The sequence below is a fragment of the Triturus cristatus genome, chromosome 3_2, assembly GCF_964204655.1.
Source record: "Triturus cristatus chromosome 3_2, aTriCri1.1, whole genome shotgun sequence".
In the NCBI taxonomy this organism is placed as follows: Eukaryota; Metazoa; Chordata; class Amphibia; order Caudata; family Salamandridae; genus Triturus; species Triturus cristatus.
Window position 1 is genome coordinate 1,188,894,120 of NC_140584.1, and position 144,179 is coordinate 1,189,038,298.

Below are 144,179 nucleotides of genomic sequence, written 5' to 3' on the forward strand. Positions count from 1 at the left end.
GGACTGCTGATGACGTCACATATTACATCACTCATGACATGGTCAGTGACATCACTCATGACATCACTGATGACATCTCAAATGACATCACTGATGACATCATCCAGTGAATGTGTGTTTTTCTGAAAATTACATATGTTTTATATATGTATATCTCAAGGTCGATGGAAGAATAAATGGGTATATAAGTGTCTAAATGGATGATTTGTTTTTGAAAAATTGATTGTATAACTAACTAATTAAGTGTATCTTAGTGAATAAATGGCTTAGTGAGTAATGTTTAAATATGTAAATATCTGTATCAGTCTCTCACTTTGTGTATAAGTGGCTGCATGGGTTGGTGAGTAGCTACATGAGTGTCTATATAGGTTATTAGTTGTTTTTTTTGAGTATCAGTATAAGTGTTTGATGTCTGTATGGTTCGGTGGGGGGTATTACGTAGTGCATAGGTGCATGAATGAGTGACTCACTGTTTGTATGTGTTGAAGACAGCATGTGTGCAGGACTGTATGGGTGGATGAGTGTGTGCATGGGTGTGTTAGTGAGTGAATGACTGTCTCAATAGTGTCTCTATGAGTAACTACATATGTTTTAAACTAGTATATGTGACTATTGGTGTATATAAGTGAGTATATGTGAGAGTGAGAGATTGAAAGAGTTCCTGTATGAATAAGTATGTGTTTCTATAAGTGATTGTTAAAAAGACTAAGTATGTGTAAGTTTCTGTAGAAGTAAGTGTGGTGGTGTGTGTATAACTGTATATGCAGGTAAACGGATGTTTGATTCTTTATTAGCATGAGTGACTATGTGTGTGAGTAACTTTATGGATGAGTGGCGTTGTGTAACAGGATGTATAGGTGTATGAGTACCTATGATGAGTGAGTACATGTATGAGTGACTGTATAGGACTGTTGGTGAATGAGTGGATGTGGATGTGGATCTTACAATTACTGAATAGGTTGTTGTAACTGGTATTGGTATGTCCATTGTTTTGAAAATTTTAATTTCTATTTTTGAATGTGTGTATCAAAGGTTATATTAGGGGGAGAGGAGGTCTGTCACTCTATCACAAGGATGATGTCATCAGTGATGTCATCAGTGATGTTATGAGTGATGTCACTGACCATGTCATGAGTGATGTAATATGTGACGTCATCAGCAGTGCCTTGCGGGTGCGCGAGTTATAGTTAGCTGAACTAACTATAACGGGAGAATTTCTATGGTTTTGTACGAGTGAAAAGTCCAGCTAACTATAACGCCCCTGAAACTTATGGTTTTTTCAGTGAATTTCTAAGGTTTTTTAAATGCTAATTCCTAGCTATAACGTGCCTGAAACCTATGTTTTTTTTAGCGAATTTCAAAGGTTTTTTGAATGCTAATTTCTAGCTATAGAGATAGGACATGTGAAGAAAGAAGGAAAAACGCGCAGAAAGAAAAAAAAGAAATGCAGAAAGAAGCAACAGAAGTCCTCAAAGACGAAGAAAAGTGCAGGAAGAAGTATAACGTGCAGAAAGAACAAACAGAAGAGCAGAAACAAGCCTTGTTGCAAAATCATCCTGTACCCTCAACTTTTTCAGACGGATACTGGTGGTAACTGAGTCTGACTAACCAGTCCTAGAGCCAGTGCTATGTTAAAAGACACTCAGAATACACTGAAAACACCTACATACACTAGGGCACACTATGTGTTGGGGTCCCCCTGTGATTAGCATGACCTCCTCTGTAAGCTCCTAGTATATAATAGGGCAGTGGATTAAAACTACCTCTTAAAACGCACCACAGGGCGTGTTTGAACACGTCACCTCATGCCCCGTCCCCTCCCTTCCCCACTGTGTAAACACGCCCTGTAGCCGTTTTAAGTTGGGAGATTAAGTCTCCTTGAATCCTGAGGGTCCCTAGGGTCCAACTAGACCACTAGGTACCTCCAGTAAGCGTTGCAGAGAGGTGTAAAAAGTGGCACGGCCTGCACCACCTCTCTGCAACGCAGAGCAGTGGTGCTTACTGGAAGCACCTGGTGGGCTACTTGGACGCCAGGGTTCCTCAGGATTGAAAGGGAATTATTTCCCCAACTTAAAAACGCGCCACAGGGCCTGTGGGCGTTCTGAGTTGAGAGATTAAGTCCCCTTGAATCCTAAGGGTCCCTAGGGACAAACTAGCCCACTAGGTACCTCCAGTAAGCGCCACAGAGCTGCGTTGCATAGAGGTGTAAAAAGGGACGTGGCCTCAGAACACCTGTCTGCAACGCAGCTCCCTGGCGCATACTGGAGATACCTGTTGGGTTAGTTGGCCCTCAGGGACCCTCAGTATTGAAGGGGAATTAATTCCTCAACTTACAACTGGCCAGGGGCGCGTTTGCAGAGTGCTGCAAGGAGGGGGCGTGGCCTCCGGCGCGATGCCGGTCTTTTATTTATTTATTTTTAAGAAGGAGGGCTGTGTGGCCCCCTTTCTTTTTCTAATTTATTAGCCCTGGGGACCCCATCCCCCAGGGCCTGCACCCTAATTTTTTTTGTTGAAAAAAATTAATTTGGGCCCAAGGCCTTAATCGGCCCCGGGGACCCCAACCCCCAGGTCATGGCCTTTTTTTAATTTTTTTATTCTTTAGGAGGGGGTCTGTGTTGCCCCCCTCCTCAGGCCACTTATGGCCCCGGGGACCCCATCCCCCAGGGCCGGCCTTTGGTTTTTATTTAAAAAAATATATATATATTTATAGAAACACCTAGGACATGCTGGACAAACCGTATGTACCTATCACCATGACGATTTGCGTGATATTCATTAAAAGGCGACTATGCATACAATGAATCCACGTAGAATGTATTCACACCGCTAGTGAAGCTCTGACATGTCTGACACCCTACCGTGCCTAATCCCGGCGCCCCCGCTGGTGGGTACTCTCCAAGTAGACACCCTTGTCGTTTATTTATACAAACATGGGTAGCTATTGACGGGCACATTTAATACACATGCACACCAAGCCATTCAAAGGGGATTCGACAAAAATTCGACCAAACTATGCAAGAAACCCCCTCACGGTTAATAAAACACACATCCACTGCCGGATGTGTAATACTTTTTATTTTACTCTCTGGAAAGGAGACAAACCTCACTTGAGAGTCACAGCGTGCTCCTGGCTGAGCCCAATGCTGTGTTACACCCACCAGTGCCTGCCGAGTGCCACACACCTCTGTGTTGTATTCCACCAGCTAGTGCGTATGCTATGACACTCTCTAGCCCATGTGCACTGTAACACCACCCCGTGAATATGTCATGCCACACTTGCCTTCGCACGGGTTATATTGCCCCATCTAACGTGCCTTCCTCGATGCCTATGTTATAAAGCACAGCGCTATGCCATACATATTACAATCTGGGATCCATATCTTTGTCACAGTGCATATGCAATGTTACACTACCCAGCACATATTTTATATTACAACTTTAGAGACTACTTAGGTTACACAACACTGCCCTGTGCATATTACACTCCAAGGCGCATATCACATAGCAAGCGCTAGTGCCTGTGCTATCTCGCGCTCTCCAATGAATCTGTCACTGCGCACAATGTATTGCATATTATATTTCACGCCCCGGTTCATCTTATATCACACTTTTTGGTGCATAGTTTATACCATATACTATATCTAGTTTTCATTTTCAGTCGTGCTCTCAGGACTATGTTCTATATAACACTGCGTCCACCTACCCTTTTCACGGGCATTACATTTTGCGATGGGGGGTGGAGGGTCAGGGGATGTTTCTGCCAAGTGAGCCCGGAGTCACAGTCCCAAACGTCCTCTTCTTCCTGAATAAAAAAGAGATTATGCTGCATACTTGTTCATATTTTAAGTAGTTCGCACAGACACACATTTTAAAAACAATAATACCCACCTTCTATGAACAGTTAGCTTGCTGCCCCATCCACCTCCTCCCTATCATCTGTTGTATGAATCCATGGACTAGTCTCCTCCCTCCTGCCATGCATGGTCTGATGTGCTGCCACTGCCCTGCATTTAGCATGATGTACCAGTCCACTCATCCTGCCCTCCATTGCCCAATTCTATGGCCCATCATTGACCTCCTGCTTAGCCTCTGTGCTTTGCTTGCTGCCCCTATTCTCCTTCCCCCTGCCCTCCGATGTCTTTGTGCATGCCCCTGCTCCATCCTTTTTGACCACCATGTTCCATGGACCTGCCACTCCTATCTACTCTGAGTGTTCTGTTGAGCTGCCACTCCCCTACCATCTGCCTAGCATTGTCAGATGACTTTAACCTGTCCCTGCCACCTCCACCCTGCCTGTCCACATGCCATGCCCCTATCCCCTTCCTCCTGTCCTCCATGGTCTATTTTACTGCCACACCCTTCTGCCCTCCCTGGTCTGCTGTGCTGCAACTGCTCCTCCTGCCTGCCCCGCGCGGTCTGTTGTGAGGCCCCTTCCCCTGAACTCTCTTGTCTGTGCCCAGGTCCTGACCCTCCCTTCTATCCTCCATGGTACTTTGTGCATGCCCCTGCACCCTCCTTCTTGCCCATCATAGCCATTGTGCTGCCACTAACCCTCCCGCTTGCCATGCATGGTCTTCTGTGCTGCCATGGCCCCTCCCACCTTCCCTGTGTGGTCAGCTAGCTGCTCCTGACCCCCTCCCACCTTCCCTCCATGGTCTGTGTGTATGCCATCATAGTCTCACTGTTGCTCTCCATGGTGTGTCTTTTTTCTAGTGCCCATCCTGCCTGACCTCCATAGTCATCTTGCTGCTCCTGCCCTGCCCCCACCCCTCTGTTTCCATGTGCAGACCCCTATTCCCTCCCTCCTGGCTTGTCGGTTCCATTGTAATGCACCTGATACGTCCCTCCTGCCCTTTATGGTCTGTTATGCTGCAGCTTTCTCTCCTGTCTGTCCATTATGGTCAGCTACCTACCATTGCCTCTTTCCCCTCTGTTGTCTGTTGTCCATGTGCATGGTCCTGTCCCCTCCCTATTGCTTTCTATGGATTGTTGTGCTGCACTCCCGTCCCGCATGCCCTGTGTGGTGTATTGTGCTGCTGCAAACCCTGATGCCTGCCCTGTAGGGTCACTTTGGTGCACCTCTCAATGTCCCTCCTGTCCTCTGTTATCCGAGTCCATGTCCCTACCCCATTTCCTCCTGCCTACCATGATCCAATGTACCATACTTGCGAACATTTTGAACTTGGTAAGAGGGAGATTTTGAAATAAAACTGGGGTATTGATTTTCCCCTTTGAGTTACATTGAAAAAGAGGAGATTGTAGACAGGAGACAAATCAAATAAAGCCCATTTGAGCTTAAAAACATTGGACGTTTCCTGGCTGAAACGGGTCTGTTGGCATGTATGGTTGTATGACCACTGCCTCTTCCTTCTGCCCACAATGGTCTATTATATTGCCACAGCCTCTCTTGCCAGTCCTGTATTGTTGGTTTGTTGCCCCTGCCCCCCTTTCCACTGCCCTCCATAGTCTGTTGTGCTGCCACTGCCCTTCCTGCCTGCCTAGTGTGGTCAAATTGTTGCCTCTGCACTCTCCTACCTGCCTTCAATTTTCAGAGTCCGTGCCCCTGGCCTCTGCCTCTCAACAGTATCCCAATGAACAACTAGATTGCTAACATTCTATATTTATTACAAAAGTGTGGAATGCCTGACGTCATCTTGATGTAATCAAAACTGTAATGCCTAGAGCATTTCCTTTAGAAATTACATATATGAGAGGGTCTTATTTGCATCAAAATTATGGTTAGTGCTCTAAAAAACTAAAATGAGGACATATTTTCTGAGTTTTCAAATAGCGACAAAGAACTTTTAAATTATTTGTAATCTTAGTTTTTTTATCCAGTTGACAACTTGATTAAATGTTGCATCCAAGGGGAGAGAGTGTGGTGTTACTTCGAGAGCTGCAGACTTTGCAACTGGGGAACCAGGTTGGAGATTCTGCTTCAGCTCAACATTCTGTGATTCTGGTCAAATCACTTAATCTCCCCATGTCTACAACCAAAATGAATTTGATCTTGTGTGATGTAACCAATGTTCATGTAAAGCACTCCAATACCTGACAAGTCTGCACTATATAAAACTGCAAATACACAAAAAATACGTGTTTTGCACACTTCTGTCATTGGGCTACATTTGGGCTACATCTGGGTGATATTTGGGCTACATTTGGGCTCTTTTGTCTCTGGTGGCCATTTTAGGAGATTTATTTGTTATAAAGTTTCCTAATTTCCTCATTTACTGCAGTCTCCTCGGTAGGAAATGCTTTCAGTTTTTTATTTTGATTCCATCAAGAAATTATTCAGATATGTCACACATTTGCCATATATTCTGAATGTTAGCACTCTAGTTGCTCATTAGATCACTGTAGTAAAGCTACTGCTCACCACGGAAGTCTGCTGCTAGTATTAGAAGTGCATGTTTCAGTCTGCATATCAGAATTTTTTAATGAAATAGAAGAGGATTTGAGAAGTCACTCAAAATGTGCCCTAATTTTTCTTTCTTCAGCACTAATCATAATTTCTATGGCAAAATGAACCCCCTCATTGTGTTCCTTTTTGAATTAAATGTTTTAAGTGTTACCAGTTTATTCGAATCAAGATGGCTTCAGGTGTGCCATACTTTTGTCATAAGTAAGACAGTAAGTGCTCTAGTTGTTCTTAAGAACACTCTGGGACATTCTGTCATTGGGCTATACTTGGGCTACATCTGGGTGATATTTGGGCTACATTTGGGCTCTTTTGTCTCTGGTGGCCATCTTGGGAGATTTATTTGTTATGAAGTTTCCTAATTTCCTCATTTACTGCAGTCTCCTCAGTAGGAAATACTTTCAGTTTTTTACTTTGATTCCATCAAGAAGGCATACATTCTGAATGTTAGCACTCTAGTTGCTCATTAGATCACTGTAAGCTACTGCTCACCAGGCAAGTCTGCTGCTGGTATTCAAAGTGCACGTTTCAGTCTGCATGTCAGAATGTTTTTATGAAATAAAAGAGGATTTCAGAAGTCAAAATGTGCCCTAGTTTTTCTTTCTGCAGCACTAATCATAATTTATATGGCAAAATGAACCCCCTCATTTTGTTCCTTTGTAAATTAAATGTTTTAAGTGTTACCACTTTATTCCAATCAAGATGGCTTCAGATGTGCCATACTTTTGTCATAAGTAAGACTGTTAGCGCTCTAGTTGTTCTTTAGAGCACTCTGGGAAGCTGCAGTAGAACACAAAGGAATCAACTGACAGTCTCTGCCCTTGTTGGATGTACATGTTTTACTGAGAATGTCAGACTTCAGTCTTACATGACTGAGAAAGATAATGTGAATTTACAGAAAATATGCTCTCAGTTTAGCTTATAGATCACCTTCCAAACCTCTGTGGGAAAAGTATGAGAAAATAGTTTTCTCTCAAACATGGTTCGTGATATCACAGCAGAAGGCTTTTTCACATGGTAAAATCACCTTAGAACACACCACAATTCCTAAAATGAGTATGGTACCATCAACAAATGATTTATAATGTAACTAAAGTCTTAAAACCTTCTATTAACTGCAATGCTTTTTTAATGAGGTGCTATCATGTATATTGGTCCCAAGATGGCTGCCAACACTTCTTGGATGAAGTACTGACAGCCAATCAGATCTCACGATGAGATGTGTGGTTGGTCTCCGCCCAGATATGTATGTGATTTTACTTTTGATTTTCTCAGGAACTACTGAACAGATTGACACCATATATGCAAAAGGCACATGCCTGACCTGAGGTCTACCTCTTTGCCAAATTTCAAGTGATTCTGTTCAGCCGTTCGGGCTGTACCTTGGACTAAAGGTCCCTATGGAAAATTGCATGGGGAAAACGCGTTTTGGGACCCCCCTTTTTTCTCAGCACCCGCTTGAAGAATCCCCCCGATACTTTCAGGGTAGGAGCGCAGCGGAGCGCCCCACCTATTTTGAAAATTTTGCGAGGATTCGTCAACCGGCGCCAAAGTTATTCCAAATAGAATGTTGCGGATTTCCTATGGAAACACGATCCTAACTATAACTATCTACTGGCGACCGCCAGTAGATAATATATATATATACAGACCACTGTCCCTGGGGGCAGCTCTCGACACGTTAGTTCACGTGACCCTTTATTATATATATATATAAAAAATGTTAAAGAGATGTTGTAGTTAGATGAAAATGTCAGCTAAAACATGCAGTTTTAAATGAATATAACCACTGAAATACACCAGTTACAGTTATTTCAAGTAATTGTAACTCAAGCCCTATAGTAGCTATAACTGGTGTCCCCACAATGCCCAATCCTGTCATCAATTATCTTATTTCAGATGTGGCAATGATTTTATCAATGATGTCACATGACATATCATGAGTGATGGAGGCGGCAAGTTTCAGCTACTTACGGGCACGAGTTATAGTTACCTTTAAACATTTTTTTTACCGAATTTCTACGTTTTTTTTCTTAAATACAAATTACGATATCATATTATTAGCATATATAACTAATAAATCATTTTAATCTTTGTTTTTTCAGTGAATTTCATAGCCCTCCATCCAACCCCACACTGACAGTTAACATATATATATTTTCTCCACTGCAAAAAACAACAGTTAAAGTGATCTTATAGTTTGAAATTTAATGATATCTTATTGAGATATTTAGAAAAAAAGACGTAGAAATTCACTGAAAAAAAGGTTTAAGGGACCTTACAGTTAGGTGAAAATGTGAGAAAAAGCATATTGTTTTAAACTAATACAACCACTGAAAGTCACCAGTTATACCTGTCTCAAGAAAGTATTACTCCTGCCATAAAGTAACTCTAACTCAGGATGTAATTTCAGATGTTGCAGTGATGGGATCAATGATGTCATAGAACATGTGATGAGTGATGTAATAGGGGTGGAAATTAGCATTGCAAGCGAGGGTGCAGATGGGGGTGCCAGTTATAGTTACTTTAGGGCATGACGTTAGGGCAAACCCCTGCTTTGCACAGCAGAGGGCTCGGCCCTGTGCCCAACCACCCATGGGCACCCCAAAGCCCCGTGGGTACCCTACTCCTTGCTGCATATCGCCTTTGGCCATGCACAGCATGGCGTTGGACACAGGGTCTGGGCTGCAGCCAGGCCCTGTACCCAACTCCTGTGGGCGCCCTATGACCAAATCACATAAACCACTCTTTCTGGACCAAGATCTTGCTTTCTGGCGAATGTGGTATAATTCTGTTCAGCCATTTTTTTAGTATTGCTGTTCAATTTGCTTATGGAAAATTGCAAGCGGAAACACCGTTTGAGACCCCTCTCCCTCTGTATTCTCTGGCCTGCTCGATGAGTCACCACAAATCTTCACTAGAGGGAGCTAAGGTGGATGAGATTTTTTTTGTTTTTTAAGTTTCATGAAGATTCATCAAATGGCACAAGAGTTACAAGCAAACCAAAAAATCGATTTCTTATAATTGTATTAATTTGTAGATTCATATAGCGTGACTTATTACCCATGAGGGTATCGAGGCGCTGTCCATGGGCACGGGGAGATTAAGGGATTTGCCCAGAAATCACAGCCCAGAAACTGGTTGCCGCCAGTACTGTGAAAACACGGAGTGACTTTAAAGCTGCCGCTCTGTTTTACTCATGAATGCGCTGCCCCTAGGGCAGCACGACTTTGCTGCTGCCCTGGAGCAGCTCATTCCATGTAATAGGGCGTGCTTTCCCTGTTTGCGCTTGGCGCACCTGTTTTCGGATGCACCGGGCGCAAACAGGGAAAGTGCGCTCTTTACATAGTAGGGTCCCAGGATAGGAAAAAGACCTGATTTTGTGGATTTTCACTAACTTACTGCTGGAGAACTACTCACAAAATCCTTCTTTTTTACCCACATCTGAAAATCTACAAATCTGAAATGTGAGAGGAGAAATCAGAATACGATAGTTTTGTGAATCGGGGTCAGAAACTTCCATTGCAGATTCAATTTTAGAAAGTAAGGTCCGCCGAGATGTCCAAAAACTGCTGCGTCGCTCAGCCCTCACATTTGAGTTTCAGAAAAACAAAGGTCCTGATTTAGATCTTGGCGGACGGGTTACTCAGTCACAACGGTAATGGAAATCCCATCCACCGAAATGGAAATCCCATGGGAGGTTACATTGAGCTCAAAGTTCAAGCACTGGAAGCAGGAAGGCATCCTTACAGCACGAACAAGGACGAGCCACGGAGAGACAACAAAGCAGTACGTCCCAAAACATCTCTTCCTTTGTTTCACACATGAACCCAATGCAGCGTGCTCCTGCCCTTTCAGTGGATTGGCCTCTGCTCCTGCCCTTTCAGTGGATTGGCCTCTGCTCCTGCCCATTCAGTGAATTGACCTCTGCTCCTGCCCAGTCATTAGACTTGCCTCTGCTCAGTCCCAGTGCTCTCCCATGAAACCTGCCACTGACATGAAAACAGCTGCTCTCAAGGCAATCAATCAATCAATCAGGGGTTTATAAAGGGTGCTACTCACCTGTGAGGGTCTCAAGGCGCTGGGGGGGGGGGGAGGAGCAGCTCCAGATCAGTCAAAGTGCCAGGTCTTGAGGTCCTTCCTGAGCGTGTGCAGGGTCGGGGAGCATCTGATGGTCACAGGGAGTTCGTTCCAGGTCTTGGCTGCGCTGTAGGCGAAGGCTCTCCCGTCTGCTCTGTTTCTGCGGATGCAGGGGACCTCTGCCAGGGCGAGGTCAGCGGAGCGGAGGTTCCTCTTGGGTACGTGGAAGGAGACTCTCTCGTTGAGGTATTTTGGTCCGATGTTGTTGAGGGATTTGTAGGTGTGGGTGTGGCGTTTGAAGGTGACCCTCTTCTAGACGGGGAGCCAGTGGAGGTCTCATAGGTGTTGGGTCATGTGTTAGTGACGCGGTGTCCCGAGGACGAATCTGGCTGCGGCGTTCTGGATGGTTTGAAGTTTGTGTTGAAGGGTTTTGTTGATTCCGGCGTAGAGGGCATTGCCGTAGTCCAGTCTGCTGGTTATGAGCGTGTGGGTGACGGTCCCTCTGCAATCGGGGGATCCATTTGAAGGTCTTGCGGAGGATGCGCAGGCAGTTGAAACTGGTGGAAGCGATGGCGTTGATCTGGCGGTTCATGGAGAGGGAGGAGTCGAGGATGATATCGAGGTTTTGTGCGTGGTCTGTAGGTGTGGGTGGGTTCCCGAGGGTGGAGGGCCACCAGGTGTTTTCCCAGGCGGAGGTGCAGGGTCCGCGGGTGGAGAAGCACTCTCCACAATGTCGAGATCACACAAAGAGTTAAAAATGCCTGCATGTTACAAGTGTGCACGAGGCTGTCACACATCTCAACATGAATGAATGACACTGTCACGTCAAGTTAAACGACTGACAATTTTCACATGCATTCTGCTTCTATAAGCGAAAGCAATGCGATTAGTACAATCCTCTCGCCACTGCAAGGTGTCAAAATGTCACTTTTAATTATATATCTAATGTGTTCATCAATTTATTGAATAAAAATTGATGGTTTGGAAGGTAGCATATCCGACCATGAGACTACTACAGGAACCATCAAATGTACTGATACAGACATTTATGTATGTACATAAATGATAATTATAGCATAAATCTGTGGATTAAGGACAATTAGAGTCTTTATTGTGTCATTAGTAAAGTGAGTTTCATTCCAATTTTCCCATCTGCTGCCTGTCACATGAGTCAGGATATACTCCACCTATTATTTGCCGCTCTACGGTAAACAAACGACAAGCATTGCATTAAATGAACAAGACACATGTATCCTCATTACCAGCTGACCATTTAACTACGAAGTTTGCGGTATCTGGTGTTGCCATAATATCACAGTTATGGGTTTTGTGATAAATATCGGCAGATCCAACCAGCCAATATTCATTGGGAAAAATGCACCATGTTTACAAGACCATGCAGATGTTGGTGTGGTAAGCAGCAGAATCCACGTCTTATTCCCCAAAAACTCAAAATTCAGTGATATTTATTGCACCCAATTAATTCCGACGCGGCGGAGTCGATTTTATCAGGTATGATGATTTTTACAAGAGTTACAGGGTCACTCAAGATGACAGCCTGAACCCACGGTCCAGTGGAGGATGGAGACACAGAACTCAAGGAGCTGGCCGCCCTGGGGGCAGCTCTCGAAACGTTAGGTCACGTGACCCTTTATTCAGCGAATCGTGTCGCTCCGGTGGTTCACGCCCACCTTTAGTATAGACGGACTGGCAATTAGCCCAGTGGTCGTCAACATTTGTAAGCTCAGCCTCCCATCTGAGTAAAGGAATTTGTGGGAGTCCTCCCCACATATTGTAAGTAATGTTGAATCAAAGTGTTCAAGACTGCCATAATAATAATAATAATAATACTGCGACTTGTAAAGCACACGGCTACTTCAAACAAAGTGTCCCAGCGCTGAAGTCCAACTCCCGAAGGTCCGAAGCGCTTACAATGTGTCGCAGACTCCACGGTGAGCCATCAGGCACTCATTCTATATGAGCTCGGAGCCTTACCTCCAGGAAATGTCAACAAACTGACATTGACTACAGCGTCTCACATGACATTAACTACAGCTTTTCCATTTCCCGCCATAAATATATACATTGTAAAATATTCGAGCTGGATATACATTTCAAGGAGGTCTGGGAGAGGTGGGCCTGGTGAAAGAGAGCCAACAGTGTTGTCTGTTCTTTATTTTCTAGATAATACATCCAGAATGTGAAAATAAAAAGATCCAGAGAAAGCAGGCAGAGTCATCTCAGGGGCTTTGATTGACGCGTGAAGAGGGCTTTCTGATAAACTCTCACAGTTCATGTTGACTTAATCTTTTACTACTTTTTATAACCTTCAACTTTTAAAACATTGTAACAATTGTCACTTTTCCATTTTACAAGCACATTTCATGAAAGTACATTAGAACAAGCATTGGCATAGCCAATAGGTCTCGCCTTTGGGACCTTATAAGTGTTTAGCCATGCAACAGTTGCATAACTAAACACTTATAAGGTCCCAAAAGCAAGACCTATTGGCTATGCCAATGCTTGTTTTAACTGCTGCAATCTATTGAAGCCTCACGGAGAACATCAAAGCAGCCGTGGGGCCGCGAAAGTGATCGCGATCAAACATCAAAGTGGCAGCGCGGCCGCGAAAGTGAAAGTAATTGCAGTAAAGCGCGACGTGGGCGCCCGCGCACATGCACTGTAGCTCTAGGCTGGCCTGGTAGCACTTTTTGGAGCCCTCACAAAATGTCTTGCCAGACCAGCGCATGCGCTGGGTCAGGCGAGACCTAAAAAGCACTGCTGAGTCATAAAGGGATGGTGTCTCAATCTTCCTTTTTACCAGGGCCTCCGCATGGGGGTGTCCAACACTCTGAAGACACCCGCACATCTGTCAAACGATGGAGGGTCTGCTGTTTCCAGATATCCAGGACTGAGTGACTCCGTTTAACCCCACTGGTGAAGTAACACCCTCAGAAGAGGCCGTCAAAAGAGAGCGCTGAGCCTGATGCACTTGTGCACTTCTGTCCTCCAGCGGGACCAGACGATGAAGTTAACTCTGACGGTAGGTCCTCCTCCAGATACATCACATGCTCCAGGGACCACCAGCTCCCACCCAGCATCTCCATGGTCTGCAGCATGGCTACCCGTGGCGTGATATCCACCCACCATACACATGGCTTTGTTCTTTTTATGGCCTCGATTGACAGCACAGCTGTCGCCAGTCAATTATGTGAGCATCACCCATAGAGGAGATTTGGTTTGGCCCACGTGTTGAGAGCTAGTAGTGCATTTTTCTGATGGGACAGAAGTTGTGTGTTTCCACAAAAAGAGTGCTTGCCCTCCACACAGGTGTGATCATGGTGTTTATTTATAAAGCTGCCTGCGCCAGCAGCAGTAGTGGTGCCTGAGCTAGAACGTTTAGGGGCACAGACATGATATTGTAATACTCTTAGTCTGTCTTAGATAATTTGATATTTTATGATGTTTATCTTTCTCTGGCAGCAGTACAGATGGGAAGAGGACAGTCATTAACCAACATAGATTAGGTCTGGCTTGGCAGTGCAACTGTCACCTGACCTTTTTAACCTAAATCAATATTATTCTATAGTGTTTTGCTTCCAATCAAATACAGATGCTATCTACTTTCCCATGCCATCTGCTTGTAATGCTTCACATTACCATACAATATTCCTTTAAAGCCAGACCCATTTACATTGCCAATGCTTGTTTCATTCAGTGTCTGTCCCCTTTGCCGCATTATACCCGACTTTCCTTCTCAGCCACATGGCGCCTCACCTCACTGATAGGCTGTTGGGTCCTCATCCTGGGGAAGTTAGAGGAGGATCCAAGGTGAGGCAACAAGGAAGAGATGATCAGGCCCATGAATTAAGAGAGACGGTAAGGAGATTGTATTACAGAGGAGGTCAGAGAACACTGGGCAGAAACAACAAGAGCAAAAGATAAGGTACAGAGACAGAGGTCAGGCTCTGCATTGTGACAGGAGCTCAGAGACAGCCCAGGAGATAAGACATGAGTGAACAATGGAGGCTCAGATAAAGACGTGTTAAAAATGAGGCTGCAGAGAAGGAATGTGATCATCAAGGGAGGCCAAGAAGAAATGCACAAGGGAACAATGGAGGTTCAGAAAAGAGCATGAGTCAAGAATAAAGGCTGTGTAGAAAGAGTGTGAGTGAAGCATGGAGGCTGTAAAGAAAGCATGGTTGAAGAATGGAGGCTATGGGGAATGGAGGCTGTGTAGAAAGAGTGTGAGTGAAGCATGGAGGCTGTAAAGAAAGCATGGTTGAAGAATGGAGGCTATGGAGAAAGAGCATGATGACCAATGGATGCTGAGGAGAAAGGACACGAATAAAGAATGGATGCTCAGGAGAAAAATGATGAGGATACAATGGAGGCTCAGGGGAAAGAGCTGGAGTGAACAATGGAGGCTCAGGAGAAACAGCATCAGTGACAAATGGAGACACAGGAGTAAGTGTTCAAGCAAACAATCAAGGCTCCAGAGAAAGGGTATACATGAGCAATGGAGGTACAGGAGAAAGCGCACAGGTGAAGAATGGAGACTCCAGAAGAAGAGTATGATGGACAGTTGAGGCCCGTTAGCAATAGCATAAGTAAAAATGGAGGCTCCAGAGAAAAGCATGAGTGAACAATGGATGCTCAGGATAAAAAGAATCCGTCAACAATGAAGGGTACGGGGAAACAGGACAAGTGAAGAATGGAGGCTCCAGAGAAAACACTAGTAAAGAGTAGAGGCTCAGGAGAAAGAGCACAAGTAAAAAAATGGAGGCTGTGGAGAAACAGCATTACAAATGGAGGCTCAAGAGAAGGAGCACAAGTGAGCACGGCGGACTAAGGAGAAAGTGCACAAGTGATATTTGGAGGTTCAGAAAAACAGCACAAATTAAGAATGAAGGCTCTGGATAAAGAGCACAAGTAAACATTGGAGACTGTGGAGAACAAGGACAAACAAACAACAAAGGCTTTGGAGAAAGAGCACAAGCAAACAACAGATGCTGAAGAGAAAGAGCACAAGCAAACAACGGAGACTGTGGGGGAAGAGCACAAATGAACAATGCAAGCTCAGGAGAAAGAGCACAAGCAAACATTGGAGGCTGTGGAGAACGAGCAGAAGCAAACAATGGAGGCTGTGGAGAACGAGCACAAATGAACAATGCAAGCTCAAAAGAAAGAGCACAAGCAAATATTGGAGGCTGTGGACAACAAGCACAAGCAAACAACTGAGGCTGTGGAGAAAGAGCACAAGCAAACAACTTAGGCTGTCAAGAAAGAGCACAAGCAAACAACGGAGGCTGTGGAGAAAGAGCACAAGCAAACAACAGAGGCTGTGAAGAAAGAGCACAAATGAACAATGCAAGCTCAGGAGAAAGAGCACAAGCAAACATTGGAGGCTGTGGAGAACAAGCACAAGCAAACAACGGAGGCTGTGGAGAATGAGCACAAATGAACAATGCAAGCTAAAGATATAGAGCACAAGCAAACATTGGAGGCTGTGGAGAATGAGCACAAGCAAACAACTAAGGCTGTGGAGAATGAGCACAAGCAAACAACTAAGGCTGTGGAGAAAGAGCACAAGCAAACAACTGAGGCTGTGGAGAAAGAGCACAAGCAAACAACTGAGGCTGTGGAGAAAGAGCACAAGCAAACAACGCAACCTGTGGAGAAAGAGAACAAATTAACAATGCAGGCTCAGGAGAAAGAGCACAAGCAAACATTGGAGGCTGTGGAGAATGAGCACAAGCAAACAACTGAGGCTGTGGAGAAAGAGCACAAGCAAACAACGGAGGCTGTGGAGAACGAGAACAAATGAACAATGCAAGCTCAGGAGAAAAGAGCACAAGCAAACATTGGAGGCTGTGGAGAACGAGCACAAGCAAACAACTGAGGCTGTCGAGAAAGAGCACAAGCAAACAACGAAGGTTGTGGAGAAAAACCACAAATGAACAATGCAAGCTCAGGAGAAAGAGCACAAGCAAACATTGGAGGCTGTGAAGAACGAGCACAAGCAAACAACTGAGGCTGTGGAGAACGAGCACAAATGAACAATGAAAGCTCAGGAGAAAGAGCAAGAGTCAACAATGGAGGCTCATGAGAAGCAACACGAGCGAACAATGGATGTGTAGGTGAAGGAACACAAGTGAACAATGAAGGCCTGGGTGAAAGAGAATGAGTGTGGAAAGACTGCTCAGGGGAAAGAGAATGAGTGAACAATGGAGGCTCAGAGGAAAGAGCGTGAATGAACAATGAAGGCTTTAGAGAACGGGCATCAGTGAACAATGAAGGCTAAAGAGAAAGAACATGAATAAACAATGGAGACTCAGAAGAAACAGCATAAGTGAACAATAAAGAGGAGAAGAGTGCTTGTTAGAAAGAGTATGAGTCAAGACTGGAGGCCTAGGAGAAAGAAAATCTGTGAATAATGGACGACAAATTAAGCATGACAAAGATAATGTCATAATATAGAAGAAGAACAATCCAAATAAGAGGAGTGAGGAGTTGGTTCAGGACAGTTATAGACAACAGGAACCACTAGGAGAAGCAAAGTGGAGCAAAGAGGAGAAAGACATGGAACAGAAATCAGAGATATTGAGAAGGAAAGCCAGAGAACAACATATAGGAAGGAATTAGGAACAAAATGATAAGGGGCTATGTTGGAAAGGTAGATGCATAAGTGGAATAGAAGAGAGAAAGGGGAAGTTTGGGATAAGAGCCAGAGGGAGGAAGATACAGATATGAGAGACAGGGTAAAGGAAGGAAGGAGAACAGTTATTTAAGGAATGAGAGTCACAAAAAAGAGAAGGTGAAATAAAAAGATGATATTACAGAGGGGAAATAAGGAAGAGAGGCAGATCAAGAAGGAAAGGCACGTGGTGGGAAGAAGGAGAGTCAGTTCAAGAGAGAGTGGAAGACAAAGATGAGTGACAGGGTGAGAAGAAAGAGAGCGAGAGGAAGTAAGGGGCAGAAAGAAAAAAATAGAAAGGAGAATGACTGAAGAAAGAGAGAGAGGAATGAGGTCTGAGGCACGGTAGGGTGGGACACAGAACACAAACATAAAGGGATGCAGTATTAGTGACAAGGGACAGAGTAAGTGATGCAGAGAAAAAGGAAGGAATTTTTTCTTTTTTTTAATATTAGTTCCTTATGAGCTGCAACTCACTGGAGGGCATCTTGGCTTTAGGGCAGCGGCAGACAGGAAAACGGAACTAGCATTTGCAATGCAATCGGTTTTGCCTTGGGGACCTTATATGTATTTAGCTATGCAGCACATTAGCCTGGGTGCTGAAATATCTACTGTTATTTAACATGGAGGGAAAGTAAGCACCAAACTGCGTGACGCGCCAGGTATGGGAACACAAGGAGAGAAATATTGCCTTTCAGCAGGAAATGGTATAGTCGAAAGCGCTGTTTTTAATTTAAAATCAGGGCCTTCGGTTTTCATATCACTGAAAATACAAGATTTGAAAAAAATACTATTGTCTACGGGTGCTCGTGGAAGACAATTTCTATGGACTGGAATCTAGAGAATGCTAAAGTGATTCTGGTATTTTATTGACCTCTGCTGGTCGTTTTCTGTCAAGACAGATAAATAGAGGCAGTCGCCAGGAAAATTCAAATAAAGAAAGTCTTTCAGCAGAAAGCAATTCTGGTATTTTACTGACCTCTGCTGGTCGTTTTCTATCAAGACACTTAAATAGAGGCAGTTGAACAGAAAAGAAAGTCCCCAAGCGGAAGAAGACAAGTCCTAGGTCTGATCTCCAAAGCCCACAAAGTACAAACACATATAAGTAGATCATAAGTCAGTCAGTAAGTCAAATAATCTTTAATTCAGTCATAGACCCTAAAAGATACATACTTACAGACAATATTATTATATATAATAAGTATATACTAAAGTATATACAAGAGGTCTTGAATGCTCGACCTAAAAAGCAAGACGAAAACAGCTTAACTGAAAAGGAGTTCTCAAAAGTTTAAATAGCTGTGAGTGCAGGGCAGTCTGGCGAATTTCAGGCAGTCAGCTGTTCCAGAGGATGGGGGCCTGGAAGCTGAGAGCGCCCCCCCCTGTACTAGCCAGAAAAAATGGGGGACGTGAAGAAGTAAGTGCCGCCGAACCAGGCCTCAGAGCACTGTCCGGGTGTAGAAAAGAACCAGACAGGACGTTATCTAGGGCCGAAGTTGTAGAAGGCTCGATGTGTCGTACACAGAGTTTTAATCTGAATCTTCTTCCGGGTGAGAAGCCAGTGTCAGCCTGCCCTGCCTCCCAGACATGTTTGGGTTTCCTGAGTCCGGTAGCCAGACGTAAATCCATGTCATGATTTGAAGTCTCAGAATAAATATAGTTAATTCCCTTAGTAAGTCCAAGAAAGAATGATGGTGCCAATTAGTCTGGCACTGCTCAGCTGCCTTCTGCTTGCTGATCTCTGCCCTGCTGAGGACAAGGACTCTTACTTAAACCCCAGAGGAACTCCAAGGGCTTGCTGGATTGCCTCCTGTTTTCTGAAGTTTCGGGGACACAAAAGACTTCTTGTAACTCTGCTGGTGCTGTCGGATTCTGCCATCTATGTGTTCATTGCCTAAGGTGCCCCCTTCAGTCCTGGGACCTTGGAAGTGGGTTTTCTGCACTACAGCCCCTTTAAATCAAGCTTTTGGGCTTTTCACAACCGAAAACAGGCATTTTTGTTCCAGAACCGAGTCGCTCGCTCAAAGTATCAGTGCAAGTGGTAGCAAGTTGGTCTCTTCACATAGCAGCATCACTGCTCGCATTCAAAAGGCTCCAGCCCATCTGTTGGCGATGCCTGGTGGCTCTTCACACTCCGTGAACCACTGCCAGCAACACTCACTGTGCTCCCAGTGAACTCCTTCCCCTCAAATGGGGTTCTTAGCTTAACTAGAAAGAATAAAACTTCAGGGGGACCTGTTTAGAACTGTATCCGACCGGCGCTCGATTGCCGATGGTGTGAATTTTCAGCTTTGGCCCGGTCAAGCATGACCTCACATAACCTTTTAGTGCTATTGACTTCTAAGCACTGTTTTTGGATTTCATCTTTAAAATGTCATATCTCCACCTTTACTGATTAGGTTTTTGTTGTTTTGGTGTTATTTTGTTCAGATAAATATTCTCTATTTTTCTGAACATGTGTGAAGATGTTTTGTGGTGTATTCATGATGTTACTCTGTGTGTGTGTGTTGCAATAATACTTTACAATGTTCCTGTTTAGATAAGCCTGACTGCTGGGTACCAAGCTACCAGAGGGTGAGCACAGGTTTTCTTTTAGTGTGTATCTAGCTTACTCTGACTAGAGTTGTGGTTCCTGCCTGGCCTGGGTGCATACCTCAGCCAACCAGGAATCCCATTTCTATAGTCACAAACTGCACTTTGTAGTATGTTTTTAGTACTACAGTAGTAGAATTAAACTATTCAGAAACAGCACTTTGTAGTAACTCACACTTTTTTAGCAAGTCTCTACCTCCATTATTTTGTGAGGGAGGGTGTTGCAGGACCAGTAATAGACCATTTGTAGTGCTGAACTTACTATAAAAGTGTAAGTTAAGCCTGTACTATCTTTTTATCTCTGTAGTTCTCTGTCCCGATTCTCCGCAGTCATAAAGTTACTAATAAATTGCAGTTTTATGAATACCAAAAAACAGTAAACTTACACACAAAGGTAAGTTTACCAATGTGAATCACACCCTAAGTTAATACAAATGTGCAGCTTGTGGATACTGAAAAGTAATAAACAGTCAAAGGTCTATGCTACCTTTGCGAATCAGGCCTAAGGTCCAGATTGTCTGAATCTGTGTATCGAACGAAAGGTCTGATCAATCCAGAAACCTTGACTTTTTACTTCCCTGACAGGAGAGGGCAAAGAGTCTAAGAATGGGGGCTAAACCCTGGCAGGTAAGGGCAGAGCGGCAGGAATGGGACCAAACCCTAGCCAGAGAGGGTAGAGCGCACAGGGATCTCGGCGAAACCCCTGGGTAGGATAGGGCACCCTGGAATTGGGCAAATCCTGGCAGGAGAGGGCAGGAAAGACAGGGATTGGAACCATATTATATCAGGAGATGGCAGAGTGCTTAAGGATGGGGGCAAACCCAAGCAAAACAGGATAGAGCACCTAGGGATGGGGAAAAATCCTGGGAAGAGAAGTCGGAGGGTAAACCTTAGTAGGAAACAACAGAATGCTCAGGAAAAAGGGCCTTAGCAGGAGAGAGTGGTGCAACCAGGGATATGCCAAACCCTTGCACCAGATGGCAGAGCACCCAGTGATGGTGGCAGAACCCTTGCAGGAGAGAGTGGCGCACCTAGGGATGGGGCTATACTCTAGAGTTGGCAGAGCACTCGGTGATGGTGGCAGGTCCCTGGCAGGATATGGTAAAGCACCTAGAAATGGATGAGCACCCGGTGATGGTGGCAGGACCCTGGCAGGATATGGTAAAGCACCCAGGGATGTAGGCCAACCCCTGGCAAGAGACAGCAGAGCACCCACTGATGGTTTCCGGATCCTTGCTGGAGAGAGTGGCACACCTAGGGATGGTGCCAAGCTCAAGCAGGATACAGCAGAGTACCCAGGGCTGGTGAACAAATCCTGGTAGGAGGGGGTAGAGCACCCAAGGATGGGAGCCAAACTGGGCAGGAGAGGGTAGAGCACACAAGAATGAGCTTCAGACCCTAGCAGGAGAGGGTAGAGGACCCACGGATTGAGGACAACCCATGCCAAGTAAGGGCATCATAGTACCCAGCTAGGACAGGGTGCCCAGGGTTTGGGGCAATATCCTGGCAGGAGAGGGTAGAGTGCACAAGGATGGGGGTGAGAACCCAGCAATAGAGGGTAGAGTGCCCACCGATTGGGTACAGAACCTAGCAAGTAAAGCATAGCACCCAGCAAAGGGGGACAAACCCTGGCAGCAGAAGATGGAGCACCCAAGGACAGGAGCCAAACCCTGGCAGAAGCGGCAGAACACCTAGGGATGGGGCAAAACACTAGCAAGAGAGGGTAGGGTGCCCGAGGATGGGGCGCCAAACCCTGGCACGAGGGAGTAGAGTGCTAATGGATTGGAGCCAGACCTTGGCAAGAGAGCAGGGCGCTCAAGCATAGGGTCCAAACTCTAGCAAGACAGGGTGGAGCACCCAGGGATGGGGCCAGACCCTGGCAGGTAAGGCAGAGCACCTAGAGATAGAGGTGCACCCTGCAAGGAAATAGCAGGACACCCGGGAATGAAGGCTAAACCCTGGTGATAGAGGGCAGAGCGCCCAGGGATCTCGGGCACACCCTGACCTGAGAGAGCAGAGCGCATAGAAAAATGGACCAGACCCTGGCAGGAGACAACAGAGCACCCAGCAATGGTGGCCATATCAGGGCAGAAGAGGGTGGAGTTTCCAGTAATGGGGGCCAAACCCTAACTGGAGATGGCAGAGCATTCAGGAATCAGGACCTCTGTAGAGTCTAACCCTATGAGAGAGGGTTGTAGCATTGTTTCTCCTAGCAGCTGTTCACTGAATACTCTCACCTTATGAGAGATGAATGCACCATTGTTTCTCCCAGCAGCTGTCCTTTATAAACTCTCATTCTATGACTTTCTGCTGCTTGGCGAAAGGACTGTACCATTGTCTCTCCCAGTAGCTGTCCTTTCCTCACTCTCGCTCTATGAATTCCTCCTGCTTGGAGGGAACAATGTACCATTCTTTCTCCCAGAGGATGTCTTCTGAAGACTCTACCCTTATGAATGATTTCCTGATTGGAAAGTAGACTGTACAATTGTTTTCTCAACCAGCTGTCCTGTCCTCTGTAGATTCTCACCCTATGAGACTCTACAGAGGACTATTGTTTCTCCCAGCAGCTGTCCTCTGTACACTCTCACTCCATGACTTTCCCCTGCTTCAAGAGAGGACTGTACCATTGTTTTTCCCACCAGCTGTCCTCTATAGTCTCTCACTCTATGACTTTATTCTGCTTGGAGAGAGGACTGTATCATTGTTTTTCCCACCAGCTATCCTCTGTACACTCTCACTCCATGACTTTCCCCTGCTTCAAGAGAGGACTGTACCATTGTCTCTCCCAGCACCTGTCCTCTATAGTCTCTCACTCTAAGAATTTCTTGTGCTTGGAGAGAGGACTCTACCATTGTTTCTCCCAGCAGCTGTCCTCTATAAACTCACTCTATGACTTTCGTCTGCTTGGAGAGAGGACTGTACCATTATCTCTCCCAGCAGCTGTCCTCTGTAGACTCTCACTCTATGACTTTCTCCTGCTTGGAGAGAGGATTGTACCGTTGTCTCTCCCTGCAGCTGTCTTCCATAGACTCTCGCTCTATGACTATCTCCCGCTTGGAGAGAGGACTCTACCATTATTTCTCCAAGCAGCTGTCTCTGTAGACACTTACTCTATGAATTTCTTCCGCTTGGAGAAGGGAACGTGCCATTGTTTCTCCCAGAAGCTATCACCTCTACACTCTCACTCTATGACTTTCTCTCACTTGGAGAGAGGACTGTACCATTGTTTCTCCCAGCAGCTGTCTTCAGTAGACTCACTCTATGACTTTCTCCTGCTTAGAGAGGGGACTGTACCATTGTCTCTCCCAGCAGCCCTCTTCCATAGACTCTCGCTCTGTGAATTTCTCCCGCTCGGAGAGAGGACTCTACTATTGTTTCTCCCAACAGCTGTCCTCCATAGACTCTCACGCTATGACTTTCTCCTGCTTGGAGAGAGGACTGTACCATTGTCTCTCCCAGCAGATGTCCTCTCTACACTCTCACTCTATGCCTTTCTCTTGCTTGGAGAGAGGACTGTACCATTGGTTTCTCCCCAGCAGCTGTCCTCTATAGACTCTCACTCCATGACTTTCTTCTGCTTGGATAGAGGACTGTACCATTGGTTTCTCCCCAGCAGCTGTCCTCTATAGACTCTCAATCCATGACTTTCTTCTGCTTGGAGAGAGGACTGTACCATTGGTTTCTCCCAGCAGCTGTCCTCCTGTGGTAAATAAAAATTCCTTTACCGGGACTGAATTTGATACAGAAACATTATAAAATAGCTCAGTAAAATGAGAGGCAGAATCCGTGATATTAGAGTTTCGGAATGGGCTTTATTCCAATAATCGATTATAATCGGATGCTTCAAGTTCCATCACCACGGGGGTTCAGGAAGTGAAGTACATACTTTATTGACAAGAAGTAACTTTTATAGTACATACATTATAATGAAGTGAATACAGTAGGCGTAACAATTGATAAGGACATTGACGTTTGGTCTGCGTAACCGAAAATGGGTGTAATAATGAGTAAAAAGGAACATGATTGGTTATGATGTAATACATAGGTGGATCTATAAGATAATACTTGGCATTGATGCGCGCGCAGCAGTATGACGTGTAATTGACGTGTAACTAGGGGGTGACGGGGACTTGACATTTAGCTCTATATGTGGAGACGAGAAGTCTGGGGGGTCAAGTCAACCTAATCCCAAATCATATCTAACATCCTATGTTTAAAGAACTATGTTATCCATAAAAGAGGGACTCTCGGACAGAATCTATTCTATACTGACTGTGCGTGCGTGTACAAGCGTCTAAGTGTCTACACTGAATGCGAGGGGGTAGGAATATTCCATGGTAACAGGGCTATGAATTACTTGCATGAGGACAGAGAAGATGGGCCTTTTTGCTTGGTAACTGGAAGAATGTTTACTTAAACTACTAGGCAGGAATGCATCGGCTGAGGGGGAGGCAGATAATTCGAAGGTGAAATACAGTTCTTGGCAGAGAGTAAGCTGATGTCAGGCTTCGTGAGCCGCGCAGAGAATGAGACAAAGTTCATGGTCACAGATGCAGGCTCGGGCTGGAGCTTTCAGAGGCAGAAGGCAAGAGGAGTTTTGATGACAGAATCAGGGCCTACTTGCCTGGACTGAAAAGTGGCATAAGTGAACCATATAAAGCCGATGGCCTTTCATATTTAGGAATGGGATATCCGGCCTATACATGGCGGATCTGTCAAAGGACATGTTGACGGTGGACGCACATGTATAGGCGTCTTCATAACTGGAACTGGAGGGAACATACATGTACTTGTGACATGCACATGGAACCGTTGGGGTCCAAGATAGGGGACATAACTGACCAGAAAAATCCATATTTCCACATTCCCTCCTTGTCCCCTACTTGCCCTTCAAGAGATATCAATCTTCATCAATCCATTGATCTGTTCATATAGCATCATTTGTTCTTCTTTCTTCTTCCGGGATCTTGAATGAAAATCTTGATGTGGAATGCACGATGTGGCACACAGACCACAAATTGCTGGTCCACATTGTAGACATAGACAGCAACTGAATAGTATGAGAAGGCCAATACCTAGGAAGGATAAAACTCTCCATCCCCAGGCTGATACCGCATTCCAAAACCAACTGGACCAAGTCCAAGTGCCTGGGTTCTGGTGTATCTGGCTTACAATCTTATGAAGGCGAGTGATGGCTTTATATACAGATGGCGAATTTTCTGGTATGAATACGCAGCAGCTTGATCCGATGACCCTACAAGCTCCGCCCCTATCAGCCAGGATGACGTCAAGGACAAGACGATTTTGAAGCACAACAATCCGCATAGCAGACTGCTCTTCCGTTAAATTGCCTAAGGCGGAAATAGTCTCATTCACTACTGCTTCAAGGGTTCTAGTTAATCTACGTATCAGCTTACTATTAGTAACAGTACCTATATAGGGAAAGATGCCTTTATTAAAATCTACATACTTGTCCCATGCCGTTTCAGTGTAATCGACAATGGGGAGATCTCTCCGTTCTCTGTTGTGTACTAAATGAATATTTCTGTAATAATCAGGAGGAGCTAGGAAAACAGGTGGCAAAAGGAATGCAATGTAGCAGGTACCATCCCAATCTAGAGGTAGACGCATATATGCAGTCTGACCACATATAAAGTAGGAGTGGCGAGAAGCTCTAAATGAAGATTTTCCTTGATCACTGAATTCTACCATAGTAGTGCATTTACTATGGCCCATATGTATGGAACCAACCTTTCTTACACATAATTCACCCCTCGCTGGGAATACTGACATGGTGGGTAAGACTAGTTCAATTTCAGATACGACATTTAGAATCATGAGATTAGGTGTAAAATTACCTAATCCATATACTTCATTTTCTAGATCAGTTCCTGTTCTTTTGGGGCGACCCTCCTTGTCAGGGTAACAGACCTTGAGTAAAGCTAGGTTCAGATTTCCCCATACCCAATGATCTTGGTAAACTGCTGTGTCTGAGTCTATGGAATTAATTAAGCTAAACCATGCTCCACAGGAGCCATTATGTGTAAATGGATGTGGAAAGAAAGGCAGGACTCCTTCATAATTCTGATAGGGAGGGAGTCGGCCACACACCCAACAATTGGTGGCATTACTAGTCTGATGGGAATGATGTAACATACTAATGAAAGTGTTATTGCGCAGCGCAAGTCTATAAGACAATTCATGCGGAGGTAAGTCACTAAAAGAATGTTCAGCAGCAACATTATAAACATGTCTAGAAATAGGGTAATATATGTGCAACAACATACTTGTAATAATTATTAAAAGACTCAATAAAAACAAAATTAATAATGTCACTATGCAGTGGCTACGCAGTGATTTACAATACGCCTGTCGTTTCAACATTTTTCGGGTATTTTCTCTACTCAGGTCCAAGGGATACATGTCAGAGACAATTCAACCGCTTCACCTTGGAGAGGACTTAAACAATCAAATTGCTCGACTGGTTGGGCCTAAGCTTTAGTTTGTAATTTTCAGATTTGTTAGGTTCAACAAAAGGGAGTTTTGTATCAGTCTGTGAGGGAGTGCAGGGCACAATGTCTATATCCGAAGATAGTCCATGAAATTTCTTGATGTGGCTTGAATGAATCCAGCCCTTGCGGCCCTCGATCTTCACGGCTGTTCTTGTGGTCAACAGGACCAACTTGGGTGCTTTCCACCTGGGCTCCAGCTGAGTCTTTCGGTCGAAATTCCTCACAAAGACAAGATTACCCGGAACAACGTCATGGGGTTTCACCTCAGTGTTGTCGGGAAAGGCTGCAGCTACCTGTGAACGAGAAGATTGTAGTGCAGACATCAAGGAAGCCAAGTAATCTGTCAGCATATTACAGTCAACATCAGTTATTTTGCGTGGTATAGGCGTCCCCCACATATTCGGTGGTCTACCGAAGATCACCTCATACGGGGATAGCCCTGTTCGAGAGTGTGCTACCATTCTCATGTAAAAGAGTGCAACTGGTAACGCTACTACCCAGTCGACACCTTTCTCTCTGCATATTTTGGACATTCTAATTTTCAGTATCTGGTTATGTCTTTCTACGAGACCTGCTGCCTCGGGATGTCGGACACAGTGGAATTTCCACTGATATCCTAACAGAAGTGAAACGTGTTTCATTAATTCGGATGAGAACGGCTGGCCGTTATCTGAGTAAACAGCACGTGGTAAACCGTATCGTGGGAAGAATTCTCGAACCAACTGTTTGGCAGTTGTCGGGGCAGTGTAATCTGAAACCGGGTATGCCTCCGTCCAACGGGACAGAGCGCAGACAACTACGAGAACATATTTGAATCCTCTGCATCGTTCCATCTGGATATAATCCATCTGGAGTACTTCAAAAGGATGATTAGGGGTATGAAATCCACCCTGTTCTACGGGAACGCTTTTTCCTGGGTTGAACTGACAACAGATCATACAGGTACGGACCTTTTGTTTTGCTGCTGCTCGTAAATGTTTATTGAACCAAATGTGTTGAATGCTGTCTAGCATAGCTTTTTCTCCTAAATGTGCTGGACTATGTATAGTGTTAATTATGACTTGGACCATTGAATCAGGAAGGAACCATACAGACCTTTCCTTCATCATCCATCCTTGGTCCGTTTGGATCCCTCCTAATTCAGTCCATTTCTTTATTTCGTCTGGTGTAGCATGTGTCTGTATGTCAATTACGTCAAGAGTAGGATCTTTAACTGTCATACAATGTGTCGGTGTCGGGACTATTGTCTTTGTCATATCGGGGGTTTGAGTTTGAGCAATCAGTTTAGCTGTTCTGTCGGCTAGATCATTGCCTTGGGAAATGATATCAGTAACCTTCGTATGAGCCTTACATTTCATAATTGATATTTCAGTGGGTAGATGTATTGCATCTAATAATGCATGAATGAGGGGTCCGTGCTGAATGTGGGCACCGTGGGAAGTTAAATAACCTCTCTCTCGCCACAGCACGCCGAAGTCATGTACAACTCCGAATGCATAACGTGAGTCAGTGTATATGTTGACTTTTTTATTCATGGCTTGAATACAGGCTTGTGTCAGAGCGATAAGTTCTGCGGCTTGAGCTGACAAAGTAGTTATACGATTAGTTTCAATGACCTCAGTATCTGTTGTGACTGCGTAGGCGGCTACTAACTCTCCTGTACTTGTTCTCATGCATGAACCATCTACATACAAGGTCAGGTCTGGATCTGACAATGGGACATCGGTTAAGTCTTGTCTGGGTTTTGTTGTTATTGTAATAACTTCAATACAGTCATGGGCTAGTGGGTCTGTTCCGACTACTGGTAAAAGTGTGGCAGGATTCAATGTGTTACAGCGTCTGATTTCTATATGTGGCTGAAACAATGTAAGCTCGTATCCTGTAAGTCGCGCTACAGTCAAGTGTTGTGTTTGCGTTCTATTTACAAGAACCTCTACTGCATGTGGTACTTGAACTGTCAATGGATGTCCTAACACTATGGCATCGCTTTGTCTGATTGCTAAAGCTGTTGCTGCTACTGATTTTAGGCATGCAGGCAAAGCCTGAGCTACGGGATCTAATGTACTAGAAAAATAAGCACATGGTTTGTGTGCTCCTGCTTGTTCCTGTGTGAGTACTGACAAGGCCGTACCTTCGCGTTCTGTAACAAAGAGTGTAAACTGTTTTCTGTAACATGGCGTTGCTAAAACGGGTGCTTGACATAAAGCTTTCTTTAAGCTTTCAAAAGCTTGTGTGTGTTCCTGAGTCCAAGGGAGAACAGTCGGTGTGGCTGCCTCCTGTGTTGTCAATTGAATGAGTGGTTTTGCTAGAAATGCATACTGAGGGATCCACTGTCTACAATATGAAGTGAGGCCTATGAAAGCCCGCACCTCCTTCTGTGTCTTGGGTATTGACATGTTAGCAATTAACTGAATGCGGTCGGGTGTAAGCTGCCTTCCCTCCTTGGACAGCGAGTGACCAAGATAAATAACTCGCTGGACACAGAATTGCAGCTTAGAAGGGGACACCTTGTGCCCCTTTTCGGCTAGAAATTGTAAAACTGTCAGTGATGCTTTCTCACATTCCGGTTCGCTTCTCGCGGTGATCAGCAGATCATCGACGTATTGAGGCAGAGCAGTGTTAACTGGCATGTGGATACTGTCGAGTTCTCGTTTCAGTGCTTGGCTATAGATGCTGGGGCTTTCTGTAAATCCTTGAGGTGCGCGGGTGAATTTAAAGCTACGCCCATTTAAACTAAATCCGAACAAATATTGGCTTTCCGGATCTATTGGGACGCTGAAAAAGGCATTTTTGAGATCAATTACAGTAAACAATGTTGCTTCGGAATCAATAGCTGTCAATAATGACGAGATATCTGGGACCACAGGAAATTGTGGCACAATACATTTGTTTAACTCGCGCAGATCAATAACCAATCGATATACTGGCGGAGCTGTAGGATCTGTTCGTTTAAGAATCGGAATTATCGGTGAATTACATACATTGGAGTCTGTTTCTACAACTACTCCTTGGGCAATAAGCTCGTCAATGATTTGTAGTAAAGCCGTTACAGCATCTGGTGGTAACTTGTATTGTCGCATTCGTGGTAGCACCACTCCTGCCTTTAGTGTGACTCGATATGGTGTAATATTCATGCAACCAACATCAGTAGGGCCTTGTGCCCATAGATGTGTAGGTAAAGTCTGCAGTCGGGGATCCATGTCTCTAGATACATAGTGACCTTTAAAATCACGTAAAAACAACCTTACTCCTTCCGGAGAACAACATATTATGGCTCCTAGGGCTTTCAACGTTTTTATTCCTAACAAGTTTTCTGGACATGATTTAGTAAGCAATAAATCTGTAGTTCGGGTCAGAGGTCCTATCGTAAGTGGAAGAGGCTGTGACACTTCATTAACAATAGGTTTTCCTGAAAAACCAAGGGAAATATTCTGTGAGCCTGAGAGGGGTGCCCCTGGGACTTCACTTCGTTTTATAGTTGTTCGACTTGCCCCTGTATCGAGTAAAAATTTTCTATCTTGACCTAATAATTCACTATGTACATAAGGTCCTTCTTGATCTACAGGAATCTCGATAAGGGGTAAGTCAACTTCCCTCTCTAGGCTAGTTCATGCGTAACGTTGATACTCCGGATATTCATACTGTGCAGTCTGATACATTTGTCGTGTTGTTGTCTGTGTGGCAGCAACAGGCAATGGTGGTGCAGCTGGCACAAACTGTATTGGCTGTTGTGCGGCTGGCATGGCCTGGGCATGCTGCGTAGCTCCTTGTTCATTCTGATCTTGTCTTAGTGGCCGTGATCTTTCTTGTGTTTTACCTATGGCGATATTATGTTTTAGCACTGGACAATCGTGTACGTAATGACCTGGCTTTTTACAATAATTGCATGTCCCTTTTACAGGTCCTGCTGAATCGGAATGTGTCATACCCTTTTTATGTCCTTCAGCTGGAACTGTCTGGGAAACTAGCATTTTCATTTTCGTGTCTTTCATGCGTCTGTGTTCATGTTCTTGTTCCTCTTTAATTCTATTGTGGTGGTACTGTAACATTTGTAACATTTGTGTTGGAGTGTTACCTTGCCAGGTACTTTCGAATTTTAATACTCTATTCTTTACTGGGGGCAGGGCATTTTCCACTAATTTTGTTACAAACAGATGCGGGTATGATTCGCTACTTGCTTTTATGCCACTATTTATACCAAAACATTTCTCGAATCGGGCATAGTAATCGCTAGTGTCTTCATCTTGCTTCTGTTTACAGGCTGAAATTGTACCCCAATCTTCCTTTTTCGTAGTTAATAAACGTGGCAGTACCTGTACTAGTAGACCTGGTAGTGCTTTAGTTTTGTCCCCAAGCCCCGAACCTGGACCTCGGGCCCTTTCTTCTGCTTCTAATGCTGACCATTCTATCTTTTGATCACCTACCTCCCACTCTTTTTCCTTGAGTTTCTCATAAATGCCAGCAGGCATCAACACCTTTAATATTGTCATAATGTCGGGGTAGGTATACTCTCCCATGAGTAACATGTCTTTAATTTCTCGGTGAAAACCCGCTGGGTCCTTGTCATGACTGGGTACTACTTTCTTCATTTCTAACAATTCTATTTTCGATATAGGCGTATATACAAATACACGTTTAAACTGATTGTCCTCGCCTTTTATTGGGTGTACTTCTCGTAAGGGATTCTGTCTATCCAGGTGATACGTCGTTCTTTCCTTGACAGGCAATGAGACATGCTCTGAGCATACAAAAAGAATATACTGCTTTCTAGATACTAGAATTTCTTTAATTAATTTGGTACCTGGACCTCTCCATTTATTCATAAGCAATTCAGTCAATATGTCAGGTAAGGGACCAGGGTCCGAATGCTGACTCTGATATAGTATAATGAGTTGTTGAATCATATAAATCCCAGCTAACCTCTGCTCATCTGGGGTGAGATTCAAAAATGTGCGTACTACTGTCTCATCACTATATTTTCCGGGACTGTCCACCCAATGAACAGCTGCCCTCGCTAAATCTTGTTCATCCATAGAATCGAGAAAATGATAACCCCTTCGTTCTCGGAGTAGTTTGTCGGCGGTTTGGAACGAATGCTCGTTAGACCTTATGTTAATTATAGGTATTTGGAAATTCCTGTCATTATCTGGACATATTGGACGTATTGGGTCAGTATGACATCTAGTCTGATTCCTATTACAAGATCTTCCTCTACCTACATAGGCTATGGTGTCTGACTGTCCGGCGGGCAGTCCTGACCCTTCTTCCTCGCTTTGCTCGAACTCGTCTGTCTCTAATCTCTCTTCGTGTAGGCGTTCTATTTCTTTACGGATCTTTCGGCACATGGCTATTATACAATTTTGCTTATCGTGTCTCCCTTCTGATATATTCTGGCTCCATTTTGTAAGAATTTTCATTGCTTCCGGATCTACCCCCGGTCGGTCTTGATTTCTGATCACACAGTTTATGAGGAAACGCAACAGTTCCCCCTGTATCTCTACTTTCTGGTATTCCATAGCTCTGTTAATACATTCTGGATCTCGCCCTGTTTGAACAAAATGATATATTTTATCTAGATGCGCAGTCATTCCTGGTAGCTTCGCTAAATACCCTGCGGCTCGTCTGATACGTAATGATGCCAGGATCATTTCGTCCTCTTTACCGAGCACCGGGTCATATCTACAATCTATAAGAAGTTCCTTAAGCGTACGATCACTTACGAATTTGGGTGTACGTGAATGCGCTGACTCTTGGAAAATAAGTTTATTTATTCTAGGTGGCGTAGAAAAAATATTGGTAGCACCTCCCGTGGCCCCGTCTGGGGCGTCGGGTGTGAAAGGATTCGTCGAACGTGACACAGCAACTATAGGTGTGGACTCAGCTATAGAAGTACTTGTAGGAACAGATGCAGAAACAGATGTGCTTGCCGGAACTTGTGACTCGATTTGTTGCTGCAGGGATACGGGTGCTGGATCTTGGCGTTGGACCTCCCTGGTATGCGGTCTACGTGGGGCGGAATTAGCATACTCGGGAGCTGCGTCATCTAAATATGAGGAAAGAAAAACATCTTCTGCGGTTCTAGGATGCCCCTTAGGATGTACCTTGATTGGGAATAATGGGGGTGGCAAGTCTTTCGGTATCTCTGGAGTAGCCTTAGGTAATCCTTCGGCCAGAAGGGGATACATACCATTCATAAGGGCATTTCTTTGTCTGTCTACTTGTTCTGATTTCACTCGGATACCTTCCTCAATTAATAGATTCTCTCGAACTTTATTGGAATTCTCTTTACTCTTCTCTTCCTGTCTACGTGCTTTTTCTGTTCGTCTATGTGATTCTTTACGCCATAATTCAACGGCGTCTTTCTGTGACTGTCTGACTTTTCTTTTCCATAACTCTTCCTCGACTTTCATGATGCACTCTGCATCCCAGGTCCCCGCTGTGGGCCACCTCTGACTTTCTGGTAATCCCTTGGTATAGTCTACCCATAAATCAAGAAATAATATAGCGTCTAAGCCATGTTTGTGATACATAAAGTTACCTGGAGTGTCCCTAGGAGGAATAGGGACGGCTTCTTCGAGAACCCCTTTTCTGGTAGTGATCTGTCTTAATTTCGAAAAGAGCGGCATATTGAGAACTGACCTTATACTTGATTTTGACCTGATACTTGAATTTGAACAGACTTAATACAATAAACACGATAATGAACAGTCATTCATACCACGATATACAGAACATACTTAAACACTTTAAACATTTAACATTAAACCTTTAACTGAAACAACAATGATGATCGTCTGCATAACTAATCACCAAGCTTAATTCTCGACAATAACTAGACAATAACTAGATACTTCGGAATACTTCGGAATACTTGATATACTGCTAAACAGTACAGATACACTGCTAAAACAGTGCAGACCGGATTTGTGTACCCAAACCCGTCTTGACCGGCACAACCTATGTGCACGTCAGAAATGCCTCCCCAGCAATGGTACTCACCGGGTAGCTTCGGAAACGGAAGGCCTCAGTAACTTGAACTCGAACCGGACTGGACTCGACTCGACTCGACTCGTCGGACACTGGGCTTGACTTCGGACTGGTGGGTCTCTGTATACCTCGGATCTTGCTCTCTCAGCTAGGCTCTGGTCGGGATACTTCGCACTTCTCACCGCCTCGTCTGGGTGTTGATCGCAGTCTCAGTCGCCCCCGCTTGACCGGAGGGAGATACAGGAAATCCTGCTGGTACGCGTTATTGTCCGTCCAGCTGTGGCAGGAGACCGGGCCTGCAACGCACCGCCGGCGCGTGAGATGAGAAAGTGTCCCTGTTCGGGCGCCATCATGTGGTAAATAAAAATTCCTTTACCGGGACTGAATTTGATACAGAAACATTATAAAATAGCTCAGTAAAATGAGAGGCAGAATCCGTGATATTAGAGTTTCGGAATGGGCTTTATTCCAATAATCGATTATAATCGGATGCTTCAAGTTCCATCACCACGGGGGTTCAGGAAGTGAAGTACATACTTTATTGACAAGAAGTAACTTTTATAGTACATACATTATAATGAAGTGAATACAGTAGGCGTAACAATTGATAAGGACATTGACGTTTGGTCTGCGTAACCGAAAATGGGTGTAATAATGAGTAAAAAGGAACATGATTGGTTATGATGTAATACATAGGTGGATCTATAAGATAATACTTGGCATTGATGCGCGCGCAGCAGTATGACGTGTAATTGACGTGTAACTAGGGGGTGACGGGGACTTGACATTTAGCTCTATATGTGGAGACGAGAAGTCTGGGGGGTCAAGTCAACCTAATCCCAAATCATATCTAACATCCTATGTTTAAAGAACTATGTTATCCATAAAAGAGGGACTCTCGGACAGAATCTATTCTATACTGACTGTGCGTGCGTGTACAAGCGTCTAAGTGTCTACACTGAATGCGAGGGGGTAGGAATATTCCATGGTAACAGGGCTATGAATTACTTGCATGAGGACAGAGAAGATGGGCCTTTTTGCTTGGTAACTGGAAGAATGTTTACTTAAACTACTAGGCAGGAATGCATCGGCTGAGGGGGAGGCAGATAATTCGAAGGTGAAATACAGTTCTTGGCAGAGAGTAAGCTGATGTCAGGCTTCGTGAGCCGCGCAGAGAATGAGACAAAGTTCATGGTCACAGATGCAGGCTCGGGCTGGAGCTTTCAGAGGCAGAAGGCAAGAGGAGTTTTGATGACAGAATCAGGGCCTACTTGCCTGGACTGAAAAGTGGCATAAGTGAACCATATAAAGCCGATGGCCTTTCATATTTAGGAATGGGATATCCGGCCTATACATGGCGGATCTGTCAAAGGACATGTTGACGGTGGACGCACATGTATAGGCGTCTTCATAACTGGAACTGGAGGGAACATACATGTACTTGTGACATGCACATGGAACCGTTGGGGTCCAAGATAGGGGACATAACTGACCAGAAAAATCCATATTTCCACACTCCGTATACTCTCACTTGGTGACTTTCTGCTGCTTGGGGAGACGACTGTACCATTGCTTCTCCCAGCAGTTGTCTTCTGTGGACACTTACTCTATGCCTTTCCCCGGAGGTGTCTCGTGGCAGCCACATGCCTTATGTGTGGAGCAACCAAGGAGAGAAGGGGAGGTGGAACTACCTTCCAAATCTTGCCCTGCAAACATCTTTGCACTGAAAAGTCCGTCACTGTCCCATGGCGCGGGTGTATCATGTCCTGGTGGAGTCTCCTGGCAACTGGGGGCCTCGTGTGTGGAGCATCCAAGGAGAGGAGGGGAGAAGGAACTACCCTTCCCAGTTGGCCCTGAGAACATCTTTGCGCTGAAAAGCACGTCACTGTTCCACGGTGTGGGTGTAGCCTGTCCCGGTGGAGTTTCCTGGCAACTGGGGGCCTCGTGTGTGGAGCAACGAAGGAGAGGAAGGGAGGTGGAACTACGCTCCCCAGCCTGCATTGCGAACATCGTCGCGCTGAAAGGCATGTCACTGTCCCGCGGCACGGGAAGCACGCATGGATGCGCCAGGGCTAAGCCTGGGTAAAGGGCGGGCCCGTCGTAGCCCGGAAGAGGCTGGACTGGGCCACCCCCTTTGGTTTACAGCACAACGCTGACGGGGATGTGAAGACATACCCGCCATTGCACCATTGCAGGCACTGTTGTTCTTGCCCTCCTTTTGTGGATATCACCCCAGGTCAGGTGCTTTAAAAACTAGAAGGAATAATCCAGACCATACAGCGGGAGTTGTTTCCGTGAGGTCTGTTCTTTGCTCTAGGTGTCATGTGGCTACCTGATAGGGGGATGGGTAAATGGAAGTTCAAGGGCAGGTTCAGTGGAGCCCCCAAGCTAGTCAAAAAGTCTGCACCATGCTCAGCAGTGAACTGTGTGGTGGATGACATAGATACATTGATAGAAGAAGTTGAAGCCGACTTAGTGCTCAAAATAACCTACCCAAACCAACCTCTAATTGTAATGTTGTTAGGTCAGCTGAACCCAGAGACACAACTAATAACAAGCAGCTGGAGCACAACTCCACAACAGTATTACCTGACTGCCAACTAATTGATTCCAGTGCTGGTCAAACGGTGGCTCTGGATATTGTACATGTGGATCCGTTTGATCCCTCAGCTATGGACATTGAAGACACTGTCAGTAGCAGTAATAGCGACGATGCACCGACTCGTATAACTTCTACGGTAGAGGCTACGAAGAGGAAGGGGAGCATTATACCGAACGCGGATAGTAGTAGTTTTCTTAATGAACTGAGCTCAAATCAACTGTGAAGCAATTCGCTCTAGACGTGGTTTCTGTGAGAATGACTGTAGGGTCTCTTACAGAGCAGCTAAGCAGGAACTACCCGGGTATAAGCAGAGTTAATGCAGTGGGCAAGGATCCTCAGCAGCAGAGTGAAGAATGAGCGGGCGAGGGTGGTGGGATCAGCTGCTTAGGGACTGATTCACACCCTAGGAATGCAGTTCTCCCTAACACCCCTGAATTTCATTGTGACCCCACGCAGCGGCTTATAAGCAAAGCATCTTTTGGCCCTAACACAGGGAGGGTTGCCTCGAAGGCTACAACACCTTTCAACCCCTGGGCTCAAGGCAGATTTTGTGACCACGGTTGGATGAATAGGAGACCCAAGATGGTACCCCCACCCCGAGATGACTCCAAAAGGGGTGTCAGGTTCAAAGTTACATGATGAAAGACAACGCGATGATGAGATTACAAGGCCTTGGCAGGGGGTCAGACATCGCAGCATTTTTTTAATTGTCTGAAGGGTTAGAAATAGAGTTTTCATGACCACCGTACCCAAATTGGCATGTGCATCAGGAGACTCAAATGAAGCATTGATTAATAAAGTAACCTACTGGATAAGACCGGTGAGGCAATGCCGCTCAATCATAAGATCTGACGTCAATAACTGCAAAACGTTGCTCCATAAGTCAGGAATTTGATAGATATCACATTGGATTTGATTGGTAGGGATACAGTGGATGGCCTGTCAACGTGAACCTGTGTGCTTTACCACCCAATGGATCCGTGATCCAGTTCAAACTCTCGCCACCAAGTAAGGTGCCGGTATCTGATCCAAAGACCAAGAGACTGCTTGACAATATCCACAATAAAACACCAAAGGGGCACCCAGATCGCCCTAATACCTAATCCAGGAAAAAACCTTCTTGAACCAGGTTCCTATCGTCCCATATCAATGCTTAATGTAGATCCTTAACTCCTTAGTTAGGTGCTAGCGGTACGCCTCCTCCCCCACCTTTCACAACTATAATCCATGTGGATCGATCAGTCTGGATTTATTCCTAATAGAAGCACACAGAGTAATCTGCGAAGACTAGTCCATGTAATGACATCTTCAATTATTTTGGGCGGGAACTTCGTGCTGGCCTTCCTGGATATTGAGCAAGCCTTCGACTCCCTTGATTGGGAATATTTGTGAACGGTTATGGACGGGCGGGACTGGGAGCCTCGTACATAAACTGGGTTAAATTGTTACATTCGACCCTGAGTGCCAAGATCCGTACTGGTCGTTACGTCTCTGAAGCAATATCCTTACAACGGGGAACAAGGCAGGGATGCCCCCTGTCTCCTTTACTTTTTGCAATGGCAATTGAACCCCTAGCCCCTAACTTTAGCAAACCCTCCAGGGTTGGGGTATCCTTGTGGGCAATACTGAACACATAATTTCCCTGTACGCAGACAATGCCTTGGCCGACCTCAGACAACCCGAAACTTCGGTCCCAACTATGCTCAGGGTGTTGAAAGAATTCGGGGAGATCTCAGGACTATGGGTAAATGTCCAAAAATCGAGGTTATTCCCGTTCAGACTTCTAGCCAAGCATCGGGTGGAAACATTGCCAGATCTTGGCCTCAGATGGGAGACTGACAATGTTAAATATTTAGGTATTCATATTAACCGTAATGAAAAGCAATTTTTTATCTCAATATGGGGAGGGTATGGCGGGGTTGGAATCGTCTATACAATTCTGGAACTCCCTCCAGCTATCTCTTATGGCAAACATTGCACTCTTTAAGATGGTGGTGCTCCCGCGCTGTCTGTATGTGATGCAGAACACCTTCTGGGAGCTTCTGCAAGCTGTCTTTGTAGCGCTTTACAAACTAACTCTGACACTTCTGTGGCAAGGGAGAAGATGTAGTGTAAGTCTAGCAATGCTGAAGCGTGAGTGGGAAAAGGCGGTTATGGAAGTTCTGGACTTCGAACTGTACTACGATGCAACAGAACTGCAGTATGCGGTTCATTGGCTGGATGGTGAGCCAAACTGGGAACGAAGCTGGAAGGTACCATGGATACCAATTAGGTGATCTCCTAATGAAGGGGGCTAGGATTCCACAGACTCCCCCCCACGTAATCCGGCTCATGGGAAGAACATAGGAAAGAGTAGTCAGGCGTATTTTCAGACGAGCCCCATATGCCCCAGACTTGGATATTTGGCTGCTCGTACCCTTCGCTCAAAGTGCACACTCCAGGGCTATTGACAAATGGCAAGCGGGGGTGGTTTGATGTTCTCTGACTTATACCCTAAGGAGAGATTTATCTCCATGCAGGACGCCTTAGAATCTTTCAACTTGGGTACTGGCCATTCCTCCAGGATGCAAAGATGGTGGCAACGGCAAGACACATATGGCCAACCTTACGGGAGGTACGAGAGAGCACACACACGCTGGTTACTCTGCTGGAACGGGTAGGGGCGTGTAAATTAATAACCCATCGTTATCGGGCATTTCAGGCAGATAGACAGCAGTGCCCACTCCCAAAAGAAGAGGCCTGGCAACACCATGTTGATGACCCAATTTCTGAAAGGGATTTGCTAAAAATACACACAGGGGTTCAAAAGGTGTCAGTGAGCGCCCGCTTTAAATTGATCCAACATAATTACATCCACATGACTTACTTCTCCCCGAAACGTCTACATGATATATACTCCACCAGAGATCCACAGTGCCCTATGTGCCATCTGGAACCGGCTGACTTCCTACACATGACCTGGTACTGCCCTGTATTGCATCACTTTGGGGCAGAAATTCTGCACCAGCTGCAAATAACCAAGGGGTGGATAATCCCGCAGAGAGTGAGGGTATGTTGATTGGACTTTCTCCCCAAGAGTCCTAAGAAAAAGCTCAGTAGGTGATACGCTGTGTTAGGCCTCTTCATTGCAAAAAGGAGAATCACAGTCCACTGGATAAGTCCTCACACCGGCTAGGGACGCATGGGAGAGGCCTCTCATTGAATGGGCAGGAGCGGAGGAAACACAGATGAGATGGACAAGGCAGGACCCAAAGTCGCAAGGGGCCGTAACGACCTGGGCGGAGATGACTCGGCGCCTACTCACCTACACACTTTCCCAGAGAGGAACTTCACCTGAGAGATTGGGGCAGAACACATAAGAACAGGGTCACCTGCGGGGACCTTCCCTGTGATGGGTGGGGGACGAACCCCAGGAGTGTGAGGATGAAAACAAGGACTCTAAGAGGGAAACGAGTCGACATGTAAACCTCCTAAAGGCTACCATCATGGAAGCTCTGGGGGTGGAGGGAGGGTAGTTTCTTCTGGGGGTTACAATGGATTTATTGTAAGGCTTGAACCCATCGACCATGTTGTAATGTGGGAAGGACCTGCTAACAGGTCTTGATTTGTTTGTACTTCTCAATTGGAAACTCCTACTGACCTGAGAGCGGAATGTCTTACTATTGCTCTTAAAATGAAAATAAAGATTTAAAAAAACACCAAAGGGACAAGCAGAGATTGTGGCAGGTCACATTGGACGTGTGACAGGACATCCATCCCACTGTGTCCCGCCGAATCTGATGAAGGAAATGTATTACTTCCGTACACCAACTGAGTTGCACAATCTGCCGGGGTGAGTAGGAATGGTGATGTGGGGGGCAGTCCCTTGTACCGATGGTCGCAGCGCCAATCACTATGACTAACTTGACCAGTGATGAGGAAACGCAGTCCCCAGTACTCTTAGAGCCTGCTAAGGCACTGAGCTAGTGCCTTGGAACTTAGCAGGCCTTAGGTCTAAGGTTATATGGGGCATATTATCAAGAAAGGCGATAAAATTATCGCCTGGATTGATAATATGCCCCTATGTGAGGAGTGGGGGACGTTTGTCGACAGTTAAGACCTCTGCCTCTTCCAGGCATGGGCCACTGACAGAATGCTCACAGTGGGTTTCGCAGATGATAGTGTTGAAGCAGCACCGCCACCGAAGGGTCGTGCTGCTGGGGGACTCATTATTTGGATTAAAACTTGTTGTGTGTGAACATTAAAAAGTATGACATCAACTCCAGCATTCTATAAGCCCTGAACATTAAAGGTTGTGCTGGTAATGGATCAGCGCTCTTGGTAACATCTTTACAGATCCCTCTGCCAGCACCAGGACTCCCCGCAGTGCTGGCCCTAGATGAGTTCCTGCAAAGGGAAGGGGCCTCGCATACCACAGCTCTCGCAGGGGACCTGAACTTTACTTTCGAGCCCCTTGGGGTCACTATAAATGTTACCGATGACGAGGAGGCTGAATTTGGCATCCTGCGTCTGAGTCAAGCAAAGCTAGTTAAGAATGTGGAGGCAGCCTCTCACGCCGCCCCTCTCACGCCGCCCCTCTCACCCCGCCCCTCTCACGCCGCCCCTCTCACCCCGCCCCTCTCACGCCGCCCCTCTCCCTCTTAAACATGGGTCCGAGGGCTGGTAGCAGACAGTCCATCTGCGACCAAGAGCCAAGGCGCATGTATACAAGAGATAAGTGCAACACGAGGATTGCCTAAGACCTGCCTGATGCATTCCCCTGGTGCAAGCTATGGAGTGTGTGGGTTTCCAAGAGGTTTGCCAGTGACCATAGCGCCCTAACATTAGAACTGTCTGATGTGTTCATTTGCTCCGCCCCTCCATGAAGGGAGTTTCTTAATCCAACTATTCTTTTTTGTTTTATTGATATTTTTATGACATAGAGAAGCATAGGGTGCAAAGCATCTTATACCTGTCGATCACAATTACACTGCCCAGTGCACATCGATATGATCACGCAATATAAGGGGAAGTGTAACAGATCCAGGACTGTAGTAAAGCACCACAAGAGAGCGAAACAAAAAACAACAAAGGCAAAAAGGGAGACAACTCTGAGGGAAGGGAAGCCCAACTTTGGGAGAGGTCAGTACAGCACTATATCACATGTTACACTAGATGTAGCGGCCAGTCAAGTATCGCTTTAACAGTAGTAACCTGGTCAAAAGGAGGGTGACCCAAGGTGAAAGAAAAATGTAGTAACATTTCAACAATAATATCTCTGCGAACGCAGGTGTACCGACCACCACACATACGCGACCCTGCTGACGCTTTAGGGCTCGGATTCATCGTCCTATGAAATGGCCCTGGCCCGAACCCAGTCCTGAGATGCACCCCAGATATCACGGGGTCCAGACGCCGCCGGCATCAGCTCCCAGAATGTATTAAGTTGTTCCTGACAATGTGTTCCTCAGCTATCCATACTTTAGTTTGTGGAATCCCCGCTCTCCCCCAAAACGTAGCCACCGTCTCTTCGCCAACAGCAACAGCAGAGCCACTAGACGCCGGGACTCCACTGGTATGGCTTTCGTAGAACCCAATGGGCGCAGCAGGGGTGATGGCTCCAGCCTGAAGTTTAGCATCTCGTCAATGTACGCTAACATCTCCACCCAATATTTGGCTATCTTTGGACAATTCCAGGCCAAATGTAGAAAGGAGGCTGGTGATGCATTGCATCTCCAGCAACGGGCATCTTCCCGGAGTCCCATGCGTAGGAGTTTGCCAGGCGTTCCATAGACTCTATGTAAGTATTTAAAATGGATCAGACGCAGTCTACAACTCTAGCTGCCCACAGCAAAACTTCCACTGCTCCTCAGTTAAAGGCGTGAGTAATTCTTCGTTCCAGCCTATAATTGATTTATACTTAGCTATAGGAAAATCGGGTTGCATAGTGTTAGATAATCGTGTGATCAGTCTATGTTGGCAGCTGTTCCACAACATCTGTTCTAAGGCATTTAAGGTAGGTGGGGGGGTGATTTTACAGGAGGTGGCTCTAACCCCGTAGTAAAGAAGCAAATCGGAGAAGTACGTAGTACTTGCCTCCGTTTCCTCTGGGGGTGATATGAAGTTGTTGTCTGGGTAGATATCTGCAAGTGGCTTCCAGCCCCAGCTCTCAGCTCTCAGCTCTGAGCGCCTCCCCACGGTCTGCCACTGCCGGTGTTAAGGGGTTATATGCGAGCGGAGCGGATGGGGCAATCCCGTCGAGCTCTAGCGCGCAACTCATGCCAGCCCCATCTAAGCGTCTCGGTTGTGTCTATCGCATTTCTAGGTCTTTTGAATTTGGAGAATATTGCAACGTTCAGTGGTACAGGGACAGTTCTGTCTAATTTGATCGCTATGTGTGGTTGAAATGGAGTGGGGAAAACCCAATGGTGCATGAATTGAGCTTGTGCGCAATAGGCATATAGGGACATATCCGGTGCGCCCAGTCTCCCCTGGTTTAGGGGCAAAGTCAAGAGTTCCCAAGAGACGCGTGCCTGCTTCCCTGCCCATACCAGACTTTTCATCAGGGACCATAGTTTGTGTAAAAAGGCCTTAGTGAGGAATAAGGGCAAGTTCACGAAGAGGTACAGAAACTTCCGCAGCACAATCATCTTCGCTATCGCTATTCTACCCGCAAGTGAAAGTGGAAGTCGTGCCCATGTCTCAAGCTTGCCCTCCAACCAGCTCACTGCGTGTCCAAAATTTATCGCCCAGAGCTCCTGCATATCCCGGCTCAGCCACACCCCCAAGTACTTAACGGGGCCCTCCGCCCATTTTAGTGGGTAGTCCAGTGAAAATGGGCCTGTGCAGTCCGTCAAAGGGAGGATTGTGGACTTTTGCCAATTAATATGTACTCCAGAGATGCCGCCAAATGTAGTCATTTCACAAGCATGGGGTGTACAGATCTCTAATATAAAGCGTGATGTTAACCGCGTAAAGCGATATGGTCAAACCTCTGGACGAAAAGCCCGCTCCTCTGTTAGTGTGATGTTGTCGGATTCTGGCGGCCAGAGGCTCCATCGCTATGTCAAAAAGGAGCAGGGACAGAGGACACCCCTGCCTGGTGCCCCTTGTTACTGGGAAACCATCCGACAGATGACCAATAACTCTCAGCCTTGCAGTGGGCCTGGCATACAGCAGCTGAATTTGAGCCATGAATGCGGGGCTGAGACCCAGTCGGGTCAGGACAGCAAAGAGGTAGGGCCATTCAAGGGTGTCAAATTCTTTAGTAGCATCTAATAGTACCGACACAGCAGGGGTTTGAGGGTGTAAATAATGGAGAAGGGCAAAGAATGTTCTCAAGTTGTGTGATGTTGAACGTCCTGGGAGGAACACAGACTGATCAGGCCTAGCTATGAAGAGAAGTAGTGGTTGCAATCTCTGGGCGATCAACTTTGCCAATATTTTATTATCTGGGTTGATGAGTGATAACGGGCGGTAGGAATCCCGGCTGGTGGGATCTTTATCTGGCTTCAATAGTGTAAGGATCACCGCTTGCCGCATCAAGGGTGGGAGGGCACCAGTTTCCATTGATTCTTGATAAACGTCCAGTAACCTAGGGGCTCATATGTCGCAATAGGTTTTGTAAAAGGAGGCCGGGAGACCATCAAGGCCTGTGGCTTTGTCATTGGGAAGGCCGTTAATCACCCTTATTATGTCCTCTAATGTGTGTGGTTCATCTAAATACTCCCTATGGTCGTTACTGAGCCAGAGCAGCTCTAGTGAGTCTAAGTAATTGCGTTGCTCACCTTGCTCCTGAGGGATAGTAGAGGTATGTAGGTTAGCATAAAAATCTGTTAAATGATCCAATATTTGTTGCGACCCCCTGATTGGGTCTCTCTCCTCTGTTCTAAGTTCAGTAATGATATTAGCATTTCTTGGTGGCCAGAGCAAGCCTGCTAGTGTTCTCCCGGGTCTATCTCCCTCTCCGTATCTCCTAGCTGTACTGTATTTCCCCATAAATTTAACCTCTCTATCAGCTTCTTCTGTATATTCGGTGAGCAACAATCTAGTTGAAGCCAAAAGTGCACCATCACCAGAATTAAAATACCTCTTCTCCTTATCTTTTAATTGATCCTCAAGCGTACAGAGTCTCTTTCTAATCGAATGGAGCACGCCCGCCTGGCGATCCAACAACCCCGTATGACCACCTTAAAGGCCTCCCAAAGAGAGCCCGCAGTTTCCACTGAACCTTCATTGTCATTAAAGTAATTACTGATGTCTTCCCTGATCTCCTCTCGGAAGGCCTGATCTAATAAAGCCAAAGTGGGGAGCCTCCATGTGAAGGGCCGATTCTGCAATTTGGGTAACTCGAGCTACAATAGGCAAGCGGCGTGGTCCGATAGTGTTCTAGGGAGGAGGGAGACGTCCAAGGTCCACGCTGCTATGTCCCGGGATACTACTCAGAAATCTAATCTGGACCATGTGTTGTGCTGTGATGTAATACATGATCCTTCAGCTTTATCTGGATGTCACAATCTCCAAATGTTCACCAGATCATTAGAGTGAAGGATGGAATTCAAAACTGCGCTTGCGTGTGGATGCACACTACGGGAAGTTTCCTTTCTCTCCAGGGAGTCGCTTAAGTTTGCGTTAAAATCCCCACCCCAAATGACTGTGTCACATCCCAAGCCAAGTATGGTGGCCCATATCATGTGAAAAAAATCAGGATCATCAGTGTTGGGACCATATATTGCCGCAAATACTACTTCTGTTACACAGGGGACACCCTTAAGTATAACAAATCTACCCTCCTTATCAATGTGTGTGTGTGTCGTTTTCCAGTCTAGACCTCTGCGCGTCAAGATAGCCACACCCCGTGAATAATTAGAGTAGCCAGTGGAGTGGCACTCACTTCAGTAGCTATGACGCAACTTAGTGCTGGATGTATTAGACAAATGTGTCTCCTGCAGGAAGCAGCAGTCTATCTTGTGTCGAAGTAGGTATGCATGTAGTAGCCTGGCCTTCCTGTGATCATTCAGACCTCTGATGTTCCAAGTTAAAAACCTCAGGCCTGTCATATTATGTCAGTGAGATGAAGTCCGGTTGCGGACCACCAACCCCGTGTCCAGTGAGACATGCAGTAGGTGACAAGTGTGGCTCAATGATTAGAGCGGCAGACCCTGATGCAGAGGTCTAGCCTGGGACCAGGGTTCAATTCCCCGCCTCGGCGGGTCTTGGGCTCAAAAATTCCACGGACCTGATAATTCTCGCCTCGGTGCCATTCCAATCATGGAGTCCCACTCTGCAACTCTGGGCAATAGCTTGCTTAATCTCCACAACGGCCCCCACGACGCTAAGGATGCCTGGCCTCCACCTTGGGGGTGCCCAGGAGTGGACGCCTCACAGGGAAAGCCAGGATGGGTTCCACAGCGGTATTCGTACAAACGCCTTGAGACCCTTGCGGGTTAATAGTGTGCTATACAAGTATCAATTTACAATAAACGTGGATATGGCTGTACTGTTCCCCCCGACCATTACCCTCCCACCCACACCAACCCCCCAATTAGGTTGAGCTAAAGTATCCCACCCTCCTACCCACAGCAAACAATTCCCCAACATCAACATACTAAACAGTCGAGGGAGATGTCCCTAGGAGCGAGGTGTTGCCGGCATACACACTGGTCTAAGAACCAGGTGGCTGAGTAATATGATGAAAGTGTGGCTAAGCAGGCTTAACTGTGGTGCCCTGAACCTCCAACTGTTCTGGGGGTAGGGAACGAAATCATACTGCTGGACTTTGGACATGATATATTGGCAGTGCGTGGTGTTATAGCGCTGGGCACATTGGAGTGAGCCCGCGGAAGGCGGTCTTCCTTTAGTCATTGTCACTGAGTGGGCCATCTGTGTGTTCCGAGGTTTTCGCCTGCTTTTTACTTCCTGCGACGTGTTCGGCATATTTTAGGGCCGATTTAGCATCAGTGAAAGAATGTTGATTGCCCTCATGGTTGACTTCTTAGCTGGGTATAATAGGACGTAGGTGATGCCTGCCTGCCTCAAGATACGCTTGGTGGGAACAAAATCACATCTCGCCGACTGAACCGCCGGAGTAAAATCAGGGAAAAGGAGATCTGGTTGCCCTGGTAATTTATCTGACCCATCTCTCTCGCCTCCCGTAGGATAGTATCTCTGTCCCGGTAATTCAGTAACCGGGCCTAGATGGGTCGTGGAGTCCCTCCCATTGGCGGTTTGGAGGCCAGAGACCTGGGAGCTCTCTCCACTATGTAAAGAGTCGAGAGGGATGAGCCGAAGACATCTCGGAACAGCGTTTCCACAAAGTCCTCCACCTTGCCCATGGCCGTAGTTTCAGAGATTACAAATATACGAATACTATTGCGGCAGGACCTGGCCTCCAAGTCCTTATTTTTGTTTTTAATAACTTCCAGCACTTTTACCATGTTTAAGAGTTGTTCTCTTGACTCTGTGTGATACTCATGGGTGTCGGTGACCTGTTTTTCCAATTTATCGAGTCGTATTTCGTGCGTGTCTACTTGTTTTTTAACCTGGTCCAACCGGTCAGTTAGTTTGTCAATTTGACTGCGGCCTCCGCCTGCCCCGCAGCACTGTATTCCTGGCAGCCAAGTCTGCCTCCGGAGCTCACAGAAAGCAATAAAATAAATTAGGGGTGCCTCTTCCCTGGACCCCAGGCCGGCAGCCGGCTTCAGTCCCACACCGGTCCCGCTTGCATAGCAGGGCTGACCTGCGTAGCCCCCTGCTCCTCAATTGGGGCCCGGCGCACCCTCGCCGTCCCGGGCTTCTCATCCAGCACAGGTACCAAATGGAGCACACTACGCCCAGTCGGAGCACAGACTCCACTGCGATGTGGAGTCTCCGGGACAGGCCCAGGAGCTGCATTTTGACGTTATGCCGAGGCGTCTCGGCCCGGGGCTCTCACTCTCCACCACGAGTGCGGCCTGACCCAGCCTGCAGCAGCTAATTTGTGTCCTATACAGCCACCAAACAAGGATCAATTGATTTAGCAGAGGCCGGGGTAGTTTTTGAGTGTGGTTTACCACAGCCACACCTCCGATTGCAGGCAGATCATGTACAGCTGGTGACTCAGCCGGCGGAGACCTCTCAGAGAGCGGCCATTTTGCAGCTCGGCTAGACCACGCCCCCCTTAATCCAACTATTCTTAGTAACAATAGAAGGAGGGTTAAATGGCCCGCAATTGAAACGAGAACTGACACTTTGGCACAAATCTATAACATTGCAGCTCATTCACTGGTAGTCCTAAGTACCCATAGACTGGAGGTGCGACCTATGATGGATATATTCACGAGTTCACTGAGTAAGATCAAAACTTTTTTTATACGAAAGGCAGGGGCAAGGAAATGGGTAATAGCAAGAATGAGTGGTATGATGAGTGTTGTAAGTCAGCTAGACATGCACTGATGGGGGCTATTAAAACTGGTTCGAGAAATATGGTAGCCACAAAAAGGAAAGCTTATAAAACTGCAAAAACGGAGCAAAAAATAAATGGCATGAAGGATTTTGGAGAGATCTACTTGTTGCAGCACAAGCTAAAAATAGCAAACAGTTTGGGCATTTAATAGCTACCGGGTCGAAAACCTAGTTGCAGAGGTAAACTTCCACGTGCAGCCACAGACTTGGGTGGACCACTTTGGCCTGCTTCATGCAGGACCGAAGGACACAAGTGGAAACTAGACTGATACCCCTCTTTGTTTTTTCTCTGACGTACATCTGGAAACAGATCGAATCATATTTACCATAGAAGAAACTCAGGGGACAGTGGCCACATTACAATGGGGCAAAGCACCAGCCCCAACAGAATTCCAGGGGATCTCTATCTCTCAGAACCCGAAGTTTGGGGCGTGATTCTTAATCACAGCTTCAATGCCATCCTAAGGGGAGCAGACAAACCTGATTCTAGGTTAGGTGCAGAGGTAGTACCTATAGTTAAACAAGCATTTACAATGCAATGGTCTCGGCATTGGTAAAGTTAGAGCTATTGGCATTGCTCATGACATTATTTTTGGTTATGTTTTTGTTTTTAAAACATTTAAAGAAACGGCATTGTCATGAGCAATGCCAATAGCTGTAACTTTAAAAATGCCGAGACCGTTGCATTGTAAATGCTTGTTTGCTTTTGTATGACGGACTATTTAACTGATATCTCGCCTTTCATAAGCGATATAGCTACATACACATGTGTATTAGCCCCATAACACCTAAAATGGGACTAAACTATGATTTTTCGAGTCATACTCCTATACAGTTAGTAGAAACAGAAAGCTATGAGCCCCTGCTTGCACTTTTACCTGTAGGGAGTTGGATATTTCAGGCCGATTTCCAACACCGTTTAAGACAATGTCATCGGACGATGGAATAGGTAAAATTAAATAAATAATTCCTATTACCTGCACGGACCTCTGCTGGCTCTTCAGAGCACCGAGTGAGGCTTCTCCCACTAATTCTGGTGCTTCTCTCATGCTGGTGAGAGTATCTCCAGGATTGGTTCGGGGAGTTGGCTGAGTCCCGCATTGGAGCCTGCCTATAGAGAAGACCGAAGTAGGATGATGTTGTGTCACGCACAAAGGTATTTTATTTAATTATTTTTTTGTGTCCCCCGCCTCACCACCCTTGGTACATGTCAGCCGCCACTGAATTTGACCACGCCTCATTGACATCCATATTAGGCAAATTTATAGGTGGAACCTTACATGTATACCCATCCGCCTAGAAATATTTTCAATTACTATATTATATTTTGTTCATGTATTTCTGCAATGGCCAGGATCCTTAAAGTATAAAATTGTGGAGGAGTGGCGTTTTCTGCATAAACATCAGTTTACTACACATGAGTCGTAATTCACCATCTCCTACATAATTTGCATACTTCCAAAAAAACACAATTTAGTTTCTACCTCAAGCAGGTCTATTTACTATTTAAAAAAAGCTACACACAGTGTCATAACGTAGCAGAAAGAATTTATCTGCTCAACTTCCAGTAGATGTTTACTTCATTAAGGTGTAAAACTGGAACTAATGAGATTACATTTTTGCCCAGACAGTAAGCACTTCTTCGAAGTTGAGGGTTTCTGGAAAGCTTGTGTGTTCACGTTAAAACCCGCACGACATCCCACCCGAATCTCAAAGCTTTAAGCAATTTTGTTTTCTGAAGTGCCTGTTTCTCTTTGTTACAAACGTGCACCTTTGTTATCACACGAAACGTAATTTCGACCACTGAAAAAGATATACGCCACAATGGCGGCACGCCTCCTCAGAGGGGTTTTATGACATGTTTTGTATGCAGACACAGGCAAACACACATGGAGATGCACACACACATGTTCTCAAATGCAAACAAACGCAAAAGTACATGCAGACAAACCACACACGTAATTGGTCAAACCTATGTATTCAAGCATACAAACACCTACGTCAAATATGTATAAATGCACAGTAAATTGCACATAAAACTTATACACACGTACTTGTATGCACATTTTGCATGCCGCTATCGTCCCTTCTTTCCCTGGTGAATGTCCCAACAATCCTCCAAGGTGACACATTTCACAGTGGCATAACTAAGCACAAGCAACACTTTTGTCGGTGTTCTGAGACGTTCAGTATTTTCTGTCTCTTGGGTGGGTATTCTCAAAGGACGGTCTCCCGAGGGGGCGCATTCAGAAATCTACTTTCGGTAGGGATGTACTGATGAAATTCCCAAGTGTTTCAGTAGCCTAGGGCGATGAAGTTGTAGCTCACTTTTCAAGACAACTTCCATCGCCAATCAGTAGTAACTATAATCAAAACTTTCCTAAAGCACTGGATAAGAGGTTGTATTTCAACCCATCTCGATGGTACTCATTTTATCAACCTTGGGCGGCTGAAAGTCTGAGTGAGCCAGTTAGATTCCAACGAGGGACAGTCATATTGCACACGGATCTCCGCCACTGATGCATGAACCCACTGCACCACCTTACCTGCTTTTATGAGTGCAGACACACACTTACAATATTCAAAGTCGATTGTAGTGAAACCGCGTACAGCCAGCCCACCAGGACCCACAATCGATCTTTTCTCTTTCAAACACTATTTTCAAATATGTGTCTGGGCGCAATTTTACTGCAATTGTTTTACAAATGACCAATTCCCTACTCCAAGAGCAAACTTTCAGTGGCCGTGTGGGTAGCATCCTGGATATGTGCCAATACCGGCTTTGTGTGTATTTTTTGAATGACTCTCGTGTGTGTGAATGGAACGCCACGAGGGTCACTTTTGTTTACCTCCAAGATGAGCTCTTCCATCTCGAACTGCCTCCGCGAGGCCTTGTCATCCTCAATGGGGTCGTGATAGAAGACGGCCAGCACGTCGTGCTTCTTCAGGGCCGCTTTGTAGTTCTTGCTGCTCAGGTGGATGACCCGGTCCTCGCCGTCGTACTCGGGGAAATCCAGGCCGTCGTCCGCCCGGACGCCCAGGCTCGCCACAGCCAGGCATAGCGCCGTGACCACCAGCCAAAGCCCTTCATCCTCTTGGGCGTTCCAATACGCGCGGGGGGTGCGGAAAACTAGGTCTTTCAAGAAAAGGGACCTCCTCGGGTGGAGTCAGACGTGGCCAAGCGAGAGAGGGAGAGAGAGGCCCAGCCTTGGAGATGTCGTCTCTCCCGTGAACTGGCTCAGCTGTCCTGGGTCGGAGGCTGAGCTGTGTTGGGTGCAAGAGTCAGGGGCCGCTGGTGGTCACTGGTCCCAGGTGCACAGGCTGAAAAGCAAAGAGAAATCCAGAGACAGCAGAGAGAGTGCGATCTACGCCCCTCACTCCCAAGCGTTAGCAAAACAAGCCGAGGGCACCGGAAGACACCACCGCCTTTCTCCGAGGCAGAGCAGAAATGCCTCGGAGAAAGGCAGCGTCGTTTTCGGATTCGGGGGCGTGTTTTGCTGTTGTCTCCTCCTTGAGACTTCTTGCAAAAAACACGCCCCCCGATCCGAAAAGGACGGGGCCTAATCTAAATGACTGACCTCTTCTCCAATGGCTGGCCAGCATTCAAGACGCCAGCCAATGGAGAACAGGGGAGAAGAGGGGCGGGTTCAAGCCCCTCTTCTCCAAGTCATTAAATCTCGGAGCGAGACTGCGCAAGCGCAGCCTTCGCAGCCGAGACCTAAAAAGGGGACAAAAGCAATCCGGCGAACTGTAGGCCTATCAGCCTAATCGATATTGCACAGAATAAATTCTGTAGGCATCTTCTGGAGAGGCTTTACAGAAAATACGAGTGCCACAGACCAACTGTTCCGTATTTTAATGATTTTATGGAAATATGTGAGAAATGAAAAGTAACTTACGTTGTGTTTGTGGACCTGCATGCCACATGTGATCTAGTCCCTCGAGAAAAACTTTGGGTAGTCCTAAACAAAATGGGGTCCCGAGTAACTAACTGCAGATAATCATAAGACTTCACCAGGATAACTATACCAAAGTTAGATGGGGAAGGGAGGGGGGGCTGACTGATCGGATCAGGGTAAACAGAGGAGTGCGTCAAGGATGTGCACTTACTTGTCCACTTTGTTCACCCTTTATATTAATGGACTGATTGAATCACTAACTGACTGTAGAGGTGATTCCCCTCAGCTTCCTGGTCAAGTGGTGGCATCATTGGTTTTTGCTTATGATACCGGGCATCAAAATATAGTGAACTGGTTTGGGGCGGCCTGTGAGGTATTTGGTTTGGAAATAAGTACCATGATAACTAAATTCCTGGAATTCAAACCACATAAGACCTTTAGGGGGTGATAAAGCTGGGCTCCACTTCATTGAAGCAGGTGAAGCAATTCGACAATCTGGGGGTAAGGCTGCCTAATGCACAATCGTGGGCCCCACAAATTGCAAAAAGGCCAGCTCTTACTTCAACACATAAGCTCTGCTGCAGTCAAAATATTTAAAAATTCTATTTACAGACCAGTGGCCCCAGTCACTTAAGTGTACCAAGCTCGGGGCATTGGAGCTGCACTTTATGGTGCAGAGTTATGGGGCAAAATAATGTAAGGGCCACAGAAAAAATCGAAAATTATTTTTATGAGATCAGTCCTGGGACTCCCTTGAAATGCCCCCTGGCCCGAATGCGCTTAGACCTGGACTTAAAGTACGTAGGTGCAGATTTACAAGCCCCTTGTGCCACTTTTGCGTCACTTTTAACATGGGAAAAGTGACGGAAAAGTGGCGCAAGGGGCTTGTAAATCTGCTCCGTAGTACACGCAATTGCTTTTAGGCCTCTTGCATTCGGAATTCGAGTATGGTCATATAATTGACCACTACCTATGAAAGAATAATTACTTGATGTATTAACACTCGATACTAGAGGGAGTATACCGTGGCTCAAATGTATAAAGTGTTGGTTGTACAGAATTGCATGAGTGAGCGCTGGACTGATCCCAGCAGTATACAAAAAAGAACCTAGCCCATCCTTAAAAAGAGATATTGGCTTTATGTTAATGAAATTTGTCTAAACAAAGAAATTGTAAGGGAGTTACTAAGGAGGTTCCTCGATTTCAAAGATACCATGCACTTTGAGGAATGTCTGAGGTGTATAGAAACCCCGCTAGCAGAATCTTAATACTTGAAGTTCTGGTTCAGCATCTTACCAGTTAACAAATTCTGTAGTAACTGGAAGGGTGCTGACATCTTGCCCATCTGCCCTTCCTGTATGGCTGAACATGAAACCGAAGAACATTTCAGATTAGAAGAACTTGGTGAATTCAGTTATGCTGAATTTTAGCCATAAATCGATTAAAAGACATTATTAGGATTTTAAAAAGTGACTACACAGAGTGTATAATTTTATTTTTATTTCAATTTATTAACTTTTTTCAATACAGCAACGCCAAGGCTTGCAGTAGACATAGAACAAATCCTTAAGTGTTAGATACTCATTTTCAGAAGTATTCACCGCCCTCACCCCCCAGCGATTTGGGTACCTCAAGCGCTCGACACAGAACAGTACTCGGCAGAGGCCTCCTGCCCTCAAAACTCCTGTTGCACCAATATGTCTTATTCCAGAGCCACCTGTGCAGCCCCAGCTGCCTCTCTCAGATAGGCAGCAAAGGGTTCCCAAATGTCCACAGGCCTAACGCGCAAAGACGTAAGCTCCCAGTATGCATTGAGCTGCTCCTGGCAGTACGTGGCGTCCCGCAGCCACGCAGTATGCATTGAGCTGCTCCTGGCAGCACGTGGCGTGCCGCAGCCACGCATCGCGTAGCGGTGCCGGACGGCGCCCCGAATGCATTGCCACTCTGCGCTTTGCCAGCACCAGCAGTAACGCCACGAGCCTACGGCTCGCCACATGTATCCTCTCCACATACCCCAGCAAGCAAGTTATGGGATGCAGTGTAAGGGGGGCCCCACTATGTCACCAATGCGGCCCCCGGGGGAAGAAAGGTCAGCGGACTAGTCTTCCCCGGGGATTTCGCGCAAAGGAAGGACAGGGGAGGAAGGGGTGGGATAAGGGGTGGGGTCAGTGGAAGAGGTTAAAGGGGGCTGGGAGAGGAAGTCCTTCCTCTTCCTTTCCCCAGCGCCTCAGGGTGGACCAGTTAGTCGAGCTTTGGGTGGGGGTTTTTGGGAGTTGTTTGCGGGCCTTTGCGGGGGACCATGGTGGCGTTGCGGGCATTAATTGAGCCTGGCTGACCCGTGCGCGGGGGGCTCGATCATCGGCGTACGAGTTGGTGGATTACATCGGGTCTGCGGGAGCGGAGCAGAGGACGTGAGGCGGCCTTGTCAGGCAACGAGTGGCGGCCTGGGTGCGGTTTGGGTGTCGGCGGAGGCGGAGCGTGCGTCAGCGGAGGCGGTCGAGCGGCAATGGAGGTAGGAGGGGGACAGGTACCGGATGATGCTGCGGTGCGCGCAGTGCTGCAGCTCCTTGGACGCGCGGGGAGGGCTGACCTTCTGAGGCCGGGGGTTTTAGAGCAGGCATGGGTGGGCATGGCCAGGGCACCGCGAGCGGCGTCCGCGGGGGTGGCGGCGGCAGTGGCAGCATGTCTGGAGGAACCCCCTCCCAAGAAACATGCGGCAGCGGCGCGGGGGGGCCAGGAAAGCAGGCTCTGGGGACAAGCATGGGGACCGGCGTCTGAGCCTCCCTGCGCTGGTGGCGGTGGGTGGGCATGAGGGGGGGGGCGTGGGCGCTGGCTTGGGAGGGGCGGGGGGTACCCCGGGGGTGTCCTTGGCAGGGGGACGGACGGACCGAGGGGGGACAGTGGCGACTGGGCAGGGGAGTGGGGCGGTCCTGGTGGAATATAGCGAAGATAGTGAGCAGGAGGGGGAGTTTGAGGAGCCGGTGGGGAAGGAGTTCTCCCTGAACCTATCTGGCAGTGAGTCGGCTGGGGGGAGGGAGGGGGGTGTGGGGACCAGCCCCCGGATGACCTGGGTGGGGGCAAGGGGAAGGATGGGGGGCGGGGGGGCAAGGGCCCGGCGAAGGCGGTGGGGGGGTCCGGGGGGGGACGTGAGGCGCCTGGCACCTCTGGGGGTGCGGGGCGCGGCCGCGGGACGAAGGTGGCGGGCAGGGGTGAGGTTCGGTGGGAGGACCAGTGGGATGGGATGTCGTTGGAGGAGCGCATCCGGGAGCAGCGTAGATTGATTGAGGAGACGGAGCGCCGGTGGGAGGAGATGTGCGCGGCCAGGAAGGGGGTGCCCCAGGGGGGGGGGCGCGGGCGGTGGACCGGGTATCGGTACGCGGTAGGGGTGCAGGGCCGGCGGCGGGACGCGGGCGGTGGATATGGGTGGACGAGGCAGGGACTGACTTGACGTCTCAGAGACCTGGTGGCGCTGGGGCCCCCTCGGACTATGTCGGTCCTGGGGGGGTGGGGGGGGGGAATCCAAGCCAGCGCTGTTTGCTGGTAGAGGCCAGGGTGGGCCGGCAGGGCACACGACGGCCTCCAGACGCCGGGGCGAAGCAGCAGGGGGGTCCGCTGCGGCCTGCCCTCCATCAAGGGAGCGGGCATCATCAGCGCCAGAGTATGAGTTTGTGCAGGGCGAAGAAGGCAAGGGTGTGAAATGAGTAGTGCGCGAGGTACGGATGGAGCCTGGTGCGGATGACTTGGAGGAAGAACTGGATTACGATTCGGAAAGCGAGGAGTTGGAAGAGGGTGAAGTGCGAGAGGTGAAGGGGCTGGAGGCAACGCGGAAGTTTGGTGTTTTACAGGCGCAAAAAGCCAGCTGCAGCACAACGCCAGTGGTGAAGACGAAAGTCCCGAGTCTCGGCGGACGGGCCCAGGAGGTGCCATGCACTCTGGCAGGTGAGGGAGCATGGTGGGGGGCGTGGGACGGGGGGGCCAGGTTGGGGCGTCGGAAGTCCTGCAGGTCTGTGGGGGTGGGGGATGGGTCGGTGAGGGTGGAGGGAGATGCGGCACAGCTGACGGTTCCGGCTAAGGCGGCGGCCCTGGAGGGGGACGTGAAGCGGCTCGTGGGGGCCGGTGTTCAGACTGACACGGAGGGAGAGAAAGAGGGGAAGGATGAAGGGGGGGAGAAGCATAAGAAGAAGTTGCCGTATATGGACCTGGCGATGCCTTTGGGGTCGCATTTGTCTGAAAAAACGAGGGCAAGGATCTGGAAGCATGAGTATGTGGATGTGTTCAAACTGTTGCACCGGGAAATCCAGGCTAAGGAGGAGTCTAAGGAAGAGGAGTGGGAGTTGACGAGACGGCCGCGGGTGCCGGTGAATATGGAGAATTGGACGTCGGCCTTTTTGATTTACGCGAGCATCTATTGTGAGAAACATCAGGATAGGGCGATTGCGTTGTTCAAATATATGGATATCATCCGCAAGGCGCAGATGCACTTTGGGGGTTTCGCGTGGCTCAGTTACGATGAGGAGTTTCGGGCTCAGATCAGCGTTAATCCTGACAAGCCCTGGGGTGAGGTAGACCAGGAATTGTGGGTACAGTGGATGTCTTCGACGCAATCCTCCGGGTCCACGCATACGGCTAGCGGGCTTCCAGTGTCATATCGGCCTTTTCAGTCCCGTCCCGCCTCAACGGGGGCGGGAGGAGGAACCAGTGGAGCCGGGGGTGCAAGAAGGCAGGCTGCCGCTGCAGGCGCAACGGGACAGCCGGCCAAGAGCGGAGGAGCCACCACGGGGGCCTGTTGGAACTTTAACAAGGGTTTCTGCACTCGCCACCCTTGCAAGTTCAAACACGAGTTTTCTAAGTGTGGAGGGCGGCACCCGGTCACACAATGTTTTACACTGGCCACTCCCTCCGAACAGTGGCGGATTACCAAGGGCAGGGGACAGGCTGGGCCAAAGGGCTCCTACGCCGGTTAGTGTGGAGGCCATGGGTCCTTGGCTCTCCCGCTATCCTGATCGGGAGGCGGCGTTGAAGCTGTACTGGGGGTTCACTGAAGGGTTTCGGGTGGGGTACCAGGGACCGCGGGAGGGCAGATGGGCAGAGAATTTGAGGTCGGCGAAGGATTTGCCGGGGGTGGTTGAGGCGAAGTTGTGCAAGGAGGTGCTGGAAGGGAGGATCGCCGGCCCGTTTGACACGTTGCCGTTGCCGGAGCTCATCATATCCCCCTTGGGGGTGGTGCCAAAAAAGGAACCGGGGGAATTTCGCTTGATTCACCACTTGTCGTGGCCCGAGTGGTTGTCGGTGAATGATTTTATCGTGGAAGAGGACTCCCGGGTGCTGTATGCGTCGGTGGATGATGCGATTGAGCTGGTGAGGGGGTGTGGGCGGGGGGCGGAGCTGGCTAAGTGTGACATCAAGTCGGCGTTTCGCCTCCTGCCCATTCACCCGGCGGACTTTCCTTTGCTGGGGATGCAGTTTGGGGGGGCGATCTTTGTGGATAAGGTTTTGCCCATGGGTTGTGCGGTATCCTGTGCGTTGTTTGAGACTTTCAGTTCTTTCCTGCAATGGGCCTTCACTGACAGGGCGGGGCACCGGCTGGTGTCCCACTACTTGGATGATTTCTTGTTCGTCGGGCGCGGACAGTCGGGAGAGTGCGGGGAGGCTTTGAGGCAGTTTCAGCGGATGGCGGGGGAGTTTGGGGTTCCATTGGCGCTGGAGAAGACGGCTGGGCCAAGCAGTTGTCTGGCTTTCTTGGGGATCGAATTGGACTCGGTCGAGTGGGTGGCGCGCCTGCCAGAGCAGAAGGCGGAGGAAATGCAGGCTTTTTTGGGCCAGGTGGTGTTGCAGCGAAAGATTGATTTGAGATCCGTCCAGCGGTTGTTGGGTTTGCTGAATTTTGCGTGTCGCGTGGTGCGGGCTGGCAGGACGTTTTGCAGGCGCCTGGGGTTGGCCATGTCGGGGGCTGTGCTGCCCCACCTCCGGGTGCGGATTTCCATGGGTGTCCGGGCGGATCTGCGGGTCTGGCAGGGGTTCTTGAGCGACTTCAATGGGGTCTCCTTGGATTTTGCGGATGACAACATGGTGTGGCAGGTGCAGATCTTTTCGGATGCGGCTGGGCCTCGCGGCTTTGGAGTTTTCTGGGACGGGAGGTGGTGTGCAGAGCAGTGGCCGGTGCACTGGTTGTCGCAGGGCAGGAGTATTGCGTTTTTGGAGTTCTTTCCGCTGGTGGTGGCGCTGCGGGTGTGGGGACAGGAATTCCAGAACAGATCGGTGCTGTTCCATGTGGATAACCGAACGGTGGTTGACCTGGTGAATTATCAGAGGGCAAGGGACCTGCGGGTGCTGCGCTTGCTGCGAAGTTTCATGCTGCTGTGCTTGCGTTTCAATGTGCTGTTTCGCGCGAAGCATGTGCCGGGCGCTAGCAATGACATTGCAGATGCATTGTCTCGTTCGCAGTGGCAGCGTTTCCGAAGGTTGGCGCCCGGAGCAGAGGTTGTCAAGACCAAGGTGCCGGAGGGTATCTGGAGCTGGGGGAGTGAGAGTGGTGAATTTGGTGGAGAAGTCTGTTGCAAAGTCCACAAGGCGGGCATACCGTTTGGCTTGGGTGGAGCTGGGTGCTTTTCTGGGATGGTCAAAAGATGCTTGGCGTATGTCTCAAGGGGAGTGTGAGGAGGGCGTGATGAGGTATGTGTTGCATTGCATAGACAGGGGTTTGTCGCCGGTGACGATTGCAGGGAAACTGGCGGGGATTTCTTTCTATGGGATGGTTTATTTGGGTTTTGATCCAGCCAGGAGTGAGTTGCTGAGTAGGATGCTGAAGGGCTGGGGCAGGGAGCAGGGGGTGCGGGGGGGTGTGACTGTGCGTGAGGCGATTACATTTGAGTTGCTGTTGGACATCTTGGCGGAATTGAGTTTTTGTTGTTACGACATGGCTGAGTTAGCGTTGTTCCGGTTATGCATGACTTGGATGTTCTTTGGGGCTTTCCGGGTTTCGGAGTTGTTGGGGGGTAGGGGGGCGACGGGGATGAGGTTTGAGGATGTTCGTTTGGACGGGACGCGCCTGGGGATCTTGCTGGGACGGTCAAAAACTGACCAGGCTGGAAGAGGAACATGGGTGTGGTTGTGCGAGTCGGGGGGGGGGGGGTGGGAGTTTGCCCTGTGCGAGAATGGAGCAGTTTTTGTAGGCAGGTCGGCCGGAGTGTGGGTGAGATTTTCTGTCATGCCTCCGGGAAGAGGGTCACGGCTTTCCAGCTGCTGGCGGTTTTGCGCATGGCATTGCGGCGCCTAGGTAGGGACCCGGCTGGGTATGGGACACACTCCTTCCGGATCGGCGCAGCGACGGCGGCGGCGCGGCTGGGGTGGTCCTGGGACAAGATCAGGCGAATTGGTAGATGGAGGTCGCGCTGTTGCGAGCGGTACGTAAGGAAGTAGGGCGTAGGGGCGTGTTGGCTGTTGGAGCGTGTCTGTTCTATTTCGAGTTCTAATTTCCTTTTCTCTTTGTAGGTTGTGTTGGGGGTCCGGGAGCCAAGACGGTTACCTGGATCGTTAGACATTCTTTTGTGCATTGGGCCTCAAAGTATTCCGACAGGCAGGTGTACGGTCGTAACCTGGGCCTGAGAAGCAGCAGTCACGAGGTATTTTGGTGGGGCAGGAGTGGGATGCGCTGGGGAGAGCTGTTGCCCTGGCTGACAAAGAAAGTTTCACAGAGAGGCTGTCCGGATTTGCTCGTCATCCACTTGGGGGAGAATGATCTGGTGAGGCAATCGGGGGTGTCACTGCTTTACTTGATGCAACGGGACTTGGAGGCGATGAAACGCAATCTGGCTGGCGCCTGTATTGTGTGGACTGAGTTCATTCCTCGACGGATCTGGAGGGGGGCATTGAAGCCCGCAGCAGTGGAACGAGCCCGGAGGAAGCTGAATAGGGCAATGCGGGTGTTTTGTGAGAACATTGGGATCAAAGTGCTGGCGCACACCGGACTGCGGCTCGAAGAGCCCCTGCTTTTTAGGGACGATGGAGTGCACCTTTCGCACATAGGCAACGCGTACTATATGATGGAGCTGAGGGATTTCATCAGTGGTTTGTGGAATGAGTCTATCTGGTGTCGGAGAGAGTGAGGGCGAAAGGTGCACTGGTGAGGGGTGGGGCAGGTAACCGCCCTCCGGGGGTTCCCTGGTCGGCGGATTGGGGAGGGGGGAGGAGTCCATGGCGGGCATACTCACCCTTCCGGGGAGGGGGATACTGGTGAAAGGTGTGGGTGCGTCAGACCAGTGTACGACGAATGGAGATGATGGAGGAGTTTGGAAGAGAAGTCAGGAAGCGAATGGGATAAGTGAGGAGGTGCTGTGTGAAGTGGGGATGGAGTAATTGGAGTCTGGGAGAGTATGGAAAATGAGAAGTTATGTTGTTGGGGATTGTTGGGGGGGTTGTGTTATGTTTGGTTATGATTGTCCAACCCTGTCCTAATAAATGGCCTTTTACGCTAACTTACCTGGCGTGGACTGATTATTGCGCGATGCAAACCCCGGGGGAAGAAAGGTCAGCGGACTAGTCTTCCCCCGGGGATTTCGCGCAAAGGAAGGACAGGGGAGGAAGGGGTGCGATAAGGGGTGGGGTCAGTGGAAGAGGTTAAAGGGGGCTGGGAGAGGAAGTCCTTCCTCTTCCTTTCCCCAGCGCCTCAGGGTGGACCAGTTAGTCAAGCTTTGGCCACCCGCCCACCCTACAGTCGTGTGACTCGATTTCGGGATGTTAAGTTTTTTCAGCGTGCCAGTTTAGGACGGGTTGGGAGAGTGCGGAGCGGATTGGGGAGGGGGGAGGAGTCCATGACGGGCATACTCACCCTTCCGGGGAGGGGAATACTGGTGAAAGGTGGGGGTGCGTCAGACCAGTGTACGACGAATGGAGATGATGGAGGAGTTTGGAAGAGAAGTGAGGAAGCGAATGGGATAAGTGAGGAGGTGCTGTGTGAAGTGGGGATGGAGTAATTGGAGTCTGGGAGAGTATGGAAAACGAGAAGTTATGTTGTTGGGGATTGTTGGGGGGTTTGTGTTATGTTTGGTTATGATTGTCCAATCCTGTCCTAATAAATGGCCTTTTACGCTAACTTACCTGGCGTGGACTGATTATTGCGCGATTGTCACGCACACCTCGCTCCAGAACTGTGCCACCTTAGGGCAGTCCCAGGTCAAATGAAGGAACAAGGCGTCCGGTGCTGCACAGCGAACGCAGTTCGAGGTCTCGCATAGTCCCATTTTGTGCAGCTGTAAAGGCGTGCAATATGTTTTGTTAAGATACTTACAATGGATTAGCCGCAGCCTGTAATTGGGGAATATTCTTTCTATCTGGCCACAGCAGTACAACCACGTTGCTTCAGGGCGCTCCTCACTCAGTTGTTCCCGTTCCCATGCCACCCTTGCCAAGGAAACCCACTGTGGGGGTGGGGGGGAGCCTGCGGATTGTAATCGAATAGAGTCTGGTGGTTTGTCTCTTCGGGGACACAGTAGTATATAGGTGCTCCAGCGCCTCATGCATCGGGGGGGTGGGGCTTGGAAAGGTAACATACAGCATCTTGCAAGTCACACGCAGTTGATAATAGAACAGTGTATCGAGTGCGGGCACCCCCTGTACGGCCGGGCTGGGCATCGAGACAAGAAACCTCCCAGTGGGAAACAGGTCGGCAATGGTTGTTAGCCCCAGCTCCGTGGCTTTATCGGCCGCCCCTCTGTCCTGCAGAGGGGGGAAATATTGGATTGTCTGATAACTGGGTAGCTGGGGCAAGCAGAATCGAGAGGACTGCTGGTGTTGGAGTCCCCCCAACCCCATTTTACGCACTCTACCGGGTCAATTTCGCCCCGCGGCGCCCTGTATTTGTCAAACACTCTCTGTCATCAGCGGCAGCGGTGCAGATCTATTCTTTTCCACTGCCACATGAGGCTGGAATGGGGTGGGGTACAACCAGTGATGCAGGTAACTAGCCTGTGCACAGAGTGCGTACGCATGCAAGTCCGGGGCACCCCTAACCAGTGGACGTGTCAAAATCTCGTATCTGACTCTGGGCTGACTCCCTGCTCAGGCCGGCGATACCAAATTAGACCATATTTTTTTTAAAAACCCGCGACATGAGGGGGATCGGGATGTTTACAAAAAGATATAAAAATGTAAGCAGGATCACCATCTTTGCTATTGCGATACGACCCGCAAGCGACAGCGGCAGCCCGCGCCACTCTTGCAGGCGTGATTCTAACCATTCAACGGCACAGCCAAAGTCAGCCCTCCAGACCTCATCCACATCCCGGCTCAGCCAGATTCCCAAATATTTGGTAGGCTCGGTGGCCCATCTGTAGGGGTAATACATGGGGTAGGGGGCAGTCAATTCAGTGAGTGGGAAAAGGATTGTCTTATTCCAGTTAATTTGGACACCAGAGTGGCCATCAAAATGTATAACCTCTCGCATAGAGCGACACCTCCAAGCTCCTTCTAGTGAAGCCAATCCCATGCTCTGCGTGGTGCTGCCACAGCCTGGCAGCCAGTGGCTAAATGGCTACGGCAAACAGGAGGAGGGAGAGGGGGCATACTTTCCTGGTGCCCCTCGTTATCGCAAATTTCTCTGATATTTGTCAATTGAGGCTCTCCCGGGTCACCGAGAGGGAGTAGAGGAAACAAATCTTCTGTATAAAGCCAGGGCTGAATCCCATTCTAGCCAGTAGGGTGAATAGGAACTGCCATTCCAGCATGTCAAGCACCTTTGTGGCGTCGAGAAGCGCTGCCACCGCCTTCACATCAGGGTGGAGGTAGGGCATAACCGAAATAATGATTTGTAAGTTGTGTCAGATCTCCCGCCCCAGTATAAAGTCTGACTGGTCCGGACGAGCTGTCAAGGGCAAAAGCGGTTGCATTCGATTAGCTAAACGTTTTGCTTATATTTTTGCGTCGATATTTATGAGGGATAAGGGCCGATATGAATCGCAGAGTTCAGGTGGTTTGTCCGGCTTCAGGATTGTTATAAATAAGGCCTCACAGAGGGACGGTGGGAGCAGGCCCGCCTCCAGGGATTCATGATACATTTCTATTACGTGAAAGATAAGCAGGTCAGCATACTCTTTATAAAAAGTGGGGGGTAAGCCCGTCCAGACCCGGCGCCCTATTGGCTGGCACAGCAGAAATGACTCACGCTACCTCTTCAGGGGAGATTGGGGCATCTAAGTATTTTCTATGGCCTGTGCCAAGCCACAATAGTTCTATAGTGTGCAGATAGGCTTGCAGTTCAGCTTCACCAGCTTTATCCCCGGACGTGTACAGTGTGGCATAAAAAGAGGACATCACCTCTGGTAGAGCTTCCGCGGCATGATAGGCCGCTGCTGTCCTGTAGTTTCGTAACATAGGACGCGGCATGAGGCTTACACGGTCGCCCTCCCCATAACATCTCATCGTTGCTTCCTTCCCCTGGTATTTTACCTCTCTTTCAGCCTCTTCTGTGTATTCCGGTATCTTCTTTTGGATTTCTGACAGCGTAGTTGGACTGGGGTCAGCAACCTGCGTGATTTCTAATTTCCAGATACCGGCTTCTATCCTACTCAGCATACCTCGTATTGCTAGTAGCACCCCATCCTGCTGCACGATACACTCTCCCCAGATCACCACCTTAAATGCCTCCCACAGTGTGGATGGCAACTCCACCGACCCCACATTATTAGCAAAATAATCAGTAATAGCGATGCAGATATCTGGCCAGAACGTGGCGTCGCGCAGCGTGTGGGGAAGTGGGTGCCAGGAAAAGGCATGCAGGGGAGTTTGCTGTATCTTCAGTGCCAGGGTACAGGGGAGTGGTCAGAGAGCATCCGAGGGAGATGATCAGTCGCTACTGCCCAAGTCACAGCATCTTTCGTCAGCAACCAATTGTCAATACGCGACCAAGAACCATAGTGTGTGGAGGTACAAGTGCTGCTCTTTTGCCCTTCATGTGTGTGCCTCCATATGTCCACTATCATGTTGTCCTCTATGATGGCCCTTAGTGTGCCCACTGCTTGCGGGTGATGCTGTCTAGCTCCAGAATGATCAAGCTGACTATCTGGTACGACATTGAAGTCTCCGTCCCACACCGCAGCCCCAGGGGGCATGCCCTCCACCAACTTCCAGATCTGCGGGAGGAAGTTTGGATCATCTTGGTTAGGGCCGTATATTGCCACCAGTGTTAGCGGCCGCTGGTACAGTCTCCCCACTATAATGACATACCTCCCCTACTTGTCTATGTCTGTTTGGGTGGTGGTCCACTGCAATCCCTTCCTAAATAACACAGCAACCCCCCTGCTATAATTTGAGTATGTCGACGAGTAAGTCTCGCCACATCACCGGGCACGGAGCCGGGGCTCAGTATCGCCAGTCAGATGAGTTTCTTGCATAAAACACACATCCACTCCATGTCTGGTAAGGTAGGCATGCACCACCAATCCATTCGCATTGTGATCATACAGCATAGAGATACACTGGGGGGCCTCAAATCAAGGAGTGGAGGCGTAGGAACACTCAGTAGTGCCACGTGCTTCTGCAACAGGATGCTGAGCGCATATGCGTAATTCGCGAACTGCAAGCCCTGTAACCCATCATGTGAACTGTACCCATTCTACCACCCATCTTGATAAGTACAGGCCCCAGCAAGGCCCGCAAGTACAAAGGGTTCGCCCTTCTGCGTACAAAATACTAGAAGGAAGTTGGCACGGAAACTGCAAATACAAAGGCAAAGTTTATTAACCTTCAAAGGTGGTCCTACAACCTACGCAACACTCTACAGCATTGCACAGAGTAGCACACAGAACTTGTGCACATGGTCCCCTTTTATACACAGTAGAGGGGTTCATGAGTAGGCGGATACAACATGAAGCAAGATTTATGACCTTATATGGACACGTTCAGTGCATGATCAATATGTGGGCGGAGTTAACAGTTACTTGAAACCCATAAAAACATATTGGAGCAAGGCCTAATTAGTGGCAGATGTGATCAGTTCTGGACATGCGCCAAAACGCACAAAAGGGTTATTTATAGACTGTTGCTAGGCAAATCTCGGGAGTGACTGGCGAAGAGGTAGGACTCTCCTCGTGCAAAGCACATGGTTTTATGGCCATACAAAATGGCGGACAGCTAAACATAATGGAGTCGGAACATTGGTCAATATAAAGCAGAAAACGTAACTTCAAGCATGAGGAGCACATGTCTTCAGTAAATGCTTAATCATATCGCTGTTTTATTTACAACAGACGACCCATTCAGCATTTGCTGAAGACACTCGGCTTGCTGGGATAATCAAGATAATCATCATTTATATCGATTCTCATCATCTCAGTTATTTCTTTGTTTATGCTCTTTTGATGGGTAACATCGGCAACAGCTTTCTTGTTGGGGATACAGAATGAAACACATAGAGTACATATCATAGGACCACATTGAATACACATACAACATGTGAACAATATTGCTACAATAATGCATAGACCAGTAAGAACTTTCCACCCCCACGTAGTAATTAAAGTCCAGAACCATCCCGAAAAGGTCCAAGTACCGTTTTCTGTATGAAGGTCAGCAGCAATTTTATGCAATTTATTAATAGCTTGATAAACCGATGGTGTATGATCAGGGATGAACACACAACAACTACTCCCTATAATTCTACAGGCTCCACCCCTATCTGCTAACATAACATCTAGGACCATACGATTCTGTAATGCAACAATTCTTGTGATTTGTAATTCTTCTGTAATGTTCCCGAAAGCAGCAGCAGTTTGATTCGTTACAGCCTCAACAACCCTGGTTAATCGTCGAACCTTCCTGCTATTCAGGGCAGCTCCAACGAAGAAAAACAGTCTTAAATTAAAATCAATATACTGTTGCAAACTGGTATCCGTCTGATCAACATCATCAACAGATAGAGTGCGTTTATACCTGTTTACAGTTACATTGTTTAATAACTTCAAGTCTTTGTGGTAAGACGCAGGTGCTAAGAATACAGGGGGTAATAAGAAAGCTACATAACATACCCCGGACCATCCAGCAGGCAAACGATAGTAACCTTTATTGCCGCACACAAAATAAGTATTGTGAGAGGCCAGAAAGGTACTGTTATTTAATCCGTCTATATTTAGCACAACAATACAGTCACTAACACCAACAGGAATATAACCAACACTTTGGATACACAGGTCTGCTTGGGCTTGTGCCACTGAAATTACAAATTTCTCATTTCCATTAGTGTCTCTAGTGTTCGTAAAGATATAGGGAATTGATTCATTGTCCGGTCGATATTCTTCCCATTCCCATATTGTTCCATTGGCTTGGGGGTAGCCTTCTTTATCTTGATGACACTCTTTATTAAGTCTGAAAAGTAATCGTCCCACTGTAGGTTTTCGTGTGGCAAAAAGCAAAGTATACCATGCCCTACAAGAGCCATTGTGCGAGAAAGGGAGAGGTATAAATGGTGTTTCCCCTTTCTTCTGATGGGCTGGCATCATGCCACATATCCAACAGTTCGTAGCGTTTGTAGCAACGTGGGTATGATGCAGCATCTGGATAAAAGTATTATTCAAATAGGACTGACGATGCTTCAATTCCTGGTATGGAAGGGTGTAGAAATAGTGCTCCTTGGGCACTGGAGTAGGCACAACAAACAACTCACGGGCAGGAATTGCATCCACTATAAACCACGTGGTTGTAGCAGCAATTGCTATACCAGCGATGAAACCTATCATACAGAAACTTTTCTTTTTCTCCATTTTAAAAACAAATATCAATATCTTCCTGAAACTTAGAAAAGGTTGTCAGAACTCTTCCCCCTAGGCAGCGGTTGATTTCTTCACCATGGGGCCAAGATGGGTGTCACTACACTAATGCAGGGCTGATCCCCCCCCCCTGCCTCATTGGCTCTCCGTTTCACCAACCTAGGGGCCGCTCTGACAACGCATGGCGATACTCAGAAATTCACTTCCTCGGTCTGAGGTGATACCTTCTTACTCCAGGAGTCGATTGGTCCGGGAAGAGCTCCTCAGTGTCGTCCGGGTCCACGGCACAGCCTTTCTTCGCAGTCAAGATTTCTCGATGGTCGGTCAGTACAGCAGGTTCCACCAATCCGGGTGGCACTCTACGACAATGTATGGAGTGAATCCAATTTTTCCGGTTAGAGACCCGTACAGCCGTTCTCGTCGCAAGCAAAACCTTCTCAGGACCACACCATCTTGGTTCTAAACTGCTCGTCCTTTCAAAGGCTTTGATTAAAACTAAATCGCCGGGCCGAAGATCGTGGCCCTCTCCTGTGGACCGGTCAGGGAGCGCTTCTCGAACCTGTTGATGAATAGAGACCAACTTGTCAGTTAACTGTGCCAAATAATCACTCATCATTACACAAAGTACATCATACACTGACTTTGGTTTCGGTGGACCCCAAATATTCATCGGACGTCCAAACACGATCTCATATGGCGTGAGACCGGTGCGAGAATGTGGCACTGATCTGATTGACAATAATGCCAGGGGTAAAGCATCCGGCCAAGTCAGGGAAGTGGAAGCTTGTATCTTCGCTAATTTAAGTTTCAAAATCCCATTATACTTCTCAACCAATCCCGCAGACTGATGGTGAAACACTGCGTGGAATTTCTGTGTAATTCCTAGTCCTTTCAGGACATATTTGATAACGTCCGCTATAAAATGAGGTCCGTTTTCACTCCACAACAATCTGCAAACACCATATCGAGGGAAGAACTCCTTCAATAACACCTTAGCTGTAGTAATTGCAGTATTGTCTTTCGTAGGGTATGCCTCAATCCATTTGCTGAAGGCACAAACCACTACTAGAACATACTTCAGATTATTACAGCGTTCAAGCTGAATATAATCCATTTACAAAACTTCAAAAGGTGCAGCGGGTGTTGCAAATCCTCCTGCTGGAGTTCGTGTCCCTTTTCCTGGATTGTACTTTAGACAAATCATGCAAGTTTGCACCACTCTCTTTGCCGTACTAGCAATCTCTGGATGCTCCCAAACTTGGGTGAGCAATTTTACAATTGCGGAAGCTCCAACATGTGCTAGCCCATGTGCCATCTGAACCATAGGTTGTACAAAAGCTATGGGTAACTTTCATTTATCCATCAGCTTATTTCTCCAACAACCTTCATCGTCCAATTCTCCATCAGTAGACCATTGCTCCCGTTCTTTGTCGGAAGCTGTCCTCTGTATCTCTAACACTTCTCTCCTAGCATCGTGCCATCTTTCTGCCTGCGACTTCACCACATACATTACAGTGGAGTCGGGCTGCATCGCAGTGTCTCGTGCTACTCGATCTGCCTGAGCATTCCCTTCTCCCACTCTATCTATCACCCTCTTATGTGCACTGCATTTAACTATGGCAATCTTCTTTGGATATGTTAATGCAGTCAAGAGGTTGTGAACTAACTCTCCATTCATTATCTGTGCTCCATGTGACGTTAGAAACCCTCTCTCCTTCCAGAGCAACCCAAAGTCATGCGCTACCCCGAAGGCATAGCGGCTATCTGTATAGACATTCACACACAATCCTGCACTAAGCACACATGCTCCTGTTAAAGCTATTAGTTCCGCTGCTTGCGCTGATTTCTGCGGTATGCGTGCTGTCTCCACTATTGTTTGTAGCGTGGTGATTGCATACGCTGCTGAAGTCGTGCCATCTGGTAGCTTCAGGCACGACCCGTCTACCCACAATTCTCCATCTACATCTGTAAAGGGCGTATCCTGGAGATCAATACGACCCTTTGTCTGTTCCTCAGTTACAAAAATGCAATCATGTGTTTCCTGTGCCTCAGACTGAGTCTCCGGAAACTGCAATAATGTGTCCGGGTTTAGTGTTGCACATCTCTTCAATGTGATATGAGGAGCCAACAACGTTAGCTCATATCCTGTTAGAGGAGCACTAGTTAAGTGCTGCGTCTTCGTTTGATTCAGCAGAGCATCAACAGCATGGAGGACCAGCACCAATAGCTTATGGGATAACACAATTCCTTCGCTTTGGCGTATTGACACAGCTGTCGCCGCAACCGAGCGAAAACACCCAGGCAGTGCTCGGGCGACAGGATCAAGTACTGCCGAAAAATATGCACAAGGGCGCTGCTTGTCGCCGTGCATCTATACTAAAACTGATAACGCACATCCATCTCTTTCATGTACATACAATGTAAAGGGCTTCGTATAGTCAGGGGTACCTAACACTGGTGCTGAACAAAGGGCTTGTCGTAATTGTTGAAAAGCATTTCCACACTCGTCTGACCAGGGAAGGGGAGTTGGAGTGTCTTTCGTCAAAAGTGCCAACAGTGGTTTAGCTATGTGTGAAAAACCCAGTATCCATTGCCTACAGAAAGAAGTGAGTCCCAAAAATGCACGCACGTCCTTCTGTGTAGAGGTACTGGTGTGTCCAAAATCGCTTGAATGCGATCTAATGTGAGTGCACGCCCCTCCTTAGACAAAAGGTGACCTAGGTAGGTTACCTTTGGTCTACAGAATTGTAATTTTTTCTTTGATACTTTGTGATTGTGCGATGCCAAAAAGGAAAGCAAGGATAATGTGCACAGCTCACATTGCTCAGGAGTATCGGCCGCCAACAAGATGTCATCGACATATTGTATGAGGGCCACCCCTTCAGGTAATACAAAGGAATCTAGCTGTCTTTTCAATGCTTGACTATAAATGCTAGGACTTTCTGTGTAACCTTGAGGAACTCTACAAAAGCGATATGAACGATTATTCAAAGTGAAACCGAAAAGGTATCGGCTATCAGGATGAATGGGAATCGAAAAGAAGGCATTTTTCAAATCGATAACAGAGAACGTGGTGGCCGTTGGCTGGACCATAGTAAGCAGTGTCGTAATGTCAGAAACCACTGGGTATTAAGGGATTACTATCTTATTCACCTCCCTTAAATCAATAATGAAACGATAAATCCTAGTATCAGTGTCTTTTTTCAAAATCGGAAGGATAGGACTCTTACAAACATTATATGGAACCTCCTCCACTACCCCCACCTTAATGAGATTCTGCACTATCTGTGTGAGTGCCTCCTCCCCCTCCTTCGAAATACGATATTGGGGTAGGCGTGGTAACACAGCTCCCTCCTGTACCCTAATGTGTACCGGGGGAATAACCATCTGTCCCACATCTGTATCCGAGGTGGCCCACAGAGTGCGGGGTAGAGAAGCCAATACGGTATCCTCTGCAACCACACACATTCTTCCAGCCCTTGAATAATTATCGTTTAGAATCACACGCACCCCTTCAGGGGAGCAACGGATCGTGGCTCTAAAATGTTTGAGCATATCCAGACCCACAATGTTATCAGGTGTATTCGGGGAAAGCAAAAACGGACAGGGTGCAGAAAACTTATTAACCTGAAATGCTAGGGGTTGCGATAATGGGCTAAGTGAAGGTGTATCATCGAACCCTATCGATGTGACCGTTAAGGCAGACAGGGGAGCCCTCGGAACCAATTGCTTGGACAAAGCGCTATGAGTAGCACCTGTATCAACCAGAAACCGATCATTAGAACCCATCACACGTGCTGTAACATAAGGACCTCTCTGATCTACTGGCACTTCAACTGATTCCTCCCCCCATCCTATGCAATCTTATGCATGTTGGGAATCATGATACCCAGGGCGTTCACAATCGGATATTTGATACTGGTTTTGTCGATCAAACACATTAGGCCCATGACGTGGCCGCATATTAGAATCAGATCGAGCACGATCCGTTAAATGTCCTCTTGGGCCCGAATGACCTCCTCTACCTCTCGTCGGCCCCTGCCCCCGCCCCTGGCGCTGTGCATATAATACCGGGCAATCCCTGGCCCAATGACCCAACTGTTTGCAATACGCACATTGATCCTTAGTTACATCTGGGCGACCAAAAGGGGGACCATAAAATCCTCTTCCACCTCTCTCAGTACCCCGGCGAGGCGGACCATACACTTGCGCTAGCATCACCTTAGTTTTCAAATCTTTCGACATTTTCTATTCGTTAACCTTCGCTTCTTGTTCCTGACGCTCGTAATACTGAGCCATCGTCAGGAGGGATGCCGGAGACGATGTTGTCCAAGAGCTTTCACTCGCTTTTAATCGAGCTGCTACTCCTGGCAATAAATTCGACACATATTTGTCAACGAAAAGATGTCGACCCGTATCATCCGTATGTGACTGACCGCTAAAATCATGAAATGTTTCCTCAAATCGCGTAAAGAAATCAGATAGGATTCATCAACCTTCTGTTTGCATGAGGCTAACATATTCCAATCAATCTTTTTAGGGGGGATAATCGTTTTCAACTTAGTCAAAATAGCAGCTGGGAGGTCTAAAATAAGCTGAGGTGGCTTTTGCGCGGGTTTTCTTTCCCTATCCTCATCTTCTATATCAGACCATTTTGCCTTAAAGGCTGCTTGATCATCTACTTTCCGTACGGATCTCCACATGTCCGGTGGTAAAATGAGCCCAAAAAACAAGTCTATGTCTGCTAAGGTCATAGTACAAGAATTTAAAGCTCCCTCCACTTCCTCGTAAAAGGCGGCTGGATTCTTTCGGGGATCCGGTAGCGCTTCCTTCAATGACATAACGTCAGCCCTATGCCACGGAGTATAAACCCAATTATACACAAAATATCCTCTAGCATCAGGGGAAGACATATCCGAACTAGTACCTGCCCCTTTGGGAGGAACGTACAAAGGTGCTGCCTCTCGCATCGGTTTAGCATGCACTAATTCAATCTTATCTGACTGAAGGATAGACGACTGTTTTCCGCCGGCATTTGGATTCGATTGCTCCTCCTCCCCTTTCTTTTGGCGCGCTTTCTCTTTGAGCTCAAACGCCGCGTCCCGTAATGCAAACAGCCGTCGAACCGCATCGGGTACCTTAGAGGGAGAAAAGACACCGTTACGTAATGCTTTAGAATCTAATACTATATCATCAGACTCAAGAACATCGGAATATTTCCGAAAGGCAGTAACCACTTCGTCAGAAAAGGTTTCAGCAAAGTATAACTTTTCCCTATCCTGCCACCCTTCCAAACATGTCAATAATTCAGTAAGAGATAGCTTGTCTTTAAGCGCACGAAAAGAAATTTTCCGAAGCTCACCCATACGATCAGCTGACAACATGGACCGCGTGTCTACCTGTTCCTTAAACAATCCAGGATCCTTGACTCCCGGAGCGGACGGGCCAACATAAGGTGGCGGAGAGCGATCTAACAAAGAAAAATCATCTTCAAGATTATTAAGGACAGGATAAAGAGGCTGCCGAACAGCATATTGACCCGATATTTGCAACCTATGCTCTTTCTCCTGTTTTTCCGCCAGTTCTTTTTCCTCACGCTGTCTCGCTTCCTGTGCTATCACATGATCCTTTTTCCGTCGTTCTTTGTCACTCAGCGCTTTTTCACGTTTCTCGTGCTCACGTACTTCTTTCACCCACAATCATATACATTCAAACATGTCTTGTCTCGCACGCCGCTTACATATACACTGCTCCACATACTCAATCTTACGCATATCAAACGATCCATACACAGGCCATCGCAACTCAGGATCCTTCTTGGTATATTTCCTCCACAATGTGTTGTACATTATAGGGGAAAGACCGTATTTCACATACATGTCCCTATTAGGAGTCCCCTCTGGGTGGCTGGTTCAGATTCCTCAAGACTTAACCGGTTTCCAAAACAGCAGCACCACTTACGGAGTGCGCTCAAAGCAGGCATATTCAAAAATAGTGCAAAATATGCAATATTATCAAAAAGTGGCACTTAAACGTTGCGCCGTTCAAATTCAAACACCCCCGGAGAAATATGTCCACATTACCTGCCTATATGTGTTGCAACGCATATATGTTCACATTACTTATCTCAAAACATGACCGGTCATCACAAATCAAATCAAATAGCCCTGTCAACTCAGGCTTCAAAAAGCTCGCAGCAAGTACCGTACAATGGTTCTTACCAATCAAGAGCGTCCAGATTCCAACTGCCAAGTTCCAAATTCCCCCAACCGGCCATTTCACGGCAAAACCGACAGAAGGGGTCTCAGTCGAGGACCTTCGCCACCCAGATGGTCAGCTCGGAAGGGAAGGAAGAAAGCCTCGGGATGCCAGGACTAAAACCGCCGCTGGCAGTGATCACATCCCCGGCAAGGTTCCACTCCTTCGTCACGACCAATCCTTCGAGTATCCGAGTCGCCGATGAGCCCCACGTGACGGGCGCCAATTGATAAGTACAGGCCCCAGCAAGGCCCGCAAGTACAAAGGGTTCGCCCTTCTGCGTACAAAATACTAGAAGGAAGTTGGCACGGAAACTGCAAATACAAAGACAAAGTTTATTAACCTTCAAAGGTGGTCCTACAACCTACGCAACACTCTACAGCATTGCACAGAGTAGCACACAGAACTTGTGCACATGGTCCCCTTTTATACACAGTAGAGGGGTTCATGAGTAGGCGGATACAACATGAAGCAAGATTTATGACCTTATATGGACACGTTCAGTGCATGATCAATATGTGGGCGGAGTTAACAGTTACTTGAAACCCATAAAAACATATTGGAGCAAGGCATAATTAGTGGCAGATGTGATCAGTTCTGGACATGCGCCAAAACGCACAAAGGGGTTATTTATAGACTGTTGCTAGGCAAATCTCGGGAGTGACTGGCGAAGAGGTAGGACTCTCCTCGTGCAAAGCACATGGTTTTATGGCCATACAAAATGGCGGACAGCTAAACATAATGGAGTCGGAACATTGGTCAATATAAAGCAGAAAACGTAACTTCAAGCATGAGGAGCACATGTCTTCAGTAAATGCTTAATCATATCGCTGTTTTATTTACAACAATCTTCCCATTGAAACAAAACAGTGCGGGAAATCCCCCCATGCATAGAACTCCCCCCCACCCTGCCCTCCCACACCAACCCCCCCAAACAGGTTGTGGTATTCCACCCACCCTCCACCCAACAGCAAACATTATAGAGTCATGGTACTTATCCTGTGGGGCCTGGCTTCTCCTGGCAGTCTCCCCATGCCTCGAAGGACAGGGTCGCCAAGCCATGTTAGTGTTGGGATGGTGATGTGTAGAGAATGTTCCAGATTTATGAGTGCCCTCAACCCTTTGGATTCGCGAGACAGTTGAATGTGTCCAGCACACCAGGCCTTGCGCCGGACCCGGCAGTTTCAGGTGAGCCGCCGAGCAGCTCTAGTCACTGTCACTTGCTGCACCATCGTCACTGCATTCAGGGGTCTTGCAGGAGGTGCGCTGCTGCTTTTCAATCTTCTTGGCAAACGCCAGTGCAGCCTTGGGGTCAGTGAAGAACGCAATTTAGCGGGATAGACTAGGGCATACTGTAAATCCTGCTTCTGCAGGATCCGTTTGGCTGGGAGAAATTCACGGCGAGCAGCTTGAACCGCAAGCGTAAAGTCTGGATAAAATGCTAGCACATTCCCCTGGTGCCGTACCTCACCCATTTCACATGCCGCATGCAACACAGCGTCTCTGTCACAGTAATTTAGGAATTAGTCACAATCGGATGTACTGGTGTGCCCGGGGTGGGGGGGCGTCCCCAGACACCTGTGCGAACCTCTGCACGATAAACACCATTGATAGGACATTGCCAAAGAGTTCGCGCAGGAGGGTTTCAACATAATCTTTCATCCGTGTGATTCTGGTGGATTCAGGGATGCCCGTTACTCCCAAGGGTTGTGGACGCTGCAGTAGTCTGTCAGCGGGGTTGAATAATGCCCCTGGTCCGCAGGATCATTACAGATATTGAGCTTGCTTGGCAGAGCCCACTCAAGGTGCGAGCATCTTGCTGCCAGCTAAGCCGCGCCCCTAAGAGAGTGTATAATCTTTAACGTGTCCAGATACTTGTTATACGCTTAAAGACTAAGAATTAGGATGTTGAAATTACCCAATAGCCTCTGAATCAAGTCCTGAAGTACTGTACTGTAACGTCTTTGATTCTATGTTTTGTTCACCGCTGTGGAATAGTTTTTAGAGATTTTATAAGTTTAATATTAGAAAGTTGTATGAGGTTTTAATCCTTAGTTAATCTAATTCAATTCTTGTAATGACATTTTTCATAGTAACTGGATTGATGAAATGTTAAACACAATACTTTATTTAGTAATTTAAGGGTACACAATACAATACTGACATCAGCCGTGACATAAACTCTGGCCAGCACCCTCTAATCAGCACTTTTCCTATGGGATAGGGGGACTCCTACTCAAATTGTATGTGGAATTACTCATGCATTTAAATATTATCAATATCACTTTCAGAACGGGTGACATGATGCTACTATTTGTACGATATGATGGGCTTTATGGTTTTTATGAATAATCGAATAAAGATATTTCAACTACTACTACACTTACTCTATGAACTCTTCCCGCTTGTAGAGAGGGCAGTACCATCATTTCTCCCAGCAGCTGTCCTCTATAGACTCTCACTCGATGACTTTCTCCTGCTTGAAGACAGGACTCTACCATTGTCTCTCCAAGAAGCCCTCTAGTCTAGTGTATACACTCACTGTATGAATTTCTCCCACTTGGAGAGAGGAGACTGTACCAATGTTTCTCCCAGCATCTGTTCTCTATAGAATCTCACTCTATGACGTTCTCCTACTTGGAGAGGGGACTGAACCATTGTTTTTCCCTTCAGCTGTCCTCCTTAGACTCTCACTATATGGCTTTCTTCTGCTTCGAGAGAGGACTGTACCATCGTTTCTCCCAGCAGCTGTCCGCCATAGACTCTCACTCTATGACTTTCTCCTGCTTGGAGAGAGGACTGTACCATCGTTTCTCCCAGCAGCTGTCCTCAATAGACTCTCACTCTATGACTTTTTCCTGCTTGGAGAGAGGACTGTACCATTGTTTCTTCCAGCAGCCCTCTTTTGTAGACTCTCACTCTGTGAATTTCCCCCACTTGGAGAGAGGGCTATACCATTGTTTCTCCCAGCAGCTGTCTTCAGTAGACTGTCACTCTATGACTTTCTCCTGCTTGGAGAGAGGACTGTACCATTGTTTCTCCCTGCAGCTGTCCTCCATAGACTCTCACTCAGTGACTTTCTCCTGCTTGGAGAGAGGACTGTACCATTGTTTCTCCCAGCAGCTGTCCCCCATAGAATCTCACTCTATGACTTTCTCCTGCTTGGAGAGGGGACTGTACCATTGTTTCTCCCAGCAGCCCTCTTCTGTAGACTCTCACTCAATGACTTTCTCCTTCTTGGAGAGAGGACTGCACCATTGTTTCTCCGAGCAGCTGTCCCCCATAGAATCTCACTCTTGACTTTCTCCTGCTTGGAGAGGGGACTGTACCATTGTTTCTCCCAGCAGCCATCTTCTGTAGACTCTCACTCTATGACTTTGTCCTTCTTGCAGACAGGACTGTACCATCGTTTCTCCCAGTAACTGTCCTCTATGGACTCTCACTGTATGACTTTCTTCTGCTTGGAGAGAGGACTGCACCATCCTTTCTCCCAGCAGTTGTCCCCCATAGAATCTCACTATATGACTTTCTCCTGCTTAGAGAGAGGACTGTACCATTGTTTCTCCCAGCAGCTGTCCCTATAGAATCTCACTCTATGACTTTCTCCTGCTTGGAGAGGGGACTGAACCATTGTTTCTCCAAGCAGCTGCCCTCTATAGAATCTCACTCTATGACTTTCTCTTGCTTGGAGAGAGGGCTGTACCATTGTTTCTCCCAGCATCTGTCCCCCATAGAATCTCACTCTTTGACTTTCTCCTGCTTGGAGAGGGCACTGAACCATTGTTTATCCTGGCAGCCGTCTTCTGTAGACTATCACTCTGTGAACTTTTCCTTCTCGGAGAGAGAGCTATAGCATTGCTTCTCCCAGCAGCAATCCTTTGTTGACTCTCATTTTACGAATTTCTCTTGCTTGGAGAGAGGACTGTACCATTGTCTCTCCCAGCAGCTGTCTTCAGTAGGCTCTCACTCTATGGATTTCTCCTGCTTGGAGAGAGGACTCTACCATTGTTTCTCCCAGCAGCTGTCCTCTCTACACTCTCACTCTATGACTTTCTCCTGCTTGGAGAGAGGACTGTACCATTGTTTTGCTCTGCAGCTGTCCTTTCTACACTCTCACTCTATGACTTTCTCCTGCTTGGAGAGAGGACTGTACCATTGTTTCTCCCAGCAGCTGTCCCCCATAGAATCTCACTCTTTGACTTTCTCCTGCTTGGAGAGGGGACTGAACCATTGTTTCTCCTGGCAGCCGTCTTCTGTAGACTATCACTCTGTGAACTTCTCCTGCTCGGAGAGAGGGCTATAGCATTGTTTCTCCCAGCAGCAATCCTTTGTTGACTCTCACTCTACAAATTTATCTTGCTTGGAGAGAGGACTGTACCATTGTCTCTCCCAGCAGCTGTCTTCAGTAGACTCTCACTCTATGGCTTTCTCCTGCTTGGAGAGAGGACTCTACCATTGTTTCTCCCAGAGGCTGTCCTCTCTACACTCTCACTCTATGACTTTCTCCTGCTTGGAGAGAGGACTGTACCATTGTTTTGCTCAGCAGCTGTCCTTTCTACACTCTCACTCTATGACTTTCTCCTGCTTGGAGAGAGGGCTGTACCATTGGTTTCTAACAGCTGCTGTCCTCAATAGACTTTTACTCAATGACCTTCTCCTGCTTGGATAGTGGACTGTACCAGTGTTTCTCCCAGCAGCTGTCCCCCATAGAATATCACTCTATGACTTTCTCCTGCTTGGAGAGGGGACTGTACCATTGTTTCTCCCAGCAGCCCTCTTCTGTAGACTCTCACTTTATGACTTTCTCCTTCTTGGAGACAGGACTGTACCATTGTTTCTCCCAGCAGCTGTCCCCCATAGAATCTCACTCTATGACTTTCTCCTGCTTGGAGAGGGGAACGTACCATTGTTTCTCCCAGCAGCTGTCCCCCATAGAATCTCACTCTATGACTTTCTCCTGCTTGGAGAGGGGAACGTACCATTGTTTCTCCCAGCAGCTGTCCCCCATAGAATCTCACTCTATGACTTTCTCCTGCTTGGAGAGGGGAACGTACCATTGTTTCTCCCAGCAGCTGTCCCCCATAGAATCTCACTCTATGACTTTCTCCTGCTTGGAGAGAGGGCTGTACCGTTGGTTTCTAACAGCAGCTGTCCTCAATAGACTCTCACTCAGTGAATTTCTCCTGCTCAGAGAGAGGACGGTACCATTGTGCACATGGATAATTAAAAAAATGTTTTATACAGGGTTGGCTGAGAGCCCAGAGCTCGCGCTGGCGGGAAGTCCAAAGCTTCCTTCCAACTAAGAATCCAAGGAGGGAGTTCAGGACATCAGGACGAGACAAAGACCGGAGACAAATAACACGAGTCCCAGTCATTTGGCAGTAAACAAGCGGAGAAAAGAAAAGGAGAGAACATGATCGCACACATTTCCCCTTTTTAAAAACAAGCAAATGCCCATTGTCAACCTTAGCGATACATATCGAGCCAAAAGCAAGCTTTTCAGATATTTCTTGGCCTTGGGGTGCTGTGGCTGTCAGGCCTCTGTGTAGAGATGGATGGATGTGAGAGGCACGCTCTGCCATCAGCCATCAAATGTTGGGGTGAAAATCATACAATGAAAGCAAAGCAGCAGCTAAAATCAGAGACACAGGAGCGAAGGAAAGCGAGTTACGGCTTTGGTGGTGTAGCTCCTTAAAGCTCCTTAAAGCTCCCGGCCACGGGCACTCAGCACCGAGCACAGCTCACCTCATGACTCGAGGTCAGAGAAGGAGGTGATGGGCTGCGATGTGGCAGGTGGATTCCCCTGGTGTTTACCCCTCATAAGGTGAAGGGGTAATGGAAGAACCTGAGGTGCAGAGATGGCGAGAGAGTGCAACGTGTTTGTGGGAGCAGGGGACGAGGGAATGTGGGAGACGCCTGGGGGATACACATGCGGCAAGTGATGGGCGGGAACAGAGGCAATGAATACAGCATCATGCAGTCATCTCACCAACAAACACAGCCACATCGACGAGGAATGACCAGGCTATCTGCATGACCCCCCCATCTCTGTCCTCCTCGTCCCGATCCTAACTGGTTGAGGCATTCCTGCTCAGACAGCGCTTTAACCACGCAATGGGGTCTTTTGGCCCCATACCTAAGTATTTCTTCTATCTCTATTAGGGGTACAAGAATACCCCCCGCCACAACCTCTCGCTTGTATTTTACACAACACAGGATAGAGGTGCAAGTATGGGAGGGAGGGATATGGACTGGGCCGTAGGGCACTAGGATTCATTGTAAACTGTAGACCGGTAAGTAATTAGTTCATTACCCTCTCATCTTTGTCCTCCTCTCCTGTGTCCTAACTAATGGATGATTTACTGAGCTAAAACACTTGTACCCACAATCCACTGATGCATATGAAGAACAGTTTATTTCATCGATAATTACTTGCTTATCTTATCTCCTGTAGGAATATACCCTCCAGTTTCTCCCAGGATGCTGACACTGACGTAGTAGACCTCCCTTGAATTGCAGATGGTGAGGGTTCACTGAGTGACTTGGACGATTGAGAAATTGCCTGTTACCCACCTACTGATAGTCTGAGAAGTTGCTTTTTTGCCTCTGTTCACTGAGCCTTAGGAAATGAACAAACAGTTTGAAGACCTAAATTGTTTAGTAAGGTCGACAAAGATGGACAAGAGATGATCCTGGCATCCAAAGAAGAGGGGGTCTGAGTGTCACTATCTGACTGTAAAAGTGGCAAAATAATTTCCTGAGACAAATGAAATTGAGAATTAATCTTTAGTACAAACTTTGGGTCCATCTCAAGCACTACCCTATCAGGAAATAATCTTAAGTGAGGATTAGTGATGACTACCGCCGCCAATCTTATAATCTCTTTGTTGACTTATTGGCTATAAGCATGCTGTTTTAGAAGATAACCATACCGGGGGTGTGGCTTACGCGCCAAACAAAATGGCTGCACAGCTATGAAGCTCTGCACCACCGTTCCCTCTTTGGGAGGGAATTCCTTCTTTTCAGGCAATGGACACAGGATTCCTTTTCTACACATGGTGGTGAGCATCACTTTAAATGCTGCTTTCTTCGAATTTTGGCTATTTTAACGGCGCAAATTGGCTTATATGGTTAACGGCCACCATTTTGATTTCTTTTCATCCGCCCACAGTGTCTCACGTGTCTCACGATTACTCCTCCTGGCTCAGCTTTCTACTCATGAGTAACAACTGACTTTTACCTCATTATGAAAAACAAGTGAGAATCTGTTGAAGCTCTGTTGCTTTTCTTTTTGTTCTAGACATGTGAGAACCGCAACCTGCCTTCTCTGAGAACAGCCACCATTTTGTGCTCCATGCGACACATTCTATGAGGTGAATACTCACTCTTTATCGGTGGTCAGCATATTACTACTTTTATTGGTTTTGAGGGTCTTCAAATGTTTTTGAACTTATGTACAGTGCTTTGAATGAAGTACTACTTCCTCAAATGAAGCCCTTAAGCTTCCTCTTTTATTTTAACATATTTTTTCATTGCATACCCTTACAGTGATTTAAGGGATTAAAAACTCAGTCCTTAAGAGTTTAGTTTAATACTCACTAAACTCCACCGTCCTTATATGGGGAGACTGAGGAATCTTAAACTACTGCTTCTACCAAAGTTACTGCATGCTCAGACTCCAACTTTAATGACACCATTCCAAAAATGCAGCTTTCAAGCAAATTACCTACAATTTCTACCAAACGGCCAAAAAAAGATTCTCCCTCTCCAGTGAATTCTTCCTCCATGGATTTAATCCTTGAAGAGATTCGTGCCCTGAAACCTTTCATAGAGGAAAAAAACAAAACCCTACAGTTTCTGAATGACAAATGGTCTTCGTTGGATTCGCGAGTGCTCATTGTGGATCAAAGAACAGAGGGGCATATCAACAATGAGGCGATAGAAAATTATCGCCGCTTTTGCGGCCGTTTTCGGCCAAAAAGCGGCGATAATTTTATCGCCTAATTAGCAAGGTCATGCTAACGCGTGAAACCTTGCTTTAGCATACGAAATCTTAATGCCCAGCTTTGTATCTCTAATGAGATGCAAAGTGGGCGTTCCTGTCCTGACATGACTGGAGAAATGTCGCTATGCGACATTTCTCCTATCATCAAGCCCCACGCTATGAAGCATAGCAGCAGGAAAAGTAGTGATAACCCCTGTTATCCCTACTTTCCTTAAGCCTGCTTCAGGACTGACTTAGCTATGATATCCTATGGAAGGAGGATATCATGTCTAAGTTTGTGAGTCCCTATCAACAAGCTAACGCCACATTTTGTGAGATTATCACTGGGTTTCCAGCGATAATCTCACGTTAGGCAGTTAGCGCTAGGATTTTTATCGCTTTTGAGATAAGCTTTGCTAATAGCACGCTATCTCAGCGATGAAAATCCACGCTAGCCAGCGATAATTATCCTAGCGCTAAGTGCGCTTAGCGATAATTATCGCCGGTTGTTGCTGATATGCCCCAGAGTCTCTTCAAGTCTCTTGCTCTCGTATTTTGTATAAGAAACAGGCTGAAGATTTGGAAAACCGAAACCGCAGGAACAATCTCAGAATTCGAGGTCTCCCTGAAAATATTGAAGGTTCCAACTAAACTGTCTTTTTTCAGTCATTGTTGCTTAAGCTCTTGGACTTAACGGTTACTTCTTCTCTCAACATTCAAAGGGCTCATAGACTCGGACCTAAAATTTCTGCAAAACCACTTGGTGTCATCATGCTTTTCCTGCAATACACAGACATTCTACAAATTCTGACTGCTGGCAAGACCAAAATCCAATATTTTTGGGAAGGTCATCGTCTAGTTTTTTTCTCAAGATGTAGCTAAAATTACGGCAGACCGCCAGAAGTTTGTTGATCTACGTCATCAACTACGTTCTATTAACGCTAGATTTGGACTTCTTCATCCTTGTCTCTTCAAGGTTACAGATAAAGAAAAGACTACAACATTTGAGGATCCGGCGGCACTACGGGAATTCCTTCGTCATCATGGAGCTGATGTCATAGATACTTCAAAGCCTACATAATTGTTATTTTTTGCCTCACCTTGTGTAGATGTTTTCTTGTCTCGGTTACACATTGAGTGTTGTTTTGCTTGTATTTTCGTAAAATTCTAGCATTGTATTTTGTTCTATATATGTCTCTAATATCTCTCTCCCTAAAGTTATTACTTTTTTCATTGTTAATTTTTCTTCCTTTCATATATAGGTGTTTTATTCCTACAATTATGTTACCTATTTGATCGCCCTGTTATGTTGAAGTTTTGATTGTGGTTCCTTGGGAGTTCATTGGAGCTTCGCTGCTGTCATCGTCATCTTCTGGTGTATCCATTCCCCATTTGTTTTGTATCTGTAGGTATGTTTTTCAGTCGTCTTTTGTATGACATGTACTGTCTCTTTGTTCTCTATCTTCTCCCTTCTCTATTTGTTTTCTCTTGCATGGTTCCTTCGTTACATTTTCTTTCTCTTTTTTAATACATTTATTTATCCCTTTCATTTCCCATGTCCACTTTTCTAACAGAATTACCTCATTTCATTTACCTTTTCTCCCTATATATATATCAAACCATTTTAATTCATGTTCTTGTGAGCATAATGCTTGTTCATACTTTTCATATTAAGTTACATTTCGGGTCACAACCTGGAATATTAAAGGATTAAATAATCCTATTAAAAGGCAACGGCCATGGTCAACTGCTGTTTAGTGGAGCAGAGGACTTAATCCTCCCTTTTGTGGTTGACCGTTGTTTGCTTGCTGGCTCTCTCTGATTATGAATCTTCTTGATGCCCATGTCAAAAACTTTGTGAGCCGGATGTTGAGCAGTGAGTTATCCGGATTCATTGATGCAAGGATAGCTTGTCGGCACGTGCGAATGCCAAGTTTATTCCATTCGCTCTTTAACAAGATCTTCCGGTCATTGAGTAATGTAGGACAGAGACACGCCACATGCTCAATTGTTTCCTTGCTACTCCCGCACCCTCTGCACATTACACTGGTGTTTACACGTTGCCAGCTCGGTAAATGGTACAAGAATGGCCATTCGCCCATTCTGAGGGCCATGAATCTGTTTTTTCCACAGCACGGAGTAGGTGCATGACAGATATGGGGCCATAGTCCCTGGCTTTGAGAGAGGGTAGGTTTTGTATCATAGGGGGCCCCTGGCCCGTTCTGGCCACACCTGAATTATGAGACCCTTGTCCTTGCCCTGCCAGCCTAATTTGTAGGCCGTATTACATTGACCATTGGTTCCTGTGTTGCTATATAGTCACCCTGGGACATCCCTCCCACTTAGCCAGCATGATACTGCTGTGTAGGCCCTTCTGTTTGAAATATAGGCCTTTGTTACATTGACCATAGCTCTGCCGTTTTAGTGTATTGCAGGCTGATGGCAGGTCTGACCCAACTCATATTCAGTTCCTCTTTCTGCGAGGTTTCCCGCTCCAAACTAGTAGCCCCCACCCTGCCGTGCTCTGTGATCGGAATCAAAGTTCAGCATCCCCTTGAGACTTCGACATACAGTAAGCTGCATCCTGGCATGGCACTTGTTTCCTGAGCAGGGGTCCCGCTTTTAAGGGAAGTGGCAACCGCAGAGTGTCAAGTTAGGAGAACTGAGGAGATTTATATGTGTCCATATTCAATTCGCGCACAATATCTGTTTATATTTTCTGAGTCGCGTACAATGTCTGCTTATAGTTTCTGCTTGCTCTGCGAAATTTACGACAAGCGATTGGCCTGAGACACTGACCTTTTCACCTAGTTCATTGTCAGCATTAAGTGGGTAAATGACGACATGTCTGGTAAATACTGCAGACGAAGCTATTTGGGTAGCATACGTAGGTAGAAGTTGCGTGCGAAGGAGCCCGAAGAAAGGTATAAAAGGGGTGCCCCCAGAGACCTCGTTGGACTACCTCGCTGTCTGTATGTGGGTTACGGACTGCGTAGAGTTTTCCCCAAGAGCAAAAAGAAGCTCTTGCGTCTGCTTAGCATTATGTTGTATTTTACCCATATGAAATGTCCTGTTATGTTTTACTATTGTTCTCTTTATTTGTTTTTCCTTTTTTGTATTCACATAATGTATTCATTGTAATTGCAGGAATGCTTGCTCTAGAGTAAACGTGAGAGTTCGTAGGTAACAGAGTTCTTATACTCTGAAATGTTTCTCCTTGATGTAACCTGTTTCTTCAATTGCACTTATAAATGTGTTCTCTTTCTCTCTGACAGTACAATAGTGCAGATACGGAGGGTATCATGATGAGCTCCATGTGATTATCTGAATTCTGTATTTTATGCCTTTGTCTTGCAGTTCCTTTGAAGTTGCATCTTCTCATTAAACTGCCATTGTATTCTGCCTCCAATTCCATGTCTCACATGTCTATTTTCTTCAATTTTAGAGCAAGCATTCCTAGGCACCCCGGTTCAATTTAAGGTGCCCCTTTTGTCCCTGACTAACTCTCCTGCTCAGTTCTGTGGTGGCTCCCGGGGCTCTGAGTACCGCCCCTAGCTTCCTTGACCCGTAATGAATCCTCCCTCCAACAGCTTGAACCGTGATACCATTGTCCAGGCGTGCTTACGCTGGGCCAGTTGGGCTCTATCCGAGTGGAAGGACTAAAGGCGGACATTCCTTTTGATGTGGATTTTGAGTGCCTGCTGCGATGGCTTCGAACTCCAGATTTCTTCTGAATCCAGGAGTTTTATGGAGTCTTGCAGATGACACCAGTATGATCTACCAAGTTGACTGGCTGAGATTTCCTGCCACAGGAGGGCCTCCAGGCTTCCTTTTCTGGAGGTACGCAACTTAATACACAGCCTGATGAATGCTCCGGCTCCTACTGCTTGGTGGTCTTAAAGGCCAAACTCGCGACGTATTTGAGCAGGAGATGAAGATTTTGGAAGGCTCAACACTTGTTTGAATATTCTTCTTGATATTTTATTCACAAGGCTGTTGTCCTTCCCTTGCATGATCTCCTGGCTGTAGGTAAGGGAGTTGATAATTTGTGCCTTCATAACTGTTATGAGTGGGGTCAGGCTGGGCCTAGACAGTTGCCTGGCAAGAGTCTAAAATGCCACCTGGATTGTCAAGGCTTTGGCTTCTACCTCATCCCTATGTTTGGAGAATGAGCCCCCTCTGTCCATGTGGACCCCCAGGTACTTATATGAGACAGCTCTATCAACACTTTTACCGTTGTATAACCAACCACCGCCTCGGTATTTCCTTGACCCAAAGGTGATTGCCCTTGTCTTTCTGAAGTTCAATTCCAGTTTATTTCCGGTGGTATAAAAGGACAATCGACGAAGAAGTCTCTGCAAGCCGACCCTGGTGTGGCTTAGCAGGAGTAAAATCGTCCGCATACAACAGATTACTAACTCTTACCCCAGCGAGTTTTGGTGGATGAGAATTAACTTCATCGAGTGACTCTGACAGGTCGGAAATGAAGAGATTGAAAAGAAGGGGTGCCAACACACAACCTTGTTTCACTCCGCATGATGTTTGTATTTTTCTTGAGGTATATGATCCATCCCCAAGTTTTACGCGGATCCATGTGTTGGTATGAAGCGCGATTATGGCTCGAAGAAGCATTGGTAGAATCCCCCATTTCTGCAACTTGAGCCATAATAGGCTTCGGGGTACACGGTCAAAGGCGGCCTTAAAGTCCACAAAGCAGCCATGCATTAGTGATCCTGAGGAAGCCGCTTTGTCCAACAGAACAGATATGGCAAGCAAATTTGTTATGGTGCCTGATTTTTGCACAAATCCTGTCTGGTTAAAAGGTATTAGATGATCTTTTGTTGCCCAGCACACCAGCTCTTGAAGGAGCAGATTGGCGTAGTGTTTTGATTCTACGTCCAGTAGAGTAATCATCCTATAATTTTTTGGTTCTGATCTCTTGCCTCCTTTATAAATTGGATGTATGATGGCACCGCGCCACGATTCTGGTAATACCGGGTTGGTCCAGCAGTAGGAAAAAAGGGGTGCCAATTGATGGGCCCAGAATTCTGTGTCTTGTTTAAACAAAGACTGGGGTAGGCCATTTGGCCCTGGGGCTACATCTGAGCGGCCCTCAGTTATAGTTTGAACTATTTTTTCCGTAGTAATTCCCAATGTTGTGAATGAATGTTGGAATGGTTCTGCAGGTTGGAACGAGGCTTTAGTATTAGTTGCCAGTAGCGTCCTTATGTTTGAGTCAACTTTTTTCTTTGGGGAGCCTACATCCATTGAACCTGGCAGTTGGCAGCCGTTGGGTTGTTGGGCCATTACCGGGGGCTTGGCCAGTGGACCGGCTTCTGTTTCTTGTTCCTCGAAATGGGTTGTTAGGTAGAATACCCATTCTGCTTCGGAGATGTTGGCGCTAATTTGTCCTCCTTGTTTATGTATTTTGGAGTTGACGAGTGACCAGAAGGATTCTGGATTATGACTTCTACTTGCGTGTATCAGTTTTAGCCAAAACTGTTTGGAACGTTTGTTTTTTTCAAGGAATATTGCTTGTCGAAGAGCTTTCTGGGCTTCCTTGTATTTATTGAGTTTGTGATCTTCCCCAGGGTGCCTAGGAACTTGTCTTAATGTACTGTTACGAATTGATTTTAATTTCTTGTTTTCATCTGTTATTATTACTGGGTTGCATTTTTTGATTTTTCCTGAAGTACGTGAAAAGTTTTTGAGCAGTTCCCAGGAGAAGAGATCCCATGCTGTAATGGCGATAGCTCGTCGGTACTCCTTAGGTCTTGCAAGGCTCTGCATTTACTCATTATTGCTGGTATAATTGGATCTGACCATTTCAACCTATTGAGATTTTCGGTATAATCTCCTCCTGAAGTTTGGCTTGTGACAGCATGATGTGCTAAGTGAAATTACATGGTGGTCACTTGGGGACGGTAATCACTGTCACCTCGAGCAGCTATGGTGTAATTCTCGATCATGGGGAGGATTTCCTTGTTACAGATGGTGTAGTCTATGTAGGAATGAGTATGACCATTTGATCTTGTCAAGTTCGGTGGATTATCCTTAGGGAAACAACCATTCAAGATTGTGTAGCCCAGAGCACTGAATTGTAGCACCATATATTCGCCGAATTTGCTGTATTTGGTGCCGACAGGTTTTGTTTGTTCTAGGATATCTGGCCATGGTGCAGCATATTCTTCGGGAAGTTCTTGAAAAAGGTTTGTGTTATAATCGCCAGATACTAGACAGACAGGGCTTTTGTAATTACTTTCTATATTACACAGGGTCTGAATTAGGTGGTTGAACTTCAGTTTTTTCTCCCTGGTACTTTGTGAGATATAGACGTTGATCAAGATCAATTGATCAGTGTTTTTGATGTTATCTATCCTTACGCCGGAGATCCAATCTTCCTTGAATGTCAGTTGAGCGAAATTGATGTTTAACTTGGCTGAAATGTAGATTGAGAGACCACCGCTGGGTGGGCCAGATTTATGCAGCCTCTGAGCGGGGACTCTATATTCCAGGTATCCTTCTATTGGAAGACTGACCAGGGACCATGTTTCCTGCAATAGTATGACCTCGTGATTTTTTAAGAACTTTATCACGTCGGTAGATTGAAGTTTCAGAGTGAGACCGTTGATATTCCATGAGCATACTGAAAGACCGGGTAGAATACCAGTTCAATTATGATTTCCCCCCTCCAGGGCCGCTGGCAGCCAGGCCCCGTCAGACGCCATTATTTTGATCTTCTTTATTTCAGGGCATATGGCTCTTCCTGGGGATCGGCCTTTATTATTTGTTATAGCCTTGGAGCCCTTTTTAACTAAAATTAGACAGGATTATTGTATTACTGGATTTCATTTTGGTCCTCGTCAGGTTAAAATGTCAGTTTACGCTGATGACCTTCTTTTATATCGTTCTAATCCTGAATCCTCTCTTACTCCTTTTCTTCAACAGGTGGCCTTCTTCTCTAAACTTTCAGGTTATCGTCTTAACGCTGATAAATGCGAAATTCTGCCTTTAAATGTTTTGTGTCAAGAACATCTTTTCGAACATTCCGAATTCTCTTGGCAACCACTGAAAATCAAATATCTGGGTTTGTGGTTCGTCACTTTATTATCTGAAATGTTAAAGCTAAACTTTGATTATATTATTTAAAAAACTGAATGATACCATTACCCGCTGACATCACCTCCTTCTATCTTGGTGGGGTCGTCCAGACTCAATTAAGAGGATGCTGTCTCCACTTATACTATATCTTATCTCCATGATTCCGATTCACATTCCTGAATATTAATTTAAGAAAATTGATTCTACTTTGATAAAACTCTTATGGAAGGGTAAACCTTCTCGTATAGCCTTGTCCTCTTGAAAGAAAGACAGACCTAATGGAGGTCTTAGGTTTCCTGACTTTAAATCATACCATTCCGCTTTTTCATTAAAACAAGCAACTCGATGGATATCTACGGATCTTCCCTTATATCCCCCTCTTTGGTTAAAAATGGAGAACCTTTTTGTTGCTCCTTTCAATTTTCACGAAATCTTAACCTTCACTTCCAACACTACTTCTTTGCGTTCTCCTGTCATTTCCCATTCCCGTTAACTTTTGGTTCCTGTACTATCTTCATCGTATCCCTATAATAGCTCTCTTCATCAACAACCCATTTGGCATAATAAATCATTACGAATTCGTAATCCTTCTATATACTGGAAAACTTGGCATTCTAGAGGTTTACGTTGGATATCCCAGTTTATATCTGATACCCAACGCCTTACTTTTTATGATCTCCAAATGCAATTTTCTCTACCTTCGTCCTCTAGATCGCAATATAATCTTCTTTATCCTTCTCTCCTCCAATATCTCCATAATCTACCTAATACTAATAATCCTCCTATTTTGTACAGAAACTTATTCTCATTGTTAGACAATTCCCCCTCAGCATCCACTATATACAAATCTTTACATCTTCCCCCAGACGGACACAAAACAAGGGTTGAACTGACATGGGAAAAGGATTTATCACAGGAATGGCCAATTAATACTTGGGGTAAATTATGGTCTAAAATTCATAAAACCTCTCGAGCTGCAAATACCACACAAACCCTTTTTTTCATTTATCATCGAGTATTATTTTCCCCAATGTCTCTAGCATCTTTTTCATCAGAAATACCCTCTACTTGTTGGTCCTGCCCACACCCTACTGCTGACTTGAAACATATGTTGTTCGAATGTCCTCTAATCCAGCAATTTTGGAAACTACTCTGGCCCCAAATCAAGAGAATTTTTAAAGTTCAGATCCCGTTCTCTTTCACAAACATCTTCCTAGGCACTCTATCTTCCCAATGGCCTCAATCACCACTAAGGTTTAAGCTTTTAGAGTTATTTTTAGCTAATGCATTTCATTTAATAACCTCAATTGGAAACAAGCTGAAAAAAGTCACTTTCAGATCCTGGTGGTATGCAGTCTGTTTTCATCATCGACTGGATACTAATTTTGTCTACCCCGTGTCTCTAGCAATTAAAAGGGATCTTCTATGGCTCCTCTTGACAACTTATTTATCTCTATCTGCCTCTTCAAATGTTGCATCCAAAGATTTATCAGATGATGTACGGAAACCACCTTAATTTCTCCCTACGCCTCCTCACTTCCAGATGATTAGTTGGCCATTTACTATTACATGTTTATTATTCTGTTTTTCAACCTCATTTATTGTTATGCTTACAATGCTAAATACTTTACATAATATACCTGTTATCTTCAATTGTTATACATTGATCACATTTTGCTTCATCTCTCTTCCCGTTTCTCTTCATTGTTTTATATGATGTATTTTATCTTTTATATACAGCGTGATAACTATATTATTATACATTTTTACTTTATTTATTCATCTTTATGTTAAATAGGTTTCGTTATGATAACCATCCCAGGATAGCTTCTTCTAAAGGCCCGAAGGAAGTCTGCTGCAACCCTCTTAGCACTACTGAAAGGTCTCAAGCTTTTAATTTAAAGCTTTTCAGATGTCTTATTACAAACATGAAAGTATCTGAAAAGTCTTTACCTACTGTAATTGCTGTGCATTGAGAAGATGAAATAGAGGATGTTACACCTTTCAAGAAGCCATTCCTAAGGAATTCTGATATTTTAAAACTATCCAAAATGGGGTATCAAATCCAGTAGAATTCCACCATTTTTTAAATGATGGCCAGTGTCTCTTATAAGACATTATGGATGATGGCTTCCATGATAACTGAATGTCCTTAGCAACTTGTTCTGAGCACCTCATAAGCATATGACTAATCGGGAACTATTCTTTTAAAGTCTTGAGAAAGCCCAGAGGGGGCGAAACGTACGTCGGCTGCTGCTGTTCTCTACTGGTTATGAGATGAAATAAAGTTAATACAAGAACCTGATTCAAGAGTCTTTTTAGAATCCACCAAAAAAAGGAAATTACGAAAACACATTATTGAAGGAGAACCAATAAGCTCTATCCAATGATTGACTGTTTATGTTCTTGGATAATAGTTACAACGATCTGGTGTGCTTCGGTGTATTTTGGCTGTCCTTAGCAACTTGTTCTGAGCACCTCAGATGTTGTAGACCTACCTTCTTAGGATCCAATCCATCAACCTGAGATGTTGGAGCTGGACAGTCGGCAATAGAGGGAACTGTAGAGAGGACTGTTGTCAGGGCAGGTGAAGATACCTCCTTCCGCCAGACAATGACCAGGAGGAAAAACCAAGGTCATCAAGACTTAAAAGGTGCTATCAAATTTACTAGTGTCCTCGCCTCCGCCATCTCTGAAGCACCCTCAGGAGGAGGGCAATCGGAGGGAAAGCATATAGAATTCTTATGGGTCAAGAGACCGATAGGGCATCTATTGCCCACACTTGAGGAGCCATGTTTCCGTGCAAAATCTCAGAAGTATCTTGTTATCTTCTGTCGTGTACAGGTCTAACCATGGAGTTGCAACCTGTGCACAAATTTGATTGAACTCTTGGACAGACAAATCGTACTTTACAGATGATTGAATCTCTGCTGAGGATGTCTGCTTGAACATGTAAGAAACCTTGAATGTATACTGCTTTTAAAATGAACAGGTGTTTCTTGCCCAAGCAAAAATCTGTTCAGTCAAAAGGTCTAGACAGTTGCTCTTTGAACCCCCATGATGGTTCAGCTAGTCTCTTGTCACTTGATTGTTCATTTTGACTATTACATTCCTTCCAAGTGAAGGGAATAAGCCTGAAGTGCCTTCAACACCAGCATTAATTCCCTCTAATTGGATGAGTGCATTCTCTCCAACAACCTTTTGTGTAATGGCCCTCCAGTATTGCCCCGTAGGCTGGCATCTGTAGTTAGCTGTACTGGAGATGGAAGTTCTAGAGGGACCTGTTTTCACAGATTGTCTTTCATCAACCATCACTGCAACATCTGATGAATTTCAGGGGTGACTGGAATTAGGTGTTCGTAGTCCTGAGAACCCAAGAAGCAAAATTGACGCACATGATTTATTAGACGTTTCTGATGAAACCGTGCCCATGGTCTTGTACCCTCAGCCTACCCTTGGCTGACAGAAAAGGTTGACTGTGCAAGTGAGACAAACTGTTTTGAATGGTTGCTCCTCTGTCGCAGAAGTAAGCGTCCCATCTCGCTGAATCAAGCCCCGATGTCTTGATCTGTGTGGGCTGGAGGTGTGACCTCAGGTGGTTGATGACAAATGTCAACATACACAACACTCTGGATATTTCTCTACATTCTCCTGAGCCATACAGAGAGAAGAAACAGACCACAACTAGTCATCACAACGTACACAACAGCAAAGAGCTCTTCAACATCGTGAAGGAACTCTCCAACCCCAGCTCCAACACCAACGACATCCCACCTTCATAAGACCTGTGCGACTCGCTGGTCACCTTCTTCCATCGCAAGATCGCAGACATCCACGACAGCTTCAAGGCCGTCACCACCCCGGCAACAACTGAGACCCCCGCTCCCACGACCACCAACCGCCTGATCACCTGGACCAACATCAACGACGACGACACCATCAAGATCATGAACACTGTCCACTCTGGATCCCCGGAAGACCCCTACCCACACCACATCTTCAACAAAGCCAGCAGCACCATTGCACCCCATCTCCGGAAAACCATAAACATCTCCTTTGAGACAGCGACCTTCCCGGAGAGCTGGAAGCACGCAGAGATCAACGCCTTACTCAAGAAACCCGAGGCAGACCCGAAGGACCTCAAGAATTCTGACCAATCTCCCTGCTCTCGTTCCCGTCGAAGATCATCGAAAATGCCGTCAAGAAACAACTGACCAGCTTCCTCGAGGAGAACAGCATCCTGGACCCGTCCCAGTCTGGGTTGCGCAGCAATCACAGCACCGAAACTGCCCTCATCACAGCCACCGATGTCATCAGGACCCTGCTAGACAACGGAGAAACTGCGGCCCTCATCCTCCTGGACCTGTCAGCCGCCTTCGACACCGTCTGCCACCACACACTACGAACACGCCAAAACGACGCCAGAATCCAAGAGAAGGCCCTGGACTGGAACTCCTCCTTCCTCTCCGGGAGAACACAGAGCATCTGCCTCCCCCCCTTCCGCTCCGAAGCCACCGAGATCATCTGCGGCGTACCCCAAGGCTCATCCCTCAGCCCAACGTTGTTCAACGTCTACATGGCACCACTCACTCACATCGCACGACGGCACGACCTCAACATCATCTCCTACGCCGACAAAACCCAGCTGATCCTCTCTCTCACCAAGGTCCCCCACACCGCCAAAACCAACCTCCACGAAGGAATGAAGGCCGTCGCCGACTGAAGCTGAACTCGGACAAGATGGAGGTCCTCAGCCTCGGTTCCACCCCCTCGGCCTGGAACGACTCCTGGTGTCTGACTGCACTAGGAATACCCCCAACACCCACCGACCATGCACGCAACCTAGGGGTCATCCTCGACTCCACCCTCTCCATGACGAAGCAGGTCAACGCCGTCTCCTCCTCCTGCTTCAACACCCTCTGCATGCTTTGCAGGATCTTCAAGTGGATCCCCACCGACACAAGAAGGACAGGCCCTCGTCAGCAGCAGACTGGACTATGGAAACGCACTCTACGCAGGATCCCCGGCCAAACTCCTGAAACGGCTTCAACGCATCCAGAACGCCTCCACACGTCTGATCCTCGACATCCCTCGCCGCAGCCACATCACACCCCACCTGAGAAACCTGCACTGGCTCCCTGTCAACAAGAGGATAACCTTCAAACTCCTCACCCACGCACACAAGGCACTCCACAACACCGGTCCAACGTACCTTAACAGCCGACTCAGCCTCTACACCCCCACCCGCCAGCTTCGCTTCGCAGACCGCGCCCTCACCACCATCCCCCGCATCCGAAGAGTGACCGCCGGCGGCAGATCATTCTCCCACCTCGCCACCAACACATGGAACACCCTCCCCATTCGCCTGCGGCAGACCAAAGACCTTCTGACCTTCAGAAGACTCCTCAAGACCTGGCTCTTCGAACAGTAGCAGTTCCCCCCCTTAGGGCCTTGAGACCCTCGCGGGTATGTAGTGCGCTTTACAAATGCCATGATTGAATGATTGATTGATTGATCAAGATACAGAAAATCTGTGACTCCACTTAACTGAAGCTGTGCAACAACAGGGGACAATCCCTTAGTGAAGACCCTGGGGGAGGTCGCCAAACCAAGGGTAAGAGTCTGGAGCTGTAGACACTGATCTTCCACAGCAAAATGCAGAATCCTCTGACTGTGTGGGTAGATCGGGATGAGGAAGGAAGCATCTTATAAATCTAGCATTGCCAGAACTTGCTTTCTGCTACCCATGGGATGATTGCCAGCAGCAAAATCACACAGAAGGAGATACTAGCACACATTTGTTTAAAGCCTTTAAGTCCACTACAGGGCAAGACTCCTTTCGGAACTAAAGAGAGTGGAATAAAATCTGCTTTTTTTTCAATGTTTTGGAACTGGGCCTTGTACTCCTTTCTTTAGCAGTGCTTGGGTCCCAGGAGCCTTGACTGTGGGATGGAGGCCTGCGACAGAAAGGGATGGAATACCCGCTCTTGATAATATTGACGACCCGGCTGTCTGAAATACAATTCTACCTTTGGCAGAAGAACAGTCTTAGCCTCGCTTCGACCCCAAAATAGTAATTTCTGGGACTGTCCCTGACGTTCGGGAGTTCCTGGTTGAGTTTTGTTGGTGAAGGTGACACCCCGACCTGGGCCATTAGCTCTTTGATTTCAAGGCTTGCTGCTTTAATGCACAGAGATTTTCCCATCGATCTGTTTGAAAGTTTCAAAATATTTTTCTGTTCAGCTGCCTTCTGAAACATCTCATCTAACTCTGAAGCAAATAGCTTGGAGTTCGTAAATGGCGATTTCTGGATTCGGGATCTTTGAAGAGCATCTATCTTCCAGGATGTCATACAGGGGAGCCAATGTCCAGCCGTTGTCACTCCTGCCGATAATGATGCAGCCCAGTGAGCCCACAAGTTATCAAAAGAGATATCTGATAAGAACTGGGATAGACACTCCACCTTGGATAAAACGGGCGTTGGAGCAGCATTTTGGACACAGTCATGAAGCTGCTGAAAATCTTTCAAAAGTACTTGAGTGACATCTGCCGCATAAGCATTGGTCTGACGAAACAATTGGCAGCAGCAAATGATCTTTTAGGAGAAGCCTCCATGGGCCTGATGCACAAAGGTAAACTTGCACTTTTGAGTAAGTTTGAGATTGTTGGCTCTTCACAAAGGTATTTTACCAGTAGTATCTTTACGACTGTGGGGTCGTCACACATAAAAGATAGGGCATTCCTATCTTTTTATGTGCAGAGACTGCAGTCATAAAGATAGTACTCTTAAAATATCTTTGTGAATAGCAAACAATCGTAAATGTACACAAAAGTGTACGTTTACTTTGCTTCAGGCCCTATGTTTCTATATACTATGTCTGGCAGTGTAGTGTCTTCTGTAGTCAGGTATGATGTTGAGACCATTGAGGTTAAGCTGGGGTTCACTTTAGGGGTCAGGAGAAATTCATCCTCAAATCTCTCCAAGGAGCATTGTAGGAAAGTAGGATCTGCTTTTATGGTTACCCTCACTTTTTGCCTGATGGGATGCTGGTCCTGGCTAGTCTGACTGGGATCCTGCTAATCAGGACCCCAGTCTCTGTGCCTTCTCCCCTACCTGGCTATGGTATGTACTTAGGTATACCCCAGAATGGCTACTGGTGTACCCTTATAAGTCCCAAGTATATGGAACCCAGGTCATAGGTACACCAGGGGTCTCCCATGGGCTGAAGCATGTTTTATACCACCCAAGGGAGACCACTCAAACTGTGACTGCAGGCCTGCCAGTGCAGCCTGTGTCAGCAGGTGCTAGCACCACTTACGACAGATATAAGTTTGCTCATAACTGAGATCACTGCACTTCAAATCTATGTCACGCCTAAGGCAGGCCTTTCAATCCTGAAGGCAGGGTGTTCGGTTCTAAGTGTGAGGGTGTCCCTGTATGAGCGGGGAACATCTACAACCTTTGGAGTCCCTTCTCCCGGGTTGTAAGTGCATCAGCCATTATGATATATAAAGTGGCCATGCGTCATTACGCGATGGACAACTCTAAACTGGGTGGAACGACCCCTGTCGTGTTTGCTATCAAACATATTGGAATCATACCCCCACACAGTAAACGGTGTGGGAGAATCATACCCCCACACTGTCAATGGTGTGGGAGGTATGACATCATGGACTGCAAAGCTCCTCCAGGAGGCCCTCAGTGCTCCTGCTACCAGTCTTCTAGAACCGGACAGCAAGCAAGGGCTCTCGCTGACCTGAGACATGTTTCTGCCTTCCTGCTGCTGAGCCAAGCTCAAGCAGGGAAAGACAGGACAAAAGGTTTGATCACCTCCCAGACAGGGTTTAGTGTATTGGGACAGGGTGGGGGCGCTTGCCAGTGCCACTAAGACTGCTAGAAGGGCACACTTGATGCTCTCCTTGCGTACTCCAGTTCAAACCAGTTCAGTGAGCCATTGGCTCCCGCTCTGGCGTGAAACTGGACAAAAGACATGGTAGTATCCTTCCCACTGTCCAGCCCCCTCTTCTGGGAGGGACCCCTGAATCGTCCCATACCTTTCCTTAGTGTACAGAAGGGTTTACCGGTGGGTGGATCCCTAGATTCGTCGTGGGACAAGATTCAGATCAGACACCACTTCATGTTTGACAGTCTGGGTACTCTGGACTTCGCTGGATTTTGCTCTGGGCACCGACACTGCAACTGGGAAGACTCCTGCTGCTCCTGGTCTCGTCGTCCTACTCGTCTACTGCAATGTCTGTACCTGTGCTCCATACAGGAACCTTCCAAGGCCTGTGGGCATCCAAGACAGCTGAAGGAATCTCCCTTGAAGTGAAGGACTTCCCTGCATCTGGAAGCACCGCAACAGAGCTGACCGGTCTGCTAATCCTGGGTTCCCATGGACTCCGAAAGGCTCAGCAACACCATTGGTGGTTTTTCAAGTCCCTCGAGGCCTGCACTGTCTTCTCACCGAGTTTGAGGCCAGTATCCCTTGTTAGAACCACAGGAACTGAACCGTTGTACATCACATCCCTTCAACAGAGATCTTTGGGCTCCAAGAAGCTCCAGCCTTGCGCATCTTCCCCTACCAAGATCTTTGTCCTCGATGCATCTCTTGTACCGTGGGCCTGCATCTTTGGTGAGCTGCTCGAGGTCGTCTTGAGACACCTGTGCCTCTGGCCTGTGGGTCCATTTGAGGGTCTTCCTTGACTCCAGTGGACTCCCCTGATTGTTCTGGGCCTACTCTGACTCTTCTGCTTGTGGAGAGTCACTTGAACCTTGCTGGTCCCGACACTGCACCTTTTTCGCTTGCCACGTTGTTTGCAGTTGCCAAGGCTTGTTGGTGCTCCTGAAAGACACCGACCTCTCAACTCTCGACTGCCGACATGAGACAGCTTGTGAATGGCTCCTGGTATTCCTCAACATGGCCTGGCCCACACAGCTGCAGCTCTAAGGTCATCGTCAACTCTCCTGCATCAACCAACATCGGTGGGCATTCATCTTCCGTACCTCCTGGTCACTCCTGAATGGCATAGACTCTGTACCCTCTGTTTGCAGGTACTTCACATTTTGAGTCCACATTTGGGTTTCACCGGACACGTTCATCTTCTTCGCCAGCTGCTTCTTCCTGAAGTCCTCCATTGAGTTTGACGGCGGTTTCCGGCGCCACTTCGCATCTATGCACCTGGCTTTCCTGGTGTAGGTATCCTGGTTCCTGGGGTATCCACAGGTGGGGTGGCTCTCTAACCTTTTGTCTTCAACGGGGATTCTTCAGGGTCCACTGGGAAGGGTCCTTCTTCTTTAAAATTGCAACTGCGAATTAGCCATCGACTTGCATTGAGCAGGGGGTCGTATTCCCACTCAGCACACAGCCTCTGTGGGGCTATTGGGTACTTACCTTGTGTGGTTCCTTGGGACCCAGCACTTCCACATTTTCTGGGTACAGTCCTCCTGACTTGGATCTTGGATCACATCACACTTTTTTAGTATATGGTTTGGTCTCCCCCTGGAGACCATTGTATATTTATGTTACTTACCTGTTTTATTTGCAAAGTATTATGTGTATTGTGTTATATGGGGTGTTGGAGATATGGTTATGTGTTAGTGAGTGTCTTATAACAAATACCTAGTTTTATAAATACACTGTGTGGTTCTTTTTCACTTAACCTACACCAATAAAATTAAGATCTGGTAAAGCAAGCTGCTTTATACTCTTTCTGGACTAAGCCTACTCTCCACAGCTACCCCTTAGAGAGCTTTCTAAGGTTGTCTAAGACCACTAAAATCACCATAAGGGTTGTCTGGGTTAGTGCAGGGTTCTACACTTACATAAGTGAGCACCATATACTAAGCGATACCAAAGGGGATGATGAACGGAGCGCTTGAGCAAATCAAACACTCACCCCCAGTCAACTGATCTGGGTTTAATCCATCATCATTCTTTAGCTCACTCCACCACCCCAGTTCAGACATGGCCATATGCAAATCAGTCTGATCCTGTGCCTCATGGGAACAGTCCAGCTCGAACTGCCAAGCCATGTCTTCCCTGGACTGGAAACAAGCATCCTGGGACCGCTTTTGGGTTCATAACCCTCATCAGCCAGGCTATCTTGAATCCAGTGGCAAAGTGAGCAAGGGACCCACGTCTGGGCATACCCTGCCAATTTAGGGCGAACATGGCGATACCAAAGGGGATGATGGACAGAGCGCTTGAGCAAATCAAACACTCACCCCCAGTCAACTGATCTGGGTTTAATCCATCATCATTTTTTAGCTCAATCCACCACCCCAGTTCAGATATGGCCATATGCAAATCAGTCTGACCCTGTGCCTCATGGGAACAGTCCAGCCCGAACTGCCAAGCCATGTCTTCCCTGGACCGGAAACAAGCATCCTGGGACCGGTTTCGGGTTCATAACCCTCATCAGCCAGGCTATCTTGAATCCAGTGGCAAAGTGAGCAAGGGACCCACGTCTGGGCATACCCTGCCAATTTAGGGCGAACACAACAATACCAAAGGGGATGATGGACGGAGCACTTGAGCAAATCAAACACTTCCCCCAGTCAACTGATCTGGGTTTAATCTATCATCATTCTTAAACTCACTCCACCACCCCAGTTCAGACATGGCCATATGCAAATCAGTCAGAACCTGTGCCTCATGGGAACAGTCCAGCCCGAACTGCCAAGCCATGTCTTCCCTGGACCGGAAACAAGCATCCTGGGACCGGTTTTGGGTTCATAACCCTCATCAGTTAGGCTATCTTGAATCCAGTGGCAAAGTGAGGAAGGGACCCACGTCTGGGCATACCCTGCCAATTTAGGGCGAACAAAGCGATACCAAAGGGGATGATGGACGGAGCGCTTGAGCAAATCATACACTCACCCCCAGTCAACTGATCTGGGTTTAATCCATCATCATTCTTTAGCTCACTCCACCACCCCAGTTCAGACATGGCCATATGCAAATCAGTCTGACCCTGTGCCTCATGGGAACAGTCCAGCCCGAAATGCCAAGCCATGTCTTCCCTGGACCAGAAACAAGCATCCTGGGACCGGTTTAGGGTTCATAACCCTCATCAGTTAGGCTATCTTGAATCCAGTGGCAAAGTGAGCAAGGGACCCACGTCTGGGCATACGCTGCCAACTTACGGCTAACAAAGCGATACCAAAGGGGATGATGGACGGAGCGCTTGAGCAAATCATACACTCACCCCCAGTCAACTGATCTGGGTTTAATCCATCATCATTCTTTAGCTCACTCCACCACCCCAGTTCAGACATGGCCATATGCAAATCAGTCTGACCCTGTGCCTCATGGGAACAGTCCAGCCCGAAATGCCAAGCCATGTCTTCCCTGGATCAGAAACAAGCATCCTGGGACCGGTTTAGGGTTCATAACCCTCATCAGTTAGGCTATCTTGAATCCAGTGGCAGAGTGAGCAAGGGACCCACGTCTGGGCATACGCTGCCAACTTAGGGGTAACAAAGCGATACCAAAGGGGATGATGGACGGAGCGCTTGAGCAAATCAAACACTCACCCCCATTCAACTGATCTGGGTTTAAGCCATCATAATTCTTTAGCTCACTCCACCACACCAGTTCAGACAAGGCCATATGCAAATCAGTCTGACCCTGTGCCTCATGGGAACAGCTCAGCCCGAACTACCAAGCCATGTCTTCCCTGGACTGGAAACAAGCATCCTGGGACCGGTTTTGGGTTCATAACCCTCATCAGCCAGGCTATCTTGAATCCAGTGGCAAAGTGAGCAAGGGACCCACGTCTGGGCATACCCTGCCAACTTAGGACGAACAAAGCGATACCAAAGGGGGTGATGGACGGAGCACTTGAGCAAATCAAACACTCACCCCAAGTCAACTGATCTGGGTTTATTCCATCATCATTCTTTAGCTCACTCCACCACCCCAGTTCAGACATGGCCATATGCAAATCAGCCTGACCCTGTGCCTCATGGGAACAGTCCAGCCTGAACTGCCAAGCCATGTCTTCCCTGGACCGGAAACAAGCATCCTGGGACCGGTTTCGGATTCATAACCCTCATCAGCCAGGCTATCTTGAATCCAGTGGCAAAGTGAGCACGGGACCCACGTCTGGGCATACCCTGCCAACTAAGGGCGAACAAAGCGATACCAAAGGGAATGATGGACGGAGCGCTTGAGCAAATCAAACACTCACCGCAGTCAACTGATCTGGGTTTAATCCATCATCATTCTTTAGTTCACTCCTCCACCCCAGTTCAGACATGGCCATATGCAAATCAGTCTGACCCTGTGCCTCATGGGAACAGTCCAGCCCGAACTGCCAAGCCATGTCTTCCCTGGACCGGAAACATGCATCCTGGGACCTGTTTCGGGTTCATAACCCTCATCAGTTAGGCTATCTTGAATCCAGTGGCAAAGTGAGGAAGGGACCCACGTCTGGGCATACCCTGCCAATTTAGGGCGAACAAAGCGATACCAAAGGGGATGATGGACGGAGCGCTTGAGCAAATCATACACTCACCCCCAGTCAACTGATCTGGGTTTAATCCATCATCATTCTTTAGCTCACTCCACCACCCCAGTTCAGACATGGCCATATGCAAATCAGTCTGACCCTGTGCCTCATGGGAACAGTCCAGCCCGAAATGCCAAGCCATGTCTTCCCTGGACCAGAAACAAGCATCCTGGGACCGGTTTAGGGTTCATAACCCTCATCAGTTAGGCTATCTTGAATCCAGTGGCAAAGTGAGCAAGGGACCCACGTCTGGGCATACGCTGCCAACTTAGGGCTAACAAAGCGATACCAAAGGGGATGATGGACGGAGCGCTTGAGCAAATCAAACACTCACCCCCATTCAACTGATCTGGGTTTAAGCCATCATAATTCTTTAGCTCACTCCACCACCCCAGTTCAGACAAGGCCATATGCAAATCAGTCTGACCCTGTGCCTCATGGGAACAGCTCAGCCCGAACTACCAAGCCATGTCTTCCCTGGACTGGAAACAAGCATCCTGGGACCGGTTTCGGGTTCATAACCCTCATCAGCCAGGCTATCTTGAATCCAGTGGCAAAGTGAGCAAGGGGCCCACGTCTGGGCATACCCTGCCAACTTAGGACGAACAAAGCGATACAAAAGAGGGTGATGGACGGAGCACTTGAGCAAATCAAACACTCACCCCAAGTCAACTGATCTGGGTTTATTCCATCATCATCCTTTAGCTCACTCCACCACCCCAGTTCAGACATGGCCATATGCAAATCAGCCTGACCCTGTGCCTCATGGGAACAGTCCAGCCTGAACTGCCAAGCCATGTCTTCCCTGGACCGGAAACAAGCATCCTGGGACCGGTTTCGGATTCATAACCCTCATCAGCCAGGCTATCTTGAATCCAGTGGCAAAGTGAGCACGGGACCCACGTCTGGGCATACCCTGCCAACTAAGGGCGAACAAAGTGATACCAAAGGGAATGATGGACGGAGCGCTTGAGCAAATCAAACACTCACTGCAGTCAACTGATCTGGGTTTAATCCATCATCATTCTTTAGTTCACTCCTCCACCCCAGTTCAGACATGGCCATATGCAAATCAGTCTGACCCTGTGCCTCATGGGAACAGTCCAGCCCGAACTGCCAAGCCATGTCTTCCCTGGACCGGAAACATGCATCCTGGGACCTGTTTCGGGTTCATAACCCTCATCAGCCAGGCTATCTTGAATCCAGTGGCAAAGTGAGCAAGTATGCACCGGGGTTACATCACACAAGTGACTTACGCCTGGCACAAAGCATCAGTAAACCTGGGCTTGAGTGTCAGTAGGTATGAGTGAGTGAAAATGAGTGAAATTAAGTGTAAATGCAAGTGAGTGAGAATGAATAAGACTGTATGTAAGGGGGTGCAAAAGAGTGTGAGTGAGAGTAAGTGAGTGAGAAAATGAGTGTGATTGAGTGAGTGTGAGTGAGAATGCTTGCAAGTTTGTCATTGTCCGAGCATAATAAAGGTAATTATTGTCTCATAGAGCAACCCAGGGCACAACACTTGTGCTGTCACACATGCTGCAATTCTTAGCATGACAAACGCCTGTGACAAAACACTGGCACAGACACACTGGGGCACATTCTTGGTATAAAGGACATCAGTGGTAAAATACTGCCATTGGCATACTGTAGGTAATCCGTGTCATGTAGGGCACCCGTGGAATAATACTGTCATTCCTAGGAAAGTCTGGGCACGTGGACACCAGTAGCACAATGCAGGTAATTTTTGGTATAAAGGTGGGCAACCTGGCGTATGGGAAGGTGGTAACCATAGCAAAATGCTAGCTCTGTTATACTGCGGTTAATATTGACAGTGTCACCTGTGGTATGTGGATGACATTAATTAAAATAATTCTGGCACTGGCATATTCACGTCATTTTTGCTGTAAGGGCCAGTCATGGAATATGGGACATCCTTGAAAAATGCAACATCTGGCACAGCAGAGGTACTTTTCAGTATATGGGGGAACCCATCCCACATTCTGAAAAAAAACCCTGAAGAATATTGGGTTTCATTGGCTTTGCACACCCTAAAAATATTGAAATACTTCATGAGTGCTCTTTCAGTGCCTATGGCATTTTAACAAATTTTTGTGAAAAATTAGCTTTAAAATGAACAATTATAGCACCAATGTTTTCAAATTTTTCACAGGGGTGGCAACCTCTAGAAGAGATGTGGCGTACTCGCTGTACTTGCGCATGGTGGTTGGCCACTGAGTAAAGAGGGAGAAGATGTTCTACTATCGATTAAATGCGACTCTGTGATAATAGGTCCAGGACATATGTGCAAGGGCTCTACGATTTAAATATTGATCATTGGTGAACACTAGCCTGGTGTCCTGCTCCAACACTATCTATTATGTTATCAATTTCTTTCCTGCAATGAGGTCTGGGGCAGTCAGATTTGGTCAGAAGGTACCTGAGGAGCGAGCATGCAGCTTTATATCCTATCTCTTGGTGGGACATTTCCCTTGTGTACGTTTAGCTATATGTCTGCTTATTTAAATAAATGCTGACTGTCTGCCTCTAGTCCTTCTTCCATGGTGCCACCAAGGGTCTTCTAAGCACTAAGAAATGGATCTTCTGCTTTACCGTGCTACTTTAGTGTCCTTTATGAGTAGTGTGCCTTTGAGAGTCTTAAAGAAGGAGGAGGTTTTATTCTCACGGCTTTGATCATCTTCAAGCTACTGGAAGCTTAAAAACATGTAGAATCACATCACTGGAAATAGCCTTGAAAGGAGGTAGTCCCTTGCTTATTAAAAGTACTCACAAACCGACTCCGGGATGTAAAATGGTATATAAATTTAAATTGCTTGAATTATTAGAAATGTCCTGTAAAAGGATGCCCACTTTCCTCGCCACAAGAACATCTTGCCGTAAGGAGAACTTGGGGGCATATTTACAGGCCCCTGGCGCCATCGGAGCATCACTTTTTTTGACGCTCTGGTGGCGTAGAGTGCTGGCTCATATTTGCAAGGCCTCCCAAAGCCACCCAGCGTGGCTTTTCATGACCTTGAAAATATGACCTCCTTTCATGCATTACTCTGCGTGAAAGGGGTGTCCAATGGGTGTTGTTGTGGGTGTTCCCACACAACACCCATGGATCTCTATGGATTCCTAGATTAGCAAGGGTTTGTAAACCTGGGAATGTGTCAGATTCTAACGCCTCGCCAGGGGAGGCATAAAAGTGGTGCAACAAGGAGAAATACCTTTATTTCTCCTCATTTCTATGTGTTAGACCTGGCACCATTGGCGTGGGTCTCCCTTCCATTTTTTGCTGTTGCCTCCTGTATTTTTTATATGTTTTGCTGGTCTAGATGCTTTGGGCACTTTGCCACTGCTAATCAGTGCCAAAGTGCAAGTGCTTTCTATTGTAAAGTGATGTAATGGATTAGTGACTCCATGATTGGCTTATTTGGTTTACTTGTCAGACCCTAGTACATTGTACCGTGTGTGCCCAGGACCCGTAAATCAAATGTTGCTGGTGGGCTTGCAGCGCTGATTGTGCACCCCTCCAGAGCAGCTTGTAAACTATGGCTCAGGCCTGCCATTGCAGAGCCTGTGTGCAGTCTGGTACTGCCATGTCGACTTGGTAAGTACACCCACTTACCAGTCCCCAAACCTTCCCTTTTCTGCATGTTAGTCACCCCTAATGTAGGCCTGCGGGCAGGGTGCAAGAGGTAGGACATGACCTGATGTGCGTGGCATGTCCTGATAGTGAATTACAGCCATTTTCGTGTTTCACTATTGCAAGGCTAGCTGCTCCCATAGGCCAGAATGGGCAGTTTGATTATAACATCTTATAATGCTAACTGACCCAGGGAACAAGGTAGAAATTCGATTTTGGTATGCCTGAACTAAGAATGATAAAATTAGTTTTTTAGTGAAGTTGGTTTTAACATTCTGTGTTTGAAAATACCACTTTTAGAAAGTAGGTATTTTCTTGCCTAACCATCCAGCCTGCCTCTGCTAGGTTGTGGATTGCATGTCTGGTTTGTGAGTGACAGGGGCTAGTGTGGCTCCAGGAGACAGGGTGAGTCAGCACTAGGCTGAATAGACCTATCTGCATGGGAGTGGTGGGAGGAGTAGCACCTGGGCCTGAATAGAGCTGTGCCTGCCTTCCACAATGCTGGCTCCACCTCCTGTGGTGACCCTGGCCCACACTGACAAAGGGAGAAGTTGTGCACTGGCAGAAAGCACCCAGAACTGGTTTGGACTAGGTACAGGACTCTCTGCCTTCAGAGGAAAAAGGATTAGTGTGTATAAAAATGGGGACCTAGACCGCAGAACTTTAGATCACTACTGGGAATCAAGATGAAACTTTGCTGAGGAGAAGAACTAGGAAACTGAAGGTGGAGACTGCCCCTATGCTGCTTGTTGTTGGGGTTGGCCTGTAGTGGTTACTTTATTGCCAAAGAAAGAAGAAAAGGACTGAGTGTGCTTTCATCATCTTGAGGAAGATCTCCAAGGGCTTGAAATTAAGATTGCCTCCTGCCAGAAGTCTCAGGGATACAAGACTTCACCCCTTCTGTTTGCTTGCATCTAGAACTTCGGTTTTAGGTGTTACAGAAGGAAATTGCAACACCGACGCCAGTGAGAGATGCCGTATTCTACACAAAGCTGTGAGCGCTGCTCCGACTTGCAAAGTAGACCCAACGCCGGCCGCCATGCCACAGCGAAGCCAGCGAGCGATGCCGAAACCTGCCCGAAGCCGTGAGCGCTGCTCCGACTTGTGCCGTAGGCCCGACGCCTGCTGCTGTGCTGCATCGACTCCAAAGCAGACATCGTCATTGCGGAGCAGATCCTCGACATGGGTGACCAAGAATCTGTCAACATTGCGACATCGTAAGGAACCGTGGTTTCGGTGTCATCGTGACATCACCTCCCCGACACAGTAAGGAGCCGTCGTCTCAACTCCCCTGCGCTGCAGTAAGGAACCAAGTCTACACCTCCCCTGGGGTCTTAAGGAACCGACGCCGTGCTGTGCCAACAAAGCCGCACCTCCCCGACACCATGAGCTGTCTTTGTTTTTCATTGCTTTTCCAAGGTACTGTTCTTTGGTGGTCTGTTGACTCCGGGCCCGACGCCGTGTCGGCACCTTACTTTATGATTTCTTCTGTCATGATGTCGTAATAACTCAAGATGGAGTTATTTGTTGCTGGAGACTGCATTTAAGTTAAAAACCTATTTTTCAGCATATTCTGAGTACTGTATTGTGGGTTTTTGTCATTTGTGTCTTGTGTTAAGTCTATATAAAAATACTTATTTTTATAACACAATCTGTGTGGTGTCCATCTGTAGTGTTGTCCCTGTATTACTGTATGTGTTCACAAATGCTTTACACACTGCCTCTGAGATAAGCCTTCCTGCTCGTGTCAAGCTACCAAGGCGGTGAGCGGGGGTTATTTTAGGAGTGTATCCCCCTTTCCCTGACTAGAAGCAAAGGTCCCTATTTGGACAAAGGTGTATACCATTTCCCACTAGAGACCCCCAAATCTAAAACTATGTGTGCTGCTTTCTGCAGCATACATGGAAGGAGGAAAACACAATCAGTGATTGTTTTTGTGCCGGAAAACAATCATTCCTGCAACGCAAGCACCCTTGCACCAATGTGTAAGGGCGCCTGCGTTGGCGCTTGGCAGCCTATTGTGCACCAGTGCAGAGGAAAGCACAGGGATGCGTCGCATTTTTGTAAATGAAGCATCCCTGCACTTTCCTAATGACACAGCTTGGCAAAGCAAGATGGCTTGCAGCAACACGCTGCGTCATTATCTTGTAAATATGCCCCTGGATGTTTAAGTAAAAAAACCTGCTTTCAGGTAGAAAGGCTCTGAGTGGGAGTTCTTGGGTCAGAATTGCATCAGTGTCTAGATCACCAGTGCCTGCTGAGGTTGAAAGTCTGTGTTTCCTCAGCCTCAAACTATTAGATCTGAAAGAGTGGTTCGAGCGCTTTGATGGCTCAGTAAGGAACTATGATGTGTATGTACTTTTTTTTTTGGACTTTTTATTTAACAAAGGGGAGATGCAGTGTTTTGTGTATTATGGAGTGCAGGACGCCTATGGTCCCTAACGGACTCCATAGTCTAGTGAAGTAAGTGATTGGTTGTGGTTAATAAAATTCACGATGCAGTACATGTCGGTTAAGGGTTACACTCTAGAGAATAAAAATGGATAATACCAAGCTCCCTGTGTGGCGTAGGTCTTTTACATGCTACTGGTCTAGGGAGGACGCTACAGATACAGGAAAATCTCAGATGAGTGTGATATAAGAAGGGTAGTCCCTGAAACTCCAACACCCTAGTGGCATTGGTGCAGCTGAGACTGGTTTTCTGGAGACTGAATAGGCAGCAGCTCCCCTGTCAGGAAAACAAGCACCCCCTAAACTCTAAAAGAGGCGGGATACATGAGGGGTGCATGGATAAGACTGCCAATGTCTCATGAGGTTCCACCTTTAAATCAGATTAAACATCCTGTATTCCCACTTATTTTAGATACGTTTTAAGAACATACTTATTTGTGAGAGCCTTGCCTCACTTTTGCACCACGTAGGGTGGTACATGTGTGACGCAGGGCTCTTATTTTGATTTATGAACCCATGTAAAGGCCCCCTGCATGGCCTTGAGTGGCATCATAAATCATGAGTAAGGCAACGCAGCTCAGATCGCTGAGTCTTCTTACTTTGCGCCCTGAAGGTGTTCCATGGGCGTTGCAGTGGGTTTTCATGGATTTTGATGTTGCCCCAGATTTACAAAGTGATGTAAACATTGGGAAGTGCCAAATCCATAAAACTGCAGAGGTGAGGCATAATGAGGAGAAATATTTTTATTTCTCCTTGTTTTTCCCTCTTTCTGTTCTGCAGCATACATAGGAAGATTAAAACACTTCTTAGAATTGTTTATGTGCAAGAAGGTACACCTTCCTGCACAAAAACAATCCCGCTTGCACCGGCGGCACCCTTGCACCTTGCCTACAAGGGTGCCTACATTGACTCTAGGCTGCCAAAATGGCTACCGTGCAGGGAGAAAGGACAGAAATGCACCTTATTGCTTAAATATAGTCCAATCCTGCACTTCACTTTGGCATAGGGCAGCACAGGAAGATGCCGTGCTGCTCTGGCCTGTGCCAAAACCCGATAAATAAGCCTCTTATTTTATAAGCAGTCATAAGCTCACCCTTCATTTTCATTATATTATCTTTTTAATTCCCTCAGACTTTTTATGTACTCTCTACCCAGGCCTGTTAGCCAATCAGCTTCTGCCTGGAAGCCCTTCTCCTAGGGCCAGTTTTCATGAATTGCATAAACTGGCCATATGGCGCGTCATCGCTTTTTAGGGCCGTCATGGGAGCAATCAGCATTAAGCAAATTGTCCTCGGCTGTTGGCTGGTAAAAGATTGATAACAGGAGCCCGACACTTAGCTGTGCTAAAATCACATCCAAAAAACCTATTTACCCGAATTACAATTCACAATAAACTTCATGTTCTGAAAATTAATTGGAAAGTGTCTAGATTTCCTCATTCCAGATAGTGTCCATTGCCTCATAACAACGCGCAACATTTCTTAATCATTGCCCGATAGCTTTCCTTACACACTTTATGGGACAGTCATAATATCCCCCTCCATCACCCCAAATATAGGTTGTCATTTGAGGAGCATGTGGGGCCCAAAGCTATTACATTTAAATAGAATGTGGAAACTGGTGACAAATGGAACATGTGAGTCTAAAATTAAAATCGCATCCTCAATTAGAACGTGGGTCTTGTAATGACATTTTCAGTGATGTGTTTTCTTTTGTCTCTTAGCCTGGAATCTGTGAGAAAGTTTTAATATGAGCCTTACTCCCTCCTCAAGGTGTAATGACGAACACATGTTATTAACCAGCATTTTCCAGTTCTAAATCAGCTCTTTATCTCTCTTCTTGCCAAACACTGGATTGATTTGATGTTGTAGTGGGCATTCAGCTCCCTTTCATCATTTCAAAGAATCTGTTGTTCTCAATTTTATTCTCCCCCTTCATCCCTTCCCAGCATTGCTTCTAATGACTGTTGTATGTAGTTCACTTCTCCCCTTTCACATCTATCTCACATGCCCTCCTACTGTTTAGTAATGTCTCCTTGTCTCCCTCTTCCCCGTTTCACTTTCCACCCTGCTTCCTATAGATCTTTTCTCTCTCTCTCCCACATGTTCCTTTCTCCTACTTGTTGAATATTGATCCCCAATGTCTAACCCTCATTTTCTCTCTCTCTTTCACAGAGTATCATCTTCTACATGGTTAGTGTTGACCTGTTGTCTCCCTCTTCAACTTGTTTAAGTCTCCTACGTGTTTAATACTGAATCCATGTCTCTCTCTTCAACCTGTTCCAGTCTCCTACATGTTCAATACTGATCCCATATCTCCCCTTCCACCTGTTCCAGTCTCCTACATTTATTGTTTAAATATATCTTTATTGACATTTTGAAATAGACATTACAGAAGCAGTATGCATTAGATCATCAAATCTTGTGTGCACAAGGTTAAGTGGACTAGGTGCAGCCTATACTTATGCATTATCCCACCTAGTACAAACTTAGTCCCAACATCATGAATTCTTCATCCCCCATGGAGTTTTATACCTGGGTCTATGTCTCTGAGACTTTGAAAACAAACCTTTACCAACTTCCCAACTTTCAACCCCCCACCCACAACTAAAGTATACCCTCCCCTCCATATCCGTTGTACGTCTCTATACTGTAAATCCCTAACAGTATCCCCCTTCTCCTAGATACCCTCCGGTCCTCTACCCGTCTGTGTGTGCCCCGTGGCCTCCTCTAGTGTTTCAGTATCTCCACCCCCCTTTGTCAGCTCTCCTAACATCGCTCTCCATGCCTGTAGGTCATCCTCTAATTTTTCATCACGTCTGGTCTGTTGCATTCGAATCACTACGCCCGTCGCCCATTCTTTCATGTCTCGCACCCATTGCAGCGTTTCGGGCGGTCTGCGGCTCAACCACGAAATGGCTATCTGGCGCTTCACCAGTACCAATCCCAAGAGAACAAACTTCCTACTCAGATTCTTGTTCTTAGGTCGGGCAGTAAATCAAGTAATGCCACCCAGATCTCCCTTGAATCTCCCACCCCATCAATCCCCGTAATGCGTTCAGGACATCAATATAGTAGGATTGAAGCTCTGGACAGTGCCAGACCATGTGGATAAATGTAGCCTCCGCTTCCCCACATCTAGGGCACTACCCCGGTCACTCCGGATAAATTCATTGTAACATCTTGGGAGTCAGGTAGGTCTGATGTACACAATTGAATTGAATTAGCTTGAATCTTGTATTTGCGCTCACCTGCTTAACCCCTTCGTGGATTTTAGTCCAGTCCCTCTCAATGATGGGGTCAACCGCCAGTGGCTCCCACCTTGCCTGAACCGGTAGTACCCTGACTACCCTGTTATTCCGGATTACCCGGTATAGGTGTGAAATTAATCTACGCCCTTTGGCCACCATTGTCAGAGGCTGTAGCTCAGTAGAAACAGAGGGTTCATCAGGGAACATGGGCCACAGCTCTCTAGCCACGTGGGCTATTTTCGTGTATTGTAAGAACTGTCCTTGGCCTAGCACAAAGGTTTCCATCGCCTGCTCGCGCGGCACATACTGCTTGTTCTCGTATAGGTCCCCCATGGTAAGGCACCCCGCCTCTAGCCATCTGCGGAGACACATGGATGCGGAAATCTGGTGGAAGGGTCGAACAACCCACAAGGGCATGTCAGAGGTGTCTAAGCACTCTACGGACTACCAGTTCCCATATCTCTGCCACATGTCGGACAATGTACGGGCTTTTCAAGGGTACCTGTGTTTCCAGCATTAATAGCTCGGGTAGCGTCCTGTCTCCAAAGGTCCCCACCAGCAGGGCCTCCTCCCAATTCTTATCACCGTCCAACCAATGTACCGCATGTTGCAGCTGTGAAGCCGCATCATAAAATTACAGACATGGAACTTCCAACCCTCCGTTTTGCCAGGTTCTTTGAAGAGTGGCCGGTCTGACCCGTTTGCGCTGGGGCCCCCATAATAAATCTGTCAATAGCCTGTCCAACATGATAAAGAAATGTCGGGGATCATGAAAAGGGAATGCTGCATCGCCCCCACGAGGGACAGAGGCAGCTCCCGCCAGAAGCGCACAAGTCCCAATTTATTCACCATGTCCATCAAGGCCCCAGTCATACCAGGCTTGGTATTCACCTGAGGGGGTTCACGGTCCAGCATCCCATCCATCACACAATTAACATACCCCAAAAAGACAATGTCCCCACCCAAGTAGGGGGTTTCTGCCGTCAATACTTGGTAGAAATAATTGTCGGCGTCCAAAATAGGGCATCCACATTTATGAGACATATCTCTTGTCCATCAACCCTACCGTGTAAGATCACGTAACGTCCCTCAGGGTCGAGCACATGGTGCATATGTTGGAAGGGAGCTCCCGGGGCCACCCAGATCAACACCCCCCGTGCAAATCCGCAAAATGAAGTGGCATAAAGCTGCCCTCGCCATCTATGCCGGATGTATTGCAATGTGTCACCCCAGACATGTGTTTCCTGCAAGCACGCTATGGCAATTTTGTACTGCCGTAAGCAGGAGTGCACCCGTCTACTTTTTTCAAACATTGCCATCCCCATTATATTCCAGGTAAGGAACTTCGTCAGGGAGAGGGCCATAAGATCATGCAGGTGGCGCAACACTTCCGTTCCCACCCTGCCATTTTATTATTGGACTGAGCATGCTGTGAGGAATTCCATCCCAGACATGGATCCCCGGAACTTCCCTGAAAACCATTTATAAAGCTCTCTGTGTCTTCAGACCAGCCACCACCATGGTGGCTCTTGTGAAGGTATTGAAAGGCTTGTGAATGGAAGCCACATTCATGCTGTTGCTCATCAAACCTTTTTGTTTTCCAAAACATACTCCTAAACTGTTAGTTTGTTTCTGAAAAAAAAGCACAAAGCTAAGGATATTGACACCCTGGGAGTTTTCTTCCATGGTGTGTGTATGTGTGTGGGGGGGGTCATTTTATTTCTGCTTGGAACCTCCTGGCTTTCCATGTAGGTCCTGAACAAGAGTACATTAGATCATCTGCTCAAAATAGGGTGTGATGTACCTACAGTGACAGCCACAAATCCATGGGGCCACCAGTAGGTCTTCTTAAGACAGAGCAAGCAGGGGCCACAGCTGCCTTTTACCTTGGTATTTAGACCAGTAAACATCATTACTTACCTCTGCTGTCCACAACCGCTGTCAATGTCGTACGGCACTGGCAACGAGGAAGGATAAGATGGTGCTTCGGCCAGGAACAAAACAGCACTGAAAGGCCATCCGAGGACCCAAGTACTTGGGTCCTGCGGCGGATGAACCTCCTCTGCAGGGTACTGATGGTGGAGCTGACGCAGGCAGCCCCAGTTGGAGCCAGGAGGTTCCTTCGTCTATAAATGATACAGGGGAGCTACGGATGTGCTGAATATGGCCGAACCACTGCTGTACAGCAAATGCACCACAACCACCACCAGCATTGACAACAGTCTCTCCGATGGAAGGAATTAAACAGAAGAAGAATTTTCTTCAAGATCCTCTTTTGAAGGTAGCAAGAAGAAGCTTGTGCCTTCATCTGAGAGAGGATATTTACATTAGGCATGGGCACGGCCATTCCCTGAGAATTCTGAGAGATTACGCATAATTACACCAGAATAGTAATTCTGCGTTTACCACTATTTCTTAGCACACATTAGCGCTAAATGCAACAGAACATGAATAGCGAGCGAAAGCAGCCACTCTGGGTGTGGGATTTTGTCCCAACTTGCTCCTGGCAATTAGCGTTATTTTGTGTGGGCAAAATGCCCCCTCACATCCAAAATGTGCATGAAAATGTATTTTGTGCTAAGAAATAGTGGTAAATGTGCTCTTGGGGTTTGATTTTCCTCCAACCTAAGCCCAACATTCAACGCTATCTGCTTAGCGCAAAATGCACCCTCACGTCCAAATTGGACGCGAGAATGCATTTTGTGCTAAGAAATAGCACTAAATACAGTAGAACATGGATAGCGAGCGCGAACACCAAACTGCTCTCAAGGTAAAATTCCCCCCCCCCCCCCCCCCCAAATTACTCATAATCACGCAAGCAGAAGTAATCGCATAATTATCAGTAAATCTGTGTCAAAGAGTAACAATGAAATGCCAAAAGAAATTCCACCCGGGCCTAATTAAGATGTTTGTACTAATCAGAAAGGAGGCTTTTCACCTTATCGGCCGGAGTAGTCACACACCCCATACATGAGAGCCAATGGGGATTCCTCACCCGACAGAAGGACTTCAGTTTTAGAAGCATTAACCTTGAGAAAGTTTCCATTCACCCGTCATGGGATCGTCCTTTCATGATACCTTGGACTTCAGAGGCAGGCTTGCTGAATCTCAAAATAATCTGGGTGTCACCAGCATAAGAAATTAATTTAAACCCAAAGGCCATCATGATGCCTGCAAGAGGATGTCACTAAATGTTTAAAAGAATGGGGTAGAGGAAGATCTGGAACCTGAGATGGTTACACTGAATGGAGCCAGAGGTTATGGTGAAGAGACAGTAACTCTGGTTCTTACGGTAGCTATTTCCTCATGAAAGTAAGCGAAGAGGTCGACTCATAGTGATGGAAACGGTCTAACAGCAGAAGCAGAGGAAGGAGAATTAGTTAGTTCTTTGTAGCCCTCCAAGAGCTCTTTAGTTGCGTCATCTTCTTCCAGAATATGGCTTTGGAAGAAGGCTTTTAGAAAAGAGGGGCAGATTTTTAACCCTGGTGGTGGATAAGGCTAGTCTTATGATCAAAGGAGATATCTGATTGCTACCAGCAACTTTGCAAGTATCTTTGTTGGCATTTGAGGAGGTGCAAGCCATTAGGCATCTATTTGTTGACTGGTGACTTAACTGATTCAGCCTTTCATCTGGCATTAGGAGCCTCCTTCTCAAGGGAGGTAGTAAAGCTTTGTTCAGGCTATATCAACATAGCAGAAGGAGTGTGGTGACCAGGGGATTCAAAACGCTTGGATGAGGGACTCAGCGGTGATGTTTCTAAGGTTTCTGGAAGATGTGTCTGCAACTGTGCTGAGTACCCAGGATATAAGAGCAGGCGTCTATGCTTCTGAGAGCAGACAGAAACCATTCTTCTCAAAAAGATGGATGTTAGATCATGCATGGAGGGAAGAATGTACTTCTTCCACTTCAATGTAGGAACCACCTGTGGGACACATCAACAACCCGAATAATAATCGGGGTGCAGCATTATTGAGCTCAAACCCACAGATAAAAGGCCTGAATGGTACAAAGAGACACCATCTATCTAAATTCAAGTACAAAAGAATCTTCGCTAGAAGACAACAGACAATAGACTTGGGTCCTGATTTAGAGTTTGGATATCCTCTTCGATGTATTACTAGTGCATTGTGTCATGTGGCGCTTGTAATAAGGTGGATGGGATGTCCATCATGTTTGGGACAGAGTAACCTGTCCATCGAACTCCAACTTTGGCCTTAGTGCAATATATTAAGCAATTTATCAATATATTGAACAATTTATGACAACATTTGAAAGGAGTCCCTTTTAATCTTTCTGTAAAAAAAGCCAAAAAAGTAAATAAGTAAATCTTCACTCCAGGTGAGGTGGGTTACGGTGTGATTAATACTAGCCTTTGGGGTATATTCACAAGAACGTGTGCTAAACATCACCGATGCGATAGTCCGCCGAAAACATGGCCAATGTCTGCGATACAACCACCTCGACGGAGATAAAAACACAAACCTCAACGCGAAAAAACATGCGATGGGCCAAAGCGCGATGAGGAAATAAGCGATAAGCAGCGCCTGGCCTGCAATACACACATGGCAAATGGGAAAAAACACTATTAAGGTAGAAAAAATACTCAAACATAAACTGACCAACACCCAAGCACCATGGAGGAAAAGGGCAACCCCACAAGCACCCCGAACGACCAGCTTGGGACCTCAGGGACAGCGAAGGGCAAAGACAAAAAGAAGAGGAAGACGAAGTTCAGTCCGCAGGAAAACAGGATCCTAGTCATGGAGGTGATGGAACACCATCAACAACTGTTCGTCACCTCCAACGTGTCATTGGGCACCAAAAATGGAATATGGTGGGACATCGTGGACAAGGTGAATGCCGTCGGAGAGCACAAGAGGTCAATGGACGAGGCCGAGAGGCGATGGATTGACATCAAGCGGAAGACCAATGAGAAACTCGCAGCCAACCAGAAGGCAGAAATTCAGACTGGAGGTGGGAGCCCAGCGCCACAGCTCGAGCTGGATGACATGGAGGAGCTGGTGTCGACGGTCATCAGTGTGGAGACTGTGGCCGGAGTAGGGGGACCGGACACTGCTCGATAGGACACAACACAACCGCAACAGGGTGAGTGACCACCAGGTACTGGGGGGACGGGTGGAGATGGCCACAATGGCAAACATGCACAATCAAGCAGAGCACAGTGCACACCCACAATGAGTCTGGGTCATAGCCCTGATCCACAGACTATCACAATGTACAATGCCATGCTGTCTGAATGTCAACATGTACCATGCGGCTACATACATGTGGACATGTTATAATACACCATCTCCCCTTCACATTGCAGGGGCACCGTCAACACCTCCTGCAGAGCAGTCCCAGCCACTCTTCACTGATGACGAGGAGGACACCCCCAGCATCAACACCCAAGCCCTCGAACACATCATTGACATCATCCGCAACTCACCTCCAGGATCGGGGCAGCCCAGGTGCATCGAGTAGACCCCACCCACTATCCAAATCACCCAGCAGGAGGCACCCACAGCCCCGGAAGTCTCCCAAGACCCCCAGGAACAACACATGGCCATCCAACGCCGTGTGCTGGAGGGCCAGAGGGAGACGGCTGAGCAGGTGCGGGTGGGGTTCGACATGGCTACCAAATTGGATGCTATCCATGGGTGTATAGGCCCGCTCCATGGTCTCCAACGAGCCCTGACTGACATCGCTGGAGTCATGACATGGAGAGAAGAACACATGTCCGCTCAGTGGCTCCAGCGATGCCAGCCTTGAGCTGGTACAAATGCGGAGGCTCATGGAGGACATGGTGCGGATGGAGGCGGAAAGGATGGCAGCCACCGCTTCACATCAGCGAAATGTAGCTGGGATCTACAATGACCTGCAGATCCTCATGATGGCATTGCTGCCATAAGGCGTGGTGCAGATGACTGCTGCTGCCCCCACACCATCCACATCTCCGCCCCCTGGTGTGTCAGTGCCTCACAGTGCGGCAGACATATCCACTCTGGCACATCCACTCCGGCACCTGATGTGTCACTGCCACACAGTGCGGCTGACAATCCTCCTCCGGCCTCTGATGTGTCAGTGGCACACAGTGCCGCAGCCGGTACTGCAACATCCACAGGTGGGGCAGAGTACACATCCGAGGACAAGGACGTGGATGGGTTTGAGTCCAGAAGGAGAAACTAGCATTCATTTCCACCACCTGGCCTGTTTCTGCTTGGTGCCGCACATGGCCCCATGACCTTCCACTGACCCCCGATACACTCCGCTGCACTCAGCTTTGACCGCGAGGTGGACTGCCATTTCCTGTTCGATGACCAATGACACAGCGACCAGACTGCAGACTGCACCCTTACTCTTCTGCAGTACTTGCCATCTCCGTATGGACTCTGGCTGGCCCTCCACAGGCCCATATTGTGTGGTGTGCTTGGCATGGCCCTGTACCGCTCCAGCTGCAAAACTCCACTGGATGTCTAATAAACATCCAGTAACGCACTGCTGTGTCATGTCTTTCATCATTCATGTATGAATGCGTGGATGGATGTAGGGACAGTGATTCCCCTTACGTCAATGATGCTCTTCTAGTGGGATGCCAATCACAGTGTGCTACATTGCCTATTGTATTCCGTGTGCCATGGACACTACAACAGGGACACACGCATTAGTCACTTCCTTGTCCAGACATGGACTGAACCACACCCAGAGCCCCCGAGTCATTGTTGCAAGCCCTGCGCTGGTCCGGCGTACGCCAGGCCAGACCACTCCGCTTACTCTCCGAGGGGGGGCCCACATAGCTACCTGTCGCAGGCATATTCGCTGGTGGTGTGCCGGTCACTGGTCTAGTTGTCAGCATGTCACGGTCACTCCCTGAGGGCAGGTTTGAACACATACCACACCCATCCGGCACAGGCATCACTGGCCATGTGACCCCGCAAATATAAGGGGCCACCAACGTCATATTCCCCTCTGCCGGTGGTGACTGGATGACGGATGATCCACGGTTCTCAATCATAATGGGCCCATGAGTCCTTGCGTACAGGGTCAGTGGCACCCAAAGCCTTGCAGCCATCACAGGTCTCCTACCACGTGGTGCTGACTGGGGTTGCACAGGGTTAGTGGCACCCAAAGCCTTGCGGGCGTCATGGACCTACCACCACTTGGCGCTGACTGGGGTTGCAAAGTGTTAGTGGCACCCGAAGCCTTGCGGCCGTCACGGGCCTACCACCACGTGGCGCTGACTGGCGTTGCACAGGGTTAGTGGCACCGAAATAGCTGAGCGGGTGTACAGCATGCGATGATGACGTGTGCGCTACAGTGGTCTCCGCCATTGATGAATCAGGACTCAGCATCATATGTGGGACCTTCTGGGCTGCGGGCGGGTCCGCATGATGTGGACCATGTAATGGTGGCGGGACCAGGGCCTGGAGCTTGCATGGGCATGTGGTGTGCCCACTGATGGACACACCGGTAGCAGCAGGTGAGCAGTGGGGCCTGGGTGCGCAGGGGCGGCGTTGTCTCTCTCTCTCTCTCTCCCTTCCCTCTCTCTCTCTCTCCCTCCCTTCCTTTCCTTCCCTCTCTTTCTCTCTCTGGCTTTCTTTCCTTCTCTGTGTCTCGCTCCTTTGATGTGCGCATGAAAACACATCCTGATTTTGTGCTTTATTTTCCAGGCTGTGACGTCGAGTTGTCCCTGACGGACCCGACAGGAGTCTTCCGCATTGGTGTTTTGTGTTGTATTTCAATAAAGTTTTTGGTTGTTACTTCAGTGCTGTGTGACTGTTTCTCGTTCTTCTGGCTACACATGTGTGTTTATTTTTGGCAATGTGTGTCATCATGCGCTTTTTGTGGCTCTTGTGTCGTGCACATATGTGCATGTCTAGGAGGAGGGTGGGGGGGCTGAGGGTGGTTGCTACGGGTGGGCAGAATTTGCGTAGTCGCGCTACGCAAAGCTCCGCGAAATGGTAAAAAATCTCCCCGATCACGCAGAAATTCCGCGAACACACGGAATTGCTTGTTCCGCCCGTTCGAGATGCATTTTTCCTGTTCGCGAACGTTGTTTGCATGCTCGGGGGAAAATATCTCGTAAACACACATTTTGAAAGCGCAAATAAGCCGCTGAATTTTTGGCAATTCCACGTTCTCCGCGGAACGCGAAATTACCCTAATTCTGCAAATTCCACGAGTGGAACGGAATTCCCCGCCCAGGCCTAGTGGTTGCGGTGGGTGTTGTGGCCCTCATGGGTATCCGCGTTGCATGATCATTGTCTCCATGGCATCTGTGGGTCTTCCGGTGTGGCTCTTGGCTGGGTTCCCTTTTATGCTGCAGGCAGTCCTCCTGCTTAACACCAGCAAATGACAGGTGTTAATTCTCTGGTGCTACCGCGGCTTATCGCCTGTTTTTGGTTCGCATCGCAGATCTGGCAGGTCGTTGTGAAAGTGGTGTTGTGGTTTTTTGTGTGTGTTTTTGCATGGGAAGGCCTACTCTGCATCTCATTAGGGTTAGTTGGTGGTGTCCACCGTGGAGATAAATTTTGGGGCAGTTATCGCGCGAATACTGGCGATGTCTGCAGATTGCACCGGCTTGTGAATGGGGTGTTAAATCTGTCTCCACTTTTGACGCGCTCAGGTGGAGATAAATCAGAGATAAGTCCTTGTGAATATACCCCTTTGGGTCCTTATTGAAAGCTCAATTTCTTTTCCCCGATCTAGGAAGTTGATCATTGTGCAGCATGAAAGAAAGCTGGCATTGCTGCAGGATTCCTTTTTCCCACCATAGAAAAGGAGGCATTTGAAATAACAAGTGGAGAAGGTAAAAAGAAGGGACTAACCTGCCATTCTGAGGATTTTCTCTTTCTCCCCTTTGGCGAAGGATCTTTGTAGTTTGAAGCCGCCTCCAACTACATAATAATGCCCTGATAGCTACCAACGAATGCCCAAGACTCGATATTCTGGGGCCACTGACAGAGCCGGACTGGGAACCACAACCGGCCCTGGCAAAGTGCTCGGCCACTCCACCCCCCCTCCCCCCGAGGTGCCGCCGAGCTCTTTGCCAGGGCCGGTTTTCGGCCGATTTTGTTACAGGGCCGATTTTGCAGCTATGCTGCAAAAATGGCCCTGTAACAAAAACGGCCCCCAGGGGCCCAAAACCGGCCCCCACCCATGCGGCGCACCGGGGGATTGCCCGGTGCCCGCTATGGCCAGTCCGGCCCTGGCCACTGATGCTACTCTCCCCTGCTATAAAGATGTGACTGGCTAACCGAGAGTACAAGATGCAGCTTCATAACCCTGCAATGTAAGGCAGCTAGAGAAACACCTAGATGAAGGCAGAAAGACAGCTTAGGACCCCTGCCAGAAGGGAGAGGTGTGTGGAAAGGGCAGGTAGAAGAGGGTTCACCCCATGATGGGTGGTCTTTGGCTTTGTCAAGGCAGTTTCAGGTAGGGTTCCAGGTATGGAGTAGGTGTGAGGGACAGGACTGAGGGGCTTGGATTGTAATCAAGCTTGTAAGTTTATGGACAATGATGGACATGCGTCAGGACGCAACATCGCACTCCAGCTAGGCAGAAGGAAGAAGTGTACTGGGAAACAGTGGGGTAACGCATGATGGGCCCCCTGTAGGATGTGAAGAGGGGTCTCTGAGTCTCCCATAATATCTCACTGATATTCATTGCTGATGGGTGGAATAGGGCCCTTGAAAAGTAGGGGGGGCTCTTGCTCTGCAAGGGCTGCCAAGCCTGCATTATGCCCCTTGAACGGGCGGAAGGGAAATCAGGTCTACAGATACTTCCTGATACCACCAGGGGTAACAAGCACTTTAACCTCCCAGGGGGATCAGCTATAAGGAAAGACCTTTGACCTCTGTGACATTGCAGCATGTGGTAGGGCACTGAGGAAGCCACTGGATAGATACAAAAGGAGGGTACCACACCAAAGTCCCTACAACAGCACTGATCAGAAACATGTCCCAGGGAAGTTCTATGCCTCTGTTATTAGCTTTCATATTTGCAACTGGTTTCATAAAGTTGGGCAAACTCTAAGACACTGAAGCTTAGGCGGTGATTTAATGCAAAGACTGGAACTCACACAAGCACTTCTGACCCATTCTGTACTAGAGACACTGGTGCACATCAGCCCATTTGGACGCCAGAGAGGCCAGGCTTCATGAAAGTCCACTTGAATTTGACATCTGTTGAAATAATATTGAGTGAGGAGGAGAAATAAACAGCAACATTCATGGGCTGGGGACAGGGACAAATAATTGATTATATTTTCACCTCGCGGTCATTGTACTCACATCTTCAATGTGGAGGAACTTTGGAGAATCGCTGCGGTGATCGCAATCCCAGGAGCCTGGTCCTTCCTGTCCCAGCACATGGCACCAACCTGTGAGCTTTGGGTCCAACCATCAAAGAGGCTGTGCTCTAGGTGGCGCTCTGCAGATATTCAGTCATTCACTCCTCTACAACACAATCAGGACAAACTGTATCCTAAAAGTTCAATTTATATTGATTAACCCATCGGTATAATTTGCAGGTTATAGATGCGTTTATCACCCTTCGTCAAAATATCAGATACTAACTCACAACTTCCATAAACCGAAAGAAGAAATCCCAGAGTAGAGAGGCAAGAGAAATGAGCCAACCCACTGTAGGTGAGTATGCCATGGTAGAAACCACCAGTGACCTTGAAGGCTTTCTATCCATAGAGGACAATGTCTTGGGAAGACCACCACGGATACATGTCACCTGGGTACCTTTAGAAGGTGCTAGTGTCAATAGTGTGTCTTTTGCTTTCTCGCCCTAAGTGCGCCGGGTATGCCCAGACGTGGGTCCTGAGCTCACTGTACCACTGGAATCAAGCTATCCTGGCTGAAGAGGGGTGAAACCCCGAAACCGGTCCTAGGATGCTTGCTTCCGGTCCAGGGAGGACCTGGCTTGGCAGTTCCGGCTGGACTGTTCCCATGAGGCACGGGGTCAAGACTGATTTGCATATGGCCAGGTCTAAACTGGGGTGGCATGGTGAGCAAAAGAATGATGGATTTAACCCAGATCTCTTGACGTGGGGTGAATGTTTTGATTTGTTCTGCATTCCGTCCATCAATTTTATGTCTTTTGCTCTGGGGCAATATGAGCCGCCTCGGTCCAACTATGGCCCTGTGGCGAAACTTCAGCCCAGTCTCTGATGCACTGTGATTGCTTTTGTGAGTTTTACGAGCCTTTTACTCGCCCATATGTCTTACCGCTTCTTAAGGCATATGGCTTAAAAGAATGTAAACCAGCACTTTAAGTATTACAGACTTTATGCGATCTTACGGGCTCTAGTTCAGTTGGTAGTTTTCTAAAGTCCGCCGTATGATTCCAAAAATCAATGCTCTTCTAATATGATACGTTTTAATTTGACGCGGGACCCATATCATACTATCCCTTCTGCTCTTTTAAGATCATGCATTCACTGGTAAATTGTCTCTTAAGCTGTCTGTTTTGCTGTTTTTAAACTTCTTATTTGTTGTTCTCAGTAGAGAACTAAATCAAATAAAAAATTCTTGATTCTTGATTCTCTTAAACTGTCTTACTTGTTTTTATATTCACGTCTAAGTCTTTTATATCAAGTGTGTCTACTTTTATGGCTAATTGAATAGCCGAATAAAGCTATTTGATTAAACACAAATACAAAATACGGATTTTTGATATTGGTTCTAATTCCTACCATAAAAATAGGATTTAGTCGGCATTTCATTTTGTTTGGTTTGTAATTCACTTCTTTGATGTCCGTGTATTGTATTCTCTGGTACTCCAGTGATCGTGGTGGGCATTATGTGACAGTGTCTCAAGAAAATAAATTGTTGATGTGTTGTGGTAAGACATTACAAGAAAAAAATATATATTTCTTGGCACCATAATAAAGTCTGGGAGCTATGGGGTTAATAAATTCATATCATTTTGTGTCCGATTGAAAGAGAGGGTGAGGCATCCAAACAGAAGGTACTTTCTTAACAAAAATTTGCATTAATAAGAAATTAAAATATAGTTGTGTCAGCAAAGCAAGTGGAAGCGCAAGCTGCATGTTGTATCTGCAGTCTAACACAAGGAGTGCTTGATGGACCCATCGCCAAGATCTACTGGGGTCACAAATGGTACCCATCCTCAGAAGGCCGTGGCCTTGATGGAGAGCAGATCTAAGCAAAGCCAAAGCATGAACAACTGAGGAAAGCCCAGAGCTGAAGGGGGTCTAGGGAAAGCCCGCTGCGTCTGTGTCTGTGTGGAGACTTCTCGTTGTGCATACTTAGAGCAAATTATGCATACTTAGAGTGAGTTAGGCTTACTTTTATATCTTATGCGTACGTTGAGTATGTTATGCATACTTTGCATTACACCAGGAATACTTTGAGTAAGTTAGGTGTACTTTTGGTATTTTATGCATAATTTGAGTACGGTATTCATGCACACTTTGGTTAAGTTATGCATACTTTGAGTACGGTACGCATACATTAGTTAAGTTATGCATACATTGAGTACCCTATGCATACTTCATGTTACACTAGGAATACTTTGAGTAAGTAAGTTATACTTTTGGTATTTCATGCATGATTTGAGTACGTTATTTATGCACACTTTGGTTAAGTTATGCATACTTTGAGTACCTTATGCATACTTCATGTTACACTAGGCATACTTTGAGTAAGTTAGGTATACTTTTAGTATTGTATGCATAATTTGAGTACGTTGTTTATGCACACTTTGGTTGTTGTGCATATTTTGAGTATGTTATGCATACTTTAGGTTATGTTTACTTTGAATAAATGATGCATACACTGAGTACATTATGTAGACTTTGGTAAATGATGCATCATAGCTGACACCTCGACAAGCGCGCCATGAATGTGTCTGCCTCGTGCGTGTGTGACTTACGACCATGTGCTCTGCCCCTCCCTCGTGTCTGCCCTTTCGTAATTAATTTGCTGTAATGAATAGGTGATTAAAAGGAATCTTCCCCGAGATCTTCCAGATGAAGAGGTGCCCCTGAAGACGGCTGGCAGAGGAGACCTCCCCCGCTCAGGAGGCGGGCGGCCATCGTCCCATTTCTCGCGTCATTGGCGCTGCAGCAACCCAAGCGCGTGGAACCGGCACTTCGAGGATTGCTTCCCCCAGTGACCCGGGGTAACCGGAGCGTGACAGAAGCGCGAGAGCAGGCGAGGCTAAGGGGACACTTGACTTCCAGCCACTTAACCACGGCACGGATGTCCCCACAGTACACAGACGGGCCCTTCTTCCTTCGGGGCATATCAACAACGAGGCGATAGAAAATTATCGCCGCTTTTGCAGCCGTTTTCGGCCGAAAAGCGGCGATAATTTTATCACCTAACGCTAACGCGTGAAACCTTGCTGTAGCATACGAAATCTTAACGCCCAGCTTTGCATCTCTAATGAGATGCAAAGTGGGCGTTCCTGACCTGACATGACAGGAGAAATGTCTAAGCGACATTTCTCCTATCATCAAGCCCCACGCTATGAAGCATAGCGGCAGGAAAAGTAGCGATAACCCCTGTTATCGCTACTTTCCTTACGCCTGCTTCAGGACTGACTTAGCCATGATATCCTATGGAAGGTGGATATCATGGCTAAGTTTGTGAGGCCCTATCAACTAGCTAACGCCACACTACGTGAGATTATCGCTGGCTTTCCAGCGATAATCTCACGTTAGGCAGTTAGCGCTAGGATTTTTATCGCTTTTGAGATAAGCGTTGCTAATAGCACGCTATCTCAGCGATAAAAATCCACACTAGCCGGCTATAATTATCCTAGCGCTAAGTGCGCTTAGCGATAATTATCGCCGGTTGTTGCTGATATGCCCCTTCATTCTTTACATTTCTTCTGTATGGCTCGGTTCCGTCCATCCAGCCAAAGGCAGGGGTCTACACATGCCACGAATGAAGGAGACGCAGCTGTGCTGCTCGCTGTCACAGGGCGATGCTTGGAGTAACCACCCTTCAGTCCAGATCACCGCAGGGTTGTATGACGGTACAACGCTAGTAAAAACATTGCATGCCTTTAAAACGCATTTGTTTAGCATGCATATGCTTTTACCTCACATTCCATTACCACGCATCACTAAAATACCTTTAAATATCATATTTACTATCTATCTTTTTTGAGGGCGACCCCCACAACCCCTCATGCTCATAAGGCCTATATGTGCGAAACAAATGTGTGGTACCAAATGCGTGGTAAAGGCACTGCGATATAAAAATCGCGTTGCAAAGACTGTTTCCCAGAAGAGAAACATGGAAACACAACATCACCTCCCTCATCCACTACTACATCCCCAGAAGCGCAAATGAGAACCCCCCAGGTACACATATTAGAGAGGGCCCCATACAATTAACACAGCCACTATAACCAATTCCGCTGATCACAATATACATATGTACAATAGACTTTGTAAAAATAAAGAGAATCTAAAACACATTCTGTACACCATCCCGTAGGCATAGAGGCCCTCTCCCTACCCGCTGGGTTCTCACAACGTGCTCATGTTCATGTGGTATCTCCCCGAATCTGGGGCATGCGCCCCATTGAAGCAGTGCTCAGCCACCCTGTTCAAGGTCCAGATTCCATAGTCACTTGTTTCATTGCATTTATGCACACCTTTATAACTTCGATTGGTCAACTAAACTTAGATTCTTTACCTTCCTTCCTGGGGTTTTCAATTTCACCCAGTCACCTACATGCGCCGCAATGTTTTCAGCAGCATTCCTCACGTCATACCACTTCTGTCTCTTCAACATCTTCACTCTTTCCTTCTCCTTCTTTCCTTCAGTTTCCCCAACTTGGTCGTCCACCAACATCCTTTTCTCAGAAAACCACATGGGAATCACCTCTCTATTAGCCATTCTGCCTTTGAATAACTAGAAAGGGGCGACCCCTGTCGAAGAATGTGGGGTGAAGCGATACTCACACACCTTTTCCCTCCGCTGGCTTCCAGTTTACACCTCATACCAAGGCTTGTTGTAAGGTTTTTTTCAGCACTTTTATAAACCTTTAAAACATGCCATTACTCTGGGGTGTAAAAAGCCTCCTTCTTCTGGTTTATTTCTCTAGCTCTTAGAAACTCCTCAACCGCACCCGAGTGGAGTTGCACACCATTGCCCGCGAGCGGTGTCAAAGGGAAACCTTTCTTCTCAAACAACTCCTCCAAAAAATGTATGACTGTTTCTGATTCAACGGAACTCACCACCTTGATTTCAGGCCAGCGTGAAAACATGTTCACACACACAAGAACACAGCGGTCATAAGACTTTATCCTCACCGGACATGAAAGGGCCAGGCCCATACATTATGGACTTACTTTAGAATCATAATCCAATGGTTCTTTTTAGAACCATGTAAGCATAGAGGGTAGAAAGTGGTTATTAATGCCAATCAATTCAACGTGAAACTCTCAGGACACATAGTAACTACAGATAACTACATAAGGTAAGTTAATTTATTACAGAGCCAACAATAACTGGACATAAAGACATCTCAAAACGAGAGTGTAAAAGTACATGGGAATCAGCACAAAGCCAAGTCTGTGAATAAAGTAGAGACAATGCAACATAAACAAAACAATTAATTCAAGAAATAGGATGCAAAGGCTCGGAAAGCACAAGTCCAAGTTTCCCTGCATTGAGGGTTGACAGAAATAAAGCATCAATGTCTCCCTACTCTACCACTACCATGGCATCCCTACTTAAGCATTCTGAGGAAAAGGAAATGAAGAGGTGTCAGCGTGTGGAGTCTCCCTAAGAAGTCTCTCCGCCATCCATGGGTCGAATAGCATAAAGCTGTCGACACAGAGCTTCCTCTAAGATGCTCTCTCCCCGAAGGCAGTGGGGGCCTTTCCTTCCGTGCAACATTCCAATATTACAGGACTCTTCACAACCGTCCTTGCGGGTCACGCCATCCGCTCTGAACACGATCTCATAGGTAACTTTCCATGGGATAGCGGTGTTCCTGAACTGCAACGTGTCGACCTTGATTCCCAGGCCTTCTCCAGTGTGAAACACCACAATTTCTCTTATGGACTTTGGCTCGCGATGTATCTTCTTCTCTCCTGGCCTAACTAGTAAAACAAAGACATTGTTCTAGCTAACAAGGGCGCTTCTTCCACCTACAACTCAAAGCGTGAGAAATAACAGATTCCAAGGCACACATGAAATTCAACTATTATTTCTAAATCGAGAGATTCCAGGGAAGTTGCATTTCAGGCCTACAAGATTCAGCTAACATAAGGAAATAGCATATGAGCTTCACGAAATCTCATAAGAAACAGGGCACATTTGATTAATATTCTTACCTACATGTAAACAACGAAATTCATAAATACATTAACCCCTTCCCCGCTCATGACGGAACCGCTCCGCCATGAGCCACGGTTGCCGTGTGCTCATGACGGAGCGGTTCCGTCATGCCGCGACCGTTGGCGGCTGCTCCGCCCACGCGGCGCTGTTTCCCCGCCTGTGCGGGGGGACAATGCAACTGGGCGGAGTCATGACGGAACCGCTCCGTCATGAGCACAGCTCAACCGTGGCTCATGACTGAGTGGCACCGTCATGAGCACAGCGCCACAGCGCTGCCCCCCCACACCCTTCAGCGCTGCGGCGGAATTCCCGCCGCAGCGAAGGGGTTAAACAAATGAATGATTGTGTTGCACAACACCAATTTCTTCACGTAAACATTTTCTGCTGGTTACATTCAATTTTTACATTAATTATTCATATTGCGATACAATGGCCTGAATACACCATGATTCACATTATTCCGTTTCACAGTCTTAACACTTCATGTTATTACAACAAAGGATTATATGCGGGTGCCCTCTAAGCACTCTTCATGTGTGAATATAATGAACCCCTACAAATAAAATGAGATTTCTGCTTCATCAGATCCATGGCAATGGCGATTTCAGATCATGGACACCTCGCCGGCTCCCTCAGCAGCATGGGTGTCACTGCGTGAGCACTCCACACACTTCCTCACCTCTCCCAGTGCTCAAGGCCAATGCTGGCCTCCAATAGCCTTCTCTGACCTTTTTCTTTGTTTTGGCAATGCCCACGCGGCCTCCTTGGGCACCATCAGCCAACCTCTTCCTAAGCCTACCTGGGGAATTAACTAACTGCCTCTCATCAGCAAACCATCCACAACCACCAAATCATCTTTGACCTACCAGAACCCTTTAACGTCATCATCACATTCTTTTTTTTCACACCATCCGGTAGAAACCATTTTCATGACCCTCTGTAACACACCATCGACCAGCAAACCTTCTCTCCAGTTTCTTCTGAAACAATTCCTTCAGTGACTGAACACACATTGACATCTTCATTAAAGTCCTCTCCACCAAATCAATCACCTTCTTCAGAAACCTCACTCTCTCTGTCCCCCATCCTGGATAAACAGTCCACCCTAGAAATGACTAAAATAGTCCTTTCCTTCCCATTCACTTTTTGCTTAAGGACAGCTCCTAGTCCCTTTGAGCTTCCATCCATCATTAGGGGCTTCACTTAAACAGTGCATCACACATTCAAATTCACCTTTGCGTTCCAGACTCGAGATGAATGATTTCCCTTTTATTAGTAATTCCCTCATACAGCATATTTTCTATGCAAATGTTTGCACAAACTTGTTATAAAATGTGGCCATCCCAAGGAATGTCACCAGTTCATCCTTATTTGCGGTGCATGAAGACAACAGATAGTATTCACCAGAGCTGGCTTTGGTTTGATTCCAGACCATGTTACCAGATGTCCCAAATATTCATTTTCCTGGACATCAAACTTACCCTTCTGAGTTCTCAAAGTCAGGCCAGCATTACAGAGCCTGAAGAAGACTTTTCTCAGCCTGTCATCATGCTCCTTCGGGTCAACACCAATAATCAGAACATCATCCTGATTTGGGGTGGCCAGAACTCATGGAGTTCTACTCCGTGGAATTCCATGGAGTTGTCTAAAAGCTGTGTGAGAGGCCGTGGAGTTCTGCCTGCGGCGGAATGCTGCCCAGTCCTAATTTACTTGCGGGGTTGTGGCTGGTGCATGAGGCCGGGGGTAATCAGTAGTGTAACAAGGATACCATGCACCCTCGTGCAAGCAAATAAAGACAATTTCCCCTTTGACTGCTGTTAGCGTAGCGCTACACTGCAATCAGCGTTCACCAGGACCAATGGCTCCTATGCAGGGGGGCTATTAAGACTCTAGTGGCATCTACACCACCTCTGCATTTTGGGACTAGGACAGTGAGGTCACGGTGATGCCAGACCTGGTCACACATGTCAACCTCCGGACTGCCCCTACCTCTGCTTTCTGTAGCATCCAAAGGCAGCGGCAAGCCCCCCTCGACCAATGCTGAAGCCATTGCGGGCGGGCACTAGCATCCTGCAAGGATGGCACCAACACCCTCAGAGGGCATGGTAGGGCCAGGGCCTCTGTGACGAGAACTCCACGGGGCTGGTGGCTCCCGTGCTGCTCTCTGTTGCCTGTCTCTATGAGCCGTGGGGTACTGGGGCGAGCCACTCCGTCCTGCCTACTGCTGGGTGGGGCATACAGTGGCATGGCCAGTTTTCCTTCTGCTGCTCTGCTGTTTCTTTGTGCAGAGTGGAGCGGACCTCGGGTTAGCAACCATATTAAATGGTACAAGTACGACTCCACTTCCTGATCCAGATATTCCGCCCTTTGGGGAAGTAATGTCTGCTCTGCTTTTATGTTAAGGTATTTCCTGCAGCTTTAATGCGGATGATACCAGTATGGTATTCATCGCATTGCATACAGTTGGGAAGCCTGCAGACTCCTATAGAAGTCATGTCCACTTTTTCTTGTTTCTGAGCTCAAGAGGTTTGGGTGTGTGGAGATGTTACAGAGTTTTGTGTTGTAAAGGGCCAGGGCCAACGCCACCCGCTGGACCTGGGTGTGGCCATCTCTGAGGAAAAGCCTTGCTGTAGTTCACAGGCCAGTGATACTTACTTTTCAGACCCCATTTTAAATTATTTAGGAATGTTAAGTACAGATGTGAGTGAGGCAATCTTGCCGGGCAATAGTGCCCTGCACATAATTGTGTGACTGTGGAGAGGACCCCTTGTGATGGTGAAACCCTGCACTTGGCCTTCATTTGTTTTCATCATCTCTGGTGTGTGACTGGGAGATCTGTGCCATAAGTGATCCTAAGGTCTGTGAGTGTCCTTCTGTATTTGTATTTGAGAAGCGCATCAATCATCCAGAGGGACATCACGGCGTTGAAAAGCACTATCCTGATATAGCAGTGAACAGGTGGCCCACGGACTAAGATAGTGACCCAAAGTGCAGGGTGCGGGTAACAATGTTTATAGCCTAGGGAACAGTGTTCCGTGCCTCAAAGGCAAGAATATAATGTAGCTACCCCGTACCCCAAGTTATTTCTTAAGATCTCTCAGCAGGTTCTCCACAGATAAGCTATTAAATGGTGCAGTGTATGTTGACAGTGTATACTCTGTGGTATGCTGACAGAATATCGAGTTGGAAATGTCGACCTACACAAATATCGAGTTGGAAATATTGTGACACAGAAATATCGACAGCAAGAATATCGTGGTCAAGAATATCGAATTTAAGGTAAGAAATATTGTTTTCAGAAATATCAAAGTCATTAATATCGTTTGCAAAAATATAGGGGCCCATTAGGATGGTGGGTGGATCGCCCCTGCCGGGCCGGCGGTGGCCACCGCTGGCCCGGCGGGGGCGATCTGCCCGCCATCCTTGCATGATTGACCCCCGCCATATAAATATGGCTGGGGGGGTCTGTGGCGGACGAGAAGACTGTCCGCTTCTTTTCCGCCGGTCGACTCATCGACCAGGCAGAAAAAGGCCATAATATGGTGGCGGTGTCTGCAAGCCCCACCATCCACATTATCATGCAGGAGGAGACTCGCCTTTCCATGGCGACGTTGCCGCCATGGAAAGGCTTGCAGTCTTTGCTGTTGGGGGCACTTAGAGGGCCCCCAGGGTGTTGGGGGGTGAGGGGTGCACATGGGCAGTACCTAGGGTACCCCCCTACATTGGCATGACAAGGTGGCAGGCACCGTGCGGTGCCTGTCACCTTGTGCATGCCAATGCACAACGTGCATTCACAGCATTGTGGTGGGCGGTGCTGTGAGCACCGTCTGCCACAATGTTGCGAATGGGGGATGCCACTGCCAAGGTGGCGGTGGCATCCTAATGGCCACAGCAGGACCGCCGTACTTCTGGCGGACGGTCCCGTTCACCGTTACGGTGCCCGCCATTGTAATGGGGCCTATAGTTGTTTAAAATTTCAATTTTTAATTAGTGTTATGTATTTTAGTTTATATTTTAAATGTATGTGATGTATGTTTTTCTGTATAAGTATTGTTTATGGTTGTTAATACATGTGTCACATTTTTAGTAGTGGTCCATTTTATTTTAATTACATTTTGTGTTTTTTAGTTCCGTAGTAGGTTGTGGGTTTATAGGGAATAGGGTGGGAAGTAATGTAATTATAATATATTAATGAATTATTTTAATTAATAAAATGTAATTGAGATTTTGTAGTGTTAATTGTAGAAAGTAATGTATTTGGGAATAATTATTATTTGGTTGTTAATTAATAATTAATTAATTGGTAATTAACTATAGTAATTGTGTAATTTTTTTAAGGTGCAGATTGTGGGGTTTATACGGGTAAAGGGAGGGAAGTAATTTTTGATTAATAAATAATTAGTTAATTTATATCAATTAATTGATTGTAAATTAATTATGGAAATTGTGTAATTATTTTTAGGTGCAGGTTGTGGGGTTTATAGGGGTAAAGGGTGGGATATAATTTTGTGATTAATTTATAATTAGTTGTTAATTTATATTAATTAATTGATTGTAAATTAATTATGGAAATTGTGTAGTTAATTTTGGGTGCTGGTTGTGGGGTTTATAGGGGTAAAGGGTGGGAAGTACTTTATTTTTTAATTAATTATTAATTAATTGTTAAATAATATTGATTAATTAATTGATTATTGAATATGGAAATTGGGTAATTTCTTTTAGGTGTGGTTTGTGGGGTTTATAGGGGTAAAGGGTGAGAAGTAAGGTATGTTTAACCAATTAATAATTAGTTGAGCATTATTATTAATTAATTAATATTTCATTAAGGTATTTGTTTATATATTTTTGGGTGTGGGTTTTACTATTCTAGGGGTAAAGGGGGGAGTACATTATTTTACTTACTTGATAATTAATTGTTAAATACTATTCGTTTTTTAAATTGAGTATAAGTTTTAATTTTGTAATTCATTTTTTAACAGTTTTATTTTAGCTGTGCATTGTGGGGAATAAAGCGGTAAAGTGTGGGAAGATAATTATTTTTATGAGTTTTAATTTGTTTTTTTGATAATATTCCTCTGTCAATTAAGTATGTTAATTTTGAAAGTAAATTTTTAAAACAATTTAGATGTGGTTTGTGAATTGTGTGATGTTATAGGGTAGGAAATAACAAAAATGTAAATTTATGTAATAATGTTTTTGTTTCTGAATACTTTGAAATTAAAAATATTTATTTGTTTGAAAATCATTTTTAATGTTATTTAATATAATATTTGAGGGTATTTGTCATATGTATTTAACATTATAATATGTTTTTTAATTTTGTTAAATGTATTTGTATTTTAATTGTAAACTTATTTATTTATTTTGTTTTTGGAATATTTTTGTTGTTACCATTGTGTTTGTTTTTAATTTTGAACTGACTGTAGTGAGAATATTATTTGTTACCCCTCCGCTATTCAACACTCTCCCTACTGTTACACTCACTGGAGTGGGAATAGTTATTTTTACCTCTCCACTATCCAACATTTTCCCTACTGTTGCACTCACTGGAGTGGGAATAGTAATTTTTACCCCTCTGCTATCCAACACTTTCCCTACTTTTACAGGAACTGGAGTGGGAATAGTAATTTTTACCCCTCCGCTATCCAACACTTTGCCTACTGTTGCACTCGCTGGAGTGGGAATAGTAATTTCTAACCCTCCGCCATCCAGCACTTTCCCTACTGTTGCACTCGCTGGAGTGGGACTAGTAATTTTTACCCCTCCGCTATCCTGCACTTTCCCTACTGTTGCACCCACTAGAGGTGAATAGTAATTTACCCTGCTGCTATCCAACACTTTCCCTACTGTTGCACTGACTGGAGTGGGAAATGTAAGATTAAAGATTTTTAAATAGTTTAATGTTTTAATTTATAATACCATGTTTTTTTAATTACATTTTATGGCATTGGTATATATATTTGAAATATTCTGGGATTAAGATTGTGAAAGAAAAGGAGAGAGGTGGTGATAGAACCCTCAATCTACACAGAACAGAATCCAAACTAATCTTAGCCATAGGCACTGAAAATCCTTACGGTCATAACTTGGATGCCGAATTATACATTCACTTATAACGTAAGAAAAACATGAAGTCAAAACTTGGCAAAGATTCAAGCAATCAAAGAGACATGGAAATTCGTGATTCAATATAGACAATTTTTGTTTGTTGATGAAAACAGACTCTTAGGTGCCGATCACGATCCGGCAAAAACCGGGTACGAACCGTCGGACGGAGCACAATCTCCGCCCGACGCGTACCCGGTCGTCAATTTTTACAAACAAGGAATTACGATTCGCACGGGTACACCATTACCGTACGAATCGTAAAAAAGCCCGACCGAACAAAAAAACACCTACCAATGCGATCCGGGAAAGCGCCGACCTGACGTCGGGACGCTCCCAGCCAGCCATTCACGACCCAGGAATCACGATTCGCACCGACGTCACCCCGCACGGTGAATATTTTGCGGCAGCCAAAAACTGCCGGGAAATCAGGACGACGCGAACAAGGACCACCAGTACGCGACGGACAGACGACGACGCGAACAAGGAGGACCAGTACGTGACGGACACACAGGACGACGCCACCAAGGAGGACCCGTACGCGACAGGACGACGCGATCAAGGAGGACCCGTACGCGACAGGACGACGCGAGCAAGGAGTACCAGTACGCGACGGACAGACATGGACCCGAACCTACGAGTCATCCCTGCCCTCATGGCAGTCCACCTCCTCTACAGGTTACGACGCAGACGCCGCAGAAGGTCAGAATAACTAAGGGAGGGGGGAAAGTGGGGTGGGGTGGGGGTGGCACGACCAGGGCAGGCCACAAAACAACCACATAAGTCACACACCACACATGGCCTGGACATACCTGACTCCCATGCCCTGGTCACCACGAGGGGGTGGGGGCGTGTCCTGATAAGCCAGCCACCGCCACAACGGAAGTCCGTCACCACGCGAACCGGCAACACAACCAGACAGGTACGTCCCGTACCCACGCCTGAAGAGCGTGGGTACGAGTCGGACCACGCCCACACACGTCACCCCAACAATGGCGGGATGGATCGCACCCACGTGGCAAAGGCCTGGGTACGGGCCGCACAAACATCACATAGCGTGGGGACGGATATGTACGGACCCTACCCCCACCCCGTATGCAAGGAGCGTACCCCCCAGCCCAACAGTGTAAGTACGACTCGAACCCTCACCCGCGTATGCAAGGAGCGTACCCCCCAGCCCAACAGTGTAAGTACGACCCGTACCCCCACCCGCGTATGCATGGAGCGTACCCCCCACCCCAACAGTGTAAGTACGACTCGAACCCCCACCCGCTTATGCATGGAGCGTACCCCCACCACACCAGTGTAAGTAGACTCGTACCCTCACCTCGAATGCATTGAGCGTACCCCCACCGTGTATGTTCCAAGCGTACATATCCTGAAATCGGAGGTGTGTGTGCAGAGTCCACCCAGCAGTGCCCTGAGACAGGAGGGGTGGGTGTGGAGTCCTCCCAGCAGTGCCCTGAGACAGGAGGGGTGGGTGCAGAGTCCTCCCAGCAGTGCCCTGAGACAGGAGGGGTGGGTGTGGAGTCCTCCCAGCAGTGCCCTGAGACAGGAGGGGTGGGTGCAGAGTCCTCCCAGCAGTGCCCTGAGACAGGAGGGGTGGGTGTGGAGTCCTCCCAGCAGTGCCCTGAGACAGGAGGGGTGGGGGCCTATCACTCACAGCAGTGCCCTGAGACAGGAGGGGTGGGTGTGGAGTCCTCCCAGCAGTGCCCTGAGACAGGAGGGGTGGGGGCCTATCACTCACAGCAGTGCCCTGAGACAGGAGGGGTGGGTGCAGAGTCCTCCCAGCAGTGCCCTGAGACAGGAGGGGTGTAACACATGTGTGTGAGGCCAGAATTATCCACATGCATACTGGCTACAAGGGAACATGTCCCCATGAACTCATGTCAACAGACTCCACACACAAGTACAGTGATCACCAAGGATGCCACGATTGTTGCAGGTGGACACATGGCCCTGCATGCATGGCCAAAGTAGAAGGGCTCCGTCACACACACAGCTCATGTAGACACAGCTCTGCGCTAAACATTGGGAACACCCTGCAGGGAAGAAAGCTGGGTACACAGAGGAAGGAATACACCCTGGGACAAGTGCACCATGCAGTAACTGCTCACATGAACAAAGAAAGTTAGCCAACACCTTGTGATGGCACACAGATCCCAGGGTCCCACCAATGAGCAGTACACCACTACATATCCCACACACCCAAACCCATACACACCACCCAAAACCATGTAGCAGCCCCACCAACACCAATACCAGCATAGAAGTAGTGTGATAATGAAAACAAAATTAAGCTTTATTCAGCATGAGCACAATGTCCGTGGATCGCAGGCAGTACAATCTTCACAAAGCCCATAGGGCAGTCAATGATTCTCAGCTGGATGGGGGACACAGTGGGATGCGTGTCCCCTACCTTGCCTGCACAGTCAAATGGCATCGTCTTCCACACTGGTGAGGGCATCAGGGGGGGGGAAGCAACAGGCACCGCAGGGACATCAGGACAAAGGGGCGGCGTTGTGGGTGCAGGGATGGAGGACTCCACCACAGGGGGTGGGTCAGTGCCAAAGGCGGAGGCCAGGATGGCACTACACACCTTTGCAAGGTCCTCCAGGGAGTCCCCTGCACCCGAAGGGACCTCAGGCCCCAAGGAGGGGGGGGGGTCAGAGGGATGGGTCGCAGCGCCACCGGGGGAGGGTGGAGACAGGGGGGGAGACTCAACCACCCTGACCGGGGACCTCCTTGACCGCTTGCGTGGTGGTGTAACTGTGGGGCTCAGGGACAGAGCGGCCATGAAGGAGTCCTTGGGGGAGATGTGGCCAGGAGAGCTGAGGGGAGGGGATTTGGAGGGAGTGGACTGGGTGGAATGCGGACTCCCACTATGGCTGCGTGTCACACGTTTGCCCCCCGACCCAGTGGGTGTGCCTACCTCACCCTGTGTGTGCGTGTCAGGAGGAGTGCGGTGGACCTTCCCTGCTGGTGTGGTGCCCGTGTCCGTTGATGTGGGTGCATGCCGACGTCTGGGTGTACGTGGGACAGGCTTGGGAGTGGGAAGTGTGGATGGGGCAGGGGTAGGTGGGGGGAGGTCGCGCTGCAGGAGACCCACTGCTGCAGTCAGTGTGGAGTCTATGGACCTCAGCAAGTTGCGTTGGTCAGCCTGCGATGAATGAATGCCCTCCAAGAAAGCCTCGATGTTGGTGAGGGTTTTGCCGTGGGCATGGAGGACATTAAGGATCGCAGCCTGACCAACCTGCAGTTGCCGCTGGATGTCCACAGACTCTGCATTGGCGGCAGCAGTGGAGACAGGGGCAGGGGGTGCGGTGCCTGGCAGGAAGGAGACATGCTGTGACCGGGCACGCTGGGAAGGGACACGAGCAAGTGGGAGGCGGCTGGTGGAAACTGAGGTGGCGGTGCGAGGTGTTGTTCCGCTGTCAGCTGCTGGTGCAGCCTCCGCCCACTCGGAGACATCCTCCTCGGACCTGTCAGCTTCGTAGTCTGATGTGCCAGTCGACAGGTCCTCGGCCACACTCTCCTCCGCCTCTGTCCCACTCGATGTGCCAGACCCGATGTCACGGCTGGCACTGGTGCTCGGTCCCTCCGCCTGGTCTGTGTCCATGTCTCCCTCTGTGTCCCCCGACGATGCTGTGGGCAGGGTGGAGAGACAGAAATTAATCAGACACCTGTACACATCTGTCACATGAGTCCAATCTACATAGGTAACATTGCGTGGCCTGAAAAGGAAGATCCCTAACATCTACTGAACAGGGTACCGATGTAGGGCATGAAACACACATTTGGTTGAGCCACCATGCCACTGAAATTCCATGGAGAGCATGAGACAATAGCTAAAGACAGGAAACGGAGTCTGACATAGCACCCAGGCCCTGGGGACAATCCAGCACTGCATCTGCACCACACAGCGTTGGCAATAATACCGATGACCAGGGAGCATATCCATGAACTTGAGACACATGCTGCATAGGTAATGCTGAAAACATGCACAACATGACTCGGTCACTGCACCTTGCGTGTGTGTCCAGACACATCACACACTGCCCAGACCCAGCAAGTGGAAATCAGGAGTTAACACATAGGCATTGCCCGCCCCAACAAGACCCTACACGAGGCAAATTGTTGAGACACAGGTGGCACCAACATCTCATAGTCTGGGTGATACACACAGGGGCAGGCAAAAAGCAAGATTGGACGCCAAACAGCCAAGGTGCGCCTGTACAAATAATGAGGTACCAGTGCCCATCCTCAGATGAGTAGAAAAAGACACACAGGCACTGGCAACTGTGAGTATGAAGAAGGACAATCAGGTCAGGCTGCACAGTGGACACCTGTACATAATAGCACGTCTATATACATGGTGACAGGGGACAATGGCACAGAGCACAACCTACGCTGTAGACACTGAGATTGGCCACGTTTATGATGACACATACACCACTGAGGAAAAGGTGCCCCAGGGGACCGTAGTGGGTACGCAACTACATGCTACTGAATGGTAATGACTGCAACACACGTCACCATCCCTGCACTATGTGTATCGCACACTCATGCACATCATGTCACAGGCCACTACATAGGACATGCGCGCTGTAAGGCATGACACATGAGAGACCAACTCCCATGTCTGGAGTCAGCATCAGTGGCAACTGACATGGAACCCACATGCAGTGAACTTGACAGTGCACAGGCAAGGTCCCACAACCTGTTACACACCACCCCCACACATGATGCTACAGTCATTGTTCTCGTGGACAAAGCGCCAGCCTACATCACCTTGTGAAGGAGTGACTACACACAGACCAGGGAACACATTGCAAGGAGGGGAAGGGTGGCAGGGGCACAGCGCTATACTGGGGCAAACAGGATCTGCACAGCACCTTTAAACCCTGCCAGTGAAATCATGCTACTGTGCCCTTACAAATGCCGGTGACACACAACAAACACAAATGTACCTACCCCCTTCCGGCTGCTGCATCGCCTGTAAGCGCCTCTCCAGGTCTGGAAAGACCACCGGCAGCACACGCCTGTGGAGGTGGCTCAGACGGCGGCGGCCGCGGTTCTTGTGGCTCTCAGGTGAGTCCCCCAGCAGGAGCCGTGCAATCCTCCGCGTCCAGCACCGGATATCCTGCCAGCGTTTCCTCACCTGGGGCAGGCTCCGCCTCCGACCATCCACACCCCTCACGGCACTGACGGCGGTCAGCCAGATCTGCTCCTTGGCAGTGGCGCCTACCTGTGAGGAGGAACAAGTGACACCACATCAATACACCAGCCACATGTCACAGAGAGACATATGGGTACAAATTAGCTGGTTACAACAAGGCATGTCATGCAGCCAACGCATTGCACCTTTGTCATAGGGACATCATCCCCTGGTGAGGGCAAAAGCAGTACGTGCCACAGTGGGTACACAGGTGGAATGATGGCAATGTCACAATCAATGATCAAGGCTCACACTGTGCATCACACCCACCCCTCCTGTCTCAGGGCACTGCTGTGAGTGATAGGCCCCCACCCCTCCTGTCTCAGGGCACTGCTGTGAGTGATAGGCCCCCACCCCTCCTGTCTCAGGGCACTGCTGTGAGTGATAGGCCCCCACCCCTCCTGTCTCAGGGCACTGCTGTGAGTGATAGGCCCCCACCCCTCCTGTCTCAGGGCACTGCTGTGAGTGATAGGCCCCCACCCCTCCTATCTCAGGGCACTGCTGTGAGTGATAGGCCCCCACCCCTCCTGTCTCAGGGCACTGCTGTGAGTGATAGGCCCCCACCCCTCCTGTCTCAGGGCACTGCTGGGAGGACTCTGCACACACCCCTCCTGTCTCAGGGCACTGCTGTGAGTGATAGGCCCCCACCCCTCCTGTCTCAGGGCACTGCTGGGAGGACTCTGCACACACCCCTCCTGTCTCAGGGCACTGCTGGGAGGACTCTGCACACACCCCTCCTGTCTCAGGGCACTGCTGGGAGGACTCTGCACACACCCCTCCTGTCTCAGGGCACTGCTGGGAGGACTCTGCACACACCCCTCCTGTCTCAGGGCACTGCTGTGAGTGATAGGCCCCCACCCCTCCTGTCTCAGGGCACTGCTGGGAGACATCAGGCACCCCCCCCATGGGACCACCCCGACAGTACATGGCATGTGTGTTACACCTGGACGCAATGGCAGAAGTCACAGTCACAACATAGGGACAGTCTGTGGCAGTGGCCTATGCACTCACCTGATACCCTGGTCGCCCATACAGCATGGAGTACTGTGGGAGGATCACATCCAGCAGAGCCATGTTCTCCTCCAGGGTGAATGGCTGTGTCCTCTCCACAGCCCTTGACATGGTTCCAGGGAATCAGTAGCAGCAGCTGGGTCGACGAATGCAAAGATGTGCAGGCAAGTGCTCCCTCATGGGACCTGACTGCCTTATATGTGCCCTTCTGCCCAGTCTCATGCACAGGAGTACAGAGTGATTGGTCACTCACATTTGCATCCTATGTTTCCACCAATCCCTTCAAACCTAGCAGTCTGTGGGTTCTCTATCGGTTTCATTCTCCTGCATGATGTCAGCCCCACAAACACATTGCAACAAAGTAGAAGAATTCCAACTGACTTCTGCTGTGCACCTTCCAGAACAATTTCGAAATTTGAACTTGGTCTCCATGACAACCAGCATGCATGTAGGCCTTAATACTTGTCCCCTATGTAATTTGGAGCATCACACACAGGTACGGTGCGTTTCGGGGCCCTAGGGCACCCCAAATGCATGGCAACGGCCCGTACATGCATGCCTACGTTCACTATCACTATGGGTCTGCACGCGTATGCATACTCGTAGTGGTACGGACCGTACACACGCATGTACGCTCACTATCACTATGGGTCTGCACGCGTATGCGTACCCGTAGTGGTACGACCGTACACTCGCATCTACGCTCACGATCACTATGGGTCTGCACGCGTATGCGTACCCGTAGTGGTACGGACCGTACACTCGCATCTACGCTCACGATCACTATGGGTCTGCACGCGTATGCGTACCCGTAGTGGTACGGACCGTACACTCGCATCTACGCTCACGATCACTATGGGTCTGCACGCGTATGCGTACCCGTAGTGGTACGGACCGTACACTCGCATCTACGCTCACCATCACTACGAGTACGCATACGCGTGCCGACCCATAGTGATAGTGAGCGTAGATGCGAGTGTACGGTCCGTACCACTACGGGTACGCATACGCGTGCAGACCCATAGTGATCGTGAGCGTAGATGCGAGTGTACGGTCCGTACCACTACGGGTACGCATACGCGTGCAGACCCATAGTGATAGTGAGCGTAGATGCGAGTGTACGGTCCGTACCACTACGGGTACGCATACGCGTGCAGACCCATAGTGATCGTGAGCGTACATGCGAGTGTACGGTCCGTACCACTACGGGTACGCATACGCGTGCAGACCCATAGTGATAGTGAGCGTACATGCGTGTGTACGGCCCTATCACTATGGGTCTGCACGCGTATGCGTACTCGTAGTGCTACGGACCGTACAAATGCCTGTACGCTCGCCATCACGATGGGTACACATACGGCAGCACTCCCACAGTGATTTGGGAACATGCACAGGCCCTCTCAGCAGCAGTACGGCGGTTTTTACACATCACTGTGGTGATAGGCGACACACAGGTAGGAATAGGGCGGACATACTTGTCCATGGATGGACATACTTGTCCCATGATGCCCGGTACAGGGGTCATGACACATGACTTGTCACTACCCACAGTGCACAATGTGACTATGTCATATATGTGTCCGGGATTTACATCAGGTTGATGTTGTAGCACCCTCAAAAGCTGCAGCCGTTGCAGCAACCAACATGTGGCTGTGTTGGGATTGTCATTGCACACTGTTCCGCACACCATGCCACATGTGTTATCGGATGTGAGGTGCACATGTATGCATGGGACACGGAGTAGCGTGACAAGGCCATGTCAGCATCCTCACAAGGAATGTGTGGTGAGTCATGACATGTGCACCTTCATGGCAAGGTGTGTGGGCTGGACTAGTGTAATGTCATGTGACCTGTGGTTCCAGTGTTCCGCTACCAGTCTCTGCAATCGGCATCCCACTTCTGCTGATGTGTGGGCGTATGTCACTCCTGTCTTGCGTCTGGCTGTTCACTTGCACTGGGACACAGCTATTTCCATGGCGTGGCATGGGGAGGTTCTCAATCACCGTGTGTAGCTGGGTCTTGGAAGGAGTGTCACCTTGCATCCATACGTGTCCTGGGCATGTAGCACTCCCTATGTAGCATGTGTGTATTGCCAGATTTACATGTGCTCAGTAGACATGAGTTGTTCTCGTAGTGCACTCACTCTTCCTTGTCACTTCCAAATTACTGCAGAGCGCCGCCTCTTGCCCGACGAATCCCAGACTTGGCTACCATGCAGGAGAATGACAGGATCCGGCTCTACCGCTTCACCCAACCGTTGATTCTGGAGCTGACGGCGAGACTGGCACCACACCTGCAACCGCAGCACAGGTATCCTACGGCACTGACACCCCAGCTGAAGGTAATGGCTGCCCTACATTTTCTTGCCACGGGTACCTTCCAAAATACCATAGCTCATGTTGGTGGCATGTCCCAGAGCATGTTCAGCGGTGTGCTGCATGATTTCTTGGAGGCCATGTTGATTCACCTGGATGACTTCATCAAGTTCCCAACCCCTGAACAGATGACTGAGGTCAAGCGTGGATTCTATGCCCTGGGAGGGATGCCCCATGTCATTGGGTCCATAGATGGGACACATGTAGGTTTGGTACCACCACACGCACGGGAGGTGGCGTACCGCAATCGGAAGCACTACCACTCCATCAATGCCCTTGTGGTGTGTCTGTCCAATATGGTGATTTCACATGTCTGTGCTCGTTTCCCAGGGTCGGTACAAAAGGGGGTGGTGATGGACGGAGCATCAGAACCAATCAAACACTCACACCCAGTCAACAGATCTGGGTTTGATCCATGGCCATGTCTGAACTGGGGTGGCAGAGTGGGCTCAAAAATGGTGATGGATCAAACCCAGATCTGTTGACTAGGTGTGAGTGTTTGATTGGTTCTGATGCTCCGTCCATCACCACCCCCTTTTGTACCGCGTAGTTCGCCATAAGATGGCAGGGTATGCTCAGACGTGAGTCCCTTGCTCACTTTGCCACTGGATTCAAGCAAGCCTGGCTGAAGACGGCTGAAATGCCAGAAACAGGTCCTAGGAAGCTTGTTTCCGGTCCAGGGAAGGAATGGCTTGGCAGTTCGGGCTGGACTGTTCCCATGAGGCACAGGGTCAGACTGATTTGCATATGGCCATGTCTGAACTGGGGTGGCAGAGTGGGCTCAAAAATGGTGATGGATCAAACCCAGATCTGTTGACTAGGTGTGAGTGTTTGATTGGTTCTGATGCTCCGTCCATCACCACCCCCTTTTGTACCGCGTAGTTCGCCATAAGATGGCAGGGTATGCTCAGACGTGAGTCCCTTGCTCACTTTGCCACTGGATTCAAGCAAGCCTGGCTGAAGACGGCTGAAATGCCAGAAACAGGTCCTAGGAAGCTTGTTTCCGGTCCAGGGAAGGAATGGCTTGGCAGTTCGGGCTGGACTGTTCCCATGAGGCACAGGGTCAGACTGATTTGCATATGGCCATGTCTGAACTGGGGTGGCAGAGTGGGCTCAAAAATGGTGATGGATCAAACCCAGATCTGTTGACTAGGTGTGAGTGTTTGATTGGTTCTGATGCTCCGTCCATCACCACCCCCTTTTGTACCGCGTAGTTCGCCATAAGATGGCAGGGTATGCTCAGACGTGAGTCCCTTGCTCACTTTGCCACTGGATTCAAGCAAGCCTGGCTGAAGACGGCTGAAATGCCAGAAACAGGTCCTAGGAAGCTTGTTTCCGGTCCAGGGAAGGAATGGCTTGGCAGTTCGGGCTGGACTGTTCCCATGAGGCACAGGGTCAGACTGATTTGCATATGGCCATGTCTGAACTGGGGTGGCAGAGTGGGCTCAAAAATGGTGATGGATCAAACCCAGATCTGTTGACTAGGTGTGAGTGTTTGATTGGTTCTGATGCTCCGTCCATCACCACCCCCTTGTGTACCGCGTAGTTCGCCATAAGATGGCAGGGTATGCTCAGACGTGAGTCCCTTGCTCACTTTGCCACTGGATTCAAGCAAGCCTGGCTGAAGACGGCTGAAATGCCAGAAACAGGTCCTAGGAAGCTTGTTTCCGGTCCAGGGAAGGAATGGCTTGGCAGTTCGGGCTGGACTGTTCCCATGAGGCACAGGGTCAGACTGATTTGCATATGGCCATGTCTGAACTGGGGTGGCAGAGTGGGCTCAAAAATGGTGATGGATCAAACCCAGATCTGTTGACTAGGTGTGAGTGTTTGATTGGTTCTGATGCTCCGTCCATCACCACCCCCTTTTGTACCGCGTAGTTCGCCATAAGATGGCAGGGTATGCTCAGACGTGAGTCCCTTGCTCACTTTGCCACTGGATTCAAGCAAGCCTGGCTGAAGACGGCTGAAATGCCAGAAACAGGTCCTAGGAAGCTTGTTTCCGGTCCAGGGAAGGAATGGCTTGGCAGTTCGGGCTGGACTGTTCCCATAAGGCACAGGGTCAGACTGATTTGCATATGGCCATGTCTGAACTGGGGTGGCAGAGTGGGCTCAAAAATGGTGATGGATCAAATCCAGATCTGTTGACTAGGTGTGAGTGTTTGATTGGTTCTGATGCTCCGTCCATCACCACCCCCTTTTGTACCGCGTAGTTCGCCATAAGATGGCAGGGTATGCTCAGACGTGAGTCCCTTGCTCACTTTGCCACTGGATTCAAGCAAGCCTGGCTGAAGACGGCTGAAATGCCAGAAACAGGTCCTAGGAAGCTTGTTTCCGGTCCAGGGAAGGAATGGCTTGGCAGTTCGGGCTGGACTGTTCCCATGAGGCACAGGGTCAGACTGATTTGCATATGGCCATGTCTGAACTGGGGTGGCAGAGTGGGCTCAAAAATGGTGATGGATCAAACCCAGATCTGTTGACTAGGTGTGAGTGTTTGATTGGTTCTGATGCTCCGTCCATCACCACCCCCTTTTGTACCGCGTTTCCCAGGGTCAGCACACGATGCCTACATCATGAGGCGTAGCGGGATGCCTGATATGATGATGCAGCTGCGCAACGAACGGGCATGTGTTGTTGGTGGGTACAGTCTGTCTGTCCTGTATTCTGTATAGCCGACCAGCACGACCGCCTCACCAGTTCTAACGATGTCCATGTGCTTCACATGTAGGGGACGCTGGCTATCCCAACATGCCTTGGCTGCTGACACCTCTCCGCAACCCCATCACGCCGGCCCAGCTCCGCTATAACACCGCCCATGGCCGGACAAGGCGAGTGATAGAGAGGACATTTGGCATGCTGAAGAGCCGATTCCGGTGCCTCCACAAGACCGGCGGTGCACTCCCTTATGCCCCGGCGAAGGTCTGCAAGATCTTCATGGTCTGCTGCATGCTGCACAACATGGCAGTTGAAAGAGCTGTGCCACTCATCCTGAATCAACATGACGAGGACCATCCACCCGTGGAGGACGAAGGGCTTGGCAATGGGGCTAGTGATGTGGAGGATGTGGAGCCGCAAGAGGACATCCGGACTCGGCTCATACGCGACTTCTTTGCTTAGTGGTGAGTACCAGGGTCTGAGTGTGCACGCATTGGTCCCCGTGTGGCATGCAATGTGATGTGTGTCTCCACCTGCATGTATGGCACGTGTGTCAGAGGTGTGTGTGGGTGTGTCACTGGAGTGATGGTGGCAGTGATGGTAGTATTTCCCCAGTCATAATTGTGACCTAGCATGTTGTCATCCATACATGTGTCGAGTAAATGCACATGCAAGTGGCTGTGCTTTTTGTGGCTGACTTCTTGTGTGTCTCTCTTCCCCAGGTACCTGCGCATGCCGTTTGCTGGTTGCATTGTTGTGGCACTGCTATTCCTCATGGAAATGACATCGTGGGCTGACTCAGCGTTACAGGCACGGACACGTTTGGAAGTCTCCATGGGGTAAGGGATGCATCTGGGGTGTATTGGGTGTGGCTGTTGTTCACGATGTGTGCACACTTCCCCGATCGGGGTTCGGTTCCTCTGCAGTCATGTGGCATCCCCATGGGACACGACATGCAGCTGGGTACACCTGAATAGATGGGCTGCCTGGTTGTCAGTCATCAGTGATGGGATAGTGGATTGTTGAGGAAATATGAATTTTTATGGTTAATTGTGTCCCCTATCTTAGACCCCAACGGCTCCATGTACATGCTACAAGTACATGTATGTTCCCTCCAGTTCCAGCTATGAAGACGCAAATACATGTGCGTCCAACGTCAACATGTCCTCTTTCAGATCCGCCATGAATGGGTCGAATATTCCATTCCTAAGTATGATTGGCCACCGACTTTATATGGTTCACTTTTCACGTTTTACAGTTCAGGCGAGCAGGCCCTGAATTCTGCCATCAAGCCTTTTCCTGCTTCT